At 37.4% G+C, this 144,179-nt stretch overlaps 3 protein-coding genes across 3 annotated transcripts in view; 2 read left to right on the forward strand and 1 right to left on the reverse strand.

Annotated features, from left to right (window-relative positions):
- The first annotated feature begins 21,008 nt into the window (after nt 1-21,008).
- On the forward strand, nt 21,009-96,618 carry Nme8 (NME/NM23 family member 8). Its single transcript, XM_047562479.1, has 17 exons — nt 21,009-21,041; nt 21,121-21,178; nt 21,360-21,466; nt 26,592-26,663; nt 32,835-32,951; nt 33,608-33,674; nt 34,762-34,832; nt 37,344-37,436; nt 38,722-38,915; nt 50,439-50,614; nt 73,224-73,368; nt 74,029-74,136; nt 78,725-78,876; nt 86,378-86,511; nt 87,799-87,808; nt 88,343-88,582; nt 96,481-96,618. The coding sequence occupies exons 1-16, from the start codon at nt 21,009-21,011 to the stop codon at nt 88,579-88,581; spliced, it is 1,776 nt and encodes a 591-aa protein (XP_047418435.1). The 3' UTR covers nt 88,582; nt 96,481-96,618.
- Nucleotides 96,619-105,585: 8,967 nt separating this feature from the next.
- Nucleotides 105,586-115,257, reverse strand: Sfrp4 (secreted frizzled related protein 4). Its single transcript, XM_047561650.1, has 6 exons — nt 114,499-115,257; nt 113,106-113,186; nt 112,942-113,007; nt 110,937-111,135; nt 108,040-108,103; nt 105,586-106,424 (listed from the first exon to the last, which is right to left on the reverse strand). Exons 1-6 carry the CDS (start codon nt 114,941-114,943, stop codon nt 106,239-106,241), a joined length of 1,041 nt encoding a protein of 346 aa, XP_047417606.1. The 5' UTR covers nt 114,944-115,257; the 3' UTR covers nt 105,586-106,238.
- A 3,206-nt stretch (nt 115,258-118,463) lies between these two features.
- Epdr1 (ependymin related 1) overlaps nt 118,464-144,179 on the forward strand; it is a 26,263-nt gene continuing 547 nt past the window's right edge. Inside the window, 6 exon segments of the mRNA XM_053743431.1 lie at nt 118,464-118,537; nt 118,539-118,670; nt 118,672-118,748; nt 118,751-119,072; nt 141,836-142,044; nt 143,113-144,179. The exon segment at nt 143,113-144,179 is cut by the window's right edge and continues 547 nt beyond it. Coding sequence (XP_053599406.1) covers nt 118,464-118,537; nt 118,539-118,670; nt 118,672-118,748; nt 118,751-119,072; nt 141,836-142,044; nt 143,113-143,309 — 1,011 coding nt within the window. The 3' untranslated portion in view covers nt 143,310-144,179.

Raw genomic sequence — 144,179 nt, forward strand, 5'->3', positions numbered from 1 at the left:
GACCCATCCAGATGCCAGCATCTTGACATTTGAATTCTCAGTCTCCAGGACTGCAGGAAATATGCATTTATTTTCTTTACAAATTACCCAGTCTCTTGTATTCTGTTATAAATGCTCTCAAGCTTATATTCTTAAAAAATACCTGGAATCTTTCTTATTGTTTTTAAATTTTCCCAAATGGTTCATTTTTTTTTATGTCATTTGTTACATGCAAATCCTCCAGATTCATTTGGCAGAGAAACCAATTAAGATTTTCTAGGATGTTGACAAATTGCAGAATAATTATAACAAAATCTTTGCATAATTTCTTGAAAATATTAAACATTTCATATATTATGAAAGAGTAAGTACAGCCAATGAGGAACTTCATTTTAAATATTTTTTAATAAAGAAGTATTTTAAGCATTGAAATAAAATTTAAAATTTAGAACCAGATATTTGAATCACTCTACCACACAATATTAAACCAAGATTTCAAAATTAAACACATTCTAACTGAAAATGTATATTAGTATTTTGAGGAAACCATAAAATTCTGAACTAGTGATTAATAAACAAGATATAATAATTAAAATATACAATTCATTTAATTAGATAAGAACCTGGTATAGTATTTGTTTTTGCATAAGCTTTATAATGTGAATAAATTATCAATAATGAAATATGTACATAACCTATGAATATGCATGCAATTTGAGATGCAAACAGACTACTAGTGCAGGATGCTTCAGTTTATTGTGCTTTACAAAAATGTTTTGTTTTTAACAAATTGTTTCAATCTTGAGTCAAAGAAGTCTATGATTGCCATTTTTTAGAACAGCTCAGATGGTTATTAGCATTTTTTAGCAGTAAGGTATTTTTAAATTAATGTATGCGTCTTACTTTTTGAGACTTAATACTGTTGCACATTAATAATCTATTGAATTTTTAGCAATAAAGCATATTTAAATTAATATATAGACATATATATGTATATACATTACTTTTTGAGACTTAATGCCATTGCACACTTAACAGACTATCATACAGTATAAACAACTTTTTTACGTGTATTGGGAAGAAAAAAACAATTCCTGTTACTTGCTTTATTGCAGTGGTCTGGAACCTGGTACACCAGGCCAGGAATGTGTCATCAAATGCTGCCTCAGCCTCTTTAGCACCATATGGTGTTTTCTGCTTCTCCTTGCTAACTCACCACAGATCATCATTTTCACATGAATTGCCCAGTGCCCTCCCCTGGCCTCTGATTTTCCAACCTCTTCCCTCTCCTCCAACCCTTTCTTCAGACCCCAGCTAGAGTAGGGCTTCTAAAGTATGAAAGTGATTGGTCACTCTCCTCTCTGGCGGTTCCCTTTGCCATCTGGAGGTTCCAACTCCTTGGTGCGACCTCCAGGCTCCTGCAGACCTGCTCCCCACTTGCCCAGTCCCAGCCCTGCTCGCCCTGCTCAACTTGTACCCTGCTGCAGCTACACTGAACGCCTTGCAGATTTCCTAACATGGTCTGGCCCCTCTCACAATGGCCTCCACACAGGTCAGTTTCCTCTGCAGGGGAACCAACTTGTAAACCCTCGACATCGTTCAGAAGCCATTTAAACACCACTTCCTTCAGGAAGCCTTTTCTGACCCTCCATTCCCCAAGCACCTATTGTCAAGACGGATCCCAGGACCCACCATGCCATGTTTGATTTGCATTTTCCTGGATAAATAATCAGAGGTAAAATCATTGAGACCAGGCAACCCCAGGTAGAAAAGTTTGCTCACAGCAGGTAGGATTTTAATGATATTTTGAGGATGAGGCACCATTTTTGAACTGCCTATATCTCTGCTTCTTTTCACACTGAGAAAAACCAACCACTATACTTTTGAGCCATTGTTATTTGAATTTCATGCTATTTGCAAGTAAATTAAATTATTGCAGATATATAATTAGGTATATACGTACATAGAAAAATATGTATAAAGACAAAATATTAATTTTTAAAAATTGAATTTGCTATGATGAACATGCTTCTATGTAAGTGTATTAATTAGGGTGGACTAGACTATGTTGTGGTAACAAAGAAAAGGCCAGATCTCAACCATGCAGCACATGGAATGCTTCTGTCCTTCACATAAAGGCCAGGACAGGCTAACTGTCATCCAGCCAATGACTCAAAGACCCAGCCTCCTTCTGCCCTGTGATTACTAAGGAGTGGAGTAGAGGAAGAATACCAAAAATAAATACCCTCAGCATGGGGCTAGGGTTGTGGCTCAGTGGGAGAGCACTTGCCTAGCATGTGTGAGGCACTGGGTTTGATTCTCAGCACCACATAAAAGCATATGAATAAAATTAAGGTCTATCAACATATAAAAACACATTTAAAAAATATCCTCAGCATAGGAACTAAACATGTCATTTCTAGTCACAGTCATTGGCCAAACTAGGTCATAAGACCAGTCAGTGACATGGTGATACCGTACACTTCCCAGTGACATTGCACACTTCCCAGAGTGACCCAGAAGGATGTGAAAGCAGCAAATGCAGGAACACTGGTTATCTTTACCAAAATAAAAAAAAAAAAAAATAAAGTAAAAAAAGCAAAGTTTTAATGTAGCCTTGGGAAAGGTGCTGCACTGGACTTCTTAGTGTTTTCCTTTCCTAACTAGAATGACGGGCGACAGAAGGGGAGGGAAAGAAGAGGTTTATGCTTGTTTCATGTGTGTTAAAATTCTTAATTTGGGTAAAAGTTATGTTTTGCTTTAATTTTCAAGTAACTCTTTCACATTAAAATTCTTGTGACTTAGACTGTTTTTATTTTTTTAAAATCAGTTCTAGGCCTCAGTTTCTACATCTGGAAGACTAAGAAGCCCCCTCCAGTTGACAGTGTGATTTCAGAAATAGTAGCTTGTGCATTCTAAAATGCATTCTGCATTAGGTTGTTATTAATCCATAGCTACCAGATGTGTGGCCACCCAATGCTTAAAAAACTATGGTTTACGACTGACAAGGATTTCACTGAGCTCAAGGAACAATGGAACCTAATTGCCTCTTAGGAGTGCTCAGAAGGGATCACCTCTGGCTATTTTAATCGAATGTGAAATTTTAGAAACCGTTGGCAACAAAATGAACCTGTGCTTAGCAATTCCTTCCTATAGGAGTTTATAATCTACTTAAGGAAGATGAGACATGAGCACTTGAAACAATTGAAGAAAAACAATTTGAATAAACCAGTGTTGCATACCAATAAAATTAAGGGCTAAATTGTGCAGTTCGGTTACATAATTTGAGAATTAGGGAGAAAAGATACAAAACAGTATGCCAACATGAAGTCAGAAATAAAATACAATCGCTATTATAACAAGGTTCATTATTTCCGAAGTTTTAATGTATCCTGATCTACGTGTGTCTTTTCTTAAAACTTAGGAATTGAAAATAACAGAAACTGGATTCCTGGACTTTGACACTTTCTCAATACTGGCATTGAAAAATTTTCCAGTGAACTTAAATTTATATTTAATGGTGGTATCTCTCTCACTGAATCCCAGCTGAGAAAAGTTGCAACAGTGAAGTGTGTTTTGAAACACACTAAAAGAAGCAAAAATCATATCGTGTTTTTAAACAACAGCATGGTAGTTATATCATATTAAAGGAAGACTATTTTACAGACAAGTAAAGATAAAAGAATTTGGAAATAGTGTATGAGACCCTACGTATTGTTTTTATCATTTTTTCCACCATAGAGTTTTTACCATTATCCCTTGTGAAGACAGTATCTTTCCTATAACATCCCTAAGAATTTATTCAAAATATTCTTCTTCTACGTAATATTACACTCACAACAAATGGAGTATTTCCTGAGTCATAATGAAAAAAAAAAAAGATGGTATCTCATTGAGCTCCCCGCTGCTGGACCCACAGCTACTTGCCTCACCTGCAGCTCACTTCCTTAGCAGGTCTAGCAGCCTCTGCAGCTGCTATCACAGCTGAGTCCCTCTGAGGAGTCAGGCTCCTCCCCCAGCCAAAGGACTCCTTTTCTGCTCACTGTAGGGTTGGAGTCCTTTCACCTGCCACTGCTCTTGAGGGCTGCAGATGTTGCCAAGTGGTGGTGTTAATCCTGACCATTACCATCATCATCTCTGCCCTGGGACAAGGTTGGCAATACTTTTCTCAGACTAATTTCCTTGGTTGGGGAAATCTATTCTAAATAAATTCTGGACTGAGGAATATAAAACCAAAAGCCTTTGTTTGAAGGAAGCATGTTAGGTTGCCAGGAACCACCAAACAGTCTTTCTTCTTCTTCTCCCCGCTACTCTATTTAGGACTATTTTGTCTGTCCTCATTTCCTCACTCTGGTTGGCAGTTCCCTCTCCTCAGACTATCTTTCAAGATGAAAGTGTAATCTGATTCTTTGGTAGTTCCATTTTGGGATTTTGACTCAAATCTTGCATTCACTTCTAATGAGAGTTAAGGTTTTGATACACACGTTTTTTTTGTTTTTTTTTTTTGTTTTTTTTTTTAACTACTGAGTTGTTACAGATTAAGATGCAATTGGAAAATGATTCAGGAAAGAAAAAATCTTGATTACTGTATAAAGATACATATGAAAATAATATCAAATTTGGCAGAAAAGACAATCTGGGACTCTTGGTGGCACAGTAGAGACGGTGGGAGGATGAGTGTTAGAGATGAGGTATTTGTGCTCAGTTTGGAGACTGATTTTAGAGATTCGGTTCCTGCTACTTAACAGCAGATGGGTGACAGCACCTCCAGACTCATGTTGGAATCCCAAGATTTTCTAACTGTAAAGCCAAGGAAGCTCCTGGATTGGAATTTGGGGGCTGTGAGAAAAAGAGCAGTTAGCTGAGAACTCTCATGATGGGTTAGTGACGTCTGCTGTAAGTGAGACCATGGGTTCAGGCTGCAGTGAGAGGTTTATGACATGCTGTCTGGCTGTACCTCGAGGTTGGGCAGAAGTCCTTTCCACTCTGAAATGAGACCCCACAAACTGTAAACGACTGAGCTGAAGACCATGTGGGTAGGTGTGAATCCCAGGGCTTCATGCATCTTCTAAAATGGTCATTTTATTACTGAGGTGTACGCTGATGGGCAACAGAAAGAACAACGCCGAGCCCCAGGACAGAAACGCAGAGCTCTGAATATTCTCCAGGTGAGGATTAGTCCTCCGAATGATGAGTGAGGTCAGGAAAGCTTCAGAGCCTCAGCGGCGGGATGTGGTCAGCAATGCGATTTCCCGGCGCTGCTTCGCCATTGCCGCCACAGAAGTGCGTACTGCCACCTGGTGGGCGTCTTGAGAAGTTGCATTATAAAATTCAAGTAGAACAGACAAACCATGCCATGGGCCATTTTTCATAAATATGTGTAAATGAAAAAAAAAATGAGATAAAGGCTTCAGGGAGAATATATTAAAATGAAGAGACTATTTAGATTTCAGTGAAGAAATAATAACAAAGAAAGAATATTCTTAAGAATTTTAGCATTTTAGGAATTAGTAGCATCTTACAAAATAGAGCCCATGAACTTCTGTGAAATTCTTGTTAGAAAATTCGCTTTCAGTTGTCATACAAGTTGGGGCATCTTGTATCTTTTAAAATTCTGTATCTGTCATCATGTTTTGTCTCAAAAGGAAACAATCAAAGAAAATAGCAGAAGTAAATTCATGTGCCAAATCTTTGTTGCTACCTCCTTAGACCCTATTGGTCCTTTGCATACCAATTTCAAACGAGCTACCATAGTCTCCATTTCAAGATGGAAAACTAAAGTTGACATCATACAGAATGTCTTCCAGGTCAAACTGAGGGAAAAACACCCCTGGGGTCCTGGGGTTTAAACCCACATTTTTTTTGTCGGTGAGCGGGACTGGGGATTGAACTCAAGGGCACTCGACTACTGAACCACATCCCCAGCCCTATTTTGTATTTTATTTAGAGACAGGGCCTCACTGAGTTGCTGAGCTCCTCGCTTTTGCTGAGTGTGGCTTTGAACTCGGGATCCTCCTGCCTCTGTCTCTGGAGTCACTGGGATTACATGCGTGCGCCACCGCATCCACATCTTTTTTTTTTTTTTTTTTTTTTTTTAAAGCACTATTATGTTTCCTTTTATTTTTTTATTTATTTATTTTTGCGGCACTGGGGATCGAACCCAGGGCCTTGTGTTTGCGAGGCGAGCACTCTACCAGCTGAGCTGTCTCCCAGCCCCGCATCCACATCTTTTGACATCACAGTTTGTGCCCCTTATTTTTGAGAAGAAGAAATATCCTTGTAGGAACACTTTGCTACTTATGGCTACTTAGTAAAGGAAAGGCAGGGTAGAACCCCCATGTTTCTGAAAAGCTGCCGATTAGGAAAAAAATACAATACTCGGGATAAAAGTGAGATGCCATGTTTAAGTCAGAAGGAAAATCAGATAAAGTGAAAGTTAACCTTCATTTGCAATACAGTTGAGGAGTATTTGGAAAAGAACCCAAGGGCAATCAAAGAAAGCTCATGGTAAGAATATTGAGAAAAAATGGATTGTACAATATTTACATTTTTTGTAAATAAGTTTTTTATGACTTTTTGTGCTGCTTTTTGTAAAACAAATATGACAAAATAAAGATCAGAAATAATTTCACCACCCAAAGACAAAAGTTCAATATCTTTTCAATGCATACATCATAATAATATTCTTTAATTATCCTTTAATTTTAATATCCCTTCATAAAATCATCTACTCTCTCTAGGTCATTTGTGTTGCTTTTGATTTTCATTCTCATAACCAATCCTGCCAAATATCAATAATTGTTTCTTTAGAACTAATATATTTTAATTATATAAGAAATACCTGACTATTTTCAGTGTCAGTATCCAAATATTGCAGATACAACTTAACTTATTTTTCATTTGACCTATAACTGAATCCTGTTACTGTTACAGGTAAAAATGACTTATTTGATATGTCTGCATTTGGGGGCATATATATCATCTATATCTATATCTTTATCTGTATATCTCTATTTCTATCTCTATCTCATCACAAATACTTACATTTTATATTATATTAATTTTTTAAAATGTCTGTCACATGGGAGACCCTTAATAAATACTGAGTGAATAAATGTGTGAATAAATAAATTTGAATATTTCTAAAGAAATACTGTAAGGTTTAGGGATGTATGGGTTTGTTTGTTCATATTGTTTATAATACTCTGTCACCTGCCTTTTTTTTTCATTCAAAGATACAACTTGATGGTATTCCCCTGGCTGCACTTATAGATCTTTCTGCAGTATTTAATGCACATCAGTATAATATTCAATAGCATGGAATATTGAACTGTTCCTTGTTGTACATTTAAGTGGTTCCTGTGTTTTACTTTCATAAACAATGCTGGAATAAGCATTTTATACATGCTTCTTAAGCATACAGTTAAGTGTGACTTTCAGGTAAAAAGCAAGAGATACAAGTGCTCTTTCAATGTATCCTCACAACAGTGTGTGAGAATTCCTTTTCTGCAATTGAGATGTTACTGCATGCCTTAATTTTTACAGATTTGATTGCTGAAAAACAGTATTTTATGCTGCCTTAATTACAATTTCTATGATTCCTAGTAAGGTTGGGTGCACATAGATATTTTTCTTTGATGTTTTAATATTTATTTCTGTAAAGGTTTTACTTGTATACTTTATTTGGTTGTTGGTTATTATTGTTTTTTTTTCTACTTCAGCTTTATTGCACAATATCTATAAGAAAATAATAATTTTTAAATTAGAAAACATAGAAATGCTTTTAATATAGAAGAGACAATCTGATTTTAAAGACAATACTCTATACGAATGTCTACCCAGAAAATGACAAACTTTCACAGGATACCAAGCTAGACACATGATTCGGCAAATCCGGTACAAAGCTCTTCTTAAAACCAGTCCAAGATACTTAATCCAAACTCTATCGTCATTCTTCATTAAAAATCTAGACACCACTCAAGGTGGTTTCTTATACTTAAAAAAAGTTGAGGAATTTTTCAAATGTGAGCATTCTGAACATCTCTTACACATCAAAAACAATACTTCCAACTTAATAGCCATTTGCAGGATTTTTTTTCCTTCATGCAGATTATTTCTGACTGTTTTTAATGACTACTGATGACCCATTTTAATTTATGCTGATAGAAAACATAAGTTAAATACATTTTTAAAACCTCGTCCTTTACAAAAATCAGTTTATAAATTTGCATCATAAAAATTAGTGTCAAAACCATCCAGATGGCCTTCATTTATATGGTTGTATATTATATTATTGGTTTTAAAGAGGTCTATTATATACTGAATATTTGCTTTTTGTTAGATAACTACTTATAAACATTTTTCTTTTAGTCTTTCACATGTCCTGTAAAAATATAATATCGTTATATTTTATTACAAAAAGGGAGAATGTTTTCCCTGCCCTTAAATTTTTTTTTTTTTCAGTGCTTGTGATTGAACCCAGGGCCTTAGTGCTTGCAAGGCAAGCACTCTACCAACTGAGCTATATCCCCAGCCCACCTGCCCCTAAATTTTTAATGTTTAAAGTGATCTCTTGTCAAGTGTGATGGCGCACACCTGTAATCCCAGCAGCTCAGGTGGCTGAGGCAGGAGGATCACAAGTTCAAAGTTAGCCTCAGCAAATTAGCAAGCCCCTAAACAACTTAATGAGACCCTTCTCAAAATAAAAAATAAAAAGGGCTGGGGATATGGCTCAGTGGATAAGTGCCCCTGGGTTCAATCCCTGGTATAAAAAAGAAACTGACCTCTCATACCATAATTACATAAATATAAACTTTTAAATTTTTCCAATAATTTGATACTTTTGATTAATTTTGAGACAGAATTTTAATCTATCTGTAATTTATTTTTGAGATGTGTGATAAGGGATCTCTTTGTGGTTGTGTATGAATAGATTTCCATTTATTTCTTGTGTAGAAAATTGACCTCTAAGGCATTTGCACTTCAAAATAAATTTTTAAAATCACATTTTTAGTTTCTTGATAATATTTTTATGACCCTAATGTGTTTAATGGTGTGAATTTATAGAGAAAAGACAATTACTAAGTCTTCATAGCTACTATGAGCATGGGAGATTTTCTTTTTATTCAGGATTTTGATAGTGTCTGCTGATAAAATTTTATTCTTTTATCCATGAAGATTCAAACTCTTTTTTGTTATTTTATTCTTAGATGCTTTCCAGCTTGCCAATCTTTCATGTTATTGTGTATTCTAAAAGTATATAAGGATATATCCTTGGTTCTAAGGAGAAGAAAAAAATTGATTTTTGTATGATGCTTTTGTATTGAATCATAATACCAAGATTTTACTTTAGCTCTAATAGACATATAAATGACAATTAAACAAGAAGAATATTTTTATTGGAAGATAGTAACTACATAGTCATTTACTTTTCTAGTATGATAGTCCTTATTTCTTTTTATTGTCATATTGCATTACTTAGGACTACCAACACAATGTTAAATTGCAGGATTGTAAAGAACATTCTTTTTTCAATTGTTATAATAATTTTTTTTTCTTCTGGTAACCTAAAAAGTTGTAGGGGACACTCATTACTTCTTCCGCCACCTTCAATAATTGAACTAAAAGTTCATTTTCATCTGAATAGCAGCAGAAAACTGGCGGTTCTAGTATTCACCCGCACTGACATGGAAGTCTAAATATTCTCCCCTTCAATCTGAGCTGCCCTTAGCAACTTACTTGTTCAAAAGAATGCCACAAACATTCATCCTGGGACTTCAAAGCCCGGATCCGAAGAAGCCTCATAGCATCAGCCTGAAACTCTTGAAAGACTGAGTTTGTGGGTGTGCATGCGTGTGTTTAAATGCACATTCTTTAAAAGTGTATATTCATTTTAGTTTTCTTAATAAAATTGTGGTGACGGCACTTAACAGTCAATCTATCACTGAACACACTTTCAAGAGTAAACATACTTTTAAGAGTACAGCACAGTGTAAGTGACTATAGGTTTTGTAGAGCAGATTTCTAGAGTTTGCTTAACTGAGTGTTTCTCCTGTTGCATAGCAACTCATCATTCCCCTCTCCTCTCCACCTCTAAAAACCACCCTTCTACTCTTCCCTTCCATAAGTTTACTGTTTCAGATCCCTCAGTTGAGAGGAATTATGTTGCATTTGTATTTCTGTGATTACACTTTTGATTTAGCATAATGTCCTCCAGGTTCACCCATGTTGTCACACATGGCAGAATTTGTTCCTTTTAAGACTGTATAGTATTCCACTCTATGGCTTACCATATTTTCTCTAGGTTTTCATCCACCTGTGGACAGTTAGGTTGTTTCCACATCTTAGCTAATACAGATAATGCTGCAAAGAACACAAGAACTCAACTCTTCAGGATGATGATTTCACTTCTTTAGGCTAAATACTAAAAAATGGGATTGCTGGATCACATGGGAGTTTAAGTTTTTTGAGATGTTGAACATTTTTTCATATATTTGTTGACTATTTGTGTTTCTTCTTCTGTGATGTGCCTGTTCAGTTCCTTTTCCCATTAATTGATTGGGTTATTTGGTTTTTGGTGTTAAGTTTTTTGAGTTCTTTATTCTGGAGATCATTACTCTATCTTTTGGTAAAGATGCTTGTGGCAAAGATTTTTCTCCCATTCTGTAGGCTCTCTCTCCATGTTCTTGATTGTTTCCTTTGCTGTGAAGAAGATTTTTAGGTTGATATCATCCCATTTTTTTGATTCTTGATTTTACTTCTTGCACTTTAGGACTCTTGTTGAGGAAGTCGGTTCCTAAGCCTACATGATGGAGAGTTGGGCCTACATTTTTTCCTAGCAGGTGAAATGTCTCTGGTCTAATGCCTAGGTCCTTGATCCACTTTGAGTTGAGTTTGGTGCAGCATGAGAGGATTCAATTTCATTTTGCTACATATGGATTTCCAGTTTTCCCAGCATCATTTGTTGAAGAGGTTATCTTTTCTCCAGTGTATGCTTATGGTGTTTTTATCTAGTATGAGATAACTGTGTTTATGTGCGTATGTCTCTGTGTCTTCTATTCTGTTCCATTGGTTTTCATGTTTGTCTGTTTTTGTGCTGCTACCATGTCAATTTTGTTTCTATAGCTCTGTAGTGTAATTTAAAGTCTGGTATTGTGTTGCCTCTTGCTTCACTTTTCTCACTGAGGATTACTATGGGTATTCTAGATCTCTTATTTTTCCAAATGAATTTCATGACTGCTTTTTCTATTTCTATGAATAATGTCATTGGAATTTTAATAGGAACTGTATTAAATATGTATAGCAAAAACTCCCTAGTATTTTTCATAATGACGGTATCATATTACATTTCTATCAATAGTGCACAAAACCCCTAGGATCTTCACATCCTTGACAATACTTCTTCTTATCATTATTTGCTTAATTTTTGATAACAGTCATCCTAATAGGTATGAGGTGGTACCTTGCTGTGGTTTTGATTTGCTTCTTCCTGATAATCAGTTTTATTGAGCATCTTTCCATTTATATTTTGACCACACATTTGTCTTCTTTGGAGAAAAGTCTATTCCTTTGCTCATTTAAAAAATCTGACTTTTGTTGTTGTTGCTTTTTGTGTAGGATTTCTTTATACATTTTAGAGATTGATCTCTTATCAGATATATGGTTGGCAAATATTTTCTTCCATTCCATAGACTGTCTGTCCACTCTGTTGATTGTTTCCTTTGCTAGACAGAAGCTCTCTAGTTTTATGTAGTTCTGAATGTCCGTTTTTGCGTTTCTTGCCTCTGCTTTTGGTAGTATATTCAAGAAATCATTGCCAAGACCAGTGTCATAAGATTTTCCCTTATGATTTCTTCTTGGAGTTTTATAGTTTGGAGTCTTCCATTTAAATTTTCATCAATTTTCTGTTGATTTTTGTGTAAAGATCATATTTCATTCTTTTACAAGTGACAATCCCATTTTTCAAAACTCATTTGTTGATGAGACTGCTGAGTATTCAGGGAACACTTCTTCAAGCCATGTTCGTGGTTATTTCTGGGCTTCCTATTTTGTTCCTTGGGTCCACATGTCTGTCTTTATGATAGTGCCATCCTATTTTAATTATTGTATCTTTATCATATATTTTAAAATCAGGGAGTTTGATGCCTCCAGCTTTCTCTTTTCCCTCCAGATTGTTTTGGTTATTTTGGATCTATTGTGGTTCCACATGAATTTTAGGATTTAAAAAAATTTCTATCAACAGTGTTAATGGGTGTGGTGATATTTTTCAATGATAGAGCACTTGCCTAGCATGAGGTCTTGGGTTCAATCCCCAGCACTGAAAAAAAAAAAGTCACTGATATTTTGAAAGGAATTGCATTTAATCTATAGATTTGTTTGGACAGTATGGAAATTTTGACAATATAGTCTTCCAGTTCATGAGTATGGAATGTAATGGACATTCTTGATTTGTTTCAGCCCTATCAAGAACATTTCTAAGTTTAAATACGATATTGTCTCTAAGTTTTACATGGAATCATTTTTTGATTCTTAGTTTACTCAGTTTTTTAAAAAAATTATGAATGGAAGTGAATGGAATAGGGTTGTGCGTATATATGGTTTTCATTTTAATTAAGTCTAATTTATTAATTTTTATTTTATGGTCACTCTTTGTGTTTTTCTTAAGAATTAGTCCAAGATTTTAAAAATAATTCTCTGTATATTTTTGAAGCATTCAAATTTGAACTTTTATGTAAATCTATGATCCATCTTAAACTAACATGCATTTAAGAGCAGGGAGGATCGATGGTCAACGTTTATTTTTTAACCCATGAATTTTAAATTTTTTCAATATCATTTAAAAAAATACCTGTTTTTTTGTTGTTGTTGAAAATGTATTGAAGTCTTTGTGAAAATTCATTGAATTGTGCTGTGACTTATTTCTTCTTATCAATCTGTGCGTGCTTTTCCTCTCTCTGTCCCTATGCAGGACTTGGTGTGAGATTATTAGAAGATGGTATCTTGGAACCAAGTTATTCCAGTTCAAGAAACCAACAGTTCATATTTTCAGGAATTATGTGAGCTAGTTGTTAATATCAGTCATTTGAAAAATTAAATCGATTAAACTAACAAAGTATATTAAAGTAAAAGTAATAAATACTCAAAAATCATCACTCCCTTGCTACTTTTTCACATTTTACTCTTTTTAATGATACACATATGTTTATATATATAAATATCCTATATTTAGGTGAACATACCATGTAATTAAGTGCTAGTGCACATCTTTTTTGTTCAGAGACATTATGTTAGTAACTTGAAATTGACCATCATGGAAATACTTAGACCTTGGAATTCTGCAAATGCTACAAACTAGGAACTTGATTTATGGTTTATTGATTGTTACTGCTGATAATAATTAAAAATATGTTGTGTCTGTTGTAGTTGCATTCTAAATAGTACCCAATGATTGAGAAATATTTTTCCTGTATTTGTAAACAGTTGATTCGGCAAGAAGTCACTAAATGTCATAAATGTGTGCATGAAATTCCAACACACATTTTTATTGCTTTGTTAAGCTTATTAACATAAAGGAAAATATCAACCAACATTTCTATTGGAACTATACACATTCATGATGACATGAGCAATTTCTTTCCTGATTCACATCATAAGTAAACATTTATTTATATGCTAAATCTGGCAAGTTTTTAATGGATTGCACCTATAACTTGGCTATGGATATGAGAGTTTGGCAAAAAATAATGAAAACATTCTGTAAAAATCAATTGGGTAGATGGAATTTTCAATAAAGAGTATTGTATATTTTGCAAGTGTTACTTTTGTGTGACATCACTGATCTCAATTAAATTCGTAACATATTATTACATTCACTTTTTTTCAGGAGAGTTGACTGTTCACATTTATCACCATACCACTGATTCTGACTCTAAGGATGTCTTCTACCCTCCCATACCTTCCTTTCTTATTTTGCAAGAATTGTGATGTTCAATAAATACATCAAGAAATATAGTGATTGGAAGAAAATGATACTCCATCTGCTTCACAAGTCAGTGCATGGACTACAGAGAGATGGCCACTGTTTTATTTTATTGCAAGTCTCTATGAATCTCTGAGACAGGAAAAAAGACTGGGATGTTCAAAGCCCTTCCTGATTATTGCAGGTCAGTAGGTCTGCTTAGATTTAGGAATTGTCCAGAATTATTTCTTAACCCAAACCCATTGGTTTTTCAGTGCCCAGTAAGACACAGTAGTAATAGGTTCTTCCTGTTAGAGATTTTAATATTGTGACTTTTCATTATTCTTAGCATCTTAATTTTGTATTTAATGGAAAAAGAGAATATATAGTTTAGTATCACTGTCTATATGATTTTGGAAATTGGATTCAGCATATGGCATTTTTATGTACAGGATAGGAGAAATTAAGAAAAAGGTGTATACACTTCTTCCAGACAGAAAATTGCTTTACTTCTGTCTTTAGCAGTATTGATGAACTTGAAGTCTCTAAATCTCTTATTTTCCTAACAATCTACTTAATTCCTTAGACAAGATTGCTTGACTTTAAAAATAGATGTTTTGTTTATTCTAATTAAAGAGTTCATAAATGTGTCAACAATATCTGCTAATTCCAAATGCACTAATTTGCTAATTGATTTTTTAGTGTTTATGTACATTGGTGATGGTAAGTGTCAGAGAGGCCTTCAAGATGAGTAGAATGAGGTAATCAATTCTGCAGGTCAGTTCTTTTTCTGTGGGACTTCACATTTTTTTAGAGGTCTTGAGAAAATGCAAATATCAATAGACTACAGGAAGATACAGAGATATATACATACATATGTATTTATATATATTTATATATATACATTTTTTGGCTAAGTGCTTTGCACATCTTTTGGGGTGCCTGATCACAATGGTGGGAAGTGAATAACAGAGCAAACTGCTTGCCTCATGGCAAGAAAGCAAAAGAGAAAGATGTAGAAACTGGGGTCCCACAGTCCTTAGAAGTAGACCTCCCAACAATGCCACCCTGGGAACCACCCATGGACCTTTTGAAGGGACATTCACCATCTAACCAATAGTGATTAATGTTTGTTCTTGTTTTATAATAGATTGAAATTTTATGTGTGTCAGTGAAGTTTTCCCTTAAAATTGAAAGGTACTATGTGAAAAATTTGTCTGAAATATTGCATGAATCTTTGTGGCACCTGTTAAACTCTTCCTATAAGTGCCTACACTCTTTAAGGATTAACAAGAAAAATTTTATTAAAAATATTTAGACAGCACATGAGTTAAGACGCAGAAAACAAGCCAGGTTCAGTGGTGCATGCTGTAATCTCAATGGACTGGGAAACTGAGGCAAGAGAATTGCAAATTCAAAGCCAGCCTCAGCAACTTCTTGAGGCCCTAAGGAATTTGATGAAAGCCTGTCTCAAAATAAAAAATCCAAAAGGGCTAGGAGTGTAGTTTAATGGTTAAGCACCCCCAGGTTCAATCTCTGGTACAAAAAAAGAAAAGAAAAAAGGATACAAGAAACATAAGGTAAATGAACACAACAAACCTTTATAGACAAGACCCCCACCCTTGGAGCGAGCAGAATTACCTATAAAAGGATATTTGATGAGAACCTTATTTTATCAATAAAGTGCATGCATTATCCCTTCACGCCTTCTGTTGTTTTATTTTCTTATAATTATTATTTCATATTAATCATACAAAATAGTGTGATTCATTGTGACTTCACACACACATATAACATACTTGATGGTATCTATCCTTCCTAATCTCCTTTCCCTTCCCTAGTAGACCCCTATCTACTTCCCTCCCCTAGATTCCAAATAAGAGAATATATGATGATTGTCTTTCTGTGTCTAATTTCATTTAACATGATAATCTCCAGTTCCATGCATTTTTCTGAAAATGACTTGGTCTCCTAATATTCCATTGTGTGTGTGTGTGTGTGTGTGTGTGTGTGTGTGTGTGTGTATAGATAAATAGATAGATATAAATGTATCTTTATCTATATATAGATATAGATATTGATATAGATAGAGATATAGATGTATAGATGTATCACATTTTCTTTATCCCTTCATCCCCGATGGGTTTCTTTGACTGATTCCATAACATAGCTATTGTGAATAGTGCCATGATAAACATGGGCATGTGGGTAGCTCCAGAGTATCATGACTTTGTATATACCCAGGAATGGTAGGGCTGGAGCATATGGTAGTTCTATTTTTAATTTTTTGAGGAATCGCCCTACTGTTTTCCATAGTGGTTGCACTAATTTATATACCCACCAACAGTGTGCAAGTGTTCCTTTCTTCCTGCTTCTTTGCCAGCATTTGCTATGTTTCATTTTCTTGGTGATAGCCATTCTGACAAGGGTGAGATGGAATCTTAACATAGTTTAATTTGCATTTCCATGATGGCTAAAGATTTTGAGCAACTTTTCAAATATTTATTGACCGTTTGTACTTCCTCGAAAAGTGTCTGTTGAGCTCTTTTACTCATTTATTAATTGGATTATTTGAGATTTTGTGGTTGAACTTTTTGAGTTTTTTATGAATTCTGGATATTAATCCTCTGTCCAATGAATAGATGCCAAGAGTTTATCCCTTTCTGTTGTCTGTTGATTTAAAAGGAGTGTTATAGATTTCTTATAATGGCTATTTTGGTGGGGTCTGGTTGTCAGTATGGTGACCCTTGGTTATTCTTTGGTTCAACACAATAGGAAAAGAAGTTCCTGAAGAAGGAAGTTTGTGGCATCTATGTTTTTGTCGCCAAGAGCTCACAGAAAGATTTAGGTTCCCCAGACATTTACCAGATGGATTTCTGGGAGAGAGTTCAAGGAGAACTGAACTGAAATACTAATGCTTTTGAAATGGGCTCCAGAAATGAGGTAGCTAACAGTCTGATACCAAGAAACAACGATGCATATTAGAAAACCAAACTGCCAGTGGTGTGGTGATTTCTGGGAGGTGTGTCCTCAGGCTGCTCAGCATCCAGACAAATGCTATAGTATGGGACGCTGGGAGTGACAGCTGGATTTCATTTCTTTAGTAAAAAAGAAATAAAAAGATAATAAAGATGCTGCTTCAGTGGCAGAGTGACCCATGGAAGTTTGCTAAAAACAGGGAATTAAACTTCAAGTTATGCACACAACCTGTACTCCAGGTGTAGATGCTACTAAAGAGTTCTGTCATACTGGAAGTGAACACAAAGCAATTCTCAGGCCAGGTCAGTCATTCACCTGTGGTCAAAATGGACCAGGTCTCACTCTGAGGAGGTATGAGGAGAAAAACGGCATCACAAGGGCCATGAGAGCACATAAATTTGGCCTCTGGAGAGGGTGCGGCTAAGGGAAGCTAGGAAGCATCATCTCTGAAAATTATCTACTGGAGGGAACTAAAGAAATCTTACAGCAAGTTTGATTTTTAAACATAAATAATAATTATAAGATCATAGGCAAGGCATGGTGAGATCATAGTTGACTGTGCTAATGCAGAAGATGTCCAGTTTAAGTCCAAATATGCAGAAATACTGAAAAAAAAGGCAGATATGGTTTCTCTTTCAAGTTTTTAATTTATCTCATAACTAAGAGAAGAAAACACTTAGGCAAGAAAAGTGAAGTAGGAAGTCAAAGTCCCTTAGGTGCAACATGACTAAAAGAGGTAGGATTCATTGTAGTATTTGTATGGAGAATGAGACTTAGTGAGTGGGGTTGGGATTCTAATATCTATATCCCCACATGTCCACACACGTGACAGTTCAGGGTTCAACTTCCACGTTTACTGTTAGCTGGAATGACCTGTATACCACTGGACATAAAATCACAGTGGCCTATTTCTGAAGTGGGACTAGAATATGCCCCGCATCCCCCACAACACACACACACACACACACTGGCTTAGCAGAAGAAGCAAGGATACTAGGCATCTGTATGGAATTCTATGTGGAATAAAAGTCAATTAATGGAAGAAAAAAATTCTCCTGTTTCTTCTTTTAGTCTATTCCCAACAATACTTCTAGCAACATAGTATGCAAGATTTTTTTCCCACCAAACTAACAAATTCTCCACTTCTCCAGACACCATCCAGATGTCCTACAATTCAAATATGAAATGAAGTACCTGGACTTAATTCAGACCCCAAAATATAAGGACTGAGTCCCACAAGACTGCCCCCTACTTTGAGTGCTAAATTCAACTACTGGGTCCGCAGGCTACCTACTCTATCTAACTTGACTATAAGTTGGGAGTTCCAAAAACCACCCCCTCAGTGCTATTTTATAATAATTCACAGAACTTGGTGAACACATCTGTTGTGGCTTAGGGGTGAGTGTTCCCCAAAAGTTCATCTATGAGAAAATACAAGAAAGTTTAGAGGTGAAATAATTAGATTATGAGATCTTAAACCTAATCCAAGCATTAATTCACTGATATGGATTAACGGGGTGGTGACTGTAGGCAGGTGTTGTGGTTGGAGGAGATAGGTCCCTGGGGGTGTACATTGGGCTTTATATTTTGTTCCTGGTGAGAAGAGTTCTTTCTTTCTCTTTCTCTTTCTCTCTCTCCTTCTTGGTTACCATGTCCTGAGCTGCTTTCTTCCTCCATGTCCTTTTATGATATCTGCCTCACCTTTGGCTTAGAGTCAGCCATCTATGAATTGAGACCTCTGAAACCATGAGACATAAACAAGTTTTCCCTCCTCTATGTTGTTATTGTCAAATCTTTTGGTCACAGTCATGAAAAATTCGACTAAAACAGTATTCAAGTACCAGGAGTATGACACACGCAATCTCCATGGAAACAGAAGCTCCCGTCCTAGGGACTTTTCATCTGTATTCTTTATCATATCCAAGTGGTCTGGCACCCTAATATTGATGGAACCAGGCAATGTTTCCACAATCCTGTTGTAGGAACTCGCACAAAAACAATCCCTACTACACATTAGCTCATAGTTCAAATTTACCAATACCAGTAAGGAAAGTAACAGCCATAAAGGAGAGTCTGTTGACCCAATAAACAGGAGAACTTGCATCCCAAGTATGAGAGAACACAGAGGAAGCAAAATGACATGTTCAGGTAAGGGTAAAGGGTAGAATTAATATGGCAAGAATAGGAGACTATATTTTGAAAGTTACTTCATAGAAAAAGAAGATCCACTGGTGATTTCCAGGGTTCAGGTGTAGGGGAAACAGGGAACTGTTTTTTAATGAGTACAGTTTTAATTCAGGGAAATGAAAACATAATGGAGACTGTACAACAATATGAACATCCTTAACACTAACAAACTGTACACTAAAAAATGGTTAAGATCATTAATTATTTTGTCACCTTTTTAAAACACAATTAAAACATGCTTTCACAGTTACCTTAAAACTATTCTTGGTGCAAATTCTACAAATAACATAATCATTGAAATTAAAAACAAAACAAAAAACTCCTGTCAAGATTACAAAAGACAAAGATTGACCAGAATTGCCTCCTCGCAACTAAATGAAAGGAGGATTCTTGACAGGATCCTGCACCAGCTAAGGACATTGGTGGGAAAATTGCAAATTTGTATAAGATCTGCAGAGTCATTAAGTACTCTATTAATTTATCATGGTTTCCATGACGACTGTGTTATGGTTAGAAAATAAGCTAACCTTAGGGGAAACAGAAGGAAGGGCATGGGTACCATTTTGCAACATATTTGAAAGTCTAAAATTCTAAATAGTTAAAAAAAAAAAAAGAGGTCCAGGAGTCCATCTCCTAGGGGAGAGGAGGTCCAAGCACCACCACCAGGGAAGATGCAGCCAAGCTGGAGAGCCAGGCCACTTGTGGAATTCAGAGTGCCTTCTGTTCCAATCTGAGGAGTAAGCATTCTATTTACGGTAAAGCTTGGTCAGTCAGGAGGCCTTCAAAGTCGAGGAGAGATCCATCTGCATTTGGAAAGTTAATACTAGAAGCTAGAAGAGCTGATGGAGGGAACCAACACGTGGCTTGTGCTAGGAGGAGATAGTTGAAGGAGGGAGGAGCCTTGTGGAGGTGAAAACACTCAATTGTCCCTTCCTGTAGTCACAGAAATGGTGGAAAAATTTAGGGGCCAGATGCTCTTGGTCCGCTGCCCAGGTGTACCTGTTGGGATGGGGGTGGGTGGGAGACAGGGCGGAGCCTCGAGACACTGCCCACAGGAAGGGCGGGCCTGACCTCGAGGGCGGAAACGTTGGAGCCCTTGGTCAGTGGGAGGCTAAATCTGAATCCATGCCCATGTTCCTTCAGCTGGACCAGCCTAGAAGAAGACGCAGCAGGTGCCGGGCCACCCTCAGAGTCCCGCCTTGCTCAGCACCCCAGGGACCTGGACTTTATCCAGCTTGCTCTCAAAATGGTCACAGTCCTCAGTAAGGGAGCTGATTGAAATAATCTCTTTTCTTTGATTATCCCCGTTTGTCTTAGAGGATGATTCCTTTTGCCAGAGCATCTAACATCTTTGTTGGGATGTAGTCTTGTTTGTGGCTAATCCAAATGATTCTGATAATGTTGAATACGGAATTTTTGCCTCATCGATTTAACATCCGTGAAACGTTATGTTGTGCTCCAGAGGGCACTTGGGATTTGGTTCTAAAAATTAAATATCCTTGGAGTGGGAAGAGCTGGAGAAGGACCCATGAGGATGTTCATTGACAACTTGCATGCAAATGTAGAAAATCTGCCATAATATTTCAAAACAAAGCAAAACAAAAACCCATGAAAAATAATTTGAAGTATTCCATTACTGCTAATGCTCTTATTTTGTTTCAGGATTGTTGGGAGAATAAGGTCGTATGGCAACTTTAAGCATGTCTCATAGAGTCCAGCTTGCAGGAGTCCATCTGTGAGATTAGCTCCTCTCTCTCAAAAAAGGTGAGACAATGCAATCCGATATTTGGTAAAGGGAACTTTTTGCAGTATGCTAAGGTGCTGTTTGAATGTATAAAGAGCGCAGTATTTAAATTTTCTCTTAATGTTTTGTATTTTTCTTCCTTTGCCATGTGAGAGTAGATCAATGGCCAGCAAAAAGCGAGAGGTCCAGTTACAGGTGGGTATGACATGTCAGCCTCACATTTCTCTGGTGGGATGCCATTCGAAGACCTTTGACAGTGCCTTGTTTTTTGCAGACGGTCGTCAATAGTCAAAGCCTGTGGGATGAGATGTTGCAGAACAAAGGCTTAACAGGTACTGGGGCTTCCCCACTGTCTGGCCATCAGGGGTTTGGCCCAGTGAACTTCCAGGCAGCTTGCCGAGTCCTCTCCCCACTGAAATTCTGCCATCTTTGCCCTGGTGGGGGAATCCCATGGGGATATGCCTATTCTAGATTCTTTGACTCTGTTCTTTCATAAATATTATCATCTTCTAGTAATCGATGTTTACCAAGCCTGGTGTGGACCTTGCAAAGCAGTGCAACCTTTATTCAGAAAATTGAAAAATGAGATCAACGAAGACGAAATTCTGCATTTTGTTGTTGTAAGGATTTCATTTTCATTGAACTACTGTTCTCTTGTTATAGTGAGTGTTTAAGTACCCTCTAATCATTTAAGTATTGTCTTAATTTAAAAACCTGTCAGTTTTTCAAAATAGATGTTTACTTTGCAGTTTTACTATACAGTTCTACCACATCTGAAAATGAATGTGGTTTTTATCTGATTCCTAAATGTCGAGGTTACACGCCTTGACTGTAAAGATTAGAAAAGTGTAACAATGGATACCTGTCTACTGACTTGTTTCATATCACCTGACCCTCATATTCAGTGTGCGCCCCTTAAAAGAAGGCCTGCAAAAGCTGTTTGTTCAGTATCATGCCGGGTATTTATCCATTGTCAATTTTTTTCTTTCATTAAAACAATATAAATTCATACTGATGTTATTTTGCAGCAGTTTTTGGTTCACAGCCAAACTGGCAGGAAGTACAGGCTTCCTTATCTCTACACACACACAGCCTCCTCCACTATCAAAATCTGGCACCAGAGTGGTACATTTGTTAAAATCAGCAAACCTACCTTAAAACAGCGTTTTCCCCCAGCCGGATTAGGATTCACTCCTGGTGCTGATTCCTCTGTGGGGTTTAGCAAATGTGTAATGGCAGGTGTCCACCATTACAGTATCAAACAGAACAGCTTCACAGCTCCAGCAGTCCTCTGACTCCACCTCTTCAGCCCTCCCTCTCACCCAATCCCTAGGAACCCAGGGATTTTCCAGAATATCATCTAGTTGGAATCAGAAGTTATGAGGCCTTTTCAGATGGGCGTCCTTCACTTTGTAAAACACATTTAAGCTTTTTCCATGTCTTTTCATGACTTGGTATCATTTCTTCTTAGTATTGTATAACCTTCCGTCGACTAGATATACTTCAGTTTATCCAGTTCACCTTCTGAAGAATGTCTTGACTGTTTCCATGTTTTGGCCTTTTTGAGTTAACTTCTGCTATAAACTTCCTGTTTTTTGTGTTGATATGTTTTCAGCCTAATGTGGGTAACTCTCTTTCGTTTTATAAGAAACTGCCAAACTGTCCTCCTAATGGCTGTGTCATTTTTATTCTCACAAGCAATGAGTGGTGGGTTTTCCTGCTCCACATCCTTGCCAGCATTTGGTGATATCAGGGTTCTGAATTTGGGTCATTCTAATAAAGATGTGGTGATCTCTCTCTATCTCTCTCCCCGCTTTTTTTGTACTGGGGATTGAACTCAGGGTTGCTTTACCCACTGAACTACATCCCCAACCCTTTTAATTTTTTTCTTTTGAGACAAGTCTCACTAAGCTGTTGAAGCTTGCCTGGAACTTGCAATCCTCCTGTTTTAGTCTGCTGAATCCCAGGGATTATTGGCATGTGATATCCTGCCTGGCTCCTTGTTGTTTTAACTCTCATTTCTCTGAAGACATGTGATGTGGAATAACTTTTCATATGCTTACTTGCCATCTGTTTTTTCTTTTTTAAAAAACAGGTGTCTAATAATGTCTTTGGCTCATTTTTTCATCTAATTTTCTGTTTTCTTGTTATTAATGTTTAAACTTCCTTTGTGTATTTTGATTAACAGTACTTTGTCAAATATGTCTCTTGCAAATATTTTCTTACAGGTGTGGCTTGTGTTTTCATTCTCTGAGCTTTGCAGGATTTAAAAGGCAAGATTCTGTAACAACCTGCTTCACTCATGTTTATTTATTTAAACGTGTATATCTTGTTTTTATCTTCTTTTATTTTTATTGTTTTATCTATTCAGTTATACATGACAGCAGAATGCATTTTGATTCACTGTACACAAATGGAGTACAACTTTTCATTTCTCTGGTGGTACATGATGTAAAGTCACACTATTTATGTAATCATACATGTACATAGAGTAATGATGTTTGTCTCATTCCACCATCTTTCCTTTCCCCCACCCCACCCCTCCCCTCATTTACCTCTACACAATCCAACGTTCCTCCCTTCTTCCCTTACCCACCCCCTCCCGGTTACGTATCAGCATCCACTTATCAGACAAAACATTCCAGGCCACCTTCTTTTAAAAAGCTGGGATGTGATTTGATTTCGATTTGAAATCTAAATCTGTATTTGAATCAAACCTAGATTTGATTCTTGGCAAAGAGGAAAAACAAAGTTCAGAGAGTAGAAAACAGGAGCTGAAGTGGATTTTGCATGTGATCAACCAGGGTTGGCATAAGTTAGAAGTCAATATTGGAAGTGTCCAGTAGTTGGCAGATGGGGTCACAGAGAACTGAGGAGCAGAAAATTCTTTGGGGAGCCTAACATTACCATGTCTTTATTATGAAATAAATTTTCTGTGTTCTTTTTCCTGTTTTTAAAATAAAAACACTTGAGCATCCTGGGAAATCTGTCTGAAAAAAGTAGGAGTACAAGTTCACAGGCTAAAGGTAAAGGGAAACTTCAGTATCTATTGGAAAACTGAGGCGAAGGCAGAGAAGCTAGCAACAGGCAGGCTCCCTGCTCACCTGTCAGTCTACTGGAAGCCCACCTGTTAGAGTATCTGGAAAGAAACTTTGAGCATAGGAAAGTTAGGTAAGGGATCTTTAGACAAGCAGGAAGCAGAATTTGATGCTGTGCTAGGTCAGAGTCATTAAATCCCTGCTGTTTATAGAGTCTGAGTTGGAGCATAGCAGGGGTATGAAGGTGCACTGCACACTATGTGAAAGCTGGTGGTGGGGGGATGTGTGGAAGAACACTCCATCTAGGCTTCCGTCAGCACAGCACCTCCAGGAGAGGAGAGCTGATAGTAGAGATGATAGTGAAGACAGTGCTTCCCAGCGTCCTGAGGCTGTGTCCACCCAGCAGCACCTGGGAATACAGAATCCCTCAGCTTGATTCATAGGAATTGATATATTCATTAATATAGCTAACCAACTGTACTGTACATTTTTTTCCTACATGTTCCCTGTTCAAAATATTAGCATGTATTGAATTTTAACAAAAAATGCGCACAGTTTTTCTTCTGGTGTGTTTGTATTCACTCAAAAATCATGTATTCCCATAGATTGATGCTGTTTTTATGAAATGATGTGCCCCAAATAGGTGGAAAACAAAATATTCTTTCCAAACCTGTTATGAGCAAAAATGGAGGGGCGCCCTCTGCTGGTCCTTTTATTTTCTGCCGTTAACCAAGGAAAAGGACCGTTTTTGTTTTTTGTTTTTAATTATGTGTTAGTTATACAGAAAGGGTTTCATTGTGGTATATTTGTACATACAAATAACACACTTTAAGCATATTCACCCTTCCATCACCCTCTTCCCCATCTTTATGAAAAGGTAAATTTATGTCCAAAATTAAAATGTATGAGGTTAATCACCAAGTAAAATCACAGAGTTGAATAATTAGTACATATATTTTTTTGCTATGTATCTTTAAAAAATAATAACATTAAATATTATAGATATATAGTTATCCTTTAGACTCCAGATGGATTGGTTCCAGGACCTCTGTGGATACTAAAATCCAAGGATGCTTATGTTCCTTACATAAAATGATTTAACATTTGCAAATAATCTATGCACTTTAAATCATATCTAGATCACTTATAACATCTAATAAAATGGAAGTACAATGTAATTAGTTGAATTGTATGTTTCATTGTTTAAGAAATAATGACAAGGAAAAAAATTGTTTATGCTCAGTACAGATGCATTTTTTTTCTGTTTTCCATCTCCAGTTGGTTGAGTCTGTGGATTCAGATCCCATAGATATGGAAAGCTGACTATATATGTTAAAAATATACACATATATTAGCATGATATATGATATGATACATACATGTGAAATCAATATTTGTCATAGTTATTAAATTATTTAGTTCTTAATACTTTATGATAATACAAGCAATTTAATGATCCTTAGACTACTTTGAAATATAATCTTTGCTTCCTGTATTTAAAAATTATTGATTAGTTCCTTTCAGTCTCTTCTTATTTCTTTTTAAAACAGTTAAAAATTTTGCTTAAAAGAAAATTATATAGAATCCAATATGCTGAAGAGAGATGATAGCATAGCCCTCTTGCTCATTCAGGTTCAGGTGAATTGGCTTCTCTTAACCATCCTGGAAAGCTACTGGCAACCGCCAGAAATTCCAGTTTGAAAACCATTGTCTTATGCTACCTCAAATAATGACTCTGGACAACATGGTTGCCCCCAAATTCACATATGGAAAACCAAATCCCCAATATGATGGCATTTGGATATGAGGTCTTCAGATAGATCAATGCCCTTGTTAAAAGAGGAGACATGAGATCTCTTCCAAATGTGGACCTTCCCAGAATAAAGGCCTGCACCAAGAATCAACCTCAATGGCACCCTGATCTCAGATTTCCAACCTCTAGAACTGTGAGAAATATTTGCTTGCTTTGAAGCCACCCAGTCTGTGGCAATTTGTTATAGCAGTCTGAAATCTTGAAGATGCCTCACTCTGATGGCTGGATCAGCAGGTGCTGTTAGTAAGGAGGAGGACACTTATTTAATATATAGTTGTTCATAATCAGCTTAGGGCAACTTGAAGTTTGTGAGAAAATTTTAAGAAAATTGCAAATATAAAAAATGAAAACCTTCAAAATTTGACTGCCAGTTCATTAAAGAAGCATTTGTGAGCTCCTTGTAGTATGGCCCTGTGACTGATGCCAGGGGAGGGTGGAGATAACATTGTGGATGTGGTATATGCTCTATCCACACTGTGCTCTCCTTACACAATGGGTGAAGCAGGCCCACCTCCATCCTCAGAGGGGAATCAAGTGCAGTGTGGAGCAAGAAATGATTTGTAGCAGGACTGAGTAAGAGAGACTCATTGGAGAAAGTATACTTGAGCTGGGTTGAAAATGAAGGCAGGGCCAAGCATCGAGGAAGGAAAAGACCAAGAAATGATTCTGATGGAAGGCTGGGTAAAGGGGAAGAGTGAGAGCGAAGTTGGTGACAAATGATGCAGGGCTTGAATTCCTACTCTATGCAATTTGATCCTTAATGCAACTATACCATACCCAGAAAATGTTGCAGTAAACATAGAAATCGTCTCTCTACATTGTTTCAGCAGTAGAGTGTACTAAATGACTTGGATATAGTTTTTCATTATATAAAACATGTACTCTTTTTTCCAGGCAGAAGCTGACAACATTGTGACTTTGCATTCATTTAGGGATAAATGTGAACCTGTTTTTCTCTTTAGTCTTGTGAGTATAACATTTATTATCTCAATTGCATTATTATATTCCAGTTTGCAGTCAAAGAGCAACAGGCATTGTGAAATTGCCATGGAAATGTTTGCTGATGATAGTAATTGCATCGTGTTTCCCTTATCTCTGCTTCTCTATTAATACTTTTTATAATATGACCTCAGGAGCTTGTTAAGGATTGAAGAGCTTAGGCAATACCACACTGAGTTAATCAGAGAAAAGAAAACCAAAATGATGTTAACCTTAACTAAATAAATCATCAGATTTGTATGATGAAATGGTTATAGGAGTAAAAACTAGAAATTTCTCAAATACCTTGTGGAGAAAATTGGCTATAAATATTCATGTATACTCATCCTAGAAACTACTGCATGATATTATTTTGTAACACATATTACTTTTAACTTTGTATTCACAAATGCCTAGAAAGAAGACAGGAGGATATTCACCAAAAATTTTATTGTAATTTTCTGTGTTTGGAGAAGGGATGCATATTTTTCCTTCTTTAATCTTTAACCATCAGAAAAACATAATCGCTATTTTATAAAAGTGGAGTCTATAGTTAAGTGCTAAGTTGTGTATGGTTGCTACAGTCAAAGAACCCAGATGATCGTCTTTTAAAGGAGATGGATGGGAACTGGGATAGTGTGGGATAATTACTTTCCATATTAAAATAACCATTAAAAACATTTCTTGGAGGTACATTCTGATTCTTTTAAACAATACTCTTGCAACTCTTTCTAGGAAGTGAATTACTAGATTAATTGGATAAGAAAAAAATACATGGTAGTTCCTGCTCTAAGTTGAATATGTAGGAGTTGATTTAGATGACACATCAACCCCCTGTTCATTCTGAGTCATAGTTTGCTGACCCCTGGCTTAGACGTAGTTGAGGGAAACAGATTGAGTGACTACACAAAGGAAGAGATGAACTTGGTGCAGTTAGAAGCCTGGGACCAAGACTGGGAAGAGGGGTCCCATTGGGAATCAGGAGCTCTGGGTGACATCACTTGGCCATCTGAGTCAGGTCTGATCAGGATGCCCTGCCCACTCTCCTGAAATAGAAGGTCAGGCCGTGTTTACCCCCTGCAATCAGTGCCCAAAGTGTAAGTAGGTGTCCCCTCCCAGCATGTGTGGCCCCTTCTCCGGCCACACATACACACACACTCATGCCTCTCCTGACCAAGTTCTCCAGTTCTCCTCCTGTGTTATGAACGGTTCCACTGCAGGATATCTGGAACTGATTTCGGCAGTTAGCAAATTCCCAGGATCTTTGACCCTGTCTCCAAGCTTTTGCTTTCCTCACTTGAATTACCTTAAACTTAGCTCCTTTAGTAGGCCATTTTACCTGCAGCCCACAGGTGGGGAGGTTTTGTTGTTTGTTTTTCAAATTGTGTTTCTTAAATCTAGGAATGAAAGGTGTCTGTTGCTTCCTCTCACTTCTTCAATGACTTTCTTTTCCTTCTTATTAGAGGCCCGTTACATTTAACTACATCTTTTCTCTCCATCTCACTCCTTTCACTTACTGACCTTCAAATCATTACTTTTTCTTTTTTTCTTTCTTTCTTTTTTTTTTTTTTTTTTTTTTGGTATCAGGGATTAAACCTAGGGGTGCTTAACCTTTGAACCATATCCCCAGTGTTTTTTTGGTGTGTGTGTGTGTGTGTGTTTATTTAGAGACAGAGTCTCGCTAAGTTCCTTAGAACCTGGCTAAGTTGCTGAATCTGGCTTTGAACTCAAGATCGTTCTGCCTCAGTCTCCCATGTGGCTGGGATTATAGGTGTGCACCACTACCTCCGGATGTTTCCCACATTTTTATTGGTGCATTATAGTTGTACATATTGATGGGATTTGTTGCTATATAGTTGTACATGCACACGAAATAATGATATATTTTGGCCAATATCACTCCTCCTCCCTCTCTTCCTCCTATTCCTGGGTCCCTTTCCTCTACCAATCAACCTTGATTTTTAGGAGATCCACCCCCACATTTGTTTTCCTTTTTTCTCTCTAGCTTCCACATGAGAAAACATACAACCCTTAACTTTCTAAGTTTGACTTATTGCACTTAACACAATGCCTCTACTTCCATTCATTTTCTTGCAAATGCCATAATTTCATTTTTTTCTTTATGGTTGAATAAAACTCCCTTGTGTATGTATACCACATTCTTTTTATCCATTCATCTGCTGATGGACACCTAGGCTGGTTCCATAGTTTGGTTATTGTGAATTGTGCTGCTGTAATCATAGGTATGCATGTTTCACTGTAGTAATAGGTTTTTAACTCTCCAGGATAAATACCAAGAAGTGGTATAGCTGGATTATATGGTGGTTCCATGACTAGTCTTTTGAGAAACCTCCATAACTGATTTCCATAGTTTCTGTACTAATTTACAGTCCCACAAGTGTAGAAGTATTCCTTTTTCTCCACATCCACTCCAGCAATTATTATTATTTGCATTCTTGATGACTAGTGTGAGATGAAATCTCAAGTGTAATTTTGATTTGCATTTTCCTAATTGCTAATAATGTCATACATTTTTTCGTGTATTTGTTGGCCATTTGTATTTCTTCTTTTGAGTAGTGTCTGTTTAGTTCATTTACCCATTTATTAATTGGGTTATTTGATTTTTTTGGTGTAAAATTTTTTGAGCTCTTTACATATTCTAGATATTAATCCTCTGTCAGAACAGTAGCTAGCAAAGATTTTTCTCCCATTCTGTGGGTTCTCTCTTCACATTCCTAATTGTTTCCTTTGCTGTGCAGAAGCTTTTTTAATTTTATGCCATCCCATTTATCAACTCTTGGCATTTTTCCTGAGCTTTAGGGGTTCTATTGAGAAAGTCTTTGCCTATGCCTCAAAGCTGAAGTGTTGACCTTACATGTTCTTCTAGGAGTTGCATAGTTTCCGGTCTAATTCCTTAGGTCTTTGCTCCATTTTGAACTGATTTTTGTGCAACGTGAGAGATAAGGGTCTAGTTTCATTCTTCTACATGTGGATAGCCAGTTGCCCCAGCACCATTTGTTTAAAAGGCTGTCTTTTCTCCATTGTCTGTTTTTAGCACTTTCATCAAAGATCTGATGACTGCAGATGTGTGGATTTGTCTCTGTGTCTTCTATTCTGTACCATTGGTCTGTGTCTGTTTTTATGCCAGTACCATGCACTTTTTGTTACTATAGTTCTGTAATATGACGTGAAGTCAGGTATTGTGTGTTGTGATGCCTCCAGTGTGATTTTTTTTTGTCTTAGAATTGCTTTGGCTGTTCTGGGTCTTATATTCTTTCGAATTAATTTCAGAACTATTTTTTCTAGTTCTTAGAATAATGTCATTGGTATTTTAATGGGAATTGTGTATTACTTTTTGTTTTATGGCCTTTTAAATAATATTGATTCTGCCTGTCCATGAACATGGGAGGTCTTTCCCATGTTCTGAGGTCTTTAATTTCTTTCTTCAGTGTTTCGTATTTTTCATCATAGAGGTCTTTCACCTCCTTGCTTAGGTGATTTATTCTTAGGCATTTTTTTTTTGAGGCTATTGTGAATGGAATTGTTTTCCTGATTTTTTTTCTCAGCAATCTGTTGTTGGTGTATAGGAAAACTGTTGATTTTTGTATGTTGACTTTGTAACCTGCTACTTTGCCAAGTTTATTAACTCTAGCAATCTTTTGGTGGAGATTTTGGATCTTCTGAGTAGAATCCCATTGTCATCTGCAAACAGTGATAATTTGACTTCTCCCTTTCCTATTTTTATCCCTTTTATTTACTTCCCTTGCCTAATTGCTCTGGCTAGAATTTCTAGCACTATCTTAAATAGGAGTGGTGAGAATGTACATTCTTATCTTGTTCCAGATTCAAATCATTTTTGCTGATGACCGAAGACTTTGGTATGTGGTTCAAATTCTTATTCTCAAAATCAAGTCCTTTCAGCATCCCGGGGACCTCAGTATCCACATTGGCAACCCACACTTCATCCTGGCCTTTCCATTTTTTTTACCTCCTTCCCACTAATGGACATTTCTCCTACAAGTTCATGTTCATGTACTCATTCTTGTATTCATTTCTCTGATATCTTTATCACCCCTTGTTCCACATCCACAACCACAAATCTAAAAATCTCATTTTCTGACCACAAATCTGTCATCAGGCTTATTGCTTCTTCATTAAAACATTCTGATAATGACTCTTGGTATTGGTCAGTTTTCCTAGCTGATAATACATTCACTCCAGCAAGTTTGAGCAGGAAATGCTTTTCTCACCATAACTGTTGAAAGATTTATTTTAATGGGACATGGCAATTAGAGTTTCAGTTTTCCTTTAAATGTTTCTCAACTGGATCCTTCTCACTGGCCTTTTAACATTGATTATATCTTTTCAATTGAAATTAATACCCTTTTTGATGTTATGATGCCATATCTTTTTCTACCTACCACCCCTTTTTCCTTGTATGTAAATTTCTCCAAAAATATGAATATTTATATTTGCTTTTTTCTTCTGGTCCCATTAATTCCTCAGTTCATTCATTCTGACTTCTGTCTGATATTCCACCAAAATGGCTGTTGCTGATGTATCCAGTCACCACCGCCCTGTGGTTAAATACAATGGGCACTTTTAGGTGTTCCTCACTGTATCCCTCAAATGTCTTTCTACGGTAACCATGCCCTCCTTTCAAAACATGTGCTTCTTTTTATTTGTGTGACTTGGTTTTTCTTTCACTTTCCTGGATGCTGTTTCCCTTCATCTCCTCTGTAGGTTCACCCTTCCTTATTCAACTATTTGATATTGACACTCTCCTTAGAACATTCCCTCCATGTACACTTGCAGTTATCCTTATCTATCAAGAACTCAAGTTTTCATCTTTAGATAATTCCTGTACTCTGAACTCCTGACTTGCATGCCCAACTGGTGCCTTGACATCTCTTCTTGGCTTTCTCAAAGTCATCTTACAATGAACTTCTCTAACACCAGGCTCTTGTCCCCACAAAAGTGGTCTTCTCCCAGTGTCTCCTCACTTGGAAAATGACAGTATAATCCATAATTTATCCAGTCTTCAAAGGTTCTCTTTAGATCCCACCCAATCCAAACTACACCTTGGACCTGTCGTTTCACTGCCCAATTTTCTCACATTTGTCTACCTCTTTCTGCCGTTTCCATCTCCACCACTTCTGCTGTAAGCTGAGCAATCTCTAGAGTAGTTCCTACATTGTATACACATGTCTTCTCTTGCTCTGCATCTTCCCTTTCTCCATACAGTGGAGAACATAATCTTTACAAATAATAATTCTACTTGTGGTCAAAACCTGTTGAAATACTCCAGTAGTTTCCAAGTGCATTTAGGATGAAGGCTGCATCCTTCTGCAGCTCCAAGGCTCTGCGTGTCTGGCTCCCCCTAAGTGCTGGGCTTCATGTCCTACCAAACTCACCCTCACCTTCTTTGGCAAGCCTCCTCACTTACTGTGTTTCCTTCTAGCTGTGCATCTGCTATTCCTTCTTCTTCTTATGGTCTTCCTTCTTCTTTTCACTTTGCTTTCTCTTACCCATCATATTTTAAACCAAGAATCACTTCTTGAGATTGAGAGGTACTTTTCCGGATCTGCTTGACCAGGGCACATTCTGGTAGGTGCTCTGAAGTGCTTTGCAACCCTTAGTGGTACCCATCACAGTTCCTAATTCACACGTGTTTGTGGTATGGGGGTTGTATTTTTTTGTTTTTTGTTTTTATGCTGTTCAATTAGTTTATGAGGCCTCTTATTCCATGTCATCCTGCCAGCTATCACGCCAAGAAACAGATGCTTAGTAACTATGAATTGAAAGACAGTCAAAAGGGGAAATAACTTGGGAGGGTAATGTTGGGAGCTTGTCCAGGATCTCTCACATTAAAGCAAGAGAGGCAAGAGAGTGCTCCTATCTAGTGATGGAACAGTGCGGGAGGGTGCTGGCATTCCCTGGGAGGTAGGAGGTCAGACAAGTTGGAGGTAGAACCCAAAGAATTGGGTTTATCAAATTAATAAAACCTTCACACTATTAATATCTTACTTAAAAATGACTGATTATGATTCCTTAAAGATCAGTGAGGATAAGGGGCAGGGAGGGCAACCTGGTTCAGATTATGTGTTAATTCTTAACTTATTCTGAAAATGAGAGTTTCTTCCATGTTTTCCCTTGTAGAATGGAAAAATTATTGCAAAGATTGAGGGTGCAAATGCACCCCTTATTAATAGAAAAGTAACTAACTTGATCGATGAAGAGAAGAAGATTGTAGCAGGGGAAATGGTTCGCCCTCAGGTAACACTATGAATGAATGGCTATTTTAATTTTTAAAATGCATTACCTTTCTCCTATTTTCCTAAAGCATTTTTTTCCTAACTTCATGTGTTAGTTAACTTCCCGTTACTGTGACAAAATACCTGAGGTAATCAACTCATAAGGAAGAAAGGTTTATTTTGGCTCACAGTTTCAGAGGTGTCAGTTCCAGATCTCTTGGCACTGTTTGTTGCTTTGGACCTGTGGTGAAACAATAAATCCTGGCTGGAGCCTGTGGTGGAGCAAAACTACTCACCTTGTGGAGGCTGGAAAGTGAAAAAGAGAGAAGAGGAAGAGATTGGAGTCCCAGTGCTCTTCACACACCAGTGACCTAACTCTCTCTAACTAGACCCCACCTCTTAAAGGATCCACCAGCACAAGGGCTGAGGACAAAGCCCTTAACACATAGGCCTTTGAGAGTTACTTATCCAAACTGTAATGCTTTATAACTATCTAGGTGCCTAAATGTTATGGCCTTTCTGGGAAGCATTTGGGCTTTGTGAATCAAAGGCACCTTTCTACTCTACCTTCTTCTATTCATTGGATTATCAATATTGATTAGAAACAAAAAAAGTTCTAAATATTCTTTCACCATCAGATTAACAGAACTGTGTCTTACTTGCACTTTTCCTTCACAGTATGATGAAATTTTGCTCAAGGACTTAGATTCAGAAGAGGCAGGGGAAGGACATGATGGTAATGTTGGTAAGTAAATTTACTTCAAGTAATGGGAATGGTTTTCTGTACCTGGGTGCTTATTACAGCATTACTTGTGGCAAAAGTATTTGGTAACAATATCAATGTTGATCAATAAGGGTGGATAAGTAATGATGCCTGCCTTGCAAGACTTGGTTATTAAAAGGCACCCTCTTCTGCTCCTCTGGCCTCAAAGTTTATGTAGGACAATTAGCTTCTATCTCCTGTAACTAATGTGGACAGCAGTGTATTGTTTCTTTTTTTTTTTTTTAATTTTTGTTTTGAGACAGCATCTCACTAAATTTCTGAGGGCCTTGCTAAGTTGCTGAGGCTGACCTCAAACTTAACCATCCTCCTGTCTCAGCCTCCTGAGTCACTGGGATTATAGTTGTGTGTCACCATACCCAGCTCTATACTTCATCTTTCATCATCTTCCAAACGCTTGTGAAAATAATAATTATTTCCTTGATGACAATGCCTTGGTTTCCTTTGCATTTAACAATTCCATGCATTCTCTGAATTCCGTGCACACATGTGTGTGTGTGTGTGTGTGTGTGTGTGTGTGTGTGTGTGTGTATTCATTCTCTGGAGGCAGCAAGAGCAAATAGCTACACTCAGTGAGCTAGTTTGCAGTAAAAGTTTGTCATAGGAATGTAGATAAATTTATAGGTGGTAATTCTTTTCATTTTCAGTCTTTTCTTGCATAGTGCATGGTTGAAACTTTATTCACTGGTGATACTGAGAGCTACCTAGATCATAGATGTGTTTCTAATGTATGTGAATTACATTAAAACCACCACAGCCCATTTAATTGATTTTTACCTCCTGCTTAAGAACTCTCATGAATGTTTCCCTTGCACGTGAATTTAAGAACTGTGTTTTGATTCCAAGTGCCTCAAAAAGATACAAACGATCTTATTAGTTGAAGCACCATCGAAGCTACCAATGGGAATTGAAGTGGCATAATAAGATGCAAAGCTATCAATGGTCAAGTATTCACAGGGCATTAGGAATTTACATTTCTAATTGTCTGATGCTTCATTATCCTGATTTTGTGCCAAGAAAATTAAATTCTCTTTTTTTTTCTTTCTAACAGAACATTATTGTATTACTATTATCAAACCTGATGCTGTGATTAGTAAGAAAGTTCTGGAAATTAAAGAAAAAGTAAGTGCTATTTGGAAAAGTAAGTAGTATTCGCCAACAGCATTTCAAATTAATTGCAAAATAATAATACATTAATTGTCAGTTTGAGGATAAGTTTGTCATTTAGAATAAAAAACACAATGAACTGCTTCCTGGTATTAGGTCCCACTAAAGGCTTTGAGCATTCTGTCTTTACAAAGTCTCCATTTAATATGCATCCTCCTTTTAAAATACCTACTCCATCAACATCTCATTAAATTGTAAAAATTGCCATATTGAATTGAAGCAAATACTCTTGTTATTTAACTATTAGCCATGCAGTTCTGTTATAAATTCACACTAACTTGCTTTATTCCCTGTATGTTGTTACCAATATATGGTTCTTTTCAATAAACAATGGCCTAAGAAATGATTAATGTTTTGCTTTAGAGCCGAACTAAATCTTTTATAAAATATATAAAAAGCCAGGCACAGTGACCTATGCCTGTCATCCCAGTGGCTTGGGAAGCTGAGGCAGGAGGATCAAGAGTTCAAATCCAGCCTCAGCAACTTAGTGAGGCACTAAGCACCTCAGTGAGACCCTGTTTCTAAATAAAGTATAAAAAATGCCTAGAGATGTATCTCAGTGGTTAAATGCCCCTGGGTTCAATCCCTGGTACAAAAAAATTTTATGTGTGTAATATATTTACATACATACATATGTGTGTATAGTATATATATGTGAATATATGTATTTATATATATTTTCATATACATATGAAAGGTACACTCCAATTTTGAGGTTAGCAAACTGTTCCTGTAATGGATCAAATACTACTTTCAGATTGGTCTGCACAGTGTCTCCAACAGTGCAAAAGTGAATGGGCGTGGCTGTGTTCTCATAAAATGTATTTACAAAAAAGAGCAATGGGCCATGTTTTGTCAGCAGCCTGTAGTTTTCCAAGCCCTGAACTTAGTGTTGAGACAACAAAATCATATTGAAATTTGAAGGAATATTGCATGTGGAATAGAAGAGGTCACATAGGGAGCTATGTGAGGAGGGACTGGACATCTCTTGATGAACTTCCTATCATGCAGGTGATAGAATGTATTCTATTTGTTCCATTTTTGTGTTGATTTAGTTAATATCACTTTCTAAGGTATGCCCTTTTTCTCCAGATTCTAGTATGTATGTGGAGGACTGGAGCAGCACCTAACTACCCTATTCCTTCATATATTAGCTATTCTTCATTGAGTGTTTCAAAAATAGTATCACATATCAATGGTTTATTGTTCCTTATTTTTTAATAGCCATAATTGTGAATATTTTCAAAATTGCCTGGTTCTTTCAGATGAGGCAATATTATTAATCATCATTACATCTGAATTTTTTTGTTTCTGGTATGATATCAGAGATGTAATGAATGTCGGCTAAATAACCCTCCTCTCTGCAGTACAGTAAAAGCTGTGTAACAGGACAGAAAAAAACGTAAGGAATGTTTTGAATAAAAACAAATGAAAATGCTACATTTTAAAACTTCAGCAAGGGACATGTTATCAAGCCCAAATGGTGCTTGAATTTGATTTTCTGTTGTCAGTTGCTACATGACTTGACAAAAAAATTATTTCAACTTTTAAATGGGAATCAGTGAAGAGGGGGTCACTAAGATGTAAGTGATGCTCTGCAGTGTCAACAAAGATAATGGAACCAGTAGAATTTTTGTGTCTAACACTGAATCAGGATGCACCTTGTACTGGATACTTTCAAATCAAATTGAGGTGATGTTATTGGTAATAATTAATGTAATTTTTATTTAATCATTTAGTTCCTCATTGGGCTTGTCATATTTGCCTCAAAACTTTTCTTGGTAGGTTTTATTACATGTGAGTGACATGGAAACTGAATTTTTTCATTAAATATAATTTTCACTCAAACAAGTAAAACATGGCTAATTCTTAAATTCCTAATATCATAGATACTTCCGTTGCCTAAGGAGTTGGTTGTTTAAAAAGAAGGAGTAAGTTTTACTAGATTATGAGTTATGACCTTCAAAATTTAAAACATAAAGTTCAAACAACTTTGAATACAGTCAAGGAGTACTTATAAATATGTCTTTATGAATGATCCAGAAAGCTGTGATATTGCACTTGAAATTAAGTTTTTTTTTTTCTTTTTGTTACCAGATATTGAACCCAGGGGTGCTTAACCACTGAGTAACACCCCCAGCCCTTTTAAAAAAATTTTTATTAAGAGACATAGTCTTGCTAAGTTGCTTAGAAACTAAGTTGTTGAGACTGACTTTGAACTTATGATCCTTTGAGGCAGTTTCAATTGAATGGAAATATTTTGCAGTCCCTGGTTCAGGCTTTGCAAACTTGGATATCTAGGGGGCATCCAAGAACCTTCTCATATATTTCAGAGCCACTTCAAACCCAGTGCCCTAGGTCTTTACATTAATATCTGGGTGCTTTGTTAAGCACAGGAAGTAAACATCCTTAACTTGTTTTACCTGCATTCTCCATCGTGTCTGGTTCTGCTCTGTTTCATTGAAGATTCTTGAGGAGGGATTTGTCATAGAAGCAGAGGATGCAAGGATGCTCACTGAAGAACAAGTGAGGGACTTCTACAGTGGAATGGCAGACCAGGTAAGAAAAAAAAAAAGCCACTGTGTATTTAAACATATTCAAAAACAGTGATCCCTGTGAACTTCATTATAGAAAAGCAAACAGGAAGGTCTGGCCAACTAAGCTGCAGGGTTCCCTGACAGTATCCATATCTTGGTCAGGCCAAAGATGGTGACTTTGGGAAGATCTCCAGTAGAAATATTCACACTCTGGCAAAGCAGAATGGTTTGATTGTTTCCTTGGAATGAACTCCTCTTTTTTGTTATATCCTCTAGAAGTGTACCTCCAGTAAAGTCCCTTTTCTTCAGCTCTACAGGAATGGTTTTAAACCACTCTTAAAGTTCTTTTTCATGCAGATGGTGTTCATTTAAATTCTCTTTTGCCTAGGCAAATATGTTAAAGACAGCGCTGGAAAATATTAGAAAGTGCACTGACTTGGGGGTCAGGAGATCTAGTTCTAGAAACCCACTGTCCAATATAGTGGGCACTAGATACCTGTGGTCATTTGGCTTTAAATTCATTAGAAATAAATAATGTTTAAAACTCAGAGGCTTAGTTGCACTAATCACATTTCAAGTGTTCAATAGTCACATGCAGCTATTGTGTTGGAGAGTGCAGAAGAACGTGCTCCTCATCACAGAAATTCCATCTGATAGCAACTTGCAGAACTGTCTGCAATTTGAAGAACCACACCTCCTGGTTCCTTGTGTATAAAAATGTATAAAATGAAAGAGTTGAAGCAGGTGTATCAGCAGCAACTGTGAACCACTGAGAAAATCCATTTCATGAATTCCCCATGTGGGCTACTGAATCAGAAACATTGGGATTAAATTCCAGAACATTGTGCTTTAATAATCCCTGCACATGACTTGGAAACATCCTGAAGTTTGAAAATAGTTGTTAGACTATCTTTAAGATCAATTCCTGCAAGTTGTGGATTTCTGTTCTTCAAAAATGATTTTACAAAAAAAAAAAAAAAAAATGTCTTTACCTCTGTAATCCCAGGAACTCAGGAGGCTGAAAACTCATGAGGATAGAAAGTTTGAAGCCAGCCTGGGAAATTTAATGAGATCCTCTTCCAAAACAAAAAATTAAAAGGGCTGGAAATGTAGCTCAGTGGAAAGTGCCCCTGGATTTAATCCCCAGTGCTGAAAAATAAATGTCTTTACAAACAGGAGGTTTATGAGAATCACATTCCCTGGCTCTGGTGATCATGAGGAGAAGATTCCATTAGTCTTCATAGCTGCCAGTTTACCTAGTTCAGGTAATTATTGAATTATTTTATTTTTATCATTTTATTTTGCAGCCTGACTTTGAAGAGTTCGTGTCTTTCATGACAACTAACTTAAGCTACGTACTAGTTGTATCTCCAGGAATTGAAAAAACAGATTCCTTGGGAGAAATTCAAGCTTTGGAGACAGAACCTGACGAATCACCTGAGGATCTATCCGAGGCTGAAGTTAATGACACATCTGAAGTGACAGAGAAGAATAGGGACAGGTAACCAAGACAAATTAACTTATCATTTACGAATGTCATTAAATAATAAAAGTGTAATGTCCAAATAGCTCAAAACTTAAGTCCAAATGCTTTTATTTGGAAGCCACAGTATTTCTTCCAACCTCAAATATTATATATTCATAAACGGTGGGATTGTCCTAATACTTATGTAAGAACATTAGAAAAGCAAGAATTTTCCCAGTTTGTCTTTCTAAACCTTGAAAGAAGCCTGACATCATGACCAGGAGCTTGAAGGAAATCAAGTATAATCCCTCCCAACCCAGTATCCTCTCCATCTCTCCACATTCCCCTTCCACCTTCCATGCACCTTGAAGATATCTGGCATGCTGTTTTATTTAAGGCAATTCATGTTTATAAATTGCTGACAACAAAATAGTCATGCGTTTTTGTCAATGAATTTTTAAATCATTGAAAATGAACATAAAAATGTTTCAGAATACTGATTTTGTGTGCTGTTTTGTGTACCTATTGTTCCTGTGAAGAGACAGAGAATCCAGCATTTAACATAGTTGTGAAACCAGTGTTTTAAATAAGTCAGGTGAGCAGGAACATATTCAGAGTATCTGATTCTTGAAGCTTCATGGAGTGTGTCCCCCTGCTGCTCAGGAAAGCAACCCACTTAATTGCATTTTCTACTTGAGAACCTCCAGAACTTTCCTTGTTGTCTTAGTAATGAACTGTGGTAGCTTTTCTTGAGTAGCTACATCTGCTAGTTCTTAGCAGATAGGAGATAGGAGGAGATTCTAATACTGTTCTAAATTTTCAGCAGGAGAGAGGGGCTGATAAAAGATAAACCAACAGCTGGCTTTGTAAATGATAGTGGTTATTTTCAGGTACTTTTTTTTTTTTTTTAGGGTAAATGATAATACAAGGGCAGAGGGAAGCTTTGGATTGGGAGTATTGAGCTTAAGAAAATACAAGATTTTATACCAGAATTTTCGAGCCATTCAAAGAAAAATATCTTGTGAAACATTCCATCCACATTCCATTGGTACTCTTGCTCAGGTAGTAAGTTTCCATTACATCAAACTTGGAGAAGCAACTGCTTCCAATTGTTCAATCCCCACATAGCAGCATGAACAAAGTCAGCATTTTAATTGGCAGGATGGGAGTGAAATAGACTTATAAACCTTGCTTTGGAAAAGTCTGCAGTATTTTCTTTTTAAATTTAGGGATCCCATTTACCTTTGGCCTGTGTTTACCCTGAGCAGTAGCCACAAGCAGGCAGCATGGGATGGTGTAGAGCATGCTTTTCTTGCTCTTGTTTCTGTAGCTTGTTCTGGAGGGAGGGCCTTACAGGTGCTATAACTTCCTTCTGATACTTTTTTTTCTAAATACTTGAACACAGGGGCACTTTACCGCTGAGCTACATCCCCAGCCCTTTTTATTTTTTATGGTGAGACAGGTTCTTGCTAAGTTGCTGAGATGACCTCCAACTTGCTATCCCCCTGCCTCAACCTTCTGAGGCACAGGGATTGCAGGTGTGGCCACTTTGCCCAGTTCCCATCTGACATCTTTTAAATAGATCCAGAACCTAAAAGATTAAGGACGAAAACCTCTCCTGAGTAATTTGCACATTTGTTCACTTGTACTTTTTACTGCTCTCTTCCCCCTCTTAGAACCTCCTCACCTTCTCCTGTGGATAATAGGGGAGGGAGGGAGAGACAGAAGGGAAGTTAAAAGCAACACAATTGGACTGGGAATGATTGATGATCCCTTCCATGAACATAAGCTATGTCCAGGACCAGCCAGGGCAGCAGAGCCCAGGGGCTTTTCCAGGTTGGTTATTCCTGCAGAGACAAACACTCACAGCTTGTGAAACCATATGTTATGGGAAAACCTCCTCCATGCCAATGATGTAGTACCTGCTTCAATGGCTGGCTGAGAGGAGGGAGGGAGAGCCAGAAGCATATAGCACGATCACCCACATTTTACATTCACATTCCAGATTCCTACTGGAGGGTTTTTTACACATGATTTACAGTATCTATGCACATGTCTATCTCCTTAATTGGCCGTGTGTTAAGAAGTCAGAAGTCAATGTCATTTACTTGCTTTCCAGTATTCCTACAGATGAGGAAGGTGTGGTTCTGTTAGTCACACTGCCCAGAGTCATGCAGGTAGTTACTGGCAGAGTCTTTATGCATTCATTCACTCATTCTGTTATGCCTCCATTCATTTATCTGATATTTATTAACATCCTACTTTATGCTATGTCCTGGAGATAAAAAGACAGGAAATAATTAGATGATCCCTGAGGTCCCTTTCAGCTTTGAATCTTTATGACTGAGTGCAGGTGGCATTTCCTATCTACAATAGTGGAAAGATGTTCTTCAAAATACTGTCCAGTTATGTCCCAATTAATTCATCATAAGTTGAAAGTATCATAAATAGAAATGCATTTAACACACCCAACCTATCCAATGTCACAGGATAGCCACACAGCCCACTGTAGAGGCTTAGTATTTCTTTGTGATCTTGTGACCAACTGAGAGCTCACTGCTGCTGCCCAGCATCAAAAGAAATCCTACTGCATCTTGCTAGCTGGGAAAAGATCACAATTCAAAATAAGAAACGTGGTTTCTACTAAATGTGCATCAGTTTCTCACTGTCATAAAGTAAAAAAAATCATGAATTGAAGTATCCTTTGTCAGCAACCAACTCAATTATATTTCTCTGTCCATAGAAAGTGTCTCTTCTATTCTTGGTGAGCTCTCTATTTGTTCTTATACATGTTATAGCTATAGAGAGCTAGGTTTTTTTATTCTTTTGTGAAATTCTCTCTTAAATTAAAAGTAATAGACACCTTTCCTAAAACAATCTCTAACATGTTTCTGGAATGAGGGCAGCCCACATTGTGTACCATGACTCTCCACTCCTGTTGCCAGAACTTTCTTGAGTCCTCCGGAATCAAATGGAATTGCACTAATGAGCAGCTGAATACAGGTGAGGCCTGGAGTTCTGTTGAGGCCTCACCTGGAAAGAAGTTGGGGATGGTGTGGTGGTCTCCACTGAGGGTTTGGGCAGTTCCTGAGCTCAGACTCAGGAGGCCTCAACCAAGGGACAGCACCAGGATCCTAGTAGAACAAACAGACTCAGGGAAGGGTGATACTGTACTGCACAGGCTCTTCCTGAGCCCTGAAAAGACACTTGATGGAGTTGAGTAGAATTATTGAATTCCCTGCCCTGGAAATCCAAGGGGACTGCCATCTCTAATTGTTCTTGCAGGGGCATGATGACCTGCTGGCTTCCACAGCACAAGATTGTGGCCTAGAGATTCCTTTGCTGTAAATCTTTCACCATTCTAACACACCAGAAACCAGACCTAATCCCCACTGAGCCAATTGAGAAAAATGACCAGCCACCTAAGGGAACCCAGTAGCCAGAAAAAGGAGGAGCTACATACAAATCACAAACAGGCACAGGGAAAGGACCTATTAGAGGCAGAAAAGTAGTAAAAATATATATAATAATAATAGTGCTTGAGATCCAAGTACTACATATATGTAAAAAAAGACTTCACATTTGAATTATGAAAATTGTGATTTGAACTATAAATTCAATTTAGAATCAGAAGGTATGATAGTTATTTGAGTCTTGAATTAATGACTTGGGACTCAGATACAAAAAATAGCTCAAAGTACAGGGGAAAAAAAGAAAGAAGAAATACTAAACTGACATCATGAGAGCAGAAATAAGCTATCTGGAGAATATCCTGGGGAACCAATATGCTAATAAGAGAAACTTTATGCAAAGAAGAAATAACAGATGGACAAACTGTAATCTAACAAATAATAGAAAGAACATCCTTTTCAATGAAGAAGCACAAATACAGGAATATCCTGTGAAGAAATAGTGCACACTATTTCGAGATAGAATGAAGCACCAGTGGTACACTTTATGTTTAAAATGTGGAGCAGGTCATTTTCTTCACATTCTCCTCCTCTGTATGACAGAAATATTTTGAACTACTAATTATTGAATAAGTCATCAGCAATGCTAGAAAAGAAACTCAGACACTTAAATGACCTTTTATGGAATTTGTATCGATGAACATACAAATAAAAAATAAAAATTTCAATATTACAGAGCCCAAAGTGAAAAAAGGGATGAATTAATGCTGTTTAGATTTATTTAATGCTGTTTTTTAAAGAAAAAAAAAATTATGTCTGCCACGGAAATGAGTTTTTGTTTTTAAAAAGCATCAATTTTTGAAGATGTGTATGATATTTTCAATAGTGAACTTTGTCCTGTAGTCATGTTTGATAGAAAGATATATGTAAAAGTCCCACTTTGGAATAAATTCCAGAAATGGAAATCCTGCCAACAGGTTTGTTGTTGAGGTTGATGTTTTCATGTGGAATATAATGTACAATCTAGAGGATTTTTTCCTTCTTTTTTTTTTTTTTTTTTTTTTTTTTTTTTTTTTTGCAGTTCTGGAATCTAACCCAGGGCTTCATGCATACTGTGACTCTATTGAGTTATACCTCTCAGCTGCAGTAGAGGACATTTTCTTAAATTAAAAGATAGTAGTAAAAATGTGCAAACTTGACGAGTACATAGATATTATTAAAATTCAACAAAAACTATAGGAATTGTTGAGGATGTAGATGAAGAAAAGATTTTTCTTGTTTTAGTAGTATTTTATCACTAACATGGTTAGAATTAAGGTGCATGGTGTGATAAAAGAAGATTGTATTTTAGACCATTTTATTATTGGTTTACATTTTCCTTTGGACTTTCAGAGGTTTCCTTCTACCAGTTCCACACTTGGCAGAGACTGAGAAGAAGCTACTTATAAGGGAGAAATATCTGACTCGCATGGAAACCATCATCAGAATTCTGAGAAAAAGACAAAAATGTCTCCATTCGACAAGTGGCCTGTACAAATTAGGTGTTCAGGGACATTTTAGGAATACATCACCTGTACCCCTCCCCATGGAAAATATTTGAAGACCTAGTCAAACAAAAACTATAGGGAAAAAGAAGCAGAAGGGTTGTTATCAGTAAACCTTGGAATCTATGCACACACATGTGTATACACATTGCATAATTTTTGATTATAGAAGAGCTAATGATGGACTCTTGAAGTAAATGCATGCTGACAGATTCTAAATTATCTCAACAAAACCTACAAGTTGCAGGGTGTGTGTGGCCAAATGGTTCAAAGGTCTCAGAGGGCAGAGGAAGGAGATGCAGAAGGCCACTGAGCATGTTGTAAGGTTCTTGTTTGAGTTTGCAGAAAGGGGCCTGAATGAAGTGTGGAAGGTGGGAAATGGAGTGCTAGAGGCAAGAAATATTAGCAATGCTTGTATCTGACACTGGGAACAGGAAAAAGAGTTGCTATTAGTGCTTTGGATAACTATAGAACTTCCACGTTAAAAAGGGAAAGACATGAAATGAACAGCAACTTGTTCAGACCAGCAAAATAAGGGAAAGAAAAACAAACCATAATTTAAAATAAACAAAGCATGTAAAGTAATATGGAAGGAATGAAGTCCAGACTAGGGCTATTATACTAAATATGACAGGATTAATTATTCCATTTAGTACAGAGATAACCAGGCTAAGGTAAATAGAAATCAGTTAAAAACCATCCTAGTAATCATATAGATAAGAATCATCAATGGGTGTTAAGCAATTGTGAAAAACTATATGCATAGTTTCATATATTGTCCTCATCCATTACTTATTAATTACAAAGGGGAAATTTTAAGCTTCTCAGTGCTGGAAAACAGGGATTGGTGGGACCACCTTAGCCATACAAATGTCACCAATAATGGTAAAAACTGACATCGTGTAACAGCTATCCTTGACAAGGAAGGTCACATAACCACTTAGGTTGTACCCGTCAGAGATTCAAAACCTGAATATAATTGCAAACTACTGGGTCATCCTCTCTATAGTTTAAAGGAAGGGCAATCTCCAAAACAACTGGCCTGGACTTTTCAAAATATCAATATCATGAAACAAAAAAAGGCTCAGGCATTGTTCAAGATTAAAAGAGAATAAGAAGATAGGACAACTACATACAATGTGTGCTTCTGGAGTAGAAATTCCATTATTATAGTTAAGACAGTATTAGGAAATTGATGAAATTTTGAATACAGACTGTTTATGAGATAATGGATTTATATCAACGTTAAATTCCCTGAAGGGGAATGATTAGGGTATCTGCAGCTTACTCTCAAAGGTTCTGCCAAAGCTCACAGTCACAACCCAGCCCCTGGACTACAGACACACACAGATGGCTGGGATGAGAAAAATCGAGAGAAAGAACAGATGGGGCAAAGGTTAACAGCTGGTGAATAAGATGCTGAGTATAAATGCAAGTTCATCATCCTAGGCTTGCAAGTTTTTGGTCAATTTGAATTTTTTTCAAAATTAAAAATGTAAACAACCTCACTCATCTGTCTATGTTCTGTTTAGAAAAAACACATGAAGAAAAATAAACATTAAATGATATCAAAAAATAGCCAGGAACAATTTTAAAATTGATCATTAAAAGTGCTTCAATTTGTTTAAAAAAAAAAAAGAAAATGATGGAGAAGGCAAAATTGGTGAAGATAAAGTGATCAAAAAAATTTAATTCAGTCAATGTAATTACTAAGTATAAAAGGATAAAAGAAACAGAAAAGTAAAGAGAACTGGATAAAAATACCTGCTAGTAGATGAAAAGAGGTAATGACATCTAAGCACAAAAAAAAAATACACATTCTATGAGCAATGTACAATAGAGGATCTTTAGTATATAAAATATGAACTAGAACAACCTTACCTACCCCAAATAAATTTTCTCTTCACAAAATTTCAACAAAAAAATTAATATTAATTTCTACTATACATACTTGCTTATTGTAACCTATTAAAATTGAAAATAACAATTAAAAAAGACCAAAATGTCTATTTGAAAATATGAAGCTTGTTTCTAAATAATCCTTGATTCAAAGACAAAATTCAAAGGGAAATTAGAAACTATCTGGAAATCTCTTCATAGAAAAAAATTTTTTTCTTAAAAACATTTTATCTTGAGCCATGCTTCTCCTCCATAAAGTCAAACACAGATGAAGTTGTTCTAACTGATTTTTGGAGTAAATCAATCAAAAGCTGAACAAATACCAACTATGGATGTAATAGGGAAAGACATCTTTATGTGAAATTCAATTTTCGTGTTTTTTATTAAATTCTGATTAATTTGAGAACATGTTATCAGTTAATGTTTTGGCATGGTTTTTAAACTTTAGTTTACAATGATTTTTAAATGGTTTTATTAGTGTGTTATAGTTATTCATTAATAGTGAGGTTCATTTTGACATAATCATACATTCATGGAATATAATTTGTTTCACGTCAGTCCCTAGTACTTCTTTTGTCCCACCCCTTCTCTCCTTCCTCTTTTCTACTGGTTTTCCTTCTATTTATTTTATTTTTAAAAATATATTTAGTTGTAGATGAACACAATATCTTTATTTAATTAATTTATTTTTATGTAGTGCTGACGATCGAACCCAGTGTCTCACATATGCGAGGCGAGCACTCTACCACTGAGCCACAATCCCAGTCCTATTTATTTTTTAATTGGTGCTTTGTAGGTAAATATAAAGATGAATTCACTGTGGTATACTCATATATGTACGTAGAAAAATTTGGGCATTTTCATTCTGCAGTTCTTCCCTTTTCCTGTCAGTTGATTCACTCAATTTGAGCTTGCTACTGGGTCCAATCTCTAACACCACATTGAGAGAAGATTAATCCCAGTAATTACAGCCACTTCAGAACAATGCCTTACACTAATAGATATTTTTTTAAAAAGCTCATTAACAATGTTCTCCAGCAATTCACTAATCTGAGGTAAATTGGAGTAATTTTCTTGAATGGGTTGGGCAATTATATAATATGGAAAGTAAAAATTGTTTTTAAACTGTATTTGGTTCTTTGGTCAGCTCCTTTCCCACTGCTTTGATTCTGGGCTGTGGAATAGTTGAGACTATTTTCCCGCCACCATTTTCTGGAAGTTGATTTATTTATGTATGTAGGTATGTTCTTGGTCAGGTTTTTAAAATAGAGTGTTTTATGTCTGGGGTGTCAATTACTGTGCAGTTTGTTTATTCTCAGTTCTGACCCTAAGGCTTTGATCTTGTTAGGGGAGTGTATGAAGAGCTTCACTGCAGGGTTTCACACCTTTCTAGGCTGGAGGGCTCCGATACCCTCCTCTTTCTGAGAGTTACCAAACCAGTTCTGAGGCAAGGAGACTGGACTGTGTCAGCCTAGCCTTCAACCCTTTTTAGACTTGTAAGAGTTGACTCAGGGCTCACCAGAGTTGGTCTGATTTTAATTGGTCTCAGTTCTTAACCCCCAACCTGAAGGATATGAAAAATAACAACCCCCAAGACAGGGAAATGACACCCTCCCCACCAAACTGTCTGACCCAGAGGAAGAGGGAAGAGGAAGGCAATAATTAATCCTCTCCCAACAAATCATTTCCTAGTAACAATGGGCCCCGGTGGGGGTGGGGGTGGGGGTTTGGAACAAACATTCATCCCTTCCAAACCACAATGGGTCCTGAAAGGAGGAGGCAGATACTGAATGCTGGACCCTGGACTTTCATCCTTTCCGGTCCCTGATGAGTCCCTGGAAGGAGAAAAGCAAATAGTGAAGCTCTAGGTAACAATGGGTTCCAGAGGAAGAAGATAAAACAGTGAACTCTGGCTGAGTTCTGAGCTTTCATCCCTTCCCAGTAACAATAAGTTTTGGACATTTTACAACTTTTTTCCTGATTGTCCAAACCAACACATTCTGCTTCAGTCCCCAATGATTGATTCACCCTCATTGTAACCTATTAAACTCAGAACCTTCTGTAACTGGCAGCCATTTTCTATTTAGAAAGTGTGCCCCTCCAGTGCCTGATTGATTGACTCTGCTACAGAATAAAGGAAAGTCTGCTGATCCTTTTGAGGTCTCCTTCCATCTCAGTTGTTTGTGTTTCCATCATGGTGCCAAAGCCATTTTGGTTATTTTTGCTTACACATCCCGTATCCCCCAAGTGTCAGCCAGGAGCCTGGCTCCTCATCCCAGAAGTCAGATCACAGGTTTTGAGTGAAAGAGTTTTTGCTGTTCTTAGCTTTGTGGATTCAATTTGCCAGTGCTTTCTTTTTTTTTTAATTTTTTTTTAGTTTGTTTTAACTAGTTGTATATAACAGTGGAATGCATTTATACATTTTGGTAGATCATACATAAAAGGAGTGTAATTTCTCATTTTCTGATTGTACATATTGTAGGATCACATAGATCATGCAGTCATATATGTACATGAGGTAATAATGTCTGTTTCACTCTACTATCATTCCTTCCCCACACCCCTTCCCCTCCCTTCACTCTCCTCTGTCTAATATAAAGTAACTCTATTCTTCCCTATCCCCTCCTCCTTATTGTGAATTAGCTTCCACATATCAGAGAAAACATTTGACCTTTGGTTTTTTGGGTTTGGCTTATTTCACTTAGCAAGATATTCTCTAACTCCATCCATTTACCAGCAAATGCCAGAATTTCATTCTTCTTTAAAGCTGAGTGATATTCCATCATGTATATATACCACATTTTCTTTATCCATTCATCTATTGAAGGGCATCTAGGTTGGTTCCATAGTTCAGCTATTGTGAATTGAGCTGCTATAAACATTGATGTGGCTGCATCACTGTAGTATGCTGATTTTGTCCTTTGGGTGTAAACTGAGGAGTGGGATAAATAAGTCAAATGGTGAAAATGCAAATCAAAACTACTCTAAGATTTCATCTCACTCCAATCAGAATGGCAATTATTAAGAATACAAGCAACAATAAATGTTGATGAGGATGTGGGGAGAAAGGTACACTCATACATTGCTAGTGGGAATGCATAATGGTGTAACCATTAAGGAAAGTAGCTGGTGCTGTTTTTATTCACTCTTGGGGAGATATTGTGACCCTGAAGACCTTATTCCATTTCCCAAAAGGCTAAACTGTATGGATTTAAAGGATGTTTGTTTTAGTTATCTTTTTTTGCTGCTGTGGCTAAAAGACCTGACAAGAAAAAATTTAGGGGAGGAAAAGTTTATATAGGGGTTCACAGTTTCAGAGGTCTCAGTCCATAGAAGGCCAGCTCCATTCCTTGGGACTTGTGGTGAGGCAGAACATCATGGTGGAAGAGTGTGACAGAGGGATCAGGAAGCAGAGAGAGCCCAAGCACAGCTCATCAAAAGCACACCCCAAAGGCACACCTCCAATGATCCACCTTCTCCAGCTACACCCTACCCACCTTCAGTTACCACTCAGTTAATCTCATCAGGACATTAATTCACTGATTGGGTTAAGGTTCTCACAATCCAATCATTTCACCCCTGAAACTTCCTACATTGTCTCACACATGAGCTTTTGGGGGACACCTCACATACAAGCCATAACCATGTTAAAAATATGGCTCATTAGGCGTAAAGAAGTTGGGGTTTGAAGTCAAAAGGAAGGCTACAATATTCAAAGGGTGGGAGGAGAGGAAGTGGAAGCAAGGTAATGCCTTAGGGCCCTAAAAAGGGAGGAAGTGAAGGAGTAGAAGAGAGAGAAGATCTGTTGCTATTAGAGAATGGAGGAGAAGAGGAGTAATAAAGCAAGGAAACAAGAAGAGCAGAAGAAAATCACCCCCCCTTCAACCAAAATTAAAATAAAACAAAACACCAAATAAAAAAGTCACTACCTCTTAGAAAAACAGAATGAAATAGTAAAAGGCTAATAAAAGTAAAAGAAATGATAAAATAGAAAAAGAAATAAAACCAGAAACATATGTATATTATATAGACTTGAATCAATCAGCAAATATAACCAGAAAAAGCAAAATAATACTAGTAATTAATAAAGGAAAAGAATAAAAATAAAAAATCTTAATTAAAAATGCTTAAATTTTTCCACTGAGGTAGCTGAAGTTGAATATCTACATCCTATTCTAGACTGTCTTTCTTCCAGACTGTCCTTCTGTGCCTCATTTCTTGGGCTGTGTGCCCCTTAGAAGGAGCTAGTGCTAGGTGATATTAAACCCAACCTCCTTGTTTTGATTTTCATCTTGCCTCTTGCTAGAGAAGATTGGAAGTATAGCTGGTTGAGATGGCTCTCAGCTTCTCTGTTCGCCAGAGCAGGGGGATGGAACTGGAAGTACATTCAATTGGAATTTTGATCAGGCGTCTTAAATTGCTGCACTTCCTGGTTAGAAGTGGTGTTGGGATCTATTTGGGAAGTTCTGGGTGCTGAGTTCAAACTCTAAATTGAGCTTTGGACCCTTGTTTGGAGCAGGTATTCTGGAGTGATCCAATCCTTGCATCTCTAGGACTGGGTAGATGTCCATCTCAGCTGGGCATCTGGGTTTCTAGAGTCCCTGCCGAGTTCTACTTTCAGGGTGGAGTGACAGATCTCTCTCTATTCTACCATCTCCCTTCCTTTAGTTTATAACAATCTTAAATAATATTTTGCATTTCAACAGTTTACAAGAATGTCTGGAACGACAACAGATATCTCAGTTTTGTGATATTGAAGATGATGCAACTAATGTTGTTAAGTTCCTTGATATCTTCTTTCCTGATTTTAAATTAATGAAAAGTAGGAACTTGGAAAGGACACTGGCCCTACTGCGACCAGATCTCGTTCAAGAAAGGAAAGGTAGGGAATCAGCACAAATTGTTTAAGTACTTTGTAGAAAGGATGACTATTAACTTACTAATTCTTAGTAATAATGAACAAAACATTTTTTAAAGAGTTTGTGAAGAATTTTTTAACCTATACTTGTCAAAGTTGATGTTGCCATTGTAGGAATTATTGTGTAGGTGAGATTAGAAGCTTTCTTGTTTGAAATGCCTCAATTCAGAGTTGGGGTCAACCCTAATTGAGTGTGACTGGAGGGCTGGGATGTAGCTCTGGGGGAGAATGCTTGCCCAGCATGTGGGAGGCTTAGGTTTCCCTTCCTAGCACTGAAAAAAAATGTTTGAACAGTGTGATTTGAATAAGATATTTTACCAAGTCTATTTCTTCATTTGTAAAATTCAGAAGATTAAAATGCAAAAGCATAAATTAAGTGCCCGGCATTTTAAGTGTTAGTTATTTTTAACCTCATCCTATGTTCACACAGCACAGTAAATACCACAGGATAAGAAGGTGGATTATAAATTAATACTTAATTCATTTTTAACTTTATATAACTAGTATACAGAAACATAATTGATATTGATCTTTTATTCCCAGATTTACTGAATTCAGTTCTAGGAGCTTTGATGTGGTTTCTTTGGGGATTTCTATGTAGAACTGGGTTTCTTAACCTTGGGTCCACTTACATTTTCAGGTATTTCGGTGGGGTGGGAACTGTGACAGGGGTATTGTAAAGTGCTCCCTGGGATCCTTGGCCTCTTAATACCAGAAGTTAACAGCATTCCTCAAAGCCCTAGATGTGACGACAACAAAATATCTCCAATGTCCAATGCTCCTCCAGGGACAGAATCTCTCTGACTGAGAACCATTGATGTGGACAGTGGTATCATTGGCAAAGTGGTATACTTCACCCCTTGCTGTTAGTCCGTGTGGCTTTTATTCCCTCTGCTTGCCTCATTGGACCAGCAAATACTTCCTGACTGCTGCTGGGCAGGAGCCACCTGGTCCCTAAGGAGTCAGCTCTTAACATTAAACAGAGTATCAACTGCCCTTTATCAGACTGGAATTTCCACCCATTTCTCATCTGGGGAGAGTTGTGGTTTTTTTGTTTGTTTGTTGTTGTTTTTTAATCTTGAATGGAATGACTGTTGTATTTGCTCAAGTATTTTTTTTCTCTGTGTATTGATGTAATTGTGTACCTTTGCTTGGGCTTGACACTTTAATTTTTGAATGTTGAACAGTTTTGCATTCTCCAGATGAATGCTACTTGTTGTCGTTGTGTAGAATCATTTTTACATATAACTGAATATGACTTGCTAATATTTAACTGAGGACTTTTAGTGTCTCTATTCATAAGATATATGTGTGGTTTTCTTTAATGTCTTTATCTGGTCTGGGTGTCAGAGTAATGCAGGCTTTATAAAATGAGATGGGAAGTAGTCATGCCTCTTCAATTTCTGAAATAGTGTGGCATTGGCTTTTTATCTTCCGTAAATATTTATTAAAATATACCAGTGAAATTATCTGGGCCTGGAGTTTTCTTTGTTTCAAAGTTTGGTTTTGTTTTCATTTTTGCCTTTCTGCCCTTTTGAATCTTTTAAATTATGTGCATATTATTTTTAATAGACTATTTTTGGAATGGTTTAAGATTTATAGAAAAATTAACACAATACTATTTCCATATATCCATATGTGTGCCCACTCCTAGTTTCTCCTGTTATTAACAACTTGTACTATTGTTCTACATTGTTATATTTATTGAACCCATATTATTACAATTTATTAACTAAAGTTCAAAGTTTACATTAAGATTCACTCCTTGCTGTGTACATTTAAGTGGTTAAGACAAATGTACAATGTCATGTGTCCATTACAGAATCATACAGAAGGAATTACTGTCCTAGAAATCCTGTGTTCACCTACTGATCCCTTCTCCCTCTCAACCCCTGGCAACCACTGATCTATTTTCTTTCTCTACAGTTTTTATTTTCCATAACGTGATACCACTGGAATCATACAGTATGTAGGTTCTTCAGACTGATTTCTTTAATGTAGCAATGTGCAGTTAGGGTTCCTTCATGTCTTTCTGACAGCTTGATAGTTCATTTTTTTTTATTGAATAACTTTCCTTGGTATGGATATAACAAAGTCTGTTTATCAAATTACGTATCAAGGAAGAGCTTACCTGCTTCTACTTTTTGATTATCATGAATAAAAGAGCCTTAGACATTCATATACAGGTTTTTGTGTAGAATAAGCTTTCAACTTCATTGGGTACATAGCTAGGAGCATGATTATTGCATCATGTAGAAACTATGTTTAATCCACATAGCTTTGTAAGAAACTGCCAAAATGTGTTTTGAAATAGCTGTTCTATTTCCAATCCCCCCCAGCAATGGGTAAGAGTTCCTGTTTTTCTGCATTCTTGTCAGCATTTGATATTGTCATTTTTGGGAGTTTATCTATACTATTAGGAACATAATGATATATTACTGTTGTTTTTATTTACAATTCCCTAGTGACATATGAGGTCAAGAATTTTTTCATATGCTTACTGATCATGTCTGTATCTTCACCAAAGGAGATACAGGTCCTTCAAAATAACTAGAAAAGAGGACATTGAGTGTTTGACCACAAAGAAATGATGACTGTGATGAACATTTATTTATTTATTTCACAGAATCTTTTGCCCATTTCCTAATTGAGATGTTTGTTTCATTGGTGAGTGGTAAATATATTTTTATATCTTGAATATAAGTTCTTTATCATGTATGTGTTTTGCAAATATGTTCTGCATTTATATTTCTGTGGTTTTTGCTGTCTTAAAAGTTTTAATTTTCTAGAATGTCATATCATTGGAATCCTACAGTGTCTTTTATTGAAAAGTTTGTGTTTTTAATATAGTCCAACTTATTCTTTTTGGAGCATGTTTTTTGTGTTGTATCTAAAAACTCATCACCAAACCCAGGATCATCTAGATTTTCTTCTACATTATTTGAAAAGAAAATCCATAAGTTTATTTTACATTTCAGTCTGTCATTCATTTGACTTAATTCTTTTAATAGTGTAAGGTCTGAGTCCAGATTGATTGTCTTACATGTAGATGTCTAATTGTCCTAGTCCTATTTATTGACAGACTACCCTTTCTCCATTTATGACCTTTGCTCCTTTGTCACAAGTCAGGTAAGTATATAGTGTGGTTCTTTTTTCTGAACTTTCTATTCTGATTTCCATTTTAATTCATCTGTGGCTTTGAAATGTACTTTGTATAATTTCTAGCCCTTTAAAAGTGTTAAGGTGTGTTTTATGACCAAGTATGCAGTGCATCTTCTTAAGTTCCTGTGAACTTAAGAAGAACATGTAGTTTGCTTTTGTAGGATGAAATGTTCTATAAATGTCAATTACATCAAGCTGATTGATGACTATCTCCTCACACTTTTTTTTGTTTTTGTTTTTTCTTGGTGTATGATAATTCACTGATCAAAGGGCATTGAAGTCTCCAATTGTAGTATGGGGTTTAACTATTTCTTTTGCAGTTTATCAGTTTTGGCCTCATATATTCATTGCTATTTTGTTAGGCACATGTACATTATGGATTGTTATGCCTTAGAGAATTGACCCTTTTGTTATCTCTGATAATTTTCTTTATTCTGATTCATATAGCTACTCAGCTTTTTAGAAAATTAGTGTTAGTATACACATATTGTTCTTTATTCCTTTAGTTTTAAAATTATCTGTGTCTTTATATTAAAAGAGGGAGTCCTGTGAATCCATTTAAAATATATTTATTTGGGGTCCTTTTATTACACTCTGAAAATCTCCTTTAAGTGACATATTAAAACCATTCACATTTAAAGTGATCATAAATATGGTTGGATTAATACATGCCATGTTTTCTATTCACTGCGATTCTTTCTATTTTCTTTCCCTTTTAAAATATTCTCTTTTTCTGCCTTCTCTGATTTTGATTGAGCATTTTAAGGTTCTGGTTCTCTCTTCTCTCAGCATATTGCTATGAACTGAATTGGGCATCCTCAACACAAAGTTCATATGTTAAATGAGGCTGTAAAAATGGGGTCTATGTAGAAAAGGAATAGATCAGCATTGCCTCCACAGCAAATTTTGTCAAGGTAAGGAGAGACTCTTGGAACTTGGAACTTGGAACTCTTGATTTTTGCTGCCCTCCCCCCTCCTCAAAAGGCCATGTGAGAATGCAGGTAAAAGGTAGCTCTCTCCAAGCCAGGGAAGGGAGGCCTCACCAGAAACCTGACTTTCTGGTACCTTTATCTTGGACTTCCAACTTTCAGAACTGTTAGAAAACAAATTTCCATTGTTTAATTCACCCAGTCTGTGGTATTTTATTATGGAAACCCAAGCTGACTAATACACATTAAGTGGTTGCCTTGTAGTTTTCAATATATATTTATAACTAATCTAAGTCCACTTTCAAATAACATGTACTTTCTGGGTAGTGCAGGTACCTTATTACAGAGAATTATCACAGAGTGTTCCCAATTCTTCCGTACTGGACCTTTGATGTTGGAGATGATTCATTTAACTTAGCCATAAGCCATAATTGCCCGATTTAGGACATTAATGCTAATATTACTTTGAGCGAGTAGCTATCTATTAGCTGAGAGTGTAAGAAACAAAAGCTATTATTCTACCTTCACCTTTGTTTCTCTGAAGTTCCCCCTCTCTAACATTTGCTATTTTCCTTCTCCCTGAAGAACTTTCTCTAACCTTATTTTGCAAGTGAGGTCTCCTGATGATATATTCCTTCAGTTTATGGTTGTCTAAGTAAGTCTTTGTTCCTCCTTAGTTTTTTTTTTTTATTTTTTTATTTTTTACTTGTTCTCTTTAGTTATACGTGACAGTAGAACACATTTTGACATATCGAACATACATGGACTATAACTTCCCAGTCTTGTGGTTGTACATGATGTGGACTTACACTGGTTGTGTATTCATATATGAACACAGGAACGTTATGTCCCATTCTAGTGTTTTTTCCATTCCCATCCCTCCCTCCCTTCCCTCCATTCCCCTGGTACAACCTGGTGAACCTCCACCCCACCACCCACCTATTGTGAGTCAGCATCCACATATCAGAGAGAACATTGGCCTTTGGGTTTTTTGGTATTGGCTTATTTCACTTAGCATGATAACCTACAGTTGCATCCATATACTGACAAATGCCATAATTTCATTCTTCCTTATAGCTGATCTATCGGGTCCCCTCTGGCCGCAGAGAGAGACACGACAAATGTCTGAAGCTTTGGAAGTTTATTGTGCACAGTTCCTTTCCTACGCTTCTCTTACCCCTAGCTTCTGCGCACTCCCAGCTTCCCTTTTCCCAGCTTCTTCCACTCCCGCGTACTCCCTCCTTCCAGCTCAGCTCCAGCCGCTGCTGCTGCTGCCGCCGTCGCCACCGCCGCCGCCGCTTCCGCTCCGTCCGTTCCGTTCCCCAGCTTCTGCCCCTTCCTCAGCTTCCCACCCCTACTCTCCCACCCACCAGGCTTATATACACTTCAACCAATCAGGGGAGAGTACACGAGATAAACGCGGACAGCTGCAGGCACAGGATGGGTACACGAGGGGGCATGCTCTAGTCACATCGTTAACTAGCCAATCATTGGAATTCGCTGGTTGTTTACTGTGTAGCTGGCCGCTTTTGGCTCAGCGTCAGGCGCCATCTTGACCACGCCCAAGGCTGGGGTTCCCGGGAACCCCCACACTGATCAATATTTAATTGTGGATATATACCACATTTTCTTTATCCATTCATCTATTGAGGGGCACCTATGTTGCTTCCATAGCTTAGCAATTGTGAATTGAGCTGCTCTGAACATTGATGTGGCCACATCAGGATAGTATGCTGATTTAAGTCCTTTCAGTATATGCCTAGGAGTGGGATAATTGGGTCAAATGGTGTTTCCATTCCAAGTTTTCTGAGGAGTCTCCATACTGCTTTCCAGAGTGGTTGCACCAACTTGCAGTCCCACCAGCAATGTATGAGTGTGCCTTTTCCCCCACATCATCTCCAACATTTATTGTTGCTTGTATTCTTGATAATTGTGATTCTGACTGGAGTGAGATGGAATCTCAGTATAGTTTCGAATTTGCATTTCCCTAATAGCTAGTGATATTTAACATTTTTTCATATATTTGTTGACCATTTATATTTCTTCAATGAAGTGTCTGTTCAGTTCCTTAGTCCATTTATTGATTAGGTAATTTGTTTTTTGGTGTTAAGTTTTTTGAGTTCTTCATATGTCCTGTAGATTAATGCTCTATCTGAGGTACAGGTGGCAAAATTTTTCTCTCATTCTGTAGACTCTCTTAATTGTTTCCTTTGCTTTAAAAAAGCTCTTTATTTTCTCATTTACTTATTTATGATTTTACTTCTTGCACTTTAGGAGTCTTGTTGAGTGATGAAAACATAATGAAGATTTGGGCCTACTTTTTCTTCTAGTAGATGCAGGGTCTCTGGTCTAATGCTTAGGTCCTTGATCCATTTTGAGTTTACTTTTGCACAGGGAGAGAGATAGGGGTCTAATTTCATTTTATTACATATGGATTTTCAGTTTCCCCAGCACCATATTTTGAAGAAGCTATCTTTTCTCCAATGTATGTTTACAGCACCTTTGTCTAGTATGAGATAACTGTATTTATGTGGGTTTGTCTCTGCATCTTATATTTTGTACCATTGGTCTTTATGTCTGTTTTTGTTCCAATATCATGTCATTTTTGTTACTATAACTCTGAAGTGTAGTTTAGGGTCTGGTATTATGATGCCTCTTGCTTTTCTTTTCTTGCTGAGGATTGCTTTGGCTATTCTGGGTCTCTTATTTTTCCAAATGAATTTCATGCCTGTAGTTTCTATTTCTATGAGGAATGTGATGGGAACCTTAATAGGAATTGCCTTAAATCTGTATAGTGCTTTTGGTAGTATGGCCATTTTGATAATATTTATTCTGCCTGTCTTAGAACATGGGAGATCTTTCCATCTTCTAATGTCTTTTTCAATTTCTGTTTTAGTGTTCTGTAGTTTTCACTGTAGAAGTCTTTCACCTCTTTTGTTAAGTTGATTTCCAAATATTTTATTTTCTTTGAGGCTATTGTGAATGGGACAAATTTCCTAATTTCTTTTTCAGTTGATTCATCACTGATGTATAGGAACACAATTAATTTATCAATGTTAATTTTGTATCCTGCTACTTTGTTGAATTAATTTATTAATTCTAGAAGTTTTCTGGTGGGGTTTTTGGGGTCTTCTAAATATAGAATCATGTAGTCAGCAAATAGGGATATTTTGAGTTCTTCTTTTCCTATTTGTATCCCTTTAATTGTTTCTCTTAGTTTTGAAAGATAATTTCACTGGATAAAGAATTCCTTGTTAGTGGATTTTGGGTTTCAGTACTTTGAATACCTCATTACCCTGTATCCTTACTTGCATTATCTCTAATGTGAAGTCCAGTGAAATTCTTACCCTGCCTTACTTATGGGTAAGTTTTATTTTTTTTTATTTTTAATGTTTCCTTCAGGATATTTTTCTTATTTTATTTTTCTTAAGTTTGAAAAAAATGTTCATAAATATAAATGTTTTGATTTTTATCATGCTCAGTGATCTATGAGCTCCTTGAATATGTTGTTTGGTGTCTCTCATTCATTTTGAAAATTTCTGAGCCGTTATAATTTGAACTATTTCTTCTGCTTTTTCTTCTGTTTCTGGAATTGTCATTATGTGTTTGTTACATCTTCATAACTGCCCTGTAGTTCTTAGATAGCTTTCTCTATGTTTTGTTTGTTTTGTTCTATATTTTACTCATTCTTTTTTCTTTTTGCATTTCTGTTTGGTGAGTTTTCATTAATGTATCTTCAGTCTCACTGATTTATTTCCATGGTTGTACCAGAAACTACTGATGAGTCCTTCAAAAACATTATTCATTTCCTTTATAGTATTTTTTTATTTATAGCATTTCCTTTTGATTCTCAGAGTTTCCATCTCTTTGCTTACATTGCTTATCTATATTTTCATGTCCACTTTTTCCTTTGTAGCCCTAAACATATAAATCATAGTAATTTTGAATTCTCCAATCAGGCATTTCCAAAGTTTTGTCACATCTGAGTTGTTTTTTTTTTTTTCCCAGACTGAGCTTTATCCTGATTTTTTCCCTCCCTTTGGTATATTTAGAATTTTTGTTGTTGTTGTTGAAAGTCAGACATTATGGAACAGGTAATAGGAACTGAGGCAGTTAGGCTTTTAGCATGAGGTTTTCTGTTAATCTGCTTAGGAGTTGACCTGTTCTAATGTTTTTTGTTGTAGGTGCCAGAGGCTTCAATTTCTTTTAGTTTAATATTTTGTCCCTCAAGCTCCATGTCATGTTTGGGTTTCTTATAAGGAGTCTTCTTTAAATAGAGTTTATTTCTTGTAACCCTCTCCATTACAATCCATGTTTATTATACTGGTGTCCGTTGATGTTTCTGGTAAGGCGTTAGGAGGAGAAGCACCGTGTATTCTTATGATTAAATCTAAAGTGGTAGCAGGCCTGAGTTCCTGGGCTGAGAAATTCAGAAGCAATACTTAGCCTTTGAATTTTTTCCCTTTTGTGACACAGGAAGGCTGGAGAGACTTCAGTTGTTTCCTTACCCTTTCCCTAGATCAGATCAGGCTGTGGTAAAGGAAATTCCTGTAAAAACTTGTTCTGGAGAATTCTGTGGATGTATTTCAAAATAGTTACCTTTCCCCCGGATGTTTTAAGATGCTTACTTTTCCCCTTCATCCAGAGTACCCACACCGTATATCCTATGTTCCAGTTACTCACTTTGTAGCCATCTCAGTTATCAGATTGACTATTGCAGTGAGTACAGTACAGTGAGATTTCAAGAGCAAGATAGTCAACATTCACATAACTTTCATAACCATATATCATTACATTCAATTTTATTATTAGTTATTGTTTATCTCTCATTTTGCCTAGTTTATAAATTAAACTATATCATAGGTATGTATGTATAACATAATACAAATAGGATTCAGTCCTATCCAACGTTTCAGGCATTCACTGAGAGTGTTGGAACATATCTTCCAAGGAAAGAAGGGACTAGTGTAGTAGCAAAAATGGAAAAAACATGTCTTTGTCATTATTTTTATCTCCTTTGGGACTACTAAAGCCCTTCTCTCCATTTTTGACCCTAGCTTGTCATGATAATTTCCTTTATCATTTAAAGTATCTTTTCTTCTAGTCAATGAGCCTAGAATATAGTCTTTAAAACTATATTTTGACAACCTCTTAAATGCTGTGTTTATGCCATTTATATTAAATGTCATTTTGATAAACTTTGGAAATTTATTGTTTTATCTGTCTTCTTTAGGAATTTAAGTTTTTTTTTTTTTTAGCATTCCATTGTAATTTGTCCATTGGTTTTTTTAACTATACATACTTTGAATATTTCTTTTAATGGTTGCTCTATGGATTACATACAATACAACTTTAAAACTACTTAGGGATAATGTCTAACCACTTCAAATGAAATATAGTAACCTTAAAACCATATATGTCCTTTTACCTTTCCCTCTCTATGGAAGTTGCCATGAATATCACATCTATATATATCAAATACTCCACCAAACTATATTGTAATTTTTGATTTTTTAGCAGTGAAAATATTCTATAGGACTTAATAGGGGGACTTTTTATGTTCACCCAGATAATTACCCTCTTTCTCTCCCTCTTTTTATCCCTTCCTTCCTTCCTTCCTTGTTCTGTATTGCTTGATGTCATTTCTCGTCTACCTGAAGACTTGAGCATTTCTTTTAGAGCACATCTGCTGACATCAGTTCTCTTTCATCTAAGGATGTCTTTACTTCACCTTCCCTCCTAAAGGATATTTGTACTGATATAGCATTCTAGGTTGACAGTTGTCCTCTCTCAGTATGCTAAAAATGCTGTGCCATTGCCTCTGGCCTCACTAGTTCTACTGAGAAATCCACAATCATTCCAAGCATTGTTTCCTTATATGTAATGTGCTCCTTTTTTGTTTTCTAAGTTGGCCAAGATTGGTTGCTTTTAAGATTTTTTCTTTGTTTCTAGTTTTCAGCAATTATATTACCATGCATCCGAGCATACTTTTCTTTGAGTTTTGGGGTTCCCTGAACTTCTTGAATCTATAAATTATGTCTTTTGCAAAATTTAGGGCATTTTCCCCTGCCATTGCTTACTCAAATATTTTCTTTCTGTGTCAACTTTTTCTTCAGTTCATATGGGTTTCAAAAGATATACAACTTAGATTTTTTTGATGTTGTCTCATAAGTTCCTGAAGCTTTGCTCACTTTTATTTGTTTTTCTTGCATAATTCTTATTGGTTAATTTTTATTTAAACTTCAAGTTAAGATCGAATCTTCTGTCATCTCCTTTTAGACATTTAGCCCATGAAGTGAAATTCTTATTTAGTCGTTGTATGTTCCATTCTATTCATTTTGTTTGGTTCATTACAGCTTTGATTTCTCTACTGAGAACTCATCTTTCCAATCACTTTGACCTCACTTCCTGCAACATAGCTGTAAGTGCTACTTTATGTTCTTGATCTGCAAATTCCGGCACATGTGTTCCCTGGGGACTGTTTGTTGATTGAATTTTCACTGTAGAGTTGTTCAGATTTGTTTAATTCTTTATACATTGCTTAATTTTGAATTGTATTCTGGTCCCCAGAATTTTGAATGTTATGTAATTTGGACTCGGAGTCTTGCTAAAATCTTCTGGAGAATTTTGATTTCTTATTTGTGTGGGTGCTTGGTTTAGCACTAAACTAGCCAGGTTAGGTTCACACTGCAGATTCCAGCCTATTCTCTTCGGGCTGTTTGGAATGTCAGTTCTGTTCTCAAGTTTTTGCAGTGCTCTTATGGACATTGTACACACTGTAGGAATCAGACTACCCTTGTGGTAGTCTACTCTGCAGTTCAGTTCTCACATTTTTATTATCCCCAGCTTATAGGTGGACCCCCTACCTCAGAAACAGATTTCTGGGATGATTTTCTACAGCCCTGTTCTCTCTGGATCTTTATCTTGGGTCCTCTGGCCGGAAAACTGGACTTTAACCTCTTTGTGCTGCTATGCACCTCTCTCATTTGGGCCAGTGTCCAGCAAAGTGGGTAGAATAGGGTTCCTCCCATACTCTTAGGCCACAGAGGTCGGAGGTCCTTTTCTCTATTCCCGCTTAGACAAAAGGATAATTCTGAGTGTTGGGGACCTGCAGCACCTTTGCCACCTCTGGAGCAATGTTCTGGCTGGGGCCTGCCTCAGGGCAGGGCCAAGAGAGGAAAAAACAAGATCACCCTCAAAGTCTCCAATCCAGGTCCCACATTTTGGTCTTAGTCAGAAGAAAGATCTTAGGGATCTTCTTTTGTCCATAACCTCTGCATAGTTTTAAGATTTGATCTTCCCTTGCTGTAGTCTAGGAAATAAGGGACAAAAGATCCCAGAAAACTCACCCAGTATTGAATTTTCTTTTTCTTTCTTTTCCCAGTCTACCTGCAGTTATTTAATTTTCAGTGACCTTAGTTAACATATGCATTCAGTTCATGTTTTTTTAGTTATAATTAGTGGAATATATTTATTATCTTAGCTGGACTTTCCACAAACTCTTTTTTGAAATAATAAAGATTGGGACTTGTTTTCTGATTTGAAATGTAAATAGTATTTGAAAAATAACAAGTGCTGGCAAGGATGGGGAGAAAAGGAAGCCCTTGCAGATGGTTGGTGGGAATGTAAATTAGTATAACTATTACTAAGAACAGTATGGAGTTTCCTCAAAAACTGAAAACACTTTAAGATCAGAAATCCCACTTCTATATATTCAGAGGAAGTGAAATCAGTATGTCAAAGAGACATCTGCAATCCCATTTTTTTTGTAGCACCATTCACAATAACCAGGAAATGGAAACAGCCAAAATGCTCATTGACAGATGAATGACTGAAGAAAATGTGGTTCACACAGAATGGAATGCTATTCAACCATAAAAAAGAATTAAATCTTATCATTTGCAACAGCATGAATGAAATTAAAGATATTATGTAAAATGTATCAGGCCAGGCATAGAAAGACAAGTCCCTCATGATCTTACCCATATGGAATCTGAAAAAGTTGATCTCAAAGAAGTTGAAAGTGGAGTAGTGGTTACCAGAGATTGGGGAGAATGGAGCAGAGGGGTTGGATGAGGAAAGGTTGATTAATGGGTACTAAGTAAGTTATGTTTAGATAGAAATAATAAGTTTTAATATGTGATTGCACAGTAGAGTAACTATGGAGAGAGATTGTATATTGTACATTTTGAAATTAGAATATAAAATTTTAATTGTTTTCACCATAAAGAAGTGATAAATGGAGAAGTTAGACATGTTTGACATGATGACAATGTACACACATATTGAAATGTCACATAATACCCCAGTAATATGTACAATTTTTTGTGTTTTTATGTATATGATAAAATATTGGCTATTATTAATAAAGTGAATTAATTGAATTAAAAAAGAAAAATTAAAAATTCTCATTACAATTTTATATACCTCCCAGAAATAACTCTAGTAATATTTCATGTGCTTTAAACATATATGTTTAAATAATACATATAATATGATTATTATATAGAGTCATAATAGATTAGAAAGCATTACTTATGTAATTTTGCATCCTGCTTTAATCACTTAACGAAATTTTAAAAAAATATTTTCTGTGATATTAAAAACCCTTTATAGACTCTTTTTGAGAAGTCACTTAAATGGCCATTTATTAACAATACTAAAATAACATTGGAAAAATACATTTTTTATATGTACGGAGTAGTAGACTGCCTTTCTCAGTTTAGTGTATCTTTAACTGTTATTCATGTCTTTAGGTATTCTTTTAAAACCAGTTTAATGTTTGCATTGTTAAAAAGTCAATTTATTTCTAGTTCTTACATAACCATTTCTTATTTAAGTTACTTTCACATTTTTACTTTTAGAATTAATTCTATAATGACTATATCTATAAATAGTTTTGCTCTATTTTGGTTTGGGTATGAAGTGTTCCCAAAGGTTCCTGTGTTAATGCAGGAATGTTCAGAGGTGAAATGATTAGATTGTGAGAGTTGTAACTTATTTGAATGGAGTGGGTGGTGACTGTAGGCAGGTGGAGTCTTGGTGGGAGGGTCACTGGAAGTGTACCCTGGAAGGGTGTGTCTTACCTGTGGTCCCTTCTCTCTCTCTGTCTCTCTCTCTCCCTCTGCTTTCTGGCTGTCAGTCTCTCTCTGCTTCCTGGCTCTCAGTACAGAGGAGCTTCCCTCCTCCTTGACCTTTCACCATGATGTTCTGCCTCATCCTGGGCCCAGAGCAATAGACTTGGTCAAATATGGGACTAAACCTCTGTAACCATGAACCAAAATAAACTCGTTTTTCTCTAAATGGTTCTTGTCAGTTATTTGATCACAGGAACACAAAACTGACTAAAACACTGTCTCTAACCTATACTCAGAAAGGAGATTTCTGAATACAACCATTTATGAAAACCTTTATATATAATATTATCTTGCTTTCTGCAAGTGTGTTGCTCATTTACTCTTCCCTCAAAAATATTGAGAGTACCTATCTTATCATGACCTTGTTAGCACTATGCAATTTTATTTTCATAATCATTAAAAATTTAATTAGAAAATTGAATATCCTTGACTAAATGTGTACCATGATTAAAAACAAGATTGGACATGTTTTCACGCAATTTAAAATCATTTTTATGAGAGTTTGCTAATAATGTCCTGTAACTCATGATTTAATGTTTCTCATAGTTTTGAACAAGATTTTTTAAAATATATATCTTAAGGGTACTTACCTTGTTATTTTCAGTATATTTAGTATTTCACCTTAATTTTTTGCTTAAATTTAAAATTTATTTCCTTAAACCTGTCAAGTCTTCATTGTTCTATTTTTTATGATATATATTTTTGGAAATGTAATTTATATAACACACAATTCATCTATTTAAAAATCTATTTTTTTTGTTTGTCTGCTTAATTCTTATTGAGGCAGCATCTTATTGTGTTGTTTAGGCTGACCTCAAACTCTCCATCCTCCTACCTAAGCCTCCCAAGTAGCAGAGATTGCAGGTGTGTAACACGATACCCAGTTCCTAAAGTTCTAATTCTTTCATGCTTATAAAATTTTTGCTGATTCATTTGCTAATATATATCAAATACAGTTGTCCCTTGGTATCTTGAGGGGATTGACTCCAGGACCTCACATATATACCAACATCTGTGGATACTCAATTCCATAATATAAAATGGCATATGTGCACATAACCTAAGCAATCCTCTCTTATACTTTAAATCATCTGTAGATGATTTATAATACCTAACACAACATAAATGCTAGGTAAATAGTTGTTATGCTGTGTTATTTAAGGAATAATGATAAGAAAAAAAAAAGGTCTATACATATTCAGTACGGATTCCAGTCTTCGTAGGCTTGGCTACTTTTTTGACTTGTGGTTGGTTAAATTTACAGATGTGAAATCTGTGACTATGGCGCCAACTGTGTTTACCATTTGTCCAATATTGCTGACTTAGGTATTAGAAATACGCTAATAAAGTTACTACACATGGCAGATCATGGCTGTCATAGTCATTGCCAGTATTCTCCCCACCCCTTCTCCTGCAGTTTGGGACAATGGAAGTTTGCACTCTTCAGTCCTTTAAATTTTAACAGTGCCATATGATTAATTTTGGCCAATTAATTGTAAGAGGAAATGCTATGTGTCACTTGTGGGCTAGGCTATAAAACATCCATACTACAATTAATATGGCATCTCTGTCCCTCTGGTGGTTACCAAGAAGGACTTGTATTCCTATTGATGTCAATGTAGATATGGAGCCTTCTTAACCTGATGAGTGAATGACAAGCAGACTCCCTCTGCAGCTTTAATAGGGACATGGAACACAGGGAATAAGTGTTGTATTACATCATTAAGATTTTAGGTTTAGTTTGCATAATCTTTATCCTGACTAATACAGAAACCTGCTATAAAAAGACTCTTAAGTAAATAGGCTGTTAAAGTAGAATGTGGCAAGGACTACAAGAGATGGCCATGGCACTTGGTGTGAGCATGGCACTTGGTGTGGCATAGGCTTAGCCAAGGAAAGGGAAGGTGTCTGTCATGCAGCTTCTTAGAGGAACCATTGCTCATGCTGAGATTGAAAAGCCCCATGTGAGTTAGGATTTGAGTTAGGAGGAAAGAAAAATCTAGAGCAGTTCCAATGGAGTGCTTGCAAAAGAAGTTAGACTACAGAGTGAGGTGAGAGATTATAATCAATGAAATTAAGAACAGTCTGTGGGTAAAGAAATAATCTTTGAAAGGTTCTATATGCTTTATTTCTGTCAGAAAGATCTGATCATAGATAAAAGCTTATGGGTAAAACCAACTGGTAGAAATGGGACAGATGAAAATACAAGAAACAAAGGGAAGACAAGGGCAGACCTAGACCAGTGAGAGCCAGGCAGAAGTGATTTCTGTAACAGACATACAGGGATGGCCTTCAAGAGGAAAGACACTGACCTTTTATATAGCAAGAGGAAAGTTGGACCCAAGAGACATAGATCTGATTCACGGGGTTGGTGGCAGGAAGATGGAGTTTTAATCTGTCCATACCTTGTTTTGCTGTAAAGGAAGAAGCACTGTGATTGGCTGAGGGAGAGGAGATAACCCTGTTGTACATATGATCTACTAAAGGCCAGGTTCTTTTTCTTGTTCTATCTGTGATTTTCTCTTTCCACTTCACATCTGCAGATGTCCCTCTTTCTATTGCAACATTGCTTTTACCCCCAGGTCTGAGTTTTTCCTCTTAGTACAAAGACATGCTCCAATGTTAATAAGCAACATTTAATGAAATAAAAAGAAAAATTTCACTTAATCCCAGTACACCCTGGTTGATATCTTGTTTCTCTGCCCCTGTGCAATGGAAAACTTTTCAAGGGATTGTCTATACTCATTGAATTGATGCATGCCCTCCTGTACCTCCTCCTATTGTGATTCTTCTGGACAAGTCTAGATTAACCTCCAGTGACCTCCAGATTGCCAAATCTAAGTTTCAAATGGTCTGTCCTCTATTCTCTGCTCTCCATGGTATGTAGCAGTTTCTGGGCCCATAGTGGTTACCTGGGTTTGTATGGCCATGAATTCCCTGAGGCCTATTCTGGGCAACAAGCACTTCTTTCTATTCTCCTAAACAAATGATTTCACCCTCTATCACATCCCCCAAACCTCCCCTTCTACTCTTAATAGTTTGTCAGAGAATTTGTGCCCAAACAGAATTTTCTTCTATGAAGAATTTTTTAAGCTAATATAATAAACATGGTAACTATGACACACAAAGCCTACTGATGTTTAAAGATTATGTGAAGAAAATCAAGATGGGGAAAAAATGTGAAACTGATTAGATATTAATCTCCTACTGATCCATTGCTTGATCATAGCCCCCCCATTTTTTTTTCACTGAACTTCATGTATACATATGTTTACCATTTTGGTAATAAGTGGCAACTCATTATTTTTCTTTTTCAATGATTGTTTTTTTTTTTTTTTTGGTTATTGAGATTTTATTGTTCTGATTAACTTCAAGATATTCCAAAACCAAGTCCATGTGGATTATTTAATTTAGGTAAAACTGATATCGTCATCATATTCTCATTTTTAAAAATATATACTTCTATTCAGTTCACTTGGTATGTCTTTTACTTGAATATGATGGTTTTCTTTTTGTAGTTCTTATTTTTTATTTGAATACAGTACTAAATTTGATACCAACTGCTTTGCTCTGAAGTACGCAGTCAGTAAATATCAGTTACTTGTACTTTTTGCTATTTTGGTTCACAGATACATTTTACATGTTTTTCCTCATTTTGTGTTTTTTTTTAATGTTGAATATTGTCACTTTGTTTAAGACAGATGGTGACTGCTGTATTTTTTTTTACAGACATTTAGAATTAAAAGGCAAAAAAAAAAAAATGTGCATCCTGACATATATTAACCCTTCCCTGCTAGACTGGAAATAAAGTTTAAAAAAACCCAAAAACTAGAACTAACCAAACAATTGTAAGGAAAGAGCAAAACAAGCAAAGTACTAGGCACATTTATGCAGTTTAAACCATAATTTGCTCAGAACTATCTTATCACAGCCTCTGGGATAGGAGTTTCCTGTGTTTCTTCTTTGCTAGCAAAACAATAAACCTTCATTTTCCTTTTTCTCAAAACTGTGTCCTCATTATTGAATTGGCATCTGGGATAAGGACCAAGATTTTGGCCACAAATTTTTTGGCCCAGATGGGACCCAAGTGCAGCCTGACTCCAACTTTCTTGAGTAGGCCTGGCTTTCCAAGGAACCCTACTTCCATGCTGAGGATGCAAGGTGGCTGGTGAACTTGTTGAGAGCCAACTGCAGCAGAGTTAGGAGACTGGTGAGTTTGCTTCAGATTGAACCAGAGGAACTCTGCCTGCTGAAGCTCCTTTTGCTTTGGGGAACTCCCACCATCTCTCCCTGAATGGTACAGGTTGCTCCATCATGGTCCACTTCAAGAAAAAGGAAACTGAACTTGCAACAACTCTGGCCGTTTGGTAAGTCCTCCAGTGTGCACACTAAGGCCCTTGATTCCACACATCTGGTTCCTCTTCATGGGGACAGCTGGTCCTTCTTTCTGGGGATATGGGTGGTGCCCCTGGTGTGGGGGTCATGGTTAAGTGGGACTCTAGAACCTAGAGATATTTACTTCTTTCTGATCTGTTCTAGATTCTCATCAGTTTGTTAGCTTTGGGCTTGGGAATTCCCTCTGGTTGTCTGTTTTGTTTGTAATTATTACTGCCCCTTTTAAGACATGGTCAGTACTGCATTGATCCTATAGGTAGTCTCTTGGAAAAGATCTTGGCTGGTCTATTTCAAGGTTCTCTTTCGTTGACCATGGTTTTGGGGCTCCTCTCTGGTTGACTGTCTGTATTTCCTTTTTGTACAGTCTTACAATTGGAGTTGGTCTGTCAGAAGTAAAGTAAGTTGAAGAAAGGGCCACCTATAGGTGTAAGTTTATCTAAGATAATGTTTTACTGTAATGTCTGGCTTTTAAATAGTTTTCTGAATTATTATACAATCTTGTAGTTGGAATTGGTCTGTCAAAGGTAAAATAAGTGGAAGAAATTCGTATGTGCAGGTCTCTATGTTTTTTTTTTTTTATTGTAAACAAATGGGATACATGTTGTTTCTCTGTCTGTACATGGCGTAAAGGCATACCATTTGTGTAATCATAAATTTACATAGGGTAATGTTGTTCGATTCATTCTGCCATTTTTTCCCTTCCCCCCACCCCTCCCCCCCCCTCCCCTCCATCTATACAGTCCTTCCTTCCTCCATTCCTGCCCCCCTCCCTAAACCCAACTCCAACCCCAACACTAACCCTTCCCACCCCCCATTATGTGTCATCATCCACCTATTAGCTATATCATTCTTCCTTTGGTTTTTTGAGATTGGCTTATCTCACTTAGCATGATATTCTCCAGTTTCATCCATTTGCCTGCAAATGCCATAATTTTATCATTCTTTATGGCTGAGTAATATTCCATTGTATATATATACCACATTTTCTTTATCCATTCATCAATTGAAGGACATCTAGGTTGGTTCCACAATCTGGCTATTGTGCAGGTCTCTATGTTTTAAAGATTCCTGTCAATCAGCCCTGGTTTTGGTGATCCTCTTTTGTCTGTCTTTTTTTTTTTTTTCCTTTTCATTTTACAGGTCCTTTAAGACACGGGCCATGCTGCACTGATCTTATTGATCTTACGGGTAGTCTCTTGAGTCTACCAGTAGACTGAATGGGCCACCTATAGGCTTAAGCCCATCTAATAGAAAGACGGTTTACTATAACACAGTCTGGCCTTTGAATAGTTTTTCCGGATTATTATACAATTCTGAAGTTGAAGTTAGTCTGTTGGGGGTAAAGTATATGAAAGAGACTCTGTATGGGAAGGCATTTATGCAGTTGCATGATAAGGGGCTGAACAGTATAAGGGGTCTGAAGAGTCAGGAACTAATTAATTTGAAGGTGCCAAAAGACACTGCCCCTGGTGTGCAATGATAGCAGGACACCAGAGAAAAGGTTTAAAAGATTTAAATCTTTTTAACGCAGTGCTGGTACTCCCAGCACTCTTTCTCACCTGGCCTCAGGCAGCTGCAGATCATCTCAAGGACACCAACCCTAAACTGGGGAAAAACAATCCCAGAAAAACTGCCTGGGCTGTAAAAAAATGGCCAGAGAGAAGCTGGCCTCTCCCCTGCCTTCCAGCCCCTTTTGCCCATGGCAGGTGGAGGCTGCTGGCTACAAAGGATGTGGCAGTAGGCTTCAGCAGTGTTAGTTTATGACCTAGAGACAGGAATAGTCTCCCTTTTTAAGATATGATGGGACATCCCATTTGCCCAGGGGATATTTATCACTGGGGCAAAGCAATTATTGCTTTAATAGTATCATCCCACTAAATGCCTGGGGAGACTGGAAGAAAAAATTACTGCACCCAGAAAAGAAAAAGACAGAAACTAAGACCAACCTGTGTTTTGTAGGCAGCCTCTGCAAAGGGATCTTTAAGGAAGCCTAAAGGAAATGATGGAAAGGGGGCTCCTCCTTTGCATATCAACATACCTAGTATAATAGAAAGGCCCAAAAGTAACTTCTGGGTACCATCGACAGTGGGTAACTCATTTAAATTTGATGTCATCTTGATAATGTAAAGGCAGACAGGTCAGGCTCAAAAATATTCTGTACTCCAACCCCTTGAATGCCACCTAAGAAAGAAAAGATTAAATCATAGTTCTTGTATATGCCAGATTATCTGATCCCATTCCTGGGATGAAATTTGTTGTGTAAATTATATATACAGGTAACATTCATAAGGATTATTTCAGAATATGAATTTAAGAAAGACTTTGAAACTAAAAAGATAAAAGAAAGTTATATGCAAATATTTTAGAATGGAAAATTTGAAGGTAAAAGAAACGTTCTGAATGAGAAAATATTTTGTCTGGTAAAGTAATGTTCTTCTGCTAAAGTCCAAGGTGAAAGAGGACAAAGCTAAGGACGTAAAGTGGTGAATGTCTAAGTAAGTTGAAGAAGGTTTGTAGAAGGTAAATCTCAAAAAGTTTGTGTTTGTGATTAAATTGGCTATAATTAGCACAAAGTTACTTGAACTTTAATGTACTGATCTGAAACAAGGAATTATTGATCTGCTCTTATCTATCAAGGTAATTTTCTTTTATTTTTTAGGTTTTATTACTTGGGGAAAGTAAATCTTAATGGAATTAGAAATTGTATCTGTTTTTAAGTCCTAAATGATTACTTTGTAACTGATTAAACAAACAACCATTGTTTAGGTTATAGCAATATAGTTGACACACTAAAATGTATGCAACTAGGTATATGTATGCATCTGAGAACTATATCTACCTAAGTCTTTTCTAAGTGTTATGTAAAAGTTTATAAAATGAAAATTTTTTACTGTCAAGATAACCAATAAGTGCCTTCTTTTATACATTGTCTCTGACACAGAAGGGCAGCACTATCATTTGAAGACCTTTCTTATATCTATTTGCTTTGACTAAGTCAATTTCTGATCTAATGAAACTATTTCCTAAATGGATAAGAAATTTAAAGCTTTTCTTTGATTTTTATTTGCCCCTGCAGACCTGGGATTATTGTTGCCATACGCTCTGGATTCTAAATTATACTTAGTTAAATGTAAAACTTAGGAGAGAACTTTGCCAAGCTGGTGTTCTTCAAACTAAAATTATCTGTAGCAATAGCCTCAGATTTGTATGGAAATAACAAATTTGGTTGGTATTTATTCATGTCATTTGATGTTATATAGTGGATAAAGTAACCTGCTGGCTATAAGTTCTATATACAATTTTGTGTTACTTTTCACACTGGAATTGGAATTTAAATGCATTTTTGAAAGATAATGAAAGACTGATCTTTTAAAAGATGACATTGTAAAACATGGAAGCATTCTGCCTCTTTTTCCACAAAATGAAAGTTAAACACTTTCTTAGCCTTTCTTTGATTCATGTCCCAGATGTAATTTTGTATTGTGTTATTTGTGAAGATAAGACTGAGATAAGACTCTGCCTTCCACCTTACTCCATGTTAGAATGATTCCAAAATGGGCTAGACTTCAGCTCATTTAAAGTTGTGTTCAAAGATTGACGTTTGTTGTAAAAATTACTGATATATATATGTGTATATATATATATATATATATCACTAAGTAAAAGTTCAAGATTATAAAAAAGAACTATCTTATAGGTAAGAAAAATTATGAATATTTCTTGAAATGTAAAAAGATGGAATCATATTAATTCTTAGAGGAGACTGTTGTGGGTTTTTTTTTTTTCATTACTGTGTTTTAAAAAAGATTTCTCATATGATGGGTACTTGATGTCAACAGTTCAAAATGTGACAACTAATCTGCAAGCAGTTAGCATATTGTGGCTTCTTGTAATGACTTGGGATAAAAGTTGAGGGAAGCATTCAAGGAAGGTAAATCTTTTCTTTTTTTAAATTTGTTCTTTTGTGATATATAGGAAAGGGTATATTTTGACATATTACCCATACATGGGATATAGCTTATTCTAATTAGAATCTCATTCTTGGGGCTGTACGTTATGTGGAGTTTCGTGGGTCATGTATGCATATGTGAACATAGGAAGGTTACTTCTAATTCATTCTGAATCAGGGGGGTAAATCTTGATAAGGCTAATCAAACTAGACAATGACCGAGTGAATGGATTGACTGTCCTTGAGAATGCCTTCCCTACTTTACACTCTCTGAATTAGGCAGTCCTAAAATAATTATAAGCCAGGCACTAGCTGTCTGAGCTGAGTCTATCCTTGTATGTTCTACTTCTTTGCTGCAAGATGGTTTCCACAGCCCCAAGCGTCACATCTTCAAATGTAGAAAAGCAGGGAGCAAAAGGTGGAGCAAGGCAGAGAGGTTTTACCTGGGTGCTCTCTCAGAAGTATCCCAGCACATTCTCTGATATGTCATTGACCATGTGTGGATCACATTTGCCATACTATCCATAAGGAGAGATGGGGAAATGAGTATTTTAGTGGAAGCAGGTAAGAGAGGAGTTTGAGAAAAACTTTCGACTATTTAGTCAACCTCCTTATCCTCAAGTGAACAAATAAAATAAGAGCTACTCAATATAAAAAAAGGAAACCTATATAAGTTTTTAGAAAATTATACTTGAGTTGGTGGATTATAATATTCACATACAAATGTTCATGTATAGCTGAAGAAAATATTCAGGGAAATACCTCTGTGTATGAATGTGTATGTATAATTCCTGTGTGATGAGGAAATCAGAAACAATATTATAATTTAGTATGTTAAGTATCATTCACCTTAAATTGAAACCTAAGAAGTTATTTTTTTGAACTTTTATATTTCCTATGAGAAAGAAATATCTTATATGCCCTCATGATATTATATTGTGTTGTTCCTATAACCAGTAACTTAGAAAGTTGAAACTTATAATGTGATTACTTTTATTTAGATGAGGTTTTGCATATTATTGAAGATGAAGGCTTTAAAATACTGATGCAAAGGCAAATACAATTGTCAGAAGAAGAAGCTCAAACACTGTGTAAGGAATATGAAAATGAAGACTACTATGTCAAACTTATAGAATATATGACCAGGTGAAGTAGAATTCAGGTTTATAAAGAAAAATGAGATTTATTTTTAAGTCATTTAAGCTTTTTCTTAACCCTGCTTTCTATTCTTTTGGCAAACATGTCCTGAGTCTACTTTTTGTTGAAAATCCTGATCCTATTCCAGTTTTCTTCTCAGCTCTCTGTCTTCTCTGGTTTTCCTGGAATTTTACTAGAGCAACTGTTACTGGCATCTAGTTGAATTGATGAACACCAGAAGTTCAGAGTGTATTTTAGGAGGTACAATCAGAGCACTGGCTCTTTGTTCAGTCTAACTTGACGTTTTGTCTGGGCTTTGCTAATCCTACATACCATAGTCCCAGGAAACAAATTGTATGCTAGAAAATTTTGAGATACCTAGAAGAGTAACTAAAATAGCAGTAGAAGCAGATATCCAGAAAGGACACATAAGCCAGAAAGGGCACAGGAGCCTCAAAAGAAATGCTCCCCAAGAATCACTACTTGCTCTTCCTTTTCTTTCTCTGGTTACCTTTTAAAAACGTGCTCTTGAAAGGATATCCATGGAAATTCAGACACTTCCAGGATCATTTTGAAATGTTTTACTCTGTTTAACAATATACATTTGTATTATGTACATCATTGGCCACTGAGTCACAGTTTATTTAACTGTTGTTTCTTTTCTACCAGTGGTCCATCTCTTGCCCTTGTTTTATTGAGAGAAAATGGTTTGCAGTACTGGAAAAATCTACTAGGACCAACAAATGTTAATGAAGCCAGTGAATTTTATCCAGACAGGTAGGATTCTTATCATGGGGTCCTTATATATATATTTTTTTCATGAATCCATTTGATTTCATTTTAGTGCTGAGTAAAGGAACAAATTTAGTCCAAAGAAACTTCTCAAAAAACCTACCATTCCTTGAGAGGTTCTAGACAGATTATGATGGAGGTCCTGTTCAGCACCAGCTCTGTTTTCATCAGCTTTTTTGCTACTGTGACCCAGATACCTGACAGGAACAATTAGAGGAGGAAAAATTTGTTTGGGGGAGTCACAGTTTCAGAGATCTTAGTCTATAGATAGCTAACTTGATTCTTCTGGGCTTGAGGGGGTGTGGCAGAACACCATGGTACAAGTGTGTGGGAGAGAAAAGCAGTTGGGAACATGGCATTGGGGGGTGAGGGGGGAGAGAGAGAGAGAGAGAGAGAGAGAGAGGAGAGAGAGGAGAGAGAGAGAGAGAGAGAGAGAGAGAGAGAAAGTTCTCCTCATGAAGACAAAAGATAAATGCTAAAGGCATGCTTCCAGTGACCTACCTCCAGTCATACCCTACCTGCCTACAGTTACCACTCAGTAAATCTCTATCATAGGATTAATGCACTGATTAGTTTAAGAATCTCATAACCTAATCATTTCACCTCTAAACCTCCTTGCATTGTCTTACACATGAACTTATGGGGGACACCTGATATCTAAATCATAACATTCTGCCCATGGCCCCTCAAATCTCATGTTCATCACACAATACAAAATACATTTAGTCCATTTTCAAGATTCCCCATATTCTCAAAAGTTCCAGGATCACCCAAAAGTCCAATTCCGAATTCTCCTCTGACACTCAAAACAAATTCTGAGCATGAGCCCTTGTAAAAATCAAAAACAAGTTATATATATTCAATATATAAAATGCACAGAGTAAATGTTTCCATTCTAAAAGGGAGAAATAGGTGCAAAGAAGGAAGGGAAGAGACTGAAGCAAACTAAAATCCAACTGGGCAAAAAAGTCCTGAAGCTCCATGTCTAGCATCTAGGGCTCATGGCATCCTAATGTTTTCTCCAAAGGGTGGGTGTAGCTCCACCCCTTTGGAGAAAACAAGGTTTTGCTGGTTGCAGTCCATGTGGCCTCTCTGTTAGCTTGTCCTCTGCTCAATTCCTGCAGCTTTCCTTGGCAGATGTTCCACAGTATTGCCTTTTCTTAATCTTAGGGGTCTCCATTGCAGCTTCAGCTTCCTCCTCACAACTCCTTGTCCTCAATTTGACTCTCAGTTGTCTGGCCAAACTGCAAGTTTTTCAAATATTTCTGCTCCTGATTATCATAATAAACTTGACTAAATGCTGCCAGCAACATCCATACCACTCCCCCGCTCTGAAGACCGTGCTGCCTTGAAATTTCCTCCATCAGATTCATTAGCCCATCACCTTTAAATTAAACCTCACAGATAGTCTCAGGACATGGGTGAAATGTAGACAACTTTTTAACCAGAACATAACATGAATGACCTTTGGTCCAACTTCCAGTAGAGTCCTCCTCTGAAAATCATGAGCCCAGTCTTTGTTGTCCACAGTCCTATTGGCATTATGGTCTTCTGAATTCCCACCATAATCACCCATTAAACTCCACTTAACAACATTCTAAAGTTTTTCTGGCTTGCATCATTAAACTTTCCAAAATTCCTTTCACAAATTCAAAACAAGTTCCAAAAATCTCTGAACCATATGGTCAGGTTAGTCACAGCAGCAGCCCCACTTCTTGGTACCAATGTCTGTTTTAGTCATTTTTTGTTTTGTCTTTTTTTTTTTCTTTCTTTCTTTTATGCTGTGACCAAAGGACCTGACAAGAACAACTTTAGAGGAGGAAAAATTTAATTTGAGGCTCATGGTTTCAGATGTCTCAATTCATAGATGGCCAACTCATTCCTCAAGGCCTAAAATGAGGCAAAACATCACAGCAGAAGTATATAGCAGAGAAAAGCAGGTGGAGACATGGCACCAGAAAGCAGAGAGAGAGAGAGAGATATCTCCACCAGGACAAAATATAAACCTCAAGACACACTCCCAAGTGACCCACCTCCTCTAGCCATACCCTACCTGCCTATGGTCACTACCTAGTTAATCCCTATCAGGGGATTAATGCACTGATTAGGTTAAGGCTCTCATAACATAGTCATTTCACCTCTAGACCTTCTTGCATTGTCTCACACATGAGCTTTTGGGGAACACCTAATCTCTAAACCACAAAAAACTTGAAATTGGACATTGTTTTACAAGAGAAGATTGTGAGATTCTTGACTTGGAATTGGGAACTAAGAGGTGAAAACCTTGAAAACCTAATCAACAACCTTCTTTTAGAAGAAATACCCATCCCACTTGCTATTTAGGAGAGAGTTCTTCTGATAAAGGGATATGATGGCAGCTGTAATTCCTTTACATGATTGAGTTTCAAGACAATGATGACTAACTCAATACGTATTCTACAATTTGGTGAAAACATTTACTGAGATAGTTTACTGATGAGTCTTAGAAGTCAACTGAATTCTGTTATCAAGTTGACACATGGCATGGTATCTGGCACAGAGTGGGCACAATTTCAATATTTATTGTTCTTAGCTGTTGGGCGTGGTAACATCTGGAAGATAGGAATAGTGTCTCTTGCCTCTTCATACTTGGCATGTAACTGAGAGAAACAAAGAGAATTACAATCCACTTGAATTATTCACACTGACTTCAAAGTAGAATTTAACTCAGAAGAAGAAAGGCTTTTCTTTCCAGTGTACATGAATAAAGATGCTCCATAGGGCACAGCAAACTTGACCTACATGTTGACACAATAAGTAATGGTGCCTATGAAGCACTACTTAAAAGTGAAGTGCTTTCTCTAGGGTAGGATATAATTGAATCTTACTTCTCCTACATGGACACATTTTACCACTTGATCAGCCTTACTCAGTGCCAGTTACTGCAAAGATAATAGAGATTGATCACTCTGCACATGGTGTGAGCAAAGGACCATAGAACCTCTCAATCACCTGTACCATAGAATACAAGGCATGGTGCCAGAGAAAAACTCCTGTCATCACAAGGCTTATGCCCACAGGCAAACAGGTCTAGACCTGTGGTTCTAAGGATGGAGGTTACACATCAGTACAGAGACCTTTATGTTAAGCACACTCAGTGCCTGCCTCCTCTCTAGCTTTCTATCACTATTATATGAAAATTCCCTAAGTTCTTGACCATTATTTTTCTTTGGTCTCTCCATTTCCAGTTTCCTTGGCTCTGCTGAGATCTCATGGGCTACTTTAGAAATAACTCTTGGAGAGAGCTCTGCCCCTTTCCTTCATTTGGTCATCAGATTCTTTTCTCTGTACTGGTCACTTGCAACCTCATCCTCACCCTTTCTTCCCTCTAGTCCAACCTTCTGTAACTTCTACCCCTACACACTCTTTTTTCCAATGATCATGGTTAATGGCTGAACAGTGGAGCTGGTTGTGGAATGGCTCACAATGTTTTTATCATTCATTGTAGAAATTCCCACCCCTGGCAATCATAGGCAATCAAGTGACTCAGAAGAGAATTATCTTCAAACTAGAGGTGTGGGAATAGCCAAGGACCATGTGGAATGGTCAAGCAGATATGGCAAAAAGGAAACTGACTGGGTCACTGAAACCACAACAACAAAAAGTCCTTAAAGAAAGCCAATTCCCAATGATGTACAGAAGACACACATCATTCTGAGCAGGAAAGGATGTTGCAGAGCTGGATTTATTGGGTTAGCTGCTTAGGACTGATTTTTTAAGGGCAGAAATTTAAATGGGCTGAAAGGGTCTCTTTTACTGAACTATGCATTAATCGAGAGACAGATAAAAACGACAGCTGACAAAACCAAGAAACAATAATTGATTTATGAAATCCACAATCTTCCTTAGGAACGGAGGCAAAAGCAGAATAAATGCTCTAACCCATTATGGATTTTCCAGTGCTCTTGGCATCACACAGTCTCTTTCTACAAAGCGGTGCTATCTGCTCCTCTTTTATTGCAAAGCTTACTCACTTGGAGGATTCTATTACAGTATCTCCTGGGTTCAATGTTCATAATTTGTTATCTTTGGCATAGAGTCAAATGCCATCTAATATTTGATAATATTTCCTGGAAAAGAGTGGAAGAAATATTAAGAATTCAGTGTGCACCATGTATTTCAAACCATCATTTGATTGCATCCTCAAAACCACCTTCTAAAAGTTTTGAGACAACTAAGCACAGAGTAGTTTACTTACTGCCCAGTATCCCATAGTTAAAAGATAATGCAACCAAGGTTCTACAGGATCTGGGTTTTTTCACTAGCAGAGTATCTATTACTTCTTTCATAGTTATCTGGCAATGTCCATTACCATGATGATTTAAATGACCACCTTCTTTCTTCCTATTGACTGTTATCTCTTTGAAAGGAAGTAGCATGGTTCATGCCACTATGTAATGACTTCCTTTGTCAGAGTACTTAGGTCCAGATGTGTTGCTTTTGCTTAATAACTTTTGAACAACTTATATAAATAGTATTAAATCATGTGGCATTGTTATATTCATTTTTTTAAACCTGACTTCTTTTTTAAAAGTTTATGTGCACAGTTCGCAATGGGCAGATTGCCTGTCAACCAGTTATATGGAAGTGATTCAAAAGAAATTGCTGAAAGAGAAATACAGTATTTCTTTCCTCCTCAGAACACTTTAGCAGTGATTAAGCCTCATGTAACACATGAACAAAGAGGTAAGTGTTTTCAAATAAAAGTGAATGCATGCATTTTTCTTCCAGAGTTTGTGAAAAATGTCTAACTATAGAAAAGTTAAAAGAATAATGCAATAATTGTCCATCTCCCTTCATCTAGATTCAGCAATCCACTTTGTCATGTTTACTTGTGCACTTGCTCATGATCTCAGCTCTGTATTTCTCTTTTTCTCCTTTCTTCCCCCTCATTCTTCTCTCTCTCTCTATTGTAGTCAAAAATTATACTGAACTGGAGGTATAGTTCAGTGGTAAATAATGTGTTTAGGATATGTGAGGCCCTGGGTTTGATCCCCAGCCCCAAAACAACAAAAAACAACAAAAAAATTTGTTGAAGTTCATTTCAGAGTTGACGTAAATGATGATTTTTCTTTCCATATATATATTCACATGGGAGATGACAGTACGAGTATTCCTAATATTGAGCTATATTTTGATTCCTTATACATCTCACCTCGTCATGATGCATTTTCAGATATGCTTTTGTGCTCTATTTGCTTACATTTCATTTGGTATTTTTTGTGCTGAAACATAAGTGAACTTCATTTGTATTTTTTTGTGCAAGTTTTATCAAGTTTAGGTAACAATGGAATGCTTCATAAAATGAACATTTTTTTCAGTATCCTGAAAGAGTTCAAGCAGCACTGGGCTTGACATTTGAAGGGTTGGTATAATTTTCCTGTGAACCTTTTGACCTGTTGTTTTTCTCTATTTTATGGAAATTGATCTGTTTAAACTTTCTATCTCCACTAGAGTTATTTCACTAAACTGAATTTTCTAGGAAATTATCCATTCCATCTCTATCAAGTTTGTTGAGTAGTTTCTTCTTACTATATTTCTTCTTTTTGAAAGATTATTTTTACCTTGCTGTTTCTTACTTTGTTGCCTTTCCAATGAGAATTTGATTTATTTATGAGTTCTCTTTTTGAACTCATTACTTTTGGTTTTATCTTATCTTCATTATTCCCTGTCCTTTATTTCCTAGTATTTTTAAAATTCTATGTTCTTTTAGCTTTTTAAGTTAGATATTTAATTCAATCACGTTTATTCCTTTATTTTTATTGATATAAATTTTTAAGGTTATACATTTTCCTGTTACTTTTACTAAATTATAGCCCACAGTTTCTGATGCATAGTATTTTCATTATTATTAGGTTTTTTAGAAGTTTGCAGTTTGAGTTTGTGTTTTCCTTTGGGTCTTCAAGTCATTTCGATAAATCAGTATACTTTTTAAAAAGAGTTGTTTTTAAACAAAATAGTCTAATAGAAGACAAATTCTATTTTTTATTAATGTCTTACTTCAGTATAATGTGATTAGAGAATATTCCCCCTCATTTCTTCATTGTAATTGTTGTGGTTTTGTTGAACTACCATCTGGTAAATACTTGTGAATCTTCTCTATTTTCATGGTTCAAAGTTTGAATATAATCCCTACCTTATTGTTTGTTTGATTCATGTTTGATACCCTTTATTTTTTCCCAACTTAATCTGTCTTGAACTGTTGTCCATACATTAGTTACCTATTTTTAGTATGTTTCTATTTCTCCTGTAGTTCTGATTCATAATGGTGGCTGCTGATATTGAGTATTTTTTCATATATTTATTGATCATTTGTATTTCTTCTTTTGAGTATCATCTGTTTAATTTGTCCATTTTCTAATTGGGTTACATGACATAAAATTTTTTGAGTTCCTTATGTGTTCTAGATATTAATCCTCTGTCAGAAGAGTAGCTGGCAAAGATTTTCTTCTATTCTGAGGTTCTCTCCTCTTATTTCCAATTGTTTCTTTTACTGTGCAGAAGCTTTTAAATTTGATGCCATCCCATTTATTAACTCTTGGCATTATTTCCTGAGCTTTGGGAGTACTATTGAGAAAGTATTGCCTGTGCCTTTATGCTGGAGTGTTGACCTTACATTTTCTTCAAGGAGGTGCAATGTTCATGTCTAAAACCTAGTCTTTGCTCCATTTTGAGTTGATTTTCATGCAGGATGAGAGATAAGGGTTTAGTTTCATTCTTCTACATATGGATAATGAATTTTCTCAGCACTATTTGTCATTTCTCCAAAGTGTGTTTTTGGCACCTTTTTCAAGGATCAGATGACTGCAGATGTGTGAGTTTGTCTCTGTGTCTTCTATTTTGTACCATTCGTCTGTGTGTCTGTTTTTATGTCAGTACTGTGCACTTTCTGATACTATAGCTTTGTAGTTTGATGTGAAGTCAGGTATTATGATGCTTCCAGCATTCCTGTTTTGGTTTAGAATTGCTTTGGCTATTCTGGGTCATTTATTCTTCTAAATGAATTTTAGAACTATTTTTCTAGTTTTGTGAATAACATCATTGGTATTTTGATGGGAATTGCATTGACCTGTATATTGCTTTATGTTTTATGGCCATTTTAATAATATTAATTCTGCCTGTTAATGAACATGGAAGGTCTTTTCATCTTCTGTGGTCTCTTTAAATTTCTTTCTTCAATTTTCTGTAGTTTTCATTGTAGGGGTCTTTTACCTCCTTGGTTAGATCTCTTCCTATGTAATTTTTTTTTGAGGTTATCGTGAATGCAATTGTTTTTCTGATTTCTTTCTCAATAGATTTGTTGTTGGTATATAGGAAAGCTACTGATTTTTGTATGCTGATTTTGTAATCTGCTACTCTGCCAAATTGTTTATTAGCTCTAGTAGTCTTTGATGGAGTTGTTTTTTGATCATCTAGGTATAGAGTTATATCATCTGCAATCAGTAATAATTGAACTTCTTCCTTTCCTATTTTTATACTTTTTATTTCCTTCTCTCGCCTAATTCCTCTGGTTAGAATTTCTAGCATTATATTAAATAGAAGTATTGAAAGTGGACATCCTTGTCTTGCCCCAGATTTTAAAGGAAAGGCTTTGAGTTTTTTCCCCATTTACTATGAGGCTGGCCCTAAGGTTTTCATATATTTTCTTTATGACATTGAGGTAGGTTCCTTTTATCTCCAATCTCTTCAGTGTTTTATCATGAATAGGTGCTGAATTTGGTCAAAGGCCTTTCCTGCATCTATTGAAATAACTAAATGCTTTTTGTCCTTAGTACTATTAATGTGATGAATTACATTTCTTGATTTGTGTATATTAAACCATCCTTGCATCTCTGGAATAAAATCAACATGGTCAAGAAGATTGTTCTTTTTTTAAAAAAATTTTTTTTAGTTGTAGGTGGACACAATACCTTTATTTTATTTTTATGTGGTGCTGAGGATCGAACTCAGGGTTTCAAGTGTGCTAGGAGAGTGCACTATCACTGAGCCACAACGCCAACCCCAATCTTCTTAACATGTTGTTGAATATGACTTGCTAATATTTTATTATCTATTTTTGTGTGTAAGTTCATCAGGGATATTCATCTATAGTTTTTTTTTTTCCTTGATGTGTCCTTATCTGCTTTGGTATGAGTGTGATTTTGGCTTCATAGAATGAATTTGGAAGTGTTTTGTCCTTTTCTGTTTTATGAAATAATTTGAGATGCATTGGCATTAATTCTTTAAATATTTGGTAAAATTTAGCTAAGAATTCATGTGGTCCTGGATTTTTCTTTGTTGGAAGACTGTTTATTACTGCTTCTATCTCATTACTAGTTATTGGCCTATTTGGGTTGTCTATGTTTTCTTGATTCAGTTTTGGTATATCATATTTATCTAGAAATGTATCCATTTCTTCTAGGTTTTCCAATTTTTGGAGTATAAATTTTCAAAATTGTCCCTCATAATTCACTTGATTTCTGTGATGTCTGCGTTGATTTCTCCATTTTAATCTCTAATTTTATTAATTTGGGTTTTCTCTCTTTTTCTTTTGGCAGTTTGGTTAAAGGCTTATAATCTTGCTTATCTTTTCAAAGAACCAATTCTTTGTATCATTGATCTTTTGTATTTTTTTTTTAATTCTCAAGTTCATTGATTTTGGATCTGACCTTAATTATTTCCTTCCTTCTACTGCTTTTGGAATTGGTTTGTTCTTCACTTTCAAGGGCCTTGAGATGCATCATTAGATTGTTTATATGGAATCTTTCTGAATTTATATAGGCACTCGTAGCTATCAACTTTCCTCTTAGAACTACCTTCATAGGGTTTCAGATACTTATATGTTGTATAATTTTTTAGTCTAATAATATTTTTATTTCTCCCATGATTTATGCTATCACCCATTCATCATTCCAAAGTGTATTTATTAATCGATCTCCATGTGTTTATATAATTTCTGTAGGGTATTGCTTTGATTTCTAATTTTATTCCATTATGATCTGATAATATGCAAGGAATTATATCAACTTTTCTTGTATTTGCTCAGAGTTTCTAGGAGTGGAGTTTCAGAGTGTGGGGTTTACATCTAATTAGGCCTCAGGGGCTTTGTTGGGTAGTATCTGCCCTGGAAGGATTCACCCAACACACTCTGAAGACCTGGCAGTTGCTGATCTCTGTCAGGGGTCTGGATCTCAGGAGCCTCCCAATTCTACTTGTGGGGCAGGGAGTCAACTCTCCACACACTGTGCTACCCATGTGAACAGCTTTCCTGGGCTTAATCCCTGAGTGTATTCACACCCACCTGTTCGGTTTCCTGACCCACTTCATCTGATCACATGAGCTGCCAGAGTCAAAGGAGAAGCCAGCTGGACCACAAGTCACTTTTCTGACTTGAATGCTCCTGGGTATAATCTTCTCTGTTCCTGTTTACTTTTGTTCTGAAAGATACACCCTAGGTCACATGACAGGTGTTTGCCAGGACAGTGTGGCCATGTTTGCTATGCTTTCCAGGCTCCTGCAGCAGCTGCAGTATGACCATCTCAAGACGGTTCCCAAATCAACTGTCCATGGCCGGTAGGGAAAAGACCACTTTTCAAGTACCAGTGCCACACTGCAGTCTATGGATCAGCTAAGTTCAGGCCTCTTTTCTGATCTTAGGTTTTTCTGTACCAAATGTGTACTTCTTCCTCCTTCTGTGGTGAACTAACATCACTACAGCTGCCTCTATGGTCATTGTCTTTGCTCTAGTGTACTCTTTCTTATTTGTTTAGTGTACCCAAATTTCTGAGTCTCTAAAACATTCTGTCTAATATAGAATTTCAATAAAATCCCTCTTTCACTCACCTCACCCAGAAGCAGTAACTACCAATGGTTGAATCCTGATCAATGGAGCAACTAGGAAGTCAGCCTTCCTCTAAACTGCCATCTTGAATCTCCCTTAGCTTATATATGTATTTTTTTAATGTCTGTTTTGTTTCCTTTGTTCTGATTTTCTTCCTTAAGGACTTCACTGGAAATAACAGGAGATTCTCTGTAATAACTCAAATGTTTTTTACTTTTGGTATGATAAAATTTTTTTAAAAAAATACATATGTAATATTTAACTTTATATGTGTACATACACATACACATGCAGGCATATACACACACACACGAGTTATAAGTTTATTTTTGCTTAACCTCTAACCTCTATATCCATTACTTTCTCTTTTATCATATTTTTGTTCTTTATTTGATTTTCCCTCTCTTGGCTAATTTCATTCCTGTTCTCTATGTCATATATCCACTAGAACTCACTTAATTTGGTCTCTATTTCTGTGATGTTTTTATCTTTTTCTTTAATTTTTTCCTTGAATGCAGTCAGCTTTTTACATCTACTTTTTGATGAACAATTTCAAAGTTCTAATGCATGATGTTTTATGTTCCTACTTCTTAATTCATGTTAGAGTGTTGTGTTATGGTGTTCTTTGGACTTGTTGATCTTCTGTTGCTTGGTTCCTTCCTTCCTTCCTTCCTTCCTTCCTTCCTTCCTTCCTTCCTTCCTTCTTCCTTCTTCCTTTCTTTGCTGGGGGGAAGAAAAATATTGTTAACCACAAAAATGATTGTAATTTTATCTCTTGCAGGAGTTTAGGTAAGATTTATGGTGCATAGTAGCATTTATTATTGAGTATGTTGGACCCACCTGCACACTCTTCTTTATGTGATTCAGTAGAGGTTGAAGGTTGAGTTTGGGTTGCATTACTCAGCTTCTCAGTTCAGAATGTTCTCTCACTTTTGTATAACAAATAGTTTTTGTAATGGGTAGGCCTTGGCAGAGGGTGGATTTATGTCTCATTTTTTCAGTATTCCCTATTTATGTAGGACATTTACCTCAGATACTTTCTTCCTCTCTGTTCATTACCAAGTACAGAAATCAACTTCTCTTTTCAAATGTGCTACCTTATCCAGAGAACTGACACCTTGAAACACTGAGTTAGTCTCTACGCACCTTGTGTTGGCCACACTCACCCATACCACCCTAATTCATTCTTCATACTGCAAAGAAAATTACCTTCCTGGAATATAAATTTGAATTTGGTCCTGCTTAGAGTACTTTAACAGTGACTTTTTGTTCTTAGGGGAAAGTCCAAATGTGTTCATGAGGTGCAGCTCCTCATACCCCTTCTTCTAGCTACCTCTGCTCCATCTCCAGCAGGCTTTCCATGTTTCTTTCTCTGTACCCTCTGAACTCATTGTGCACTGGTTGGCTCTGCCTGCATGTCCTCCCATTACCTGTTTGCTTGGTGATCACAGCTTACATTCTCCATAATGAACTCAAAGGTCACATCTCTCAAAAGAAATCACTAACATCTCCAGAGAGAGTTGATGGTTTCCTCACCTGCGGTTCTAGGGACCTTGTACATTATTCTTTTTAATAATGACTGTCTTTTGTGATGCATTTATAGGCTTGGCTCTCTGACCAGACAATTAACATCCAAGAAGGGTTTACATTCTATTACATTTGTTTCCACAGTGCCTTGCTTAGGGTACATCCTGGTCACCTCCCTTCTGGTAGGAAAAGTCAGCTTTCTTCAGACTTTCTGTAGGTTGTGGTCACTCTTACTTTTAACTCCAGGCTCAACTCATTTCTGTATCTTTGATAGGAAGTAAAATAAAGGCACTCTCTCTCTCTCTCTCTCTCTCTCTTCTTTTTTTTTTTTTTCCTTCATTTCCTTCTTTCTTTTTTTCTAGAAATGTCACAGTTTCTCTTTCTCAGTTGGTTCACCTTTGTCTCCAGAATGTAGTCCTCAATATTCAGGCTGTGATGAGATTTGAACAAGATTCAGTTTACCTCATATAGTGGTACCCTAACTCTTCAGGAGAGTTCAGATGGCTCGTCCCTTCAACATAATTCCAGGAAGAAATTCACGGGCATTTGTACCACAAAGGTGAAAACACGTCTTCATTCTTAGCAGGCTGGCAGGGTTCTTCCTTCCCCTCTTTGATGATTCTCTAGGGTCCCAGGTGCTTTCTAGACTGAACATATACATTCATGTCTTAAAACTCTCCTGAGTAACAATTTGTGCCTTTAAAGCCCAATTTAGTTTAGCTCAGATTTGATTTCTTAACCCACAATATGCAAGTGAAACTATTATTTTCCTCTATTATTTGGATCTATGGAGCAAAAGTGGAACAATTTGCAGTGTAACCAAGTATTTGCTTCCCCTAGAGGAGATCATGAAGATCATTAAGGATGCAGGATTTGAACTGACTCAGTTGAAGGAAATGGTCCTAAATCAAGAAGAAGCAAACAAAATTTACTACAAAATAGCAACAAGAGACTTTTATAAAGATGTATTGGCAGTATTAGCTGAGTAAGTTTCTGATATATAGTTCTTTGCATTATAAATGTAGTAAATGTTCTTTTTGGAAACTTTGAGAAACAGAGAATAATTAAAAACTTTTCATCTAAACTTATTCATGAACAGATACTTTGTTAATATGTGGAGTTTTTTTTTTTCCCATTCTCTTCTTTCTCTCCATATCTTTCTCCATCTCCCTCTTTCTCTCCCCTTCTCCCCAATTCTGTCCTTCCTTCCCTCCCTCCCTCCCTCCCTTCCTTTCTTTCATCCTTCCTTCCTTCCTTCCTTCCTTCCTGTTTCTTTAGGTCTTTACATCATATATTATAGAGACTCTCTGGGATAAGATTCCTGCTTTGGCAGCATACTAAATCTGTGCCTGAGCTTCCTTATCTACTAAATGGGAATAACAATAGGATCCACCTCATAGGTGTGTTGGAGAGCTAAGTAATTGATGCCTTGAAAGCACTTGGAACAGTGCATGGCATATATGAAATAATCAATGAAAGCTCTCCTTATTCATGTCTCTTTCCTTTGACGTGTGTAGATACCTTGTCAAACTCTTTGTGTACACCGACTAGATATATATAGCTATATAAATATTATAATATTAAATATGCTGCCTTATAACATCTTTCCTTCACATGGTGGATCTGTTCTGGCAACACACAGCTTCATTAGCATTCCATAAGAATTAAAGTTTAACATTTTTTTGAGTGTTCATTTAATTCCAGGCCTCCTGCTAACTTACTTATACTTTATAGACTCCATGACAACTCTATGTCATAATTTACTAGAATTTCCACTTTGATTATGACAGAACAGAGGCTCAGTGCTGGATCTGTCCACAATCACAAAGCTGGGTTTGTCTGGGTCTGACCCCAGGGAGTCTATACTCCAGTATGATGTTCCACAGAACCCCCTTTTGCATAGAGTTCATAATTATCTGAATGCCCTTATCTATTTACTTTGAGTTAAAAAAATTAGAGACACACCTGCACACATGCACACACATGCACGTATTTATTAAGCTTAATGGTTCAGAATGTTTTCTCAGGTTTAAATGCATATCTTTCCTTTGTAGTCCCTGAACACTTGTCAATGACTCCCATTTGTTGATGTAGAAAGACAAAATTTATAGAGTTTCAACAAAAGGTTTGCCAATAAATAAGTAGAAATTAGATACAAATAATAAACCCAAACCAAGGGACTTTGAGTACCTATACCATGACAGTTTAGAAAACAAAATTAATTTTGAATTCTGTTACAGATTCTGTTCCCTGGGAAGCAGCTGAGTTCAGGTTGTTTATTAAGGGCACCGGGTAGGAGGGGCTAGAAAGAAAGAAAAATCAAGGTACAGGGCAGACTGACAATTGCCTTTGCAACAAGATAGACTGGCCCATCTGAGCTGTTCTATGCTGGTCGGGGCTGACCAGGCCTTTGTACTCTCACATTGGTCAGTTTCTGGATGTAATCTACCCTGGGAATGAGGGGGTCTGAGCCATGTAGCTTTTTGGAGTGGCAATTCTTGAAGGGACTAGAAGCTTAAGGACAACCACAAAGTCGCAAATTCTAGATCAGTGAGAATGTCTCTAAAGAAGCAAAATAATGAATCTTTTGACAGATAGTCTCTAGAATTAAAATACAACATTCTTCTAGCACAAAAACCTGTTGGATGAGGGAAACATAAAAAAAGAAAACACAAAATCATATTTATTAGGGCAAAGGATAAAGAATAACTCCCTGGATGGACCTGTAACGTTCTGTCTTTAGCCATGCATGCACTCTGAACTGTTTCAAGTATTCATATCTTCCTAAAATGTTATTATTTGCAGGGGGCCCATCTTTGGTCATGGTTCTGACAAAGTGGAATGCTATTGGAGACTGGAGAAGGTTGATGGGTCCAGTAGACCCAGAGGAAGCAAGACTACTGTCCCCAGAATCCATTCGAGCCAAATATGGAATAAATATTTTGAAAAATGCTGTCCATGGAGCATCTAATACCTCTGAGGCAGCAGAGAGCATTAGTAAAATGTTTAGAGAGAGTGTTTCTGAGGACTCAGAGGAAAACTGAAGTAAGTACTACGAAGTATATACCACTTTAATTATGATTTTATTTACTTTGCTGCCAGACTGCGCCTAAGACAAGTCTGTCCTGGGAAGTTCAGAAACAAAGTACATTTACTACCAGACATGCTAGGCTGTTTCTAGCAGCCTCAGAGTGCCAAAGCCAAGCTTCATAATGCCAGTGACCTGGGAAGTTCATTTGCATGTAGCCAGGCTGAGGCAGCTACTGTCAAGGGACAAGGTTGGAGACAGTGGGGTGAGTGAGCACCCCTGAGTTTGTAAGCCTTGGGAGTCTCATGAGTCCCTTTCCTTCACTCTTCCCCACTTTGACTCTCTTGAGTCTCATTCAGCAGCCTGAACTCTATTCCCTTAAGTATTTTGAAATGCAGAACCTACTAAGTGTGGGTGACATATGATAATTTAACAGAATAGTAAAAATCGTGAAGGAGTACTTGTTGGGTGGAGGTAGCTACTTAATGTTATGTGCACCAAGTGCCCTTCTTTATCAAACAGTGTGGGCCACATGGGAGATGGAGTGTGAGATGGGTGACTTTTTCTTCAAAACTTTATTTTTAGAGGGCAGGTTCATAAGTGTCCACCATAATGGCTGTGGCTATTGATTTGTATATGAATGGCAGGTCTTTCCTGTGTAGTGCTGTCCTCCCCTGCATGGGCCAAATAGAGGTTCATCCAAAGCACTGGTGTTTTAGTCAGCTTCTTCCTTGCTATGATCAAAATATCCGACAAATTTTAGAGGAGGATAAATTCATTTATGGCTCATGGTTTCAGAGGTCCAATCTATAGATGGCCAGCTCCATTGCTCTGACCCCAAGGTGAGGAAGAACATTATGGCAGAAGAGTGTAGTGGAGCAAAACAGCTCAGGACATCACACTATGAAGCAGAGTAAGAGTTTCACTCACCAGTGATAAATTATTAACTCCAAAGGGACACCTCCAGTGACCCATCTCCGCCAGCCACACCCTACCTGCCTTATTGTTATCACCCAATTAATCCCTATCAGGGGATTAGTGCACTGATTAACCTAAAACTCTCATAACCCAATCACTTCACTCTAAAACTTTATGCATTTTTCTCACACATGAGCTTTTGGGGGACACCTCATATCTAAACCATAACAACTATAAAATGGAGAAACCCTTTTATACACACACAATACCTTGGGAGAGAAGAGAGTATTGTTTCCTTAATATTGTAATTTAGGCTATGATTTATCCAGCTATTAGAATACTGAAAAAAATATTTTATATATAAAATAACATTGAGTTCTAGCAAAGTATAGTTTCTTCAATAACTATCACTCAAATAAAGACCAAGGCATGGTCACACCACCCACAAACATTCAAGTTGATAAAATATGCATCATATATCTGGCTTGAAATGTGGGTTCAGTTAATACAAAGCCAGTCGAATGAAGGTTATTACCTCCAGGGAAATGCAAACCTAAGGGGATGACAAAAGACAAATGATTGTCAGCTGGGGGGCTTTCAGTGGAGCTACATTTTGTTTATAGCTTCTGTTAGCAGTGAATCTTTCTGCTAACATCTGCATGTCCCTCTCTTTTGTGTCAGGGAGAGCACATTCATTGATTTAAGGGATTTCCAATTAGTGTATAAGTAAGTGCTGAATTGGCAGGTTTATGTATCATGGGTAGGAACTGGAAAAGGTAAGGAGTGAAATAGAACTTTAGACATGGATATAGTTTTCAAAATTATAGATAAGGAGGCAAGAAAGAGAATTCATTTTTGAACAGTCATATGGATACATATATATGTGCACATACACACACACACACACACATATATATATGTATTATATATATATATAATTCTTCATGTTTGTATCTAAAGACATTTTGCTGGTTTATCTTATGATACATACTCTGTCATATCACTCAGAGTGTTAGGATTTGGGTCAGTGTTCAGTGTTGCTATATGCTGGATATAATTGCAGGACTGAATATACATAGTCTTTGTGCTAAATGAACTATAACACTCAAGAGCAAGAGACAGAAAATAAACATGTGTTCTAGGGCTGCAGGGGATAACCATGAATGCTTTGGTCAGATGCATATAAGACAAAGAAAGGAGAAGAATGAGATAGCACTAACCAGGCAGGAGACATGGCAATGTCAATGGGAAGGATTACAGAAAATTGAATCAATACAGAAACAAGAGAGTTTAGGATAGGGGGGATAACCAGATAATTCCTAGAAGACTGCACTGTACAGAGGACTTGATGATTGACTATGACCTTATCAAAGAACTGGGAAAAGATAAAGCTTCCCGATTTAAGTAGCTGAGAAAATAATCTGATCAACTCTAGACAGAGGATTTAGAAGAGAAGGGCAGATTAGAAGGGACAACCTTGAGTTGTGATTTGGTCATGTTGGGGAGAGGATATCTGCATTGATCTGTTGGAGTGGTGTCAGCCAAATGGTGGGAAGGCAGCTGCAAGCTCCCTTCCTTCTAGGAACATTGAAGAAATAAGAAGAAACTTTCATAAACAACTTCTTCAGAACTCTGGAAACTAAAGATCTCCAGAAACCAAGAGAATGGGTAATCAATGTAAAGGCAACTTAAAGTGTTAGGAATGCTCTGTGGTATTTTTACTTAACCTGTCTCACCATGTCTCCAGTTGACAGTCCTAAAGATGGCAGCCTGCATTCCCAGGGTAATCCCCGACTCTCTACTTCCAAGGAGCAGATCTCACTCACCAACAATTGTGGCATTTCCATCACCTTTCCAGAAGCTGTATGAACAAGGCCTTCCTCTCTACTTCATTCAGAAATTATCTCACGGGAAAATCACTCAGGTGGAAAAGTAATGTGCATTACTTGAAAACATTGTACAGTGACTGAAAACTCCACAGTTGCCTTGGGTCAAAGATGATGACTGAGGCATTAATTGATCACCTGCAGTCAGGGAAGAAAAGCTAGAGGGCATTCAAAAACACTGTGGCACATTGAAGGATTTAGAAGGATATGTACGTGACCAAAAGTAGATGTGTGCTCAGAAAAAGACCCTAAGTTTTCACTGCTGGCTGATCTACAGACTCAGTATAAACAGGAAGTGAAGATGGAATCAGAATTGTAAATGACCTGACTAAGCATTAAGGAAGTGTGCCAGCACGGAGACAATCACAGAGACTTGGAGAGATATTGGGTGGTGGTTCTTTGAGGAACTCTGTCAAAGAGTTCACCCTTCAAGAAGAGCAAATCCTGATAAAGGAGGGAAATCTAATTTTGAAATTAAGTTGGCATTATTCAAAATAAATTAGTATAAATTTAAGAATATTGATTGTAGTTCCCAAGGTGACCACTTTAATAACTTTAAAAATTTACAGAAAAGAGAATCAAAATGTTGTATTACAAAAATAAATCAACTAAATGCAAAAAGAGGCATTAAGAGAGGAATTGAGGAAGAAAAATCATATAAGACCCACAGAAAAGAGCAGAAATAAATCACTTTAATCAGGAATTACTTCAAATATAAGTGCAATACCTTCTCTACCTTAAAGGCAGAGTTTGAAAAATGAATTAAAATGCATGATTCCTCTTTATGCTGTTACAAGACTCACTTGCTACAAAAATAAACACAAAGACATCAGGAACAAGTGATATTTATCCCCGGAGTGCAAAGATAGTCCAACACTTGATAAGTCTCTAATGCAACACACCAAACTAGTAGAATGAAGGAAAATGAATATCATTTCAATTGATGCAGAAAAGGTACTCAACAAATCTAGAAACCAATAAAGTAGAAATAGAAAGAAATTCCTCAATATATGATAAATGCCATGTATGAAACATGTGCAGCAAACATCACATTCAGTGTTGAAAGACTGAAAAATTTTTATTTAAGATCATGAACACAAATGGGATGGAATCAAACTAAAACACTTCTCAGCCAAAGAAACAATCAATAATGTGAAGAGAAAGCCTACAGATGGGGAGAAAATCTTTACCACATGCACCTCAGATAAAGCATCCATCTCTAGAATATATAAAGAACTCAAAAAACTTAGCACCAAAAAAAAAACCCAAATAACCCACTCAATAAATGGGCTAAGGCACTGAGCAGACACATCAATCAACAAACAAATGAAAAAATGTTCAACATCTCTTGCAATTACAGAAATGCAAATCAAAACTACTCTAAGATTTCATCTCACTCCAATCAGAATGGCAATTATCAAGAATACAAGCAACAATAAATGTTGGTAAGGATGTAGGGAAAAAGGTACACTCATACATTGCTGGTGGGATTGCAAATCGAAGAAATCCTCCCCCCAGAAATCAGTATGGAGATTCCTCAGAAAACTTGGAATGGAACCACCATTTGACCTAGTTATCCCACTCCTCAGTTTATACCCAAAGGACTTAAAATCAACATACTACAGTAACACAGCCACATCAATGTTCATAGCAGCTCAATTCACAACCTAGGTGCCCTTCAAGAGATGAAGAGATGAATGGATAAAGAAAATGTTATACACATGAACACACACACACACTGAATATTACTCAGCTTTAAAGAAGAATGAAATTCTGGCATTTGCTGGTAAATGGATGGAGTTAGAGAATATCATGCTAAGTGAAATAAACCAAACCCAAAATAACAAAGGCCAAATGTTTTCTCTGATATGTGGAAGTTGACTCACAATAAGGGAAGGGGGCAGAAGGGAGAATATATTAGGTAGAGGGGAGTGAAGGGAGCGGAAGGGTTATGGGGGAAGGAATGATAGTAGAGTGAAACAGACATTAGTACCTCATGTACATGTATGACTGCATGACCAATGTGATCCTATAATATGTAGAATCAGAAAAATGAGAGATTACACTTGATTTATGTATGATCTATCAAAGTGTGTAAATGCATTCTACTGTCATGTACAACTAATTAAAACAAATAAAATTTTTACAAATTTTAAAAAGAGAGAAAAAATTTCTTTCTTCCTTCCAGAAAGTAATCTTCATTTTATTTCATGTCTATCTGGTTGCCTTTTCTAGGTAACTCACAAGGTTGAAATCATTCAGTTTCTGTTCTTTTGTGTCTGATTTACTTCATACAGCAAAATGTTTTCTTCTTTTGAATCTGCATAATTTTTTATTTATTTTTTATTTGTTCTTTTTAGACATACATGAGAGTAGAGTATATTTTAACATATTATACATATATGTAGTATACCTTATTCTAACAAAGATCCCATTCTTGCGGTTGTACATGGAGTTTTGCTGGTCACATATTCATATATGAACATAGGAAAGTTAGGTCCAATTCAGTCTACTGTTTTTTCTATTCCCATTCCCCCTCCCTTTCCTTCCTCCCTCTTTGTCTAATCCAATGAACTTCTATTCCTCCCTCCTCCTTTATTGTGTGTTAGCATGCACATATCAGAGAGAACATTTGGCCTTTGGTTTTCTGGAATTGGTTTATTTCACTTAGCATGATAGCCTCCAATTCCATCCATTTACTGGCAAATGTCATAATTTCATTCTTCTTTATGGCTAAGTAATAGTCCATTGCATATATATACCACATTTTCTTTATCCATTCATCTATTGAAGGGTACCAAGGTTGGTTCTATAGCTTAGCTATTGTGAATTGAGATATTATAAACATTGTTGTGGCCGTGTCACTGTAGTATGCTGACTTTAAGTCCTTTGGGTAAATGCCAAGGAGTGGGATAACTGGGTCCAATGGTAGTTCCATTCCAAGTTTGCTGAGGAATCTCCAGTATGGAGATAGTATAGGAAAATATTTTCAAGGCTCATTTACCTCATAGTACGCATCAACACTTCATTCTCTTTTGTGACTGAATGATTCATTGTATGGGTGTGCCCCGTTTTGTTTACCCATTCATCTGTTCACCGACATGGTTGTTACCGCCTTTTTGCTATGTGAATAAATTTTCTGGGAACCTTGACATATAAATACATGTTTGAGTACTGTTTTCAGTTATCTTAAGTAGGCCTCTAGGATTGGAACTCCCAGGTCAAATGATGATTCCTTCTTTATCTTTTTGAGGAACTATCAACTATTTTCCATAGCAGCCTGGTTTATATTTCTGCCAACTGTATTTCAGGCACCCATTTATCCATATCCTCACCATAGTTGCTGTTTTCTTTTTTTTCATTTAATTCTTATATTAATATACATAATATTTTAGAGTAAACACAAGATCATGTCATCTACCAATTTTATTTTTTCTGTTATTTTTAAATAATATTTTTAAATGCAATTTATTGCATTTATTTATTTTTAGTTTATTTTTGCCTAATTGCCTTCATTAGAATTCCCAGTACTATGTCAAATAGAAGTAGCAAAAGTGAAGATCCTTGTGTCCGTGATTTTTTTTTTTTAATTTTTAAAAATTGTATTTGTTCCAATTAGGTGAACATGACAATAGAATGCATTTATACATTTTGATAGATCATACATAAATAGAGTGTAATCTCTCATTTTTCTGATTATACATATTAGGGGATCACATCAGTCATGTAGTCATACATGTACATGAAGTAATAATGTCTGTTTCACTCTACTATCATTCCTTCCCCCATACCCTTTCCCCTCCCTTCACTCCCCTCTACCTAAATATGAAGTAACTCTATTCTTCCCTATCCTGGCTCCCCTTATTGTGAATTAGCTTCCACATATCAGAGAAAATATTTGACCCTTGTTATTTTGGGTTTGGCTTATTTCACTTAGCATGATGTTCTCTAACTCCATCCATTTACTAGTAAATTCCAGAATTTCATTCTTCTTTAAAGCTGAGTAATATTCCATTGTGTATATATCACATTTTCTTTATCCATTCATCTGTTGAAGTTTGGTTCCATAGTTTAGCTATTGTGAATTGAGCTGCTATAAACATTGATGTGGCCATGTCACTGTAGTATGTTAATTTTAAGTCCTTTGAATATAAACAAAATTTTTCTTGATGAGAAGTGAAGTTTCTGTTTTGGGTGATGAAAAATTTTGGAAATAAATTATGGTAATAGTCTCAAACAATGTATGGTAATAGTCTCAAACATTAATATAATTAATGCCACTTATTTGTACATATAAATTGTGACAATAGCAAATTTTATTTCATATATAATGTACATATATGTGTATATATATGATTAAAATGGAGAAAAATAAATAAAATAAAATAAGGAAGAATGATCCCTTAGAGAGGCACAAGATCCCTTGTAATACTGCTCCCAAAAAAGCTCTCCAAAATGATGGAAAATTAGGTTATTCTTAGGACATTTTTTAAAGAAAGATGCATGTGACTCTGTTTTCAATACTCTTAAAAGTAAGTTTTCAAAAATATTCTCTAAGAGATAAAAATAGAGCAAAATTTTATTTCATATAAAATATAGCACCACTAACAATAAATCTGTCAAACTCTTCATTAGGGGGTCTTTGTTCTCAGAGTCCTTCAGACCCCCTCCACCCGTCCCGAGCTGGAGCTACTTCCCCAGTTCATGCCCTGTCCTTCCCACTCCGGCCTCTCCATGTGTCCTATTAAGAACCGCATCGTCAATCCTGTTGTCTTTCTCAGCTCCTTCCAATTCACTTCTGTACCTGTGGGTCAACCAGCAGTTCTGAGTACTTGAATCGGTGGGGTAGAATACTGTGCTTACTTACACATTCATATTTTTTGTTGCAAAATTTTTTTCACTAACTTGTTGCTTTTTAAATCCTTGATGATCGCTTATATGCTGAACTGAACAGCGTATGGGTTTAAAATAAAAGGACCCAGCTCTTAAACTCTGCGATTATACCACGTGTCGGGGGACTTTTGTTCAAGACTTAACTCCTAACTAACTGCTTTACAATTAGCATAGAGCATTGACATGTATTTTATTAAGTGTATTCTTTCTTTTCCTAGAACTGTGAGAAGATAATGACTAGGTTTACATCATCATATAATTGTGTCATGACTTCCTGGGAGGAATAATAAGAAAGCCATTCTTTGGAGGAAAATCTCATCTCGAGATGAAAAAATGCATGGTAATGAACAATGGCAATAAAACTTTAGCTCCCCAAATAAATCTGGATGTTTATTTTTATTCTATCTTCCAGAAAGGACTTAAGGTGAGGCTTATAATATATAAATGTGCTGGACAAAATCACTTGGAAGGAACATAGAAGAGAAGAACACAGATCAAATGAAGGCTAAGGTGGAGTTACATGCAAAATGCATACCGCAAAGCCCTAGGATAGATTTAGAATTTGCTCAAAATTTGGCTCTAAACTTGCCAGCAGAAAATTCTGAGAAGATGTCATGTAGATAGAGATTTACACAATTTGCAGTCTCACTACAGGATCGTGATGGCAAGATGATGAAAATATCTCCAGGAATAGGAAATGGTAAAAAAAAAAAAAAAAAAAAATTCAAAGTTTTTATTATTCTCGCTTTTTCCCCTCTGGAAACGTAGTCTGAATGTTTCTTGTAGTGGTACACTCCTATACTTATATGCACTTCCCAGTATGCTAGCTAGGACAGTTGGGACAGCCTCCTTTTCATTCCACTCAAGAGAACACCAAGTGAGTGAAGGTGACGTTGTAGGATTAACATCCCAGCCTAACTTCTAAACCCTAATATTAATAAAATTGAGATACAGACTCTAACCATCTAACGTTAGTAACAGATCACTCCATGCATTTTTTTAAAAAGTCAAATCAATCATTGTCTTCCTTTGAATTATGCAGAGAAGTAAGCATAGCAAAAATCTCCACCTTCTTAATTTCCTTCACCTCTCTGCCTCCTTCAAACTGAGTAGTATTCTCCACTGTTTTATATGACCAGCTCGTATTGGGGTGTTCCTCAGCTGACTGCGTTATGCACCACACTGTTACTGCATCAAGGATAGTCCAGAACTTTTAAAGCTTGAAAACTCCCATAACAGTAATATCACATTTCACCAGAAGATGGCAAGCTACACTCAGTTGTGTATAAGGGTGACTCCCTCAGTATGAAGATTTTATACACAAGATAGAGAAAGGCCATTTCTTTTGGATACAGGTGAATAACTAGAAATCCAATAATGTCCAAAGAGATACATTCAACTCAGTCCTTACTTGTGTCATTCTGAGTCTTGAGGGGGTTGAATTTAGTGAGTGGGATATGTCCGTGTAAGGCAGACCTGTGGGGATGGGGTTTGCAATACCTGTAAATATCTTCTTGCCCCTGAAAGCAAAACATTAGAAAAGACTGAAAACTCCTCAGAGTCACAGCTCAGCATGGTCTTGAATTCAGCTCAGGTCTTGAATCTTAGCTGAACTTTGGGCAGAAAATGCAACTAGTCCTAAACTATTGTGACTGAGGAATTAAGGACTACAAAATAGGTGGGAACAGCTGGGTGCTTTGAGCTGAGACTTAGCATGAGAAAGTACACATGATAGTGGGGATTGGAATGTGGATCCACATGCAGGGATAGACTCAGAAAGGTAAGTGGGTGCTTATGCAGAAAGTACCACTATCCCAAGTGCCAAACATAGTTGGGGTTTGGGACCTTATGAATTCCCTTAGGTAAAATGATCCCCATCCTTTAGTCTTTGCTCAGCCATGTACCTTGACCCTGAACCCAGAGTCTCTTTGATGGCTGTACTAAATCCCTGTGTTAGTCAGCTTTCTATTACTATAACAAAATACTGGAGATAATTAACTTCAAAAGAGAAAAGGTTTATTTTGGCTCAGGGTTTGAGAGGTTTCAGTCCATGGTCTGTTGGCCCCATTGCTTAAGCCTGTGGCAAGGTAGTAAATCATGATCGGGAGCACATGGAGGAACAAGCTGCTTAGCTCATGGTAGCTAGGAAGCAAAATAATTAATTAATTAATAAAGAAACAGGTGGGATGTTGATATAAACTGAGAGGGAACATTCCCAATGACCTAAGTTTATCCCACTAGGCCTGACCTTCTGAAGATTCTACCACTTCCCAATAATGCCATGGAATGGAGACCAGGGACCAGGCCTTTAAATGGGCCCATGGGGAACATTTAAGATCCAAAGATCCAAACAATAGCAGTCTCTCCAATCCTTTTCCAAGACAGGACACCTGAAGCATTCTTGGTTGGAGCCCAATTCTGGACTTCAATATCTCTTCCTTGGATCCAGTTCCCTGTAAGGAGACACCTTGAAGACAATGGACATAGTAAAATATGCTATCCTTTATTTTAAGGCACTTAGGCTGGGTGTCCTGCTGCCTTTTCTGCTTACTGGAGTGGGTTCCCTGACGCTGATGCCTGACTGAACTGTTTAAACTTGCTCATTCATTGGAAGTTACTTTGGATGACCTACAAAGTCATATTTTTATGCTTTCAGTAAAGGGAGAAAATTGACTCAGCAATTGTCCATGTGACTTTCAGCTGCTGAAATACTTCAATGACATAATAAATATTCAGAAGCTTAAATATGTTAATGAATTTTAAAATTCCACCAGTTTGATTCAACAATGGCATTTTACATTTCCTTTGGTACCATGATGGGATGTTATTCATAATTCCATTTCTTATTTAACCTCAGTTCTTTACACCTCATTATGTTATTCAAGTTCTTAAGATTTTGTGAGATTTGGCAACAGCCCTCTGGGTATGAGATTTCTCTGTTAGCTAAGTTTAATTGCTAATATAATATGATCTTTACTCTTTTCAAAGTATGTCACCAAAGAGACCTGAGCTTGCCATTATAAAATAATTCTCATCTACATATTACCATAGTGTATTTTAGAATTATCTAGTTATAAAACTGTTCTCCCCTATGTACACGTACGATTACATGTATGGTGTGAATCCACATCATGTACAACCATAAAAATGAAAAGTTGTTCTCCATTTGTGTATGATAAATCAAAATGCGGTCTGTAAAAATAAAAATAAATTTAAAAAGAAAATTTGACATAAACAGATGCATCTTGGAAATAATAAAGTATTATATATTTTTTAAAAAGTAAGTAAATAAATAAAAAGAAGAAAAACCAATAAAATAGAGGAAGGCTATCACTGGGAGGTAGGAGGGAAGGGAAAGAGGAAATACTAGGGACTGAATTGAAGAAAACTATGTTATATACATTTATGAGTATGTGAAAATAAACCCTATTTTTTCATATATTTTTTAAAAAACTGTTTTGTAAATATCACAACTAAAGATATTAGACTCAAGCTTGTGCTGTCTGGACCTATAAAGGCAAAACTGGACACTTTGTGGTCCTTATTACTGCCATTAATTGCCTCTTAAAATATTTCCTTACATTGTAGTAGAAAGAGAAATCTCTTAGAAGAGCAGATAAGTACTGTGAGATCTATAGTTTTGATCAGCCTATTCATTCTTCAATAAACTTGAAATAGAAAGACATAGAAAAGCTTAAAGACATGCATCTTTAAGATCTAGGGATTCAAATAGTGTACTAAAGCCAATTACTAAAATCAACAGGGACATTTTGTTGACACCACTCCTTTATAGTGGAAAGGATAGTGGTAAAATTTTAAGATTTTTATGACTATCATATTGTGTTGATTATGGGAATTTGAATCAGATTTTAAATTTCCTATCCTTTATAGGAAAGGATAGTGGTAAAATTTTAAGATTTTTATGACTATCATATTGTGATGATTATGAGAATTTGAATCAGAGGTCCAACCACATGGGCCATAGCACAAATGTCCAACTGCAGCATTCGGCAGATGTGCGGGATTGCCATACCACGGTTTATTCTAGGTAGTGACAGCATAACAGGAGGCTTCCTATGCAGAGATGTCCTAGGAAGATGAGGGACTCCTTAATGGGTGATTTAAACTCAAAGTCAAACCACCCTTAGAGATTACTGCAATCTGGAATGTTTCCACTCAAACTTTCCTCCTCCTTCCCTGTCTCCTTCTGTCAGGGTGGACATGCATTGTGCTCCTGGCCCTACCCAGCTCCTTTCCCTTTCTCTCCCTCAGGTGTTTCCTCTCCTAGAATTTTTGTACATTTAATTCTGTTTTGGCAGCTGCTTCTCCAATGACCCAGACTAACACACATAATCAATATAATAGTTTTCAGGTCTGTGTGTCTACATGACTTTAAGCCATACTACGTTGTGCATCTTTGATGTTATTTTTATGGCATCCTGTAATTATAAAAGTAACACATGGTTGGATATGGTGGTACATTCCTGTAATCCCAATGGCTCTGGAGACTAAGACAGAAGAATTGTGAGTTCAAAGCTAGCTTCAGCAATTTAGTTGTTGTGGGGTGCTACTAAAAACAGACCAATCACCAACTGAGAAGTTCAAATTTGAGAGTCTTTATTAGCCAGCAGGCTGACCATCCCCCACAAGGACCAAAATGGCTACTAGAAGGACAGCCCTGAGTGTAGGGTTGCAGGGTTTTTTTTTTTTGTTTTTTTTTTTTAACCATAAATAAAGCATGTCAGTACATCAATCATAAGTGCCTGTTGCTATGATTCAAAACTACAAACTAACATCATGAGATCTAAAATCATAAGCAGAAGGGGAAGTAGGTCAAAATGATCTTAAGTCTGATACAAGTTAAAGAATAGTTACTAACATCTAGACAATCGTTCTCTGACAGAGTACATTGTCCAAGAAAGATAGGAACCAAAAAGAGAACAATTTTATACATTATATAAGAATTGCCATTTTGTGTTGCGACGCATGCTGTGCTAAGCAACTGATGATGGGTACACAGGCGTGGTGTTCCCACAGGAGAAGCATTTGCTATATGACATGAAGTCTCAGGGAAAAATGGAATCTGTTTGATCATTACCCATATAGCCTGGCCCATAACATAGTGAGGCCCTAAGCAACTTAGCAAGACCCTGTCTCAAAATAAAATGTAAAGTGGACTGGGGATGTGGTTCAGTGATTAAGTGCTCCTGGGTTCATCTCTGGTACAAAAAAAAAAAAAAAAAAAAAAAGGTAACATATGTTCATTAGATAATATACTTACTATAGACCTTTTTGAACAATCAATGTGTGTAGCCTTTAAATATGCTTTCTCAGAATATATTTTATCATCAACAATGCACTGGTTAATGTATTAATTAAGAAATGTATGGATAGTAGAATAGCTGAATTAAAGTGAAATCATATTACTAAACCCTGTGTTATGAACAGTACTGATGTCACTCCTGTGAGTGGTCAGGGGTCAGGACTAGCTTTGTGACAGGAATGGGTCTGGTGAATAATTAAGTACTATCACGTAGATCAAGGGCACTTAGAAGTGTGAAGACATAAGCTTGAATTAGAGCTATGGCAAACTCAAGAATAATGATTAAGACCAAGATAACAGAAATAATTTAGACCCTGCAGGGCTAATATGATGAAGATATCTATACCTTGTACTCTTCTAGGTCTTTTTTTTTTTTTTTCTCCTGGTCTTGCATTCGCAGTAATGGTAGAAAATCATACCCTTTCGTGCTTTGAAAACCACATTTAAAAGTCCATTCTCACCTGTCACTGGCAAAATTCTCTGCATTTATGTTGTGCAGCTGTGAAGCATATACATACAACTGAATTTCTTTACATGGGAAGATTTTGCTGCTGCTTTATTAAATTCAGACAACAAAACAGGGAGGAATCTGGAAAGATTCACAACATAATGCTCCTTTTTATTTTTTGGAGTAGCTACTTTGTCATTCTGGATATTTCTGTTTTCTTTTTTCTTTTTTTTTTTTGCTTGTGTGTTATTTGAGTAACGAAAAGGGGTGGGTTGATTGCTATCTTAAGGCCAAGTGTCTCTGCTCTGAGGTACTGAGATTAAAGTGGAAACCCTATCCCAAGGACTCCATTGATCTGGAGGATATGACAGGCTTTCTTACCAGTTAAGGGACACAGTTCACAATTAAATAAACTTTTAGGTTTGCATACCTATAATATAATACATCTTTCAGTATAAAAGACTCCTCAAAAAGTATTTTCCCCACTAGAAAATATGGTATCAGACTACAACCCAAACCAAAAATTGTTGCTGTATTGCTCTTTCTAAGCTGATGAATGAGTAGTCCTCTTACAGAGTATTCCAGGTTTATGTTGCCAAAATATCAGTAAACAAAGGCTGGGTAAATTAAAATTAGGAACTCTGGGAGCCCAGATCTTTCTCTTTCCATGAATAGAATATCAGACAAGCCCTCACACAGCATTTCTCTTGCAAGGAAGATTGTGTCTTCTCAGGTCTCCTTTATCTCCTTTCCATGATTACATATAACCATTATTGCCTTTTGAATTTGTGACAAGAAGAGGTGGATATTTGTGGCAAAAATGTGCCCTTCATTTTTACCCAGTAAGTTGCTCCCCAAACAGAATCCCCCTCAGGCTAGTACAAGTTAAGGGGTTATATTTTGAGGATGCAATAGACAATCTTATGGACATCCAAGGACAGAAACCCAATAGTGTGGTTAGACTGGAAACTGAACATAGAAGAACAGAGAACCAGAAAGTAAGAACACAGGCTATTAATGTGAGTTTTCACGTACCTTAAAAGGAGGTGTGGGCAGAGAGACAATCTATTGGCCTTTTTCTACACTCTGATTCTTCAGGTTCTCTAGCTAATCAGTTATATTATTAAACTTATTTCATTTTAAAAACTTGAGGGGGTTGTATGGTTTTTCCCAATAACCAAGAAATGATCTCTCTTATTTATCTACCTATACCTTAATCTGTTAACCTACTCAGTCATTCAGGTGTCCATCCAGTCATTTATCTATTAACTATTCCTTCTTTTAGATGCTCACTCCTTCGTTTCTGCAGCAGTGTTGAGAATGTTAGGGTTGATTCTTCACAGGTAGAGGAAATTCATTCAAGGGCACTGTTAAATCCAAGCTTGACTTTACAAAATTCTGGGGAAGGAGAGAATTTGGAAGTTCAGCACTTTCATACATCTATAGTCTCAGACTTCTGTAGCGTAATTGACAATATGACCAAAAATGTTCCTTGCAGGGCATGTACCATGGCCCAATGATGCCACTGAAACAAACTTATCCCAAGAAACTAATGAAGGATATGCACAGACATTTGACTATCAAGATGCTTATTCAGTTATTTAGTGTGATCAGTTAAGAACTAACCCAAGTATTCAATAGCATGAGTTTGTTGAGAACTGCATACCATGGAATACAACATAGCCATTGTTAATGAGGTGATATCAGCTATGTTAATATGAAAACTAAACTCAATAAAGCGGTGAGTGAAAGAGGCAGGTTATGAAACAATATGTAATAGGCTCCAACTTTTATTTTTTTCAAATCACTATATAAATGCATAAGGAAATACCTGGAGAATTGTATTCTGAGATATAATGACTACTCCCACGTAGGTAGGATTTTAGGTAGATTAAGTAGGTCTGTAGTTCCACTTTTTAATTTTTTGCATTTATTTAGTACTTCATAGAGAATACATGTGTACATTGTTATTGTTATTATTATTACCAGGATTGAACCCAGGGGCACTTAACCACTAAGACACGTTTCCAGTCCTTTTTTAATTTTAATTTTAATTTTTAAATTTTGAGACAGGGTCTCATTAAGTTGCTTAGGGTCTCACTAAGTTGCTGAGCCTGGCTTTGGATTTAAGCTCCTCCTGCCTCGGCTTCCTGAGTTGTTAGGATTACAGGTGTGCATCACTATGCCCAATTACTGTGTTATTAAAATATTGACAAAATTATCTTTAAAAAAGATGTGTCTCCCCTAGTGTGGTGGTACATGGCTATAATTCTGGACAGTCAGGAGACTGAGTCAGGAGGATCACAAGTTGGAGGACAGCCCAACTTTTTGAGATACTCTCTCAAAATAAAATTAAAAGGGTAGGAGATGTAGCTTTGTGATAAAATATTTACCTAGCATGAGCAAGGTCCTGGGTTCAATTTTAGCACTAGAAAGAATTTAATTTTAAAAAATGCATGCCTTCAGTTGCTTATAGGTTTTTTAAAAAATTTATTGATAAAATATTGTAAAATAAGTTTTTGTCTGATTGAAATATTCCACATCTCAAGTAATTTCCACTTTTAGAGATAGAACCTCAACATTCCTCTCCATATTTTATATCTATTCTTCTCATCTATATTTAGATAAGGGAAGCTTTTAAGAGAGAAAACTGAATTTTTGGTGTTCACAGGAGACCACTCTAGTTCTTGTCACGTCACCCTCAGTGAGGGTTATACTTACGTTCAACTTTTTCATAAAAACCACACAGTGGCCTGGTTAATCTTTAGGGGTAAATCAAACACACAGAGTACAGGGATTAAATCATCTCATTAAAGATCTTGTATGAACCGGTACAGTGGTGCATGCCTGTGATCCCAGTGGCTTGGGAGGCTGACACAGGAAGATCTCAAGTTCAAAGCCAGCTTCATCAACTTAGCAAGACCCTAAGCAACTCAGCGAAACCCTGTCTATAAATAAAATACAAAATAGGGGTGGGGATGTGGTTCAGTGGTTAAGTACCCCTGGGTTCAATCTCTGGTACCAAAAATAAATAAATAAATAAAAGTTCTTATACAAATTCATTTAACTTACCCCCTCTCCTGAGAAGCGAGAACCATGGCCAATCTAAAGGAGAAATCAGTCTTAAACTTTCAGATTTTTCTACTAGTTCCACACATAGTGGAACAAGTGGGCAAGTGACCTCTGTCCTCTTCCCCAGGCACAGAGCTGCAATGGCCATGCCATAGCAGGTGGAGAACCAGCAGATTGAGAACCCAGCCCTCCCACCAGGGGCCCACAGGCTCTGCATTGAGCACCAGCAATTGCCAGGAGAATATTCTCCCTGGTTTGGTAATCATGATCTGTGGATGTATTGGGAAGCGGGATGAGTACCACACCTCTTGTGGGTATAAATTACTTGAGTGTTGACCCATTAATTGGGATCTAATCATTATGGGACTAACCAATTCCCTGTTTCTGGAGTACTGACAAGAAGCATCATGACCATGAGATCAGAGCATCTCCAACCCTGCAGGTAACCAGAAAACAAGAATTCAGGCATTGTTTCTCTGCCTCTCCTTTTTATTTAGTTGTTGTTATTATTTTAGAATTTTTTAAAGAGTTACCAAAAACAGAGCTGGACGTCTTACAAACACACATTACCATTTCCATGTCCTCCTTCTCTAGCGATTTCAAAAATTCCCCCTTCATCACAAAAATCTTTCTGCAGACATTAAACACATAAAGATCTTTTAAAACATCCCATTTCTCTTGCTTTCCCCAGAAGCATTATGTTTCCATCACATTTTCAAATATTGCTAACATTTTAGCAGAAATCAAATATTTTGTCCAAAAATGAGCGTTTTGTTTGAAATGTGGCATTGATTTCACAACGCACATATTAAGTCAGATTCGGAAAACAAAAGCACGTTTTCTCCACGTGGAAGTCACACAGAATATGTACACAGGCTACTCTGAATGCAAAACGCTTTCAACCAGCTTTATTTATTACACCCTTCCATACCAAAGGGCAAACCTACCAAACTGGCTTGTGGTGCCTTAGAAATATAAATTGAAGCCTATCATTAAGAAAAATGCTGCAAGGTGTGTCTATGAGAGCACTGCAGTGAGTCGTTAAGGCAAGGGGCACGTGGCCTTACGCAGGCTGTTCCAGGCAAGGCCTGGCCTCATCTCTACGGAAGTCTCCAGTTAGGAAAGCAGTCAGCTCACACTCTCTTCGGGTTTGTTTTCTTCTGGGCACTTCTAGCTTTAATATTCTTCTTAGGGCTGGCTGGTTTGGCAGCAGGTGGCTTTCCCTTTGGTTTGGGGGGATTACTACGACTGGTGCGTCCTGCAGTTCGCTTCTTGTCCTGAAGTGTTCTCCGCTGTTCCTGCAGCCTCTCTTCCCACTGCTGGAAGACAATTCACAAAGGTGACTCAAATACATGGCACCTCTCTTGATGTTAAACTAATATTAGAATTTACCAGTGTTTGTATTTATTTATTTATTTATTTATTTATTTATTTATTGCCAGCACAATGGTCTCACTGAAATATCAGGACAATGACAATTAAAATGACCACTGGATGTTAAGCACTTGTCAAGTACCAGATGATTTGGAAAGCGCTTAATCTATGGTGAAGTCAAAACTTTGAAACTCACAAAGTGGGTAATACTGTCAGAACCAGAAAATAAACACATGGAGGCTATTTGCAGAAAGCCATATAGTTGATAAATGCTTGAATCAGGATTCAAATTCACCCACTATCTCTAGGGCTCCAGACCCACACCCATGCATTTTGACCGCAGTCCTATAATGTAAATTCAGACACAGCAACAACTGAAAATCAACCCACTCGAATAGGAACTGCTTTATATTATTATCCATGCTTTCCTTTCCTTTCTCGTTAGAGTATATTTCATTCAGTAAAATGTTTGAGCAGGCACTAGAATTGTAATGAAAAGGAAAACACTCTTCCCACTCTCCTAGGACATATTTCCAGTCTGTTCTAGAATATCAAGCTCATTAGTGCATGTTGCTTTCATATGGTGAAGTATATCGGAATATTTGCCACCAAAACTGTGATTCTTGAAAGTTTCTTTTCTCTCAGCAACATCAGGTCCTCTGGCCAACTTTCTTTTCCATTGATGCCTCTATATTACTGAAACCAGGTAACCAATTCTGTGAGTAGCACTATTTCTTTCTAGTAGCACTGAGCATGCGCCTGAGCTGTTTATGAGTTTTTGACCATGATTTTAGCTCAGATTTAACACAATAGTGTTTAGTTCTGTTATTCAGATAATGCTGTGTTGTAACTATATTCTCCATAAGTCAGTTAATATATATTCTTGCCTAAGAATTCTTATTCATACAAATTAAGAGGATATTGGCCAGGAGCAGTCCCTTTTGTGAACTGGAAAACATGAATTCTCCTAAAGATGTCTAAATTCATCTTCAAGACGAAGGATGCTTTAGAAGTTTCACATCAATTACCTGATTTCTCATCTTGAGGCAAAAAGCTATTCTAACTCCTTTAATTGAACTATGAATGTCTCTATGATGTTACCATTAAAATTATGGATTTGGTCATCTGATTTTTTCATAACAATCTTAGAGTACTTTAAATACAGGGAAAGATTTTGCTATGTATAGTGATGGTATAAGTTTTAGAACTGGGTGTTTGCATCCCTATATGTTGGTTTTAATCCCAGTAGATATTAACTCTACTTAATATCTTAATTACTAAAACAATTAAATTATAATACAAGAAAGAAACAAAAGAATAATTTAATTTAGAAATAACTAGTACTTTATAATTGAACAAAAACCAACTCTGAAGCCAAATGATAGACTTCTGATAAAAAAATTCAAGTACAAATAGCTATGCTTAATTACTTATTCAAAAGATACTATTACTAGTTCCCATGAGAGTTTGGATATAAAGAATGTGAAGGGTTCCCAGATTCTATTGAATTTAATTACATGCATTTGCATCCATATTCAGACTGTTGCCAATTACACTTACTATGGATCTTTTACTAAGTTGATCTCTCCATTTTTCAACTAAGCAATTTTCAAGAAGCATCATCCTGAAAGAAAGAAATCTATCTTAGTACTTTATAAAAGTAAAAAGTTTAAAAGTGCAGAAAATTATTTAAAATTTGTTTCAATAACCCTTATCCCTATAATCCATCCTTTTCAAATACATGTGTACAAGAATATAAATGTACATGTATATACATATGTATATGTATTTAAAAGCATATAGTATATTTACATCCTACTGTACATTTCCTTTCATCATTATATTATACTCACTTTCTGATATAATTAGGAAAACTCAAAGATCAACTTTAAACAATATAATGTTACAACTGTGGTTATTCAGTTAGCCATTTCTTTACTATTGAATTCCCTCTTTTATTTAGCTATAGCTACAGCTACTATAATGAGAGTTGCGTTGAATATCCTTATATATAGTAATGGGCTCTGGCTTATTATTTCCTGAAGACAGATTTCTGAAAGTAGAATAACTAGGTCAAAGGATTTGGATTTTTTTTTTTTTTAAGATTTTCAATACAAACTGCCAAACAGTTTCAAAATGGTTATACTTCCATTCAACTCACTAACATTCAGAATTAGGTAAAAATGAATCTGCTTTTAATTTGGGCTTTGGAATTAAGAAGGTATTTTTTTTATCAGTGCATCATAATTATAGCGGATTCGCTGTTATCTGTCGTCCATGAACAACATAATTTGCTCAGTTTCACTCCTCAGTGTTTTGCCTTTTCCTTTCTTCCTCCCACAGCTTCCTGTTCTCTCTTCTATTTTCATGAGTTCCCTTTTTTATTCCCTTTTTCTCTCTAATTTCCACATATGAGAGAAAACATTCCACCCTGATGTTTACTTGCTATTTGCATTTCTTCAAGAATTCCTTTTTATGGATTTATGTATGCATATTTCTACATTGTGTTCTCAGCATTTTAAATATTAATTTGTGTGAACTTTTGATAAAGATCACAAAACTTGTCATATCCACCTCAAGAATTTTTCTCAACTTTTATCAGTCTTTCCATTTTTGTTTTTTTAAGTACACAATATTATGTGTCTTGGTATTTTTCCCTGCAATTTCTTATATTACTTTTATGTTTACAAAGTCCTTTGACTTTCAGATCTCACATTTAATCACATACTCTGATTAAGTTTGTAAAATATTTATCAATTGTACCTACTTGAAATTTATTTTCTAGTACAGTATAAAGTGAAAAACATACTATTTTTGCAAACAAGCATATTTGCAACATTTACTAAATAACATTCATTTTTCTATCAATTTAGCACATTTCTTTGACAGTAAAGACTTGTTTTGTGTCTTAAAATCTCTCGAGAATTATTCTTTTTTTATTTATTTATACATCTAGCACCACATGGATTTAACATGTGTAGCTTTATATTAGTTTTAAAAGGCAGATCTCCTCTCATCACTTCTATTTCCCAAATCCCCTTTACATGCCCTTACCAGTTTCTTTTTCCAAATGATGATGAGTACCATGTATGAAGAAATAAATCCTAATCATCCAAAAATATTTGTAATGCAATACAAATATATAAACCCATTCATCTGTTCTGATAGAATTTAATGACTAGCAATCTAATTCCTCTCCAGCTGCATCTAGCAATGTAGCAGGTGCAAACAGTACACAAGACACATGCCCAAAAATACAGCTGACTTCCTAATGGAGACAAGATGTAAGTGGAAGGACAGCCTGAAAGCCAAGATACAAGGTGGAGTATGAGGAGGTATACTGGTATTGGTGGAATATGGAATCAGAAATTATTCAAGTGCACTCAGTTTCAAAAGAAGTGTTTGTTTCCTGTTTGGAGCAATGGAGTCTTGGGCTACACCATGAAGAAACAGAGAAGCATGAATGGCAGACACTCAAAGGGATCACTTGTTCTATACAAATGAATGATTTTCTGGAAAGTATCTGCAGCAAGTTACAGGGCACATCCTGGAAACCAGGTTGTAGAATTTGACTTTATATTATAGGGAATGTGCCAATATATTTAAATAAATGACCAGTGAAGGGATGTGAGGAGACAAATATTCCCAGCTAGAATGTGTGCATGTGTATGCATATAACATAATTTATTTATTTATACTTTGCCTTGTGATGACTTGAGTTGAAAATCACATATTCTTAGATTCAGAAGTCACCTTAAAAAGCTCGGTGCAGTGGAGCATGCATGTAGTCCCAGGAACTCAGGAGGTTGGGACAGAAGGGTCATAAATTCAAGGCCTGCCTCATCAATTTGGCGAGGCCCCAAGCAACTTACTGAGACCTTGATTCAAAATAAAACTAAAAAAGGGCTGAGGATATAGCTCAGTGGTAAATTATCCTTGGGTTAAATCGCCAGTAGCCAGAAGAAAAAAGAGACATTTTAAAGTCTGTGAATGTATATGTTCAATATTCTATAAAACAAATACTGTGAAGTGTACGTAAAAAAATTTATGAAGCCATAGTCCCAGAGTTAACCTTTAAGTTATTAAAGAAACCAAAATCAGAATTTTTCACACTAAGATTGAATGGTCTAGAAAGAATTGTTTTTTCTCAAAATAATTTACTTTCCTATTTGATTTTGAAATCACTTAATGGATTCTGAAATTGATTTCTCAAGATTTTATTTAAAACACATTAGGATATATATATATATTACATGACTTTATATATATATTATATATATATATGTATATATATAATATATATATATAATATATATGCCAAGAGAGACAGCTACTAAAGGTACTTTTTCAAAAACAACTACTGGTGCTGTTCTGTTGTTGTTTTTAAAACTATTAACTGCTAAATGCATTTCATCTGTCTGTGAGCAGTGTGCAGTTTCTTCTGACCGTGAACTTACCTTGAGCGCCACTCGTAACACATGATAAGAACATCTTGGTGGGGCAGGATGTGTGGACACTGGCAGGAGGAGTTTGTAATGAGTGGGACTTGTGTTCGAGGGATGGGTGACAAGGACTTGAAGATCTCTTTTACATCCACCACTGTTGTTACTTCATTGCAGCCACTCCTCTGCACGGCTTTTATTTTGGCATGAATAACTACAATTTAAAAATTGATAAAAGGGTTGTTGAATTTGTGGGTTAAACTAGGGATGGTGCATTCATGCCAACTGCTGAGCCTCTCTTAAAGAATCACTCCTGTAATTATGGTCATGTCCAAGCAACCCCAATGCGGGCAAAGGCCCATATGCTAAATGTAAGGCATCCTTTGTCAACATTGTCTACAAAGTTCTGAATCACACTGCCAGATGGAAAAGCAAACTAAAGGCAGTCTTTAGTTTGGGTTCTCCCTTAGGTCAGCAAAAATATCACAGAAACATATTTATATGTTTCTATTCCCCTTGTGATGATTTGAAGTGAGTACGTATATTCTCACGCTCAGAAGTCACTTTAAAAATCCGGATTCCTTCCATTACCCATCTGATGCTTTAACTTCTTCTGTTTTACAGAAAGAATTATTAGAGTCATAACGTTTTCAAACTACAAGGAATTTCTGAGGACTGTTGTTCTCAATCCTTTACTTTCAAAGATTGACAAAGTAAGGCCCAGGATGAGCAGAGATAGAATTGTTATTACAGGTGGCTGTCAATGTCACTGTCTTTGATCAAGATTTAAATTCTGGCTTCTTTGGTTCCTTGCTATTATCACTGCCTCCCATGGAGTTGCGATCAACCTAATATGGGTCGTTCTTGGATTCTGTCCTAGAAAGCTGGCTTAGATGGAGCCAAAAGAACTTGAATAGAAAATGTTTCATCATCAAAGGGTTCCAAGGCCAGAACACCCCAGAGAATATCTTGGCAGACAAACTTTGATTAGCACCTAAGGCTGATCTTGGCAGATGAGGGACTAAGTAGGTCAGAGTAAGACAACATCTACATAACAGGCTTCAAGGAAAAAAAAAAAAAAAAAAAACTACTGGAAAAAAATAATGTACTTTTGCTGTTGTTGAATTACCCATGTATGATTCTCAAATCTGATATCTTAAGTTCTGGTTGTTTTTTCAGATTTCTGTACAGCATGATTTTCCTACTTTTGTGAGTATATATAACCTAAGTTTGATATAAAATTTAAATTTGAAACGTGAAAACTGAATTAGAAAGTAAACAACATCTTTACCTGGTTTCCTGTTACTTCAGCAAAAATAATTTAAGGTATGCAACAAAGTATAAAATAGCCCAAATAGACATTTTGAAAAAATGTTTTTAGTTAAATTGACTTTCAAATGATGATAGTAGAATTAAACTTACTTAAAACATTTAAAATATCATGACTGAATTTTTCTTTGACAAGATATTCAATGGTTCTTTAAAATAAGAAAGATGAGGGCATTTAAACTATTTCAATTCTGTAGTCATAGAGTTTCATGATTATAATATTCAGCAATATATTTCCCCACATTTTAAAAAAGATTTTAAATATTTGTAACTGTTTATAAGTAAAAAGATATATGGACTTTCTTGGTCTCTGGGCCTTAATTTTCTGGGCCTCAGTTAATCAAGTCCATGAACCACAACTCCATCCTTCCTGAAGCAATAAAACCTTAGGAAGAGAATAAGGGAGAGGGGTCATTTGCTGAGCAGCATTTCTCACCAAGATAAATTTGAGTAAGAGTCTAACTCTAAGTCTGAATTGCACAATGTTCTCACCTGGGTGATTTATTTTGTTTGTACTTGATCTACCCAGAAAGACAATAAATTTCACAACTATTATTACGCTGTCCAGAACCCACATAATCATCTAGAAAAATCATCAAGCCTCTTTTTACTTTGTGACTAGGAGATCTGTCTTTCGCAATTTTGTAATTTGCCAAGTCTCAAAAGTAAATGGCTTTAGCAGATGACTTACCATAGCTGTAGTTTTTGCTCAGATACGTTGCCAATGTTGGCTTTACCTTTTTGCACTTGCACCGATCTAAAAAAGGCACAAAAGAGAGATTACAAAGTTGGAAAAGGGATACAGAAATCATTCTGGGGATGAGAAGGAGAGGGAACCATGGGGAAAGAACTTACCAGGGCTTAGGCGTTTACAGTCCACATCCAGGGGCCGTTCCTGCACCATCATGTCTGCTGTGATGTCTATCCACTTCACATCTGAAACATAAACAGGGCCATGAGGGGTGTGGTCAGTGACTGGGTCTCTTCCCCTTTCTGGAATATAAGAGAGCATTTGAAAAGATAAACTAATACAGTAGCACAGAATACTACTAGCAGTAAAAATGACAGGTGTCAGCTACATCTTTCACAATGATGTCCCCAGACTTAGGAGAGAAATCTCTCAGGTGAGACTTTGCCTATCCAAGCACAAAAAAATTGATGTGAATGAACACCCAATGTAACCAACCTGGAAAAAAGAGTTCACTCCCTCTGAAAGTGATAGTAAAATATTTATTTTCCAAGTTAGCACTTTAATCAAAATAATCAGAATATTTCCAAATCCTCACCTCTCAATTTGCAGTGCAGCAACAGTGCACAGTTGCACAACCAAAACCAAGCATCTCTATCATTTGTAAAATGCAAACAATAATAGTGTTTTCTCTAAAACTCTGAGTTAGAGAGGAGTTTTAATTTTCCCCTCCACTTAACTATGCCTCCTTCATGTTGAGAGCAATCCTCTAAAGTATGACTTGGGAGATGACTCTAAAGTGACACCATAATCTCTTTTAATGTGGGACAACCTAGCTTAGGGGAAGCCAGGATAAAAGAAGGCAAAAATAGTCTAAGGTTTCCTTTCAAGAAGTCAATTTAGACCAGTTCCTCCCCACCACACCCCACCTCCACCCCCCAAAAAAAGAGAAAAAGAAAGAAACAAAGTGAGAAAAGAGAAAAGAAGCAGAAAAGGGATTAACTAAATTGATGCCACGCTAGGTAGCATCTTTAATATGAAACAAAGGTCAGCATTTGCCAAGGGGCAGACCTACATTACAAATCTTATTTCTGCTGGGGAGTAATGACAATTACTGCTCTTTCAGAAAGAACTTTCAAAAAGTAGCACTAAATGGGGAGAGTATTAGCCTCCAGTCGGACTGGTTTAAGCATTAAACTAGTTACAGGCACTGGGTTCAACACTGGCTCACACTCAGAGCAATATCTGTTTGCTACCATGATTATTTCTACTATTACTGTAAATAAAAACATTGCCAATGTTTCCCTTGTAAGCAAATCTTTCTTTTATCCCCCTTCACGGAGCGCCGTGTGCTCTTCCCCATCTCGCTAAATTCCTGTGAAGTAAAGACTTCTGCCTGCTTTCCCACCTCCTCCACGCCTGGTACATAAGACTGGTGCTGCGAGGGAGGGTGCTGTGTGGAACACCCACTGGCAGCGGTAGGTGAGGCCCGCCTCATTCTCAAGTCGCGGTGACGCCCCAGACACTTCTGACCTCCCTCCAACTTTCCCAGTGCCTCACCATCTGGGAGGTCTGTGACTATGGCCTCTGGCGAGATGCAGACCCCACGGTCATAGACTGGCAACTCGTCGCAGGCCAGGCTCTCGGGCCAGCTGTGGTTATACATCTTCATGAGGGGTTCACAGTCGTCGCGTGCGCGCTGGCACACAGACTTGCAAGGCTTGATGGGGTCATGCAGGAACTCCAGGGTGCAAATGGGCGCATACATTGCACAGAGGAAGAAGCGCAGCACGGCGCTGCAATTCACATCTACCAGCTCCTCGTATTGCTCGATGGCCAGGATGGCGTTCTCTTGCGTGCTGTGATGCAAGTGGTTGGGCATCCGCGTGATGTTCCAGGGCATGTGCCTACACATGGGGATGCGCACCGCCTCGCAGGGCGCGCCGCGCACGCCCAGAGCCAGGCGCAGCCACAGGCACAAAGCCACAAGGATGGAGAGGAGCATGGCACTGCCTTCCCGCGCTGCGATCCAGATAGGCAGAAAGTGCCTATTCGTCCCGCTAGTCTTTCGCTGACCCTTCTCCTAGGAGGAAATTCTTCGGGTTATTGGAGAGTTTTCTTCCCCAAACTCCAGTCGGCAGCAATAGGGTTTGGCTGAAGATCTCAGCCTTCCAGCGAAAAGAGCACCAGCAGCGCCAGCGCTCAGTCTCCTGGACACGAACTCGTTCGGGCTGCTCCAGTCCCGGACCCCGAAGCTCCCAGTGCAGCCAGCCACGGCCATTTCGGGACCCTATTTATCTCGACACCTCCCCTGACGTGGGCTCGGAACGCTCCCTTGGCAGCTGCAAGAGCGGCGCGGGCTCTCCCTCTGCAGCCCCACCCCCGTCCCCACCATGCAGAAGGGGTGACATCATCTCCCCCCGCCAAAGCCAAGGGCTGGAATCCTGCATTTCCTCCAAAGTCCCTCATTTTCAGTCTGGCCTAATCCTTTTTCTTCGGATCAAGAGCATCTGGCAATCGTTTTGGACACCGAATACAAGAGGGTACAGGACAGAATTTCAAGAAAGAGAGAAAAAGCTCTTTGCTCCTTCTTCCTTAGAGTTTTCCGGACTATAGATAAGAGTTGGAGGGAAAGGGGAAGTGCGGCTACCCTCACATTCTGAAACCCATTTGCTTTCTCCAGCAGGGGGCATGAGAAGCGCTGAGTAGAAGAGTGCTGTGGGACCGAGGGATGGTGCAGTAAATGTGGAAACAGGAAGCGCACACTTTATATAAACCACCCCACCCTAGTCCTAGTTGTGTGAAGTTTGTTTTTGTTATTATTGTTGTTATTACTGTGGCTACTGGACATTAGCTCTGGCTCAAGTTTTTCCAGAATGGCACTTGGTTTGTGCCTTCTCCAGAAACTAAACAGGACTGCCCAGAGATATGAGAACATCTTCTAGTTTGAGAAATGTCTAGTGACCATCAACTTTCCCTCTTCCTTCTAACTGGTTAGTCCCCTCTCCAGCATAAGTGCAACCTGGGAGAAAACAAAGAAACTTCTGGACACCACAATATGATTTCCCCTCCTTTCCATTCCAGCAGCCTAAAATCTTGACCTTTGATGTGCTTCAAGACTGATTGAGTTCAGCAAGAAGCTGTTTCTCTGGGAAACAAGTATGTATGCTTTTTTTTCTCTTTTCTCTTACTTGATTAGGAAGAGTCAGCAAAACCAACTGCTGGCCCAATTACCCAGAGGAAAGGGAGGCTTTATTATTTTGAGTATGCATCAGGTTATTAGGCAACATAGCATCTAATATATATTTTATAAGAAAAATAAATATAAATAAAAAAATATTTTATAGCAAAATGGAAATGTTGTGTGAATGTTAATCTTTGAAAACATAGTTTAATTTGAAATCTGAACTTAAGGCAGATGTTTTTTTCTCTCCTAACCCTAGACCCACAAAGTTAGTTTAGTTGTGACCCTGACCAAGACTGAGGATTAAAATTGCTGTCTAAACAATAACAACTGACATTTATTGGGCCTCTGTAGTGGGCAAGGTATGAAGTAAAAACTTTCAATTCACTTTCTTATTTCTCTAGGAACATCAATTAAACATGGTAAGTAAAAAGGATAAATGAGACAAATACATTTCAATATTCACCAGAGGAGTCAGGCCCTATTTAGCCTTTTAAAGCACAACTCAAGGTGCCCTAGGACAACAAAGCTAACCTAGATATGTATTCCAATTGCCTACAGAACAGGTCTCAAGCTCGGAAGATGCCAAAATAGACCAGTAAAACATCAAGCGAGAAGGATAGCTAGATAATATTTCAAGCCATTTCCAGCAGTGCAATTCTGAGTCTAAACCACTCCCTGAGTGAAAAAAAAATTCTTAAGTTTCTACTGAAGGACCAAGAGAAAGCGCAGAATGACCTACCCTTTTCCTATGAGTTATTTGAAGAGGGGGAACTTGAAAACTTCTGCAGACAGCTTGAATCTGCTGCTTTTCTTAATTAAACAAGTTCCATGTCCCAACATTTCATCGTTTTCCTTGATGTTCTTGGGATGCATGTCCTTTAAGAAAAGGTGAGTAGAGATGAAGAGTCCTTCTTCATAAAGTTCTTTGCTTACCCCATCAGCCCATCAATCTCTTGTGTTTCTACAGCAGTGGTGGCAGCGGTTTCTACAGCGAAGGAAGTATCTTCAGGAGTGCTTGTCAACTTCCCTTCCTCTTCATGTCCCCAAGGAGACTGTGATTCTAGAATACCCTAATTCAGCATTCAGTCCAATATTCCTTAGCTGAGGAAGTTCCCCTAGACCCTGGCTTCTCTCAGGTGACTCCATTTCAGGTTCCAGAAGTGCCTGCTTTTCTTTCCATCCTCTAGGTGGCTGGAGTTCTGTAGGATTCCATCCTCAGTTCTCTTCTCATTCTCAACACTCTGCTGCTCCAGAGGTTGTCAGTGTTGTCATTTTTGATATTTGGGGCTGAAGAATTCTTTGCCAAATGTCACTTGGCATGATGAAGGAAGACGATAACTGAAATTTATCTTCTCTCCCTACTCAGAGCTGAACTCCCAGTGACCCAAACCAGAAAGCTCTTTGAATCTAAATATTTCTCTATAATTCCTAACACCGTCCACCCTTACCATTCCCAATACCACCATTTTAGCTCAGCTAAGATCTTTGACTGCATTATAAGAGTTTCCAGCTTGGTTTTCCTGCCTTTCCTCTGGCCCTACTCATTCTTCACACTGACACCTGAGTTAGCTTTCTAAGGAACATACCGGATGATGCCCCTCCCTAGCTTTAAATGGATTGAAGGCTCCCAACATCCCCAGTTTTACTAACAAAATGCTTAGAATAACTTTTGAGGACATCATTGTTCTGGCTCCAGATTATCCTTCAGTTTAGTGCTTAAACTCAATACTATACCTATTTTCTCTTGCTTCTGTGTCCTTCATTCAGGAATGTTCTCTCCCTCTTTCACCTGGTTCACTCTTCTTCATCCTTGATATCAAATGCAAATGAAAAGAAGGTATAAACTTGAAAAGTAAGGGTAATTTTTTAGTTTTCTTTTTTCTTGATTTCATATGATGGATCCTAACAGTACTTAAACATAGCCTCATGAGCTTTGTTCTTGAAGATGCTAAACACCTGGATAACACAAACCTCTAGACTTGAGGCATTACCAATTGATGATGGAGGAGAGCGGTCTCAATGCAATGTGATCTTGAAGCAATGTCCTTGAGCCCGAGGTTTATTGTGAGGGCCTGGTAGTGGAGGCTGGGAAGTGGCTATGATAAATAACTGGTATCATTTCTTCAGGAAGGGACTTGCCTTTCCACTTTTAATTTGGAGAAGGTTACAGTTTGCCAAGAGGCAAGTGGGGAACAGCCAATGTAGCAGCTCTACTCTCCCACCTTGACCTTGAAATTGCCCCCAGTGTATGATTATTTGTTAAACACTGCAGCTAGTTGGAGAAGCACATTCCTTCCGAGCCAAGTCTCATTCTCCTCACCAATCCCCTTAAATTGCGATGCCCTTCAGGGTGCTAGTGGCACCACTGCCACTGCATTTCCTGTTGGCAGCAGTGAGCAGTGAAAACAGAAGCTGAAGTAGGCAGCGGAGACAGAAATAGCTTGCGCGCGATTCACCAGAGCCTTCCCAGGCCCAGTGTCTGGCTCCAGAGCCTCGGTTGTCCTGATCTCAACAGCTGATAAAGGCCACCGCTAGGACAGGAAGCACCTCAGCCGGCCCAGTTTACGCGCCCTGCACAGTGCGGAGAGAACCCGCGGGAACCACTCTGCGCCTGGGGCCCTCAGCGCCCGCTTGGGCTCGGGTTCACTCCTGGGGGGCGGCCGACCGCGATGTCAGGGCGCGTTTCTCTCCGCGCAGCCAAGGGGACCCTAGGCCCGTGGCTGCTAGGTGGCCTCTGGGTTTGCGCGCTGGGTGGCCTGTGTGGCCTGGGGACTGCAGGCTCCCCGGGGGCGCCGCACCCCTGTCAGGCGCCGCAGCAGTGGGAGGGACGCCAGGTTCTTTATCAGCAGAGCAGCGGGCACAACAGTCGCGCCCTGCTGTCCTACGATGGGCTCAACCAGCGCGTGCGGGTGCTGGACGAGAGGAAGGCGCTGATCCCCTGCAAGAGGTACGGGATGTGGGGTCCGCATTTGGACGGGTCGGGGAGGGCGAGGTCGTGGGGCCCTGCGCTTGGGCGCTCGGTTTCCAGCCCTTCCTGGCTCCTCCCTTCCCCAAAGAAAACTTTCGCAACGAGGGTCGCATGGGGACAGCATGGTCTGGGGCTGGGCCCACCAAGTGCGGCCGGCTGGCGGGCACTCAATATTGCTCAGCATGGCGATGTCAGGGAAATAAAGACCCTGGCAAGATGGAACCGCCAGGGGCTCCAGCCCCAAGTTCGCCCGTCTCCAGGTTGCTGAGTCAGGCCCTCAGCGCCTGGAGCCCCCTGGAGCCTAGGGCGTGGCTTCTGCACTAGCTCATTTCTTCCAGAAGCCAGCTGCCAGGGACACAGGAGGAATATATATATATATTTTATATAATATAAAATATATATATTCATGCACACACACACATATAAATATCTATTACTTTAAAGTTTCTTCTTTTTGCATTTTAAAGAAATATGACAACACTAAAAGGTGTGGGGATCTGATAACTCATCACCTTGTTACAACTTAAAATTTTGGTTTACTCCTATAACGTGTTTTGTTGTTTGCTTTTTAAAACTAGTTTTACATACTGCCATCAGAAAGTATATACTGTTATCTGTATCCTTTTTCCTTAACATTGTCTCTTACATGATATTTGCCATTTTATTTGTTGACTTCTATCTAGTTTTAATGGGTCCACAATACTCTGTAGAGGAATGATTCAATATAAAAAATATAACTGGTATAATAATTCACCTTTCCACTGTTATGACAGAGGGTCACCTTGCCTCTGGCCCTTTTAAGAACTGCTTTCTAATTTGGGATTACCACCTGTCTTCCTGTCACAGCCCTCCTGCTCCTCCAAGGGTCATGCTGGCCTCTCTTTATGACATTTGCATCATTAGGAGGTGTGATGTAAATGTTTGCAGTTTAAGGCCTCAGTGGGCCGTAAGATCAGTGACCAAAGTGTACCATTAGTTTCTGGAACAAAACAAATCTTGGTAATACTATTTCACCTAAAAACATTTGTTGAAGTGTTGAACTTCTTGAGGAAACTGGGGAAAGGACAGACCATTTTAAACAATCTATTCAGAGTGCAAGATAATGCATTAGGAAAAGTAATAGGCCCTCTGTATTCTTTGGTTCTGCATTTGAGGACTCAACCAAGCACACATCAAAACTATTTGAAACAAATTGCATCTGAATGGAACATGCAGATTTTCTCTTGTCTTATTCCCTAAACAATGCAATATGGCACCTATGTACATAGCATTTAAATTTTTTTAGGTTTTGTAAGGAATCCATGGATGATTTAATGTATGTGGGAGGATGTCCATAGGTTATTTGTGAGTACCAAACCATTTTATACTAAGGATTCGAGCATCCACAGAGTTTGGTATCCATAGGGGCCCTGGAACCAATCCTCCTTGGATACCTGGGAACCACTGTACATGAGCTCTGTGGACGCATGAAGCAGAAGAATCTTTGTGGTAGATTGGGGGTATGTGCAAAACCTTTCAAAAACATGGATGTTTTGGGTTGGATCGTGAAAGATGTAATAGTAACAATCACCAACATTTAAGTGCTTATTATATACCAGACATGGTGCTGCCAACTTCACATATATTATATGATTTAGTTTAAATCTAACAACAACTCAACAGTGCAGGTTTTATGACCTCCATTAATAGAAGGACTCTGACATCTAGGGAGATTAAAAGAACTTTCTCACAACCACAGAACCGAGACTAGAAAACCAGGTACATTCTGACACCTGTGATATACGAGGGTCATGCTCCTACATTGTTTCCTTCAGCAAGACTTTGTTCATGTCAGACACCCTGTGTCAGCAGAGTGAATCCTGGTTTTCAGGGAAGTTATGGTGTATGTGAAGTCACATAAACTGAAAATCCCTATACAGTGCGATGAGAGGTAAACTGGAGTGTGATGAGAATAGTTTGAACAGGCAACTGTTTTAGTTAATTGTTTCACCACTGTGACCAAAAGACCTGACAGTTTAATGGAGGAAAATTTTATTTGGCACCAATGGTTTCAGAGGTCTGTCTATAGATGGTGGACGCCATTGCTCCTGGACCAAGGTGAGGCAGATCATAATGGCAGAAGGGTATGACACAAGAAAGCAGCTCAGGACTTGACAATCAATAAGCACAGAGAGCTTTCTGCTCTCCAAAGACACGCCCCCACCCTCTATGACCCATCTCCACTAGCCACACTCTACCAGTTAATGCCTATGAGCAAATTAATGCACTGTTTATGTTTAGGCTCTCATATCCCAATTATTTCACCTCTAAACTTTCTTGCATTGTCTTACACATGAGCTTTTTGTGAATGCCTAATATCTAAACCTTAACAGCAGTTAACCCAGTCTTCCTGGGAGAGTTGAAATATATGTGAATCCAGAGTACCTCTATAAGCTGAGCAGGGGTGGGAAGGGAAAGGGGAGAGTCTTGGAGGCTTTATTTTTGGCTTCTGAAGCTGACTATGCTGATGGCATGGAATGGACAGCTGTTCCTTAAGGTAGGCTTTGACTTTCTGCACTTCTGATTAATGCTGGACCATTACTCATTGTGCACATTTATGTGAAGTCAGGTGCACTAGAAGTGTATTGATGAGGGTGTTGTTAAAGATGGATTAGAATGGCTTGAAACTCTCTGTGATGCAGTGGACTAAAGCCACAGGAATAAAGCTTTACCCATCCCCCACACCCTCCCCCAAAAGAGCATTTTTTGTAATTTAAGAAATTCAGGTTTAAAGTCAGACAAATCTAGGTCTGAATCCATTTTCTGAAGCTGGGTCTTTGGATAATTTACAGTAGTTTTCTGAGCCTCAGTTTCTTCATTTATAAAATAGGAATATTTATGAAAAATTTGTTAGGTCATTGTGGGGATTGAGATCAGTTATATAGGGCACATAGTACAGCATCTGATAGCACACTAAAGACTCAGTACATGGCTGTGGTTGGTCACATCACCACCACCATCATCATCCTGGTGAGTTTACCATCTGCCAGAAACTTGCTGCCAGCCTTGTGGACTCAGAAACTTAGACTTAGCAGCACATAAAACTTTCCTTTCTTTTGAGATCAGATTTAGAGTATGCAACATCAAATGTTAAACTGTATGTTTCAATGAGTTTTATCGCTGGCCTGGAGGTCGGAATTCTCTAGGAATTCTCAAATACTAAGACTAGGTCATTCTCTTCCTGTACTCAGTACTAGGTGTGTGTGTTGGGTGGACTGGGAGGGGCAAATTATAATCAAGAGGCTGTGAGCAAAGAATTGGAACAAATACATTGAACAAACATGATTGAGCTAGGCTAGGCCTTAAACTCAACATTGGGGTTTTCCATGAATAAGAGAGGCCAGTCCAGAGTAGGTTTTAATGGTAATCAGGTGAAGATGAAGTGATACATTCATTTGCACAGTTGAGATGCCTTGTCCCCACTCTGCTGGGCTGAACTCTTCCCATTCTGAATAGTGTATAGGTGGGTATTGCTGAAATCTGCATTGTAGTTCTCCTTTCATGACTCCATGATTTAGTAAGTCTAAAGATTTTTGTGTTTTACCTTTAGTGAGATCATGGCCAAATCTTGCTAATCGTTTTTTTCTTTTGTGTTCCCTCGGGGTAATTCCTAATTTCTTTGTCCTTATTCATTAAGAGTTGGTTTTATAGTTTAACTTTTAAAGGACGATTTTATTCCTCTTCTTTCCAGAGTTCTTGGCAAGGTTCTGTCTCAGAGTCTCATTGCTGGCCGTAAGTCAGATGTAGAAGACAAGGTTTGGTGCATAAATGCATTTTGAACTCTTTAAATGTAGATTTGTTGAAATGAACTCAAGAGCTTTTTTTTTCAGGTATCAGCAGTCTGGCCAAGAAAGCAGATGTTATTTGAAGAAAATGTGGATGGGTTGTCTCCTTGTATTTATTAGTAAGTTGAGAAGTAAGTTTTAGAATTGGATAAACTTCTTAAGATTTTCGTTTTGTGTCCAGATAGTTATGGAAAATCCCACTGATAGTTAATGTGGAATGACCAAGATTTTCCAGGCTCTCTTTTCCCTGAGATGAGGGAAGAGATTAAACAACTTTACAAGCTTTAGATAAGACAAGTCTGAACAGAGAATGGGAAATATTAGTAATTGATATTATTTTGTTTTCTGGTTCCAATGGTCTTTCTTCACTCTTTGATTAAACTCACAAGAATTATGTTTGAAAGACTGATGGAAAAGCAACATGTTCAGTTTTGTACTTCAATCAATACGTTGAACTTTATGGGAGAAACAGTGTAGATAGTGAATGAACACTAAGAGACGTGGAGTAATTTACTGCTACTTACAAAATGATGGCTTGGGTGTTGGGATTAACGAAGCTATGAATGTTAGTAGGTGGAGAGATATTGAATGAATATGCATAGAGGCAAAATCTTAGACTATTCAGTTACCAATCTTATATGTTCTATTGGGAATGATTTTTATTTGTAAATGATGGAAAATGTGTCAAAAATGGAGGGGCAAGTGTACTCTCATTGAAGTTCTGACTAATCTGTCCCAATTTTCCCAGAGCATTTTATTTCCTGCAGAACAAAATAGAATTTTTTTCCCTATTTTTATAGTAAACAAGTCATCTGTACTGCAGAGAGCGTAAGCATCCATTTTAGATACATAAGATGTCAGTCATGGCTTCTAATCCTGACTTTTCCACAATAAGGTCCTTAACTTCTCAGGACCTCAGTATTTTTTATCTTTTAATTTTAATGATGCCTACAATGTTGATACTAAATAAATTCTAGGCCCTTTTTCTTAAAAACTAGGTAGAGATAGGATTAATGGATACCATGAAAGCACCAATTGTGCTCGTATCTTATCAAGCTGATTGTTTCTACCAGGATGCAATGAACTTGGCACAGATTTTAAGTTTTTCTCAACTTGTTCCTTTGTGTAGATAAATTCAAGTTTCCTTTTATTCATGGAATAAATTATTCATGTGTTCATTTATGTATTTATTTATTTTGCAGTTCTAGGGTTTGAACCCAGTGCCTCATGCATACAAGTCAAGCTTTCTGCCACTGAGCTACATATTCAGCTTCAATCTTCTTTTTCTTCCTCCTTCTTTTCACTTAAAGCCTGTGCTCATGGCCAAAGAATAAAATGTTACCTTTCAATACTTTGGCTTTAAACTCATAGAGCTCTCCTCTCTCCTGGGCATCCCTTCATACTAAGGATAAAATAGGATCACTTACAGGAGGTTTCATCCAAGTTTCTGCTGTAGAAGATCAGTTTCAGCATATGCAATTATGTTAAGTAAGTTCAATGACCTTAGGTGTTTGGAAATGAAGATAAGGATCCTTTTTCTCTCTCTCTTTTTTTTTTTTCTTTTTCCCCCTGTGGCACTAGAAATTGAACCCAGGGGTCCTCTACCACTGACTTACATCCCCACCCCTTTCACTTATTTATTTATTTTAATTTTGAGAGAGTTTCTTGTTAGGTCGCCCAGGCTGCCCTCATACCTGTGATCCTTCTGCCTCGACCTCCTGAGTACCTGGGATTATAGGCATGCACCACCATACCTGGCTAAAATTATTTTTCATATGTGTCGTTTATTTTGTTTTGAAACTATCTCATGTTGGGGGCTATGCCATGCGAACTCGCGGAGGATGGCGCCTGGCAACCAGCCAGGGGCTGTTTTGATTGCATTGGAGGTGCGCCTGCAGGGGTGTTCTTGGGTGCTCCTGCTTGCGCCTGCTCTTGATTGGGCAGCTGGCTCCTGGCCTGATCTCAACTGGCGTGGCTCCGCCCTCCGCCTCTTGGAGGGAATATAAGTGGACAGTAGGTAGGAGAGTAAGGAGCAGCAGCAGGCAGAAAAAAGTGGCAAGAAGTAAGGCGCGACAGTAAGAGCAGCAGCTAGCAGAAAGAAGCAGAGAAGCCATTAGCAGAAAGGAAGAAGAAGCGGCAAGCAGATAGAAGTAGGTCGCAGAGAGAAGTAGAGGCAGCAGCGGAAGGCAGATTGCAGAGCGGAGAACTGAGAACACATCTTTAGGTTGCAGATCACAGATCGCAGTGCGGGACACATCACTAAAGCACCTTAGGTAGACGGACCCTTAGTTTACAGGATGCAGGACGCACATTTAAGAAGAAGCAGCAAAACTAAGAAGATAAGATTTCTGAAAGTGTAGTCTCTCTCTCTTATGCAAAGCCTCTCTCTCTCTTTCCTCTTAAAGCAAGCAAACCTTATTTCCTCTATCCTCTACCCGCGCAAAGTGTTGCTGCAGGCGGTGACAAATACCTGTGGATTTGGCACAGCAGAGAGCCAGCGACAATCTCACACTTAGAGAAAAATTGCAATTATATTACAAAGGGCTTTCCTCCCCTCGTTAAAGCTCTGAACCATTTGAGAATGAGTTTCCAACCTTACACACCCATGATCTCCAAATACCTCAGGGTGTATTTCCTACAACAAAGGGTATTCTACTATATAACTTCTATACAACCTTAAAAATCAGGAAGTTAACATTGATTTATTTCTCCTACCTAAAATTGAGATGTCATTCAGGTTTTTCCAGTTTTTCTTTATGTGTTCTTCATAGGAAAGGGATACAGTTTATATTGAAGCATAATATTTAGGGTTTATGTCTCTGTAGTGTCTCAAACAGTTCCTAAGGCTTTTCTTGCACTTTTAAAAGACTGCAAGCCAGTTGTTTTGTAGATTGATCCTCCACCTGGGTTTGTCTTATGTTCCCTCATAATTAGATTCAAGATACTTACCTTTAGCAGGAATAGCTCAGAGGTAATAGTCTATATTTATTGCATCAGTGTTTATTCGACTTTCCCGGATTTGCCCAGTGGGAACCTCTTCCAGTTGGCTCCTATGTTCTTTAGACATGTCTTATTCTTTGAGCACTTCCTTGCTTTTTGGCAAAACATTTCAAGATCATCTGTATTTTCCTCGATTCCACCTTAGAGTAAGCCATTTCTCAAGAAGCCCTGGGTACTTCCACTGGAGAATGATATTTGGAAGTCAAACTCTGTGCTCTAGTTGTGGTCATTGCTACTGTGTGGCCCTGCTCCCGGGCCTTCATAATGAACAAAACAAGTGTGTGTGGGCTTGAATACACACACACTTACATACACTCATATGTAGATTACACACATGAAAACCTGTATTCTAATCCAAAGAGATATTCATAACAATACCTCCTGTTCTGACCCAACACCACAAGGTTCTCTCTAGTTCTCTTTATATCACTTGTGAGGCTTCTTCTTAGTGAGGAAACTGCTCCCTATATTTAGTTGTAGTATAACCAGTCATGTATTCTTAGGATGGCTCCTCTACATATAAACGCACACCTCGCCCTGAATGGGCTCTGCACCCCGCCCTGCATGGGCTCTGCACCCCGCAGCCAGTCTCTGTAAAATGTACTTTGCTTGGTCTTCTCTAATGGTTTTATTTAGTCTAAATTGTTCAATAAGAATAAGGGGAAGGTTAGGTTACTTTTTAAATGTATGTTTGTTTTCTTTTGTGTTTCTCAGCATATCATATCACCACTGCAAATCCTTAGAGGGTGTCTGTGTGTCTGGAGGAGGTAGATTAGTATAAAGTGTTCAGCAAATTTATTTGATCATGAGCTCTGTTTTGCATGGATTGGACTTTGATTTTTAAGAAGTTATGACTTTGAGAATTTCAGAATAATGACTCCTCCTTTGGCTGTTATTCACTCCTCTTGATCTCTGATGGCAGGAGATAGTATTTTCTTTTATTAGCTCAAGGAGTATGACTGTTCATGGCCTCTTGATTCTCAAAGAATAAACTTGCTATTTGCAATACTAAGTTTTTCTCCAGAAGAGATTTCTTTCCTTAAAGAGATTTTCACAGAAGAACACAAAATGTGCTTTAAGGGGCTTAATTCAGTGGGTCTGTTTCCTACTGGCTATCAGGATGAGGAGGGAGGAATGGGCATTGAGGAAGGAAGGGAGGTAAAATGAGTGCCGAAAAAGGTATGGAAACTGGTAGAGGATAAGACTAACTTATAAATGGAAGCCAGAGCTGATCACCATACTGTTCTGGAAAGATCTTTTTTCTCTCCTGTAACCTTGAGCTACTTCTTCCTGATTCTGACCTTAAAGAAGGTGGTCAGGGGCAGAGTGCCCAAAGATCTGAAAATATTCCACCAATTAGTGGTTTATTTTTCCTGGAAAAAATGTGATAGTCTTATATTTCCCAATTCCAGTAAAATTTTTCTATTTTCCCCCTTTAAATTTTCTTTTCTTTTACCCGTCTTAAAAAAAAAAAAAAAAAAAAAAAAAAAAACCAAAAAACTTCTCTTGAAGGTTACTAGCTGAAACCTCATTCTTCTCTTCTGTTTAAGGCAAATCTCATGGTAACTCCAATTTCTGTCCTCCCAGACTCTCTCAAACCCCCTTCATTCAAATTTTCATCACCACAGCTCTTTGAGAATGCTCTGGGCTGGAGCAATAATCTGCATCTCACTAATCAGCTCATCTGGAATCAGCCCTCATTTTGCTTTGCTCCTCTCCTCCATCTTGACACATTTTCTTCATTTGACTTTCCACAGGCCACTCTCTGGTTTCCTTCCTTCTGTCTCACATCCTTTCCTTCTTAGTCTCCTTTTGCCCTTCCTCCTCTTCTCTAGACTGTTAGTGGTGGAATGTCTCAAGCCTCAGACTTTCCATCTCTTTACTTTTTGTCTAAACCTGCTGTCCTGATGATCTCATCTAGGTCATGGCTCAGAGTGCCCTCTCCCCATGGACAGCTCTCGCCTGTCCATCTCCAGGCCATACTTCTCCCCTGAACTTTGCACTCATGGAACCTGCTGCTTAAGTTGGCATCTTCATTTGGAATCCAATAGTCATCTGGAACTCAGCATGTCCAAAGTAAATGTTTCCCCTGCATATAAACAAACAAACAAATAAAAACCAAAATTCACCAAACCAACTAAACTTTGTCCTCCAGTTTTCTTTTTCTTTGGTCATAGCTAATCCACTTGCTCAACATGAAACTCTTGGACTCATCCTTGATTTCTTTTTCTCCCACTTGCCAAAAATATTCTGTAAACAAATCCAGTTGATTCTAATTTTGATAGATTAGAACCCTATCCTGCCTCCAATATTATTCTGGTCCCACCTTCATCATCTCTTACTTGGATTTTTGAAACAGCCTCCTATCTTCTACTTCTCCACTGTCGCCCCCCTCCCCACAATTTTGCCCTGGCCCCCTTTAGTCTATTCTCAACATAGTAGCCCAAGCAATTCTGTCAAAAAATGTTGTATCATGTCATTCCTCTGCTCAAGACACTCCAGTGCTTTCCACCTATCTTGGAGTAAATGTCCTTCCTCTGAGAGTAGATGCCCTTATAAGGGCTTAAAGACCCTATGGGACCTGCTCCCTCCCTTCGCCGTACCTTATTTTCCCAATCTCATCACCAGCCCACAGCCTTAGCTGTGGTTCTCTTTACCTACAAAACCTTTCCCCTGGGAAGCTGCATGGTCACTCTCAAATTGCATAGATCCCCTCTCAGCACTGTCATATACCCTCCTCAAATGCCTTATATGTCCAAGAATCCTACTACTATCTAAAATATGGTTTAATAATCCTAAATTTGTTTCCTCATCTGCCCTGACTTCCCTCACCCAAATTAAAGCAATGAGAGTCTTATTCTAGTGTGAGTACCTCTAACGTTTCACAGTTAACTTTCACAGGCTGCTGGCTTAACAAAGACACTCTATGGAAGCCTAGTAAATATATCTCTGATCCCATTTTGTAAAGAATGTATTATAAACAAAATGGATGAAACGTCACCAGCCTAGTGATTTGTACTACTGGATCGCCAAATGTTAAGTCACCTTTGCATCTTTTTCTAGCCTTTTTGCTCATGATGTCTGAAAGAGCAAACCCACAGATTCATGTAAAGGTTTTATAGTTTATTATTCATTTTATTTTATTTATTTATTTTTATTTTATTTTATTTTTTAATCTGCTTGATTAAGAATAAGAATAATTTTTATATCAAATTACACTGCCTAGCTTACTTTTTTTTTTAAAGTTTTTACATAGGGTTGTAGTGGAACCCAAGCAGGCGGGCATATGCCAACCCTTGGGGAATGGATTCCCCTGTCTTCATTTCATCCACAAACCACTCCCAAGCTCATCTCTTGTCAAACACTCTTCTTGATGTCTCTCTTCCTCCTTCATCTCAATTTTTGGAGACTTTTCACCCATATGGACATGGAAGTTTCCTAGGCACCATTGGTTTTCTTCAGAGGCAATGCTTCTTTGAACTGAGAGGCCTTCTAAAGAAGCACCAGTCCCCTAGCAGGGTATTTATGTTACCCTCAGACCTCCAAAGAAAGAGAAACTCTTGAGACAGATGGCCTCCAAAAGAAGAAAGCAGATGCCTGTCCCTGGACAAAAAAACAAAAACAAAAACAAAAAAAAAACCTCTGGTGTCATGGTTGAGTCCTGCCCCTTCAAAAAGGGCTGATTTTGTTGTGGCTAAAGTGAAGTCTACTGGGAGAAATCCAGAATGTGGACTTTACTGATGAGTAAGAGCCTAAAGCTTGCATCATAAAAGACATGAAAGTAACCTCCTAATCTCTCCCAGAGAACACACTGCTTTGGAGAATCTCAGAAGTTGCCAGAGAAGATGCTAGCAGATGGGAAGAAGAGGACTCAGGGCCAAGGTACATGCCAGTCCTTTGGTCTGATATAGTATCGTCAGTTATAAGTATACTATAATTTATGAAGAATATACGTGTAGCATCATGAACCCCAGACTAAGTGGCATGGAATCCAGGAGTAGCCTTGCTGAAAGCAAGGTCCTCCATAGGTGTTTGACAATATTTGCAGCATACTGGAGGTGTGGATGAGTGGGAAAATTCTTGCCAGAGGTCCTGGGTTCAATTCCTAGCACCAAAAACAAAACAAAAACATTTGCAGGGAAGACTGTGATGAGCCAGGCCCTCTGCATTGACTCCACAGCTTCAAAAACATTCCCTTTAAGCCCTTACTGAAACCCCTCCTGATCCTCTGGAATCTTAAGGCCTACTGCCCAGAGTGCTTCACCAAGATGCTGATGAATCAGGATGTCCAGACTGAGAAAGGAAGATATGTGCCTCTGAAGAAGTTGTCCAGACCGCACTGAAGCTATCATAGTCCCTAGGACAACTCTTTGCAGAGGGGTCTTAGTTGAAGTGTAGAGGTAGAGGCAGCAAATGTAGAGAAAGCGTGAGAAGATGGAACCTCCCATTTTGGGAGAAAGAGAGCAATGGACCAGTGGACATTCCACCAGTTCACACCCTTGGTAGCAAAGGATTTTGGGAAGAGAACCTGTGTGGGACTTAATATCCACTGGGGTGCCACAGCATGTACTGTGTTCTGCCTGGTGTGCTTCCTGTGGACGTGGGAGTTCCTCCATCTCAGAATCAAGCCTTCTACCTGTCCCCTTTGTCATACATTCATTACTTGTGGTCAGTTACACTCCTCCCAGCCCAGCTCCAAGTATGTTCAGGCTGAAACTTGAGACCCCAGAAGAGACACCCTGATGAGATCTTGACTCTCCCTAAGGAGTCCAAAAATAAAGCCTAGGAATCTACTTTTCTGACCTCAGAACCTTTTGCACAGGCTAAGTGTTTATTTAGGTCCTACTTAGCATGTTGAAAAGAATTTCAAGTGTTTTGGTGGTTTATAGTCTTTACTCCTTCTGTTATCCTGACTCAAACCCTTGAAAGGTCAGCTCCTTCACTTGGTATAACACAGGAATTTTTATAGTGTGTGTGTTTGCACAAACTTCTAAGGAACTTTGCCACATGGTCTCCTATTTAAAAAATTTTAAAACATAAGTCATTTTCATCCTTTCGCTGAAATTTTTTTTCTGTGCCAATTTTCTCACTTACCTGAGTTCTTTCTTTTGATTCATGTTTCAGTCAGCTAAAGAACTTACTCAATTACTCTTCATCAGAGAGGATACCTGGATTGTATACTTTCAAAGATTTTTAATGTCTGTGAACATCTACTTATTGTTGTTTTACCTAATTATAGGTTTTTGTTGGATATGTACAATTCAGTGGGTAGAAATAGTCCTTTTGCCTGAATAGTTTTATATGTTTCAGAGCTCTAGAACAGAAGTCTGATACCAAGCTAATTTTGGTTTAGTTTTAACATATATATTTTTGACCCAAATTTTTATAGATCATTTCTATTGTCCTTGAACTTTACGTCTCTAGCTTATGTCTACCTCTAAAAAACCTTCATCTATTGTTTCTTTTTCTGTTGGTGCTGGGAATCAAACCCAGAGCCTTTCTTGTGATAGGCAAGCACTCTACCACTGAGTGACATTCCCAACCCTTCATCTGTTTCTGGAGTTTTTACACTTTACTTTCTTTCTGTGTGGATCTCTTTCTACTTACACATTTTGGTTCTATTACATCTGTTCTTCAAGTATTTTGTCTTTTCTTTAACATTTTCATCACTTCCCTCCCGCCCCCGAACTCTAGAAGTCACATGCTTCTGGGATTTATTTATTTATCTGTTTATTTATTTTCCTGTTTATTGATTGATTTTTGGTTTATTGTATTCCACCTCTACTGCATTTCTTGTTTTGATTCTCCTGTTTTTCATCAGAAAACTACCCTTGTGTTCACACATTATTCCTTTTATCATGAACACAGTTCATCCCAAATCCCAATGAAAGTAGAAAGATCAGATTTCTATGTCAGAGTGCCATTAGCTGGAAGGGTGTGTTAGTTTATATTTCAGCATGGTGGGAATTGAAACATTTCTACTGAAAAGCATAATACTGAATATGTACTCCTTGACTCACCTTTCTTAATACCCCTTGATGTGTAGTCTAGAAACCATTATGCACTGTGGCAACCTGGGTATCCCAGTACTGATGAGGCCGTTTCTTTTAGTAATGGGGAAAATTAAGTCAGTTTGAACTACTGTCTCATGAAAAGTTTTTTTTTAATCTTTCATCAGATGAAATAATATATGCCTACACATTGCCAATATTCATCCAGATATATTTTTGGAAAAAAAAAAAAAACCTCTTCAATTTCTTGAGCATTCTTTTCCACTTTTGAAGTAGAATCCAAGTAGTGGAGGTCCATCACCTTACAGCTTCTTAAATTGCACACATAATTTTCCTTTTCCTCAGGCTGCATTCTTAGGTAATTTAATTTTCCTTTGGTTATGTATGATTGGCATCAATATGCACAATGAGTGTGTGTCTAGCACCACAATTCTGAAAGTGCTTTTCTTTTTTATGTCTCATAATTACTGTAGGGTGTAACTCAAACTTAGTAGATGCCAGAATGGCAAGTGGCTGCAGCTCAGTTTTTCCTCCTGAGAGTCAGAGGACCAGCATGCATTACTAATGTATTATATTGCACATTAAACAAATCCAAAATTTGACCAGTATCTTCCATAAAAGCCAAAGTCCTTTTGTAATCACAGCATAATATTTGTCTACTCCCTTTGCTGTAATTGAGTGTATCTTGGATTGCCAAATATTCTACATAGATGGGAAAAATAGCTCCTTCCCCCTGTGGAGGCAGTGAACAGGATGGTGTCAGAGAATTAGAATGAGTCTGGTAAGAGGTCAGATCTTGGGTCCAATCTTGACCCCATTATTTACTACTGAGTTATGCTCTGTTACAGTCATCTGATAAAAAAAATGCTAGTAACTTGTCATCCAGCTGAATTTGCCTTCAGCAAACTCAATCTTAAACCTTTGTTTTTTTTCCTGAACCCTAATTTAGGAAAGAAAAACAAATGGCTATTGACTATTGAGGCAGGAGCTGGTCAGTTTCACCTACACTCTGCCAAAGCACCAGTATTTTGCGATTCCAAGATTAGTCAAGTTCTTGGGTTCTGCCCATTCTGGAAGGGAAGGTCCTCATTGGGTTGTTGTAAGGAATCAAGTAGATAATACCTGTAAATTAATAGGAAAAACCTATAGTCTCCACATGTACAAATGATGACCTGCTAGAGATTACAAGGGAAGAATACTTACATTTACAAGTGCAAAAAATCTCACTAATAGTTGTTTAGGATGTTTTTTGTTTAATCCAGAACTGTTGTGAAATGTTCCTTGGTTTGACAGAACAGTTTCACCAAAACTCCAGGCTTTTCTATACCCATTGGTTCTGCTGTCCTTAGGATGCTGTCTCATAGTTGCAGATGGGGTGTTGACTTGTTGCCTCATGACTTCAAGATGGCTGTCTCTGCTCCAGGCATTATGTCCTTACCCAGTGACATTCAAAGACAGAAACTGATAGCAACTCTGTTCTTCCTTTTTGATAGAGAAATCTCCAGAGGATTCCTTCTCCCTACAGACCTCCCTTTAGATTTCCAAGGCAAGAACCAATTATACTCCTTGTTCTAAGAGAGATGAAGAAAATTAGTTACATGACTTTTTCAGCCTCCATTTTAAGAGGCAATTAAGGAGGAAGGGGCAAAAATAACTTCTGGGTCTTTTATGGAAGTATCTACCACAGCATTCAGTAATAGGCTTTTTACTCTCTCCTTCCCACCTGGATAAAGTAAAATTTCTTACTACATAGCAGATCAAGTCTTATGTGTACAAGTTAAATGATTAGTTTCTTTGGTAAATGCTAAGGATCAGATTTTTCCATCAGAGCAAAGTTGTATTGCATTTTTATAAGAATTTCATATCTAGTTTCTTAAATTTTCTTCAAAATAATGCTGTGAGCTTTAAAATTTTGTTCCCTCTTTCCATAAGAGAAATTGGAGTATCAAAATTATAAGTGTACAGATCACAAGCAGTAAACCAGCTAAGGTGGCTGTATATAAAATTAATAGGAAAAACCTATAGTCTCCACACGTACAAATGATGACCTGCTAGAGATTACAAGGAAAGGAAACTTCCATTTAAACTAGTAATAGCAACAAAAGATAAACTACTCAAGAGTAAATTTAAAGGAAATTTGCAAAACTTGTACAGAAAATATTTGAAATACTCCCGAAATATACAAAATGACACTAAAATAGGAAGGTTTTTTTGGGGAAGGGCAGGATGATCACTCATCATAATACAGGTATTAATTCTTTCAACCCTGGAAAAGAAGAAAACAATAGGAGTGCCTGTAAATTTGGCCTGACATTAAAGCACACTATGAAGTCTCTCTAAATAAAGCAATGTGATACTGGTATGCAAAAAGTCAATCCAATAAAAAGTCCTGAAAGAGATTCACGTGCATCTGGAAATTTAGTAGATGATAAGGGTGGAATCTCAAATCACTGCAGAAAAGATGGGCTTTCTAATAAATAATGTTGGAACAACTGGAAAAAGATAAAAATTGGCTCCATGTCTCACATCACACATAAAAATAAACTCTAAATGGGTTAAAGATCGAAATGAAAACAAAACAAAACCACTAGGACATAACAGAAAACATGGGTGGATTTCTTTATAACCCAAGAGTAAGAATTTTTTTCTAAGTATGACAAAATTCAGAGGTAATATAAGAAACTTGACTTGAGTGTAAAATTCTTTGCATTGTAGAAAAATTTTTAATAGTCAAAAACTGACAGAGGAAAAAATTTACAACTTTTCTCAGATACAAAAGATTCAGTAACAAGTTATAGAAAGTTGGAAAGGAAAAAAAAAAGCCTAATGTACAGAGAATGAAGAGTAAGTTCATACAAAAATAAGGCCAGATCTTGCTCCAGCATGAAAATTTGCTCAACCAACTATCATGAGTGACGGAGAATTAGAACTAGTCTAGCCGGGTGCAGTGGAGCACACCTGTACTCCCATTGGCTTGGTAGGCTGAGACAGGAGAATTGAAGGTTCAAAGCCAGCCTCAGAAATTTATCTAGACTGTAAGCAAACTAGTGAGACTCTGTTTAAAAAAGAAAAAAGAAAAACAAAAAAAAACTAGTCTGTTCTTTGGAAGGGTAGTAACTGGGAGGTAGCAGGAAGAAGGCATCTAGGGTGCCATATTTGCTCTAGGTGGAGAATCCACAGATTGTACACTTTGCAAAATTTTTCAAGCTTCAAACTTTATATTTGTGTGATCCATTGTAAGGATGTTATAGATATTTTTAAAAGTTCTTAAAAAAAAGTAAAAACCTGGATAGTCAAATTCCATACCGTACTTATCAGATGATCTTGAAATCCAAGTTTGACTACATGCTCTGTTGGCAGTATATAAAGAAAATAGGAACTCTCATGTATTTTGGTAGGGGTGCCAAATAGACTACTGTTCTAAGGAGAGAAATTTGGTAATATTTAACACAATCAAAAATGTTTCACCTTTTGACCTAGCAGTTCCATTTAGAATTACCTTAAATATACCCCTCCAAAACAAAATAGCACACTGGCACTCATTGAAGTATTTTGTTAATATTAGAAGTATGGAAGCAATCCAATGTTCATCAGGATTCTGCCTAAATAATTGATGGCATTTACACAAAATAACCTATACGTAGTGATAATTGAGAGTAGACATAACAAGGTGCAGAAAAATATAGAGCATGCTACTTTTTCATAAAGAAGGAGGATATGTGCACCTGTAATTCCAGTGGCTCAGGAGGCTGAGGCAGGAGGATCACAAGTTTGAGACCAGTCTCAGCAATTTAGCGAGGCCCAATCGACTTAGTGAGACCTCAAAATAAAAAAAAAAAAAAATGGCCAGGGATATGACTCAGCTCCCCTGAGTTCAATCCCCAGCATCCCCCTACTCCTCTTAGAAAAGGAGGGTTAATAAGAATCCATGCATGCATTTGCTGTTTTTGTTTTGTTTTGTTTTGTTTGTTTGTTTGTTTTTGTAAAAAGACATACAGGAGATGTTAAATAGAGGCTGATGAATAGTGTTAAACATAGGGCATTTGAGGATGGGTGAGGATTGAAATGGGAGGGAGACGTCTTTCAATGTGCCATTTGATTTATTTTGCATTGTGAAACATGAAAAATGTTGCATATGCAATAAAATTAAGGCGAAGAGGGTAAATGTAAGGTCCCTAAGTTGAGAAAAAAGAACTGAAACAAATGAACCTAGCATTCTATCTATAAGCATAATCACACAGAAAATACATATTACAAGTGAACTTTTAGAACAATACTGATTCTAAATCTGTTATACTCTGAAGACAATAAGAGCTGCTATGAAATCTTAAAAGTCATTCAACAACTCTATTTTTTGTAATAGATTTGACTGTAATATAAAGCAAATAAGTAAATTTATTAATGTTTTTGGAAGCAATGATTTTTAAGAGAAAAGATATATAAATACAAAAAAATAATGGGGGAAAACCTATCATGTTAAATTTTTGCTGGAAATATCAATCTGAATTCATGATTTGTAACCATATAAGAACTGCTGACCAAAGACTGGACTTCAAAGCCATGGCATCCTAATGTATATGTTCATACACAGACAAAATCAGCATGATATTTATATAACCATGTTCATAGCAACATTCATTCATAATAGCCAAAAGGTGAGAACAACCCCAGTATTCATCAAACATGAATGGATAAACAAAATGTGGCATACAAATGTAAAGGGGTACCATTCAACCTTAAAATTTTAATATGAGATTCTGACATATGTTGTTATGGTTTAGATATGAGGTTTCCCCCAATAAACTCATGTGATAGATAATGTAGGAATGTTCAGAGTTGAAATGATTAGGTTATGAGAGTTGGAACTAATCAGTGGACTGATTTGATAGGTTAATTATATGGCTGGATTACTGGGTAATAACTGTAAGCAGGTGGGGGGCATGTCTGGAGGAAGTAAGTTCATGGGGGCATGCCCTTGGGGATTATATATCTTATCTTCTCCCTGGCTTCCCAGATCCTCTGCTTCCTAGTTGACCTGAGCTGAGCAGCTTTCCTCTGCCATTCCCTTCTGCCATGATGTTCAGTCATCACCTGGGGCCCAGGCAATGGAGTTGAGTAGCCTGAACCTCTGAAACTGTGAGCTAAAATAAACTTTTCCTCTTTTAAGTTGTTCTTAGAAGCCATTTGGGTCACAGCAATGAAAAACTGATGAATAGAAGAACCTAGAGGGATATAAGCCAAGTGAAATATAAGAGTCAACAAAACAGAAATACTGTGTGAGGTCACTTATGTGTGGTACCTAGAGTAGTCAAATTCATAGAGACAGAAAGTAGAAAAATAGTTTCCAGGGGCTGGGGATAAGGGGAAATGGAAAAGAATTTTAATGGGTATATAGTTTCAAATTTGCAATTTGGAGATTGGTTGCACAGCAGTGTGAATGTACTTAACACTATTTAACTGTTCATTTGAAAATGGTTAAGATGATAAACTTTACATATATAGATATTTTATAACAAATATAATTTAAAAATTGATATAAGCATAAAGATGTAACTAGAAGAATAAGTATCTAGACAAATGCGCAGAGTTGCTGTTTCTGTAAGTTGAGTTTCTGGGCAACTTTTACTTCTGTTTTTATTTCTGTATTGTTTGAATTTTTTTTAATGAACAAGAATCAGTTTTATAAAAACCATAAACCAATTTTCAAAAGAAATCAAACTTGTGCACATTATCAGTATTTTGGAAGACTTGAGGATGGCATTCTAATGTTTAAGGAAATGAACTTTTAGGAAATGGAAGGTATTGTCAGTGAGTCTGAGAATTTTGTTAAAAGCAACATAAATCTTTTGTCCCTTATGGTGAGAGGCAAAATGGGCTTCAGGCACTCCTCTGCATTGTGGTTGCCTTAGAAAGCTTGGCCTTCTCACCCCTTGGCCGGGCCTGACCAGCTGTGACCTCGCTTACAGCTAAGGCCCAGCAGCGGGTGGCTGGCCTCTGCGGGAACTCTCACCCGCTGCTCCCAGAGAACCATGCTTTGCTTGGTGTCTGGCCAGCAAGGAGGTGAAGTTTGCCTGCTGTTGTTGACCCAGGCCTGTCTGCCTGTCTGTCCTCCATACTGATTCCAGTACCTTACCTTTCTGGACTGTATCCTGGGGCTGTAGTTGATGACTCCCATCCTCACGACTGCCTCTATCTCAGAGCCCAGCTTTGATCCTGCCTCCAGGGATGCAATTTCTGTTGAAGTCTGACAGTCCTTCCGGTCTGTGGGTTACAACCCGCACCGTGTCCCCACGGTGATGACTCATTTCCACCTGGGCTGATCACTGCATTTGACCTTCTGTCCCCTCCTATCAAACTTCAGACCCTGTGTAGGAGAAACTTACACCCAAGCTATTAAGACATTCATATAAACATGGGAGCATCCTTAAGATTTTCTTCCCTAAATTTTGTCATGGAACAGTATTACTATTTATAATCACACGGAATTTTGAAAAATAAAGTGAATTATACAGTTCTACTCTGTTTCCCATCATATGATTATTTTCAGTTTTCCTTAAAGCTAGTCAACATAACCTCACTCTTAATGGTGCCCTCTGTTTAAAAAAATTAAATATTTCAAAAACAGAAAATTACAGAGAATACCACAACAAACACCTGTGTGCAAATCATCCAGATTTAACACATTAATTTTTTGTAATGATAGCTTCAGGCCCAGAATTCTAAGTTTAAAGTTAAATTGTACTTCTCTGTATGGGCAGAGCTGACCTGAGGGGAGGGAGAAATTTGCAGATAACTTTTCTTGCTGTCCTCTTCCTTTCTTCTGCATGTGACTGACTACATGTTAGTGGCCCTGAATCCTATGTAGGGTCGTGCAGGCTTCTCCTGGAGACCACTTGCTTTGGTTTGGGTCACGAATGTCCCCCAAAGGTCTATGTGTAAAAGGCTTGGTTTTAACCCACAGCACAACTGGGAGGTGGTGGAACCTTTAAGATGTGGGACCTAGTTGGAGGAAATTAGGGATATTGGGATTTCACCTGCTTCTTCTCTCACTTTTCTTTCTGGCTGCAATGAGGTGAGCAGTTCACTCAACCTTGTGTTCATGCCATGATGTGCTGTCTTGCCACAGGCCCTATCATGGTTTGGTTGGGAGCTGCCCGCTGGTAAACCCATGTGATATACAATGCAGGAACTTTCAGGGGTGAAAAGATTAGATTAGGAGAACTGTAACCTATTCTATTCGGTGGACTAATCCATTTGATGGATCAAGAATTTGAATGGATTACTGGGTGGTAACTGTAGGCAGGTTGGGCATGGCTGGAAGGGGTAGATCACTGGGGGAGTGACATCGGGGATTATCTATCTTCTCCTTGGCTCTTCTGCTCCCTCTGCTTCCTGGTTATCATGAGCTGAGCAACCTTCCTCAGCCATCCCCTTCTACCATGACTGTTCTGTCTTACGTTGGGCCCAGAGTGCTGGAGGCAGCTGACCATGAATTGAACCTCTGAAACCATGAAATAAATTGTTCTTCCTCTAAGTTGTTCTTTTCAGCTATTTTGGTCACACTGATGAAAATGTGACAAATACAGGCTCGAAAGTAACAGGTCAAGTGACCATGGGCTAAAATATCTGAAACCATTAGCCAAAATAAAACTTTCTCCTTATGAATTATTTATCTCAAGTATTTTGTCAAAGTGACAGAAACTGACTAATGAACATACAGCTCTTAATTGGGGCTCTTCTTGGAGCCCTGGAATCTTCAACCCTATCTGACAGGAATCCTGGTTGTGAGTAGGTCCAAAAGTTGTAAGCTGGAAAAGGAAGTTTTATGAGAACAATAGGAGGTTTTATAACTCTTCAGGGGTATTTCAGAAATGAACAGTTGTTGGAATAGCAGCTTGCTAGTGCTTCCTGCTGCTTCCTTCTTTATTCTTAGTTCACATGTTGAAAAATAGCTATCAACAGCTTCTGAGTTTATATATGACATGCCCATTTGCCTAAAGAGGTTGAATCGTAGGCTTCAGTTACAATTTTACATGTGTGTGTGGGAATCTGATTGTGTGACTCTGGGTCACAGGTCCACCCCAGGTCTTGTAAGCTATGATGAGAGTGGAAAGGTCACATGTGACCAACATGCTGCTCATGTTGTCAGAGTTTGAGAAGCACAAGCAGGAATAACAGCAAAAGCTAGGAATGACTCCCAGCCTGGACACCTAGGACCTCAGAGAACACAGGATCGAGATGCTAGTGGTGAGGAGAAAAACAATAAAGGCAGCCATATACTCCTGAGGGTATACAGTGTAGGGTTTGTGTGGTGGCCCACTTGTCATTAAAAGTGTCTGAGAACAGGATTTATATTTCAACAGAGATTCACATATTTAGAAGTGGACTATGCTCTGAAAATTGATATTAATATTTTTGTATTCCTTCAATGAATGTTTAGGGTCCAGTGTGTTAGGGGCTTAACTGGTTGTGAAGCAACAGTTACTATCCAATCCCAAGCCCTTTCATAGTGTTAATGGTTTTATGTGGACACTAAATGCATATTATAAGAGATTACTTCATTTTGGAGCATTATCTCACAAAATCCACATTTTTCTATATTTACTCCCACTTCTAAAGATATTTGTTCTTTTATTTATTTCTATTTTTTGTCTTATTCTGGTAAGCCATTTCATATCTTCTCTGGAATAAGCAGGATATATCTCAATGTTTAAAATGAGATCATGTTCATATTTCCATACTATCTCATAGCATTATTTTCATCACACAGGCACTTATTGTTTGCAAGTTTTTTTTTAATAAAGAAAGTAATCTTTAAGCTCAGACTGGGGAAGAGAACGTGCATCCTCCATGAGTGTTTTTCTAGTGGCATGAGTTCCACGAAGAACAGATCATTTCTTGGTTTCTCGGTTTTTTTTATTTTTATTTTTATTTTTTGCAGTTCTGGGATTATGCCTAGGGCCTATGCATACCAGGCAAGTACTTTACCACCGAGCTGCACCTCTGCCTTCTGTTGGCCAATGTAATTTACTTGTGAAAAGTACCAAGTCCTTTTTCACTCAGATGTGAATTTCACTTTTTCTGATCAAGGCTGCAATGCCACTCTGATCCACTAGCAGCAGTGGCCAGAGTTTTGGATTGATACTGAAATGTTTGGAACCATGGTGGCCTTCACCCAACACCAGATTGCTTAGCTTTATAAGGGAGATACAAGATAGCATGCACATGACTTGGCATCACTTGGGAACACCTCCCTCTCTCTTCCTGCAAAGGGTCATGAGAGCAGGTCAAGAGCATGTAGAAGAGCTCCGTTTAAGGAACCCTTTTCAGGCTGGGGACCCCTCAGCTTTTGTCCTTGCTGTCTCAGCCTCCTAGGGTATGTGAGGAGTGCTGAAGCTTGGTGCAGCTGCGTCAACTAAGTCTTTTATTTGTAACTGATAGACATCAAGGCAGTGAGGTATGGGTATTTGGTTTGTCTGGTCCTCAGTGAGTTCTTGTCTTACATTCACTACAACCCTATAATTCCTTGGCTTAGTGTTGTAAGAATCCAGCCAAGTCAAGGTTCAAACCCTCCTGTATCCCTGTGGCCAAAGGAAATACCACAAACCAGCTGTTAAGCCAGGGTCATATCTTCCCCATGTGTGTATACTAGGCTCAGGGTCAGGCATATAATAAGCTATTGATAAGAATTCATCCAGTGAATATTCAATTTTTACCTGAAATTTTACTGATTTCATATTAAGTTGATTGGTATGAAGTGTTTAAGGAAATGATTACCTAGCAAGCAAAATATTTTTTTTCTATTGTAAAAGTAATTTATATCAAAGGAAGCCTTTGGACTCTGTGCTGGTAAAAAACATGATGATTGTAGCATAAAAATTCTATTTTCTTTTCATCTATATTTCAGATTATTTGAATATATTTTGCTCTATAAGGATGGAGTGATGTTTCAGATTGAACAAGCCACCAAGCAGTGCTCAAAGATCACCCTGACAGAACCCTGGGATCCTCTCGACATTCCTCAGAACTCTACTTTTGAAGACCAGTACTCCATTGGGGGGCCTCAGGAGCAGATCACTGTCCAGGAGTGGTCCAACAGAAAGTCAGCTCGATCCTGTAAGGATTAAAAGAGTCTCTTAAGGAAGGTAGCTGTTAGGGAAACATATGCTTAATTATGTTGTTTAAAGCCCATGTAAGTTCTCCACATGTACTTTGCAAATTATGGGACACTGGGGTCTAAGCATGTCATTTGAAATACCTCGGCCTTCCAGTGCCACATGCACTTTTCTTACACTTTCGCTCTTATGGACTGCCTTGGCTTTTGATGTTTTGGGATCTTGGGATCACCCAGAAGTATGTGACATGGGGGCACTTTTGTAAGGCACATACTTGAATCAGGTGCCTCCTTTTCCTTCTCCCTCATCCCTTCTTAAAGTTCTCTGGCCAGACCTACTCCATTATTCTGATTGTCAAACTGGCCTGCTTTTATGTGAAGATATTTGCTGTGATTCCAAGTTTGTTTTATGCACTGAAGCATTCATGCTGTGGGAACCAATATGGTGGTCCTTCAAAAAAGTCAACACAGAATCACCATATGATCCAGCCAGTCCAGTTCTTGATATATTCCTAAAAGGGAAGGCATGACCTAAACATGTATTTGTATGCCCACATCTAGAGCAGCATTATTCCCAATAGGCAAAAGGTAGAAATAACCCAAATGTCCATAGGCAGATAATATATGAATAAACAAAATATGGTATTCAATACAGCAGAAAGCCCTAAAAAGGAAGGGAAATCTGCTACCACATGAATAACCCTTGAGGATATTATATTAAGAGAAATAAGCCAGTCACAAAGGACGAATATTGCATTTCACTTACATTAGCTACCCAGATTCCTTCCGGTAAAAAGCAGCATGGAGGTCGGCGGGACTGTGGAAAAAAAGAAACCAGGAAGTTGTCACGTAATGGTCAGAGTTTTCAGTTTGGGAAGATGAAAATGTCATCAAGACGAATGGTGATAATGGTGGTACAACAGTGTGAATGTCCTTAACGGTTCCAATGGTGTGCTTAATCATGGTTAAAATGGCACCTATTATCTTATGTGAATTTTACCACAGTTAGGAAAAAAATGTAGTATTTTGTCTTTCTCCTCTATTAAAAGTCAGCTTTCTTCTTCTTATAGATGAAACCTGGATCGGCATTTATACAGCCAAGGATTGTTATCCTGTCCAGGAAACCTTCATTAGAAATTATAGTGTGGTACTGTCCACGCGATTTTTTGATGTACAACTGGGCATTAAAGACCCCTCCGTGTTTACCCCTCCGAGCACGTGCCAGATGGCCCAGCTGGAGAAGATGAGTGAGGATTGCACCTGGTGAGCCTGGGAATGCAGAAGTGACTGCCTTGAACTCCAAGCTGAAAACAGATTGGAGACTGGTTGGGATGAGGATCTTCACTGGGGATATAGTTTTAGGATGCTAAACACTGAAGTAAGGTTTTTCCTGCGTCTGACTTTGACTGCTCAGCTACATATACAGAAGGAAATTGAATGGAGAACATGTGGCCCTCTGAGATGACCACTAGCATTGTCACTTCAGTTATTGCTAAAGCTTATTTTGCTTTCCATGTGCATCGATGCCAATTCAGTGTCATGGCATATGAAGGGGTGAAGGGTTAGCAGGAGCAGTTTGCCTTGGCAGGGATGAATATTTTATCACTGACATTGTTAAGAATTGATGGTGATAATAAAATGCAGGATGATTTTGGTCAGTGTTCATTGTTAAGTTCCCTATAAGGAAAGTTCCTTGCTTCACTGTCCAGGTGGCATCTGTTTCTGCTGATGCTCACCCTGATCCTGCCCCTATAATGCACAAAATGACCCCCTAAATTCCTTTCAGAATTAAGAGCTCTATGACATGACCCATGGATAGAAATATTTTGGAAGGAAATGAAAGGCTATTACATGAAGTATTAATTCCTTGAAAGGGGAAAGAAAAAGAAACAGAAAGACTTTTGAAGCAGGAGGATTTGGACAATCATGTTTATACTTGATGAAGCACAAACCATGTATGCTTCCTGTTTTCTATGCAAGAGTATCGATTTATGTGCAGAATCTTGACTTTCTTGTCAATGGACAGATAGTGTTCTAAAGTACCCCTGTACCGGGTATCAGGAGGCTATTGTCTCCCAAATGCAGGATTAGAACTCCCTTGTACTCTAGCTCCTTTGGTTATTAAGTACACTAGACT

Source organism: Sciurus carolinensis, chromosome 8, assembly GCF_902686445.1.
Source record: "Sciurus carolinensis chromosome 8, mSciCar1.2, whole genome shotgun sequence".
Taxonomy (NCBI): Eukaryota; Metazoa; Chordata; class Mammalia; order Rodentia; family Sciuridae; genus Sciurus; species Sciurus carolinensis.

Excerpts from the sequence above, each read along its gene's own strand:
- Sfrp4 (XM_047561650.1), bottom strand. The coding sequence starts at position 114,943 with ATGCTCCTCTCCATCCTTGTGGCTTTGTGCCTGTGGCTGCGCCTGGCT. Across the intron at positions 113,187-114,498 it reads AGTCACAGACCTCCCAGATG|ATGTGAAGTGGATAGACATC; the intron begins GTGAGGCACTGG and ends TTTATGTTTCAG. Across the intron at positions 113,008-113,105 it reads CTGTAAACGCCTAAGCCCTG|ATCGGTGCAAGTGCAAAAAG; the intron begins GTAAGTTCTTTC and ends TGCCTTTTTTAG.
- Nme8 (XM_047562479.1), top strand. The coding sequence starts at position 21,009 with ATGGCCAGCAAAAAGCGAGAGGTCCAGTTACAG. Across the intron at positions 50,615-73,223 it reads TCTCGTTCAAGAAAGGAAAG|ATGAGGTTTTGCATATTATT; the intron begins GTAGGGAATCAG and ends ACTTTTATTTAG. Across the intron at positions 78,877-86,377 it reads TGTAACACATGAACAAAGAG|AGGAGATCATGAAGATCATT; the intron begins GTAAGTGTTTTC and ends TGCTTCCCCTAG.